The 144179-nt window shown below is 45.1% G+C and overlaps 3 protein-coding genes across 23 annotated transcripts in view; 1 reads left to right on the forward strand and 2 right to left on the reverse strand.

Moving 5' to 3' along the window:
- Positions 1–36747: 36747 nt before the first annotated feature.
- LOC132396946 (uncharacterized) lies at positions 36748–71877 on the forward strand. Of its 4 annotated transcripts, none has more exons than XM_059975093.1 (9): positions 36748–36879; positions 39168–39369; positions 41669–41840; positions 48037–48149; positions 49078–49176; positions 54792–54940; positions 61873–62092; positions 63667–63761; positions 69516–71877. In XM_059975093.1, exons 2-9 carry the CDS (start codon positions 39225–39227, stop codon positions 70188–70190), a joined length of 1668 nt encoding a protein of 555 aa, XP_059831076.1. In that variant the 5' UTR covers positions 36748–36879; positions 39168–39224; the 3' UTR covers positions 70191–71877. The 4 variants fall into 4 exon arrangements, with proteins under 4 accessions (XP_059831076.1, XP_059831078.1, XP_059831075.1 ...); XM_059975095.1 differs by lacking the exons at positions 36748–36879; positions 69516–71877 and adding exons at positions 36930–37182; positions 68376–69505; XM_059975092.1 differs by lacking the exon at positions 36748–36879 and adding an exon at positions 36933–37182.
- ufsp1 (UFM1-specific peptidase 1 (non-functional)) lies at positions 54950–89325 on the reverse strand. Of its 16 annotated transcripts, none has more exons than XR_009513185.1 (3): positions 87793–88982; positions 85553–85633; positions 54950–60593 (listed from the first exon to the last, which is right to left on the reverse strand). XR_009513185.1 is itself a non-coding variant. In XM_059975107.1 (3 exons), exon 3 carries the CDS (start codon positions 81902–81904, stop codon positions 81254–81256), a length of 651 nt encoding a protein of 216 aa, XP_059831090.1. In that variant the 5' UTR covers positions 81905–81928; positions 85553–85633; positions 89206–89325; the 3' UTR covers positions 78513–81253. The 16 variants fall into 16 exon arrangements, 13 of the variants coding, with proteins under 13 accessions (XP_059831090.1, XP_059831089.1, XP_059831091.1 ...); XR_009513184.1 differs by lacking the exon at positions 54950–60593 and adding an exon at positions 65486–65805; XR_009513186.1 differs by lacking the exon at positions 54950–60593 and adding an exon at positions 72021–78431.
- A 7840-nt stretch (positions 89326–97165) lies between these two features.
- LOC132396949 (chloride channel protein ClC-Ka-like) overlaps positions 97166–144179 on the reverse strand; it is a 227762-nt gene continuing 180748 nt past the window's right edge. For all 3 annotated transcript variants that reach the window (XM_059975112.1, XM_059975111.1, XM_059975113.1), the window contains 10 exons: positions 141849–142062; positions 140097–140230; positions 134253–134389; positions 131086–131119; positions 128703–128764; positions 122099–122167; positions 118914–118952; positions 114587–114691; positions 113598–113684; positions 97166–98732 (listed from right to left, as the gene is read on the reverse strand). In XM_059975112.1, coding sequence (XP_059831095.1) covers positions 98613–98732; positions 113598–113684; positions 114587–114691; positions 118914–118952; positions 122099–122167; positions 128703–128764; positions 131086–131119; positions 134253–134389; positions 140097–140230; positions 141849–142062 — 1001 coding nt within the window. In that variant the 3' untranslated portion in view covers positions 97166–98612. The remainder of the gene's footprint in view (positions 98733–113597; positions 113685–114586; positions 114692–118913; positions 118953–122098; positions 122168–128702; positions 128765–131085; positions 131120–134252; positions 134390–140096; positions 140231–141848; positions 142063–144179) is intronic.

The following is a 144179-nucleotide window of genomic DNA, read 5'->3' on the forward strand; positions in this document are numbered from 1 at the left end:
AATGTCTAATCCAATTTACAACTTCACCATGTATACCTAGCGACTGAATCTTCCTAACTAACCTCCCATGAGGGACCTTGTCAAAGGCCTTTCTGAAGTCCATGTAGACAACATACACTGCCTTCCTTTCATCCACTTTCCTTGTAACCTCCTTGTATCCTGCCTTTGTTCTGTGTTTCATGAAAGGGATATACCTAATTAATTTTCCACATTGGCAGGTTGATTCATGTATTCTATCTGTACTGGAAATATTCAGATAGAAAGACAGCTCGTTCTGGAAGAACCCAAGAGGTCCTGCAGATGCTGGAAATCCAGAGTAACATACAATACTGGAGCAACTCATTAAGTCAGGCAACATCAATGGAGAGAAATAAAAATTCAACATTCCAGGCTGAGACCTTTCATTGGGTCTTGGTTCAAAATGTTCATCTTTATTCCTCTCCATAGATGCTGCCTTACCTGCTGATCTCCAGAATTCTGTGTGTGTATGTAGTTCTGGAAGATAAGATTTCAGTGCCACAGCTTGGATATCCAGTGATATATCTTTTATTTTTCCCAGTGCTCTTAGTTCAGGGGTTCCCAGCCTTTTTTTATGCCATGGAAAATATTAATATGCAAGGGTCCATGAAATCCTGTCTTAGTTGTTTTCTAATGTCACATCCTCCAAGAGGACCGCAACCTTATCATTGGGTTTGAAGGTTTGCGTACCTCAATGACCTGGAGAACTATGTTGGCTGGAGTCAGGGCTTTATGTGTTGGTTCTTGGTAAGGTCACCCATCCCATGCCAAGCAGGTCAAAGCGTAGAGGCCAGACTAAGAGTGCTCCACTGGTCCTCGAGGTCAGGGGTGCAGTTCAGGGCAAACAACCCTGACTAGTAAAACAAAATTGTTATGGAAACATCAATGAAGAATCCTTCTACATCTGCGTGTGACAGTATCCCTGAGATGCATGACTGACAGTAGTGAAAACCAAAAGGAATCCCTCAACACTGCCAGAAACAGAGGACCTTTATTACTGCCCTAAACGTCAGTGGTGTAATGGGTAGTAAGTAATGGCACATGGAGTGAATCTATTTGGCTGAAGACCAGTTTCTGCAATGACCTAAGATGGATTGTCCACTCAATACTCTTAGCTGAAGATGGTTCCAGATAACTTTGCCTTGTCCATAGCTTTCATGAGTTAGGCACAACCGACACTGATGTTCTTGGAGTTTCCTTCTAACATTAGTGGTTTAATTGTCCACCAGTATTCAGCTGGGCAGAACTCGGACCAGAATTATTAACTGTAGGTAGAACGTATATATCACCATATGTACCCCAAGATTCATTTTCTCAAGGCATTCATGGTAGAATAAGGCTTTTTCCATTGAGGCTGGGTGGGACTATGGCCTGGTATCATGGGTTAAGGGTGAAAGGTGAAAAGTTTAAGGGGAACATGAGAGGAAACTTCTTCACTCAGAGGGTTGTGAGAGTGTGGAATGAGCTGCCAGCGCAAGTGGTACATGTGAGCTCGATTTCAAAGTTTAAGAGAAGTTTGGTCAGGTATATGGATGTTAGGGGTATAGGGGGTTATGGTCCCCAGTGCAGATCAATGGGAGCAGGAAGTTTAAAAGGTTCCGAACAGACTAGATGAGCCATAGAGCCTGATTCTGTGCTGAGCTTTTTCTAAGACTATGAACAAAGAAATACTATAGGATTAATGAAAAACTACGCACAAAGACTGACAAACAACCAACGTGCAAAAGAAGACAAACTGTGCAAATACAGTAACAGATAATAAATAAATAAATAGATAGATAGATAGATAGATAGATAAATAAATGCTATACTGTGTGGAAGTATTAGGCACATATATATAAGCTAGGGTGCCTAAGACTTTTGCACAGTACTGTATTTGTCAACATGGAGCGGAGAGCAAGTTTGTAAATCTAGCAGGAGCAAAGGATGTTGGGAATGGTGGAGTGGAGCACCATGGGAGGAGTGTGGGACAGATGGCAGGGGCGGGGCAGGGGGGGTGTGGTGTTGGTTGGGAAGGGTGCAGTCACACCCAGCTCTGAGATACTAAGCAAGATTATTTGATTCCAAACAACTGGTTTACTGATCATTACAGAATGTCTTTCTGGTGCTTCCCACTCCCTCCCCTCTCCCTTTCCTTTCCCCAACCATCACTCCTGCCCCCTTCCCACTCCTAGTCCAGAATAGATATCCATATCAGAATCTGGTTAATCAATGCTCATAGATGTCCATAAGAATTATTTTTTTTATGACAGCAGTAGAGTGCAACACATAAAATGACTACAGCACTGTGCAAAAGTCTCAGGCTCCCTAGCTATATATATATATAATATATTTATATTTATATTTATATATTTATATATTATATTTATATACATATTTATGAGAGAGGGAGAGAGAGGGATATATATATATATATGTTCCTCAGACTTTTGCGCAATACTACAGATACAAAAATAAGCAAACAAACTGAGAACATGAGCTGTTGAGTCCTTAAAAGTGAGTCCATAGGTTGTGGAATCAGTTCAGTATTGAGGTGAGTGAAGTTATCCACACTGGTTCAGGAGCTTGATGGTTGAAGGGTAATAGCTGTTCCTGAAACTGGTGGTGCAGGACCTAAGGATCCTATATCTCCTACCCGAGGGCAGCAGTGAGAAGAGAGCATGGCCTTGATAGTGATTCCTTATATTTAGGAAGACTTGGCTCTCCACCTGCATGAAGGTTAATCCTTTGTCTTAGTTGTGAGGGTAAAGTGAAGGATAGTTGAACCATGATTGTAGTGGAACACATTCCTGCTCTTGCTGACAGTCCACAGCACTTTCAGGATGCCCAGAATTAAGCTGCCTTTGCAATGGTTCCTAACCTGGGGCCCAGGGACCCCTTGGCTGATGGTTCAAAGGTTCACTTATTATCAAAGTATGTATGTAGTATACATCTCTGAGATTTGTCTTCTCCAGATAGCAAAGAAACAATGAAAACCATGGAAATAGTTGAAAGATAAACATCAACCCCCTCCTACACACAAAAAAAACGATTTTGCAAACAGCATCAACCGTCCTCCGCACAGAAAATCAGATTGTTTAAATGGCAAGAACATCAAACTGCCAAATCTCAATGCCCCGCAGTGCATATGCCATGGTAGGGGTAAATGATAAAAAAAGAGTCAGGAACCCCTGCTTTAAGGAGTGAGGGTTGTACCACACAATTAAATGAAGGATCCTCAACATAAATACAAGGCTTTGTGTTAACATAGTCTGTGTAATAGTTACTGATGCACCATCAATAACTCTTGGAGACGTGAGGCAAGATATAGGCTTTTATTGTCTGGAAGGAAGAACAAGCAGCAAATGACCACCACACTACGTCCTGGAGACTGAGGCCGGGGCTGTGTCTCCAATCGCCTTTACACCGGGGTCCGTGGGAGGAGCCACAGGGGCAGACAGCGGAGGGGGCGGAGGGGGGGGCCATGTCCAGACAGGTATATGTAGTTCACCACAGTTACTCCCTGCAATACTATTCTGCAAGCAAATAAATAGTTGACAAAATCCTGAAGAAGGGTCTCGGCCTGAAATACCAACTGCTTAATCCCCCCCCTCCAGATGCTGCCTGACTTGCTGAGTTCCTCCATTATTCTGTGTGTGTTATCTGCAGAATCTCTTGTGTTTAGGTAACAAAAACACAAGTAGTAGGTTGAATCCTAAGGAGTGGGATGCAGTATCCAAAAAAAACATATAGACAAAACAGCCAGTGCCAAGGAATTGTTTCTGATTTTTAACTTAAAACGATGTAACACATCATAAAACCATTAGTTGCACTTTATACAGTTTTCACTGCATAACTTTAAGATTTAATTAATAAAGAGAAATAAATAAAACTGGAATTTATTTCAGTGCGACAAGTCTGTGGCACTGAAATAAATACCAAGCCGATTTGGAAATGGCTCCAACATTCCTTCATTGACATTTGGACTGGATCCTGGAACTTCTTATTCAGCAGCACTTTGGGTGCACTCCCACACTACGCAGCAGTTCTAGAAGACAGCTCACCATCACCTCGAATAAAATCCAGTTTAGCTTTATTTGTTGCATGGAACATTGGAACATACAGAGAAATGTGTCGCCATGCGACACGGCACATAATAATGACGATGATGTACAGGCAATTAGGTGGAGTAACGCTACTATGGCGCCAGCCATCCGGGTTCAATGTCACCTCTGTCTGTGAGGTGTTTGTACGATCTCCCTGCGAACATGTGGGTTTCCTCTCACATTCCAAAAACATACAGGGCTGTGCATTAGTTAGTCACTTGGCTGCAGTCAGGGGAACGCAGACCCTCTGTGTCCCTAAGCAAAAAATAGAATAAAAACTTGGTTTCTTGAACATATCAGAGATTCTGTAAGATAGGTGTTGATTTGATTATAACCTTAACTCTGCATTCCCATTTACTACACCCACAGTAGCCTTTCACCCATTCCTTATTAACAACTAATAAGTTATCAAAATATTAAAACACTTTTCTGATATAATAATGTGCTTCTTTGTAACACATTAAATAAAACATTTAAAATTAGGCAAGTTTAAAATTAAATTTAGTGTGAATGCTGTTGTTACTTAGCTTGAATAGGAACATTAAACAGTGGGGTGTTCTTTGACAAAGCCACACCCATGTCATGTTGGACATCCAACTGTAGGACTGCCCGATAGTTGGCCAGCTACATTGCACGAGCGACAGGGAGATTGCAATCGCATTTGATCTAGTGGCGGATCTAATATCTACCATAATTTCGAAGTAATGACGAGTGTGCCTTAAATGATATTTTGAGATATTAGTAACATCTGTAATGTGATATGAAAATATCTGTGATTTTTATTGGTGACAAAGTCACAGGTACTGCTGATACTACTGTGGTTGGTTGACTACATTCTTAATTGAAGGAAATGCTAAATTTTAGTTAGAGGTCACTGAAAAAAAAGATGTAAATTTTCCCATCTAAATTTACAAACTCCCTGCAATCCGTCCACGGTGCCTGAGGGTTCTGTGGGCTCTGGGATATGAACCCCTGTTTCCTTACATACGAACCGCGACCAGGCAACCAAAACACTGCTGGTTTGTGATAAAATAAAACAATTGCTTATCTATTGTCCACCAAGGAAAGAAATCTGCAGCCCACTTTATGTCTGAATCTTCATATATCTTTAGACCTATAGGAACACAGATGACTGTAACTACCCTCTGAAACGGCCTAACTAAAAAGAGGCAACAAGTGAAGGAAAATTAATGTTGGCCTCTATCCCATGAATGGATTAGTTAAAAAGCAAAAAAAAAATCGGTTCAATATTCAAATTTCTAAGTAAATTTATTATCAAAGTAGATATATGTCACCATATACAAACCTGAGATTCATTATCTTGTGGGAATTCACAGTAAATATGAAGACGTACAATAAAATCAATGAAAACCGACACAACAAAATGAACAAACAACCACTGTGCAAAAGACAACAAATTGTGCAAATACAAAAAGAAATAATAATAATAATAATAATAAAAACAATAACTGTTGACAAAATGAGAAAAGAGACATTGAGAGTGAGTGCATACATTGTGGAACAGTTCAATGATGGGGAAAGTGAAAATGAGTGAAATTGTCCCCTCTGATTCAAGAGCCTGGTGGTTGAGGGGTAATAACTGTTCCCGAACCTAGTGATGTAGGTCCTGAGGCTCCCGTACTTCCATCCTGATGGCAGCTGCGAGAGCAGAGCATGACCTGGATGGTAGGGGTCCTTGATGATAGATACTGCTTTCCTGTTGCAACACTCCGTGTAGATGTGCTCAGTGGTGGGGGAGTCCAAAACCCAGAGGGCACTGCCACAAAACAGAGGGACGTCCATTTAGAACAGAGATCTGGAGGAATTACTTTTGCCAGAGGGCAGTGAATCTATGCAATTCATTGCCACAGGTGGCTGTGGAGACTAGGTCACTATTAAGGTGAAGGTTGATAGTTTCTTAATTAGTCAGGGCATGAAAGGTTATGGGGAGAAGGCAGGAGAATGGGGCTGAGAGGCAAGTGGATCAGTCATGGGACATAGAGCAAAAACACTTGGAAGGATTCTGAGTAGCAGATTAGCCACGCAACATAGGCTCAAGATGCTGATTTGTTTACTCCTGATCTGTCTTCTATCACTCTCTGGAGTGTGCATTTGTTCAGTGTGACAGAGAGCGCTCAGTAAACTTACTCTGTACACGCATAGATACACACACACAAATTGCCTTGTCGTTCTACCGTTGTTGTGATGAGCGTGCGCACTTAAATGTTGCCCCCCCCCCCCACCAGTATAGTCTAATAATGGGTCCTAAAGGGTTGTCTTTTAGGTGCCATTCCCACCATACACATGGAATATTCTATTTCTACAGATGAGTAGTGGAGAGTATATCGACAGGCTGCATCACAGCCCGGTATGGAAACACCAATGCTCTTGAATGGAAAATCCTACGGAAGGTAGTGGACTTGGCTCAGTCTATCACTGGTAAAGTCCTCTCGACCTTTCAACACATCTACATGAAATGCTGTCGTAGGAAAGTGGCATCCATCATCAGAGATCACCACCACCCAGGACATGCTCTTTTCTCGCTGCTGCCGTCACCAGGTAGAAGGAACAAGAGCCTCAGGTTCAGGAACGGTCACTACCCCTCAACCATGAGGCTCTTGAACAAAAGGGGATAACTACACTCACTTGCCCATCCATTGAGATGTTCTCACAACCAATGACCTCGCTTTAAGGACTCTTTATCTCATTATCTCAAGATCTCGTTACTTATTGCTATTTATTCATATTTGCAATTGCACAGTTCCTTGCCTTCTACACTCTGGTTGAGCTTTCGTTGATCCTATTATAGCTACTATTCTGTAGATTTGCTGAGTATGCCCACAGGAAAATGAATCTCAGGGTTGTATATGGTGACATATATGTACTTCGATAATAAAATTTACTTTGATCATTATATTTTTTAATGGGGATGTGTAAATGTATATACTATATATGGTAAATGGTAGGGCATTGAGAAATGCAGTAGAACAGAGTGATCTAGGAATAATGGTGCATAGTTCCCTGAAGGTGGAATCTAATGTGGATAGAGTGGTGAAGAAAGCTTTTGGTATGCTGGCCTTTCTAAATCAGAGCATTGAGTATAGGAGTTGGGATGTCATGTTAAAATTGTAGAAGGCATTGGTGAGGCCAAATTTGGAGTATTGTGTACAGTTCTGGTCACCGAATTATAGGAAAGATGTCAACAAAATAGAGAGAGTACAGAGGAGATTTACTAGAATGTTAACTGGGTTTCAGCACCTAAGTTACAGAGAAAGGTTGAACAAGTTAGGTCTTTATTTTTTGGAGCGTAGAAGGTCGAGGGGGGACTTGATAGACCATAGAACATAGAATAGTACAACACATTACAGGCCCTTTGGCCCACAATGTTGTGCCGACCCTCAAACCCTGCCTCCTATATAACCCCCCACCTTAAATTCCTCCATATACCTGTCTAGTAGCCTCTTAAACTTCACTAGTGTATCTGCCTCCACCACTGACTCAGGCAGTGCATTCTACGCACCAACCACTAACTACTCTGAGTGGAAAAACCTTCCTCTAATATCCCCCTTGAACTTCCCTCCCCTTACCTTAAAGCCATGTCCTCTTGTACTGAGCAGTGGTGCCTTGGGGAAGACGCGCTAGCTGTCCACTCTGTCTATTCCTCTTAATATCTTGTACTCCTCTATCATATCTCCTCTCATCCTCCTTCTCTCCAAAGAGTAAAGCCCTAGCTCCCTTAATTTCTGATCATAATCCATACTCTCTAAACCAGGCAGCATCCTGGTAAATCTCCTCTGTACCCTTTCCAATACTTCCACATCCTTCCTATAGTGAGGCAACCAGAACTGGACACAGTACTCCAAGTGTGGCCTAACTAGAGTTTTATAGAGCTGCATCATTACATCATGTCTCTTAAACTCTATCCCTCGACTTATGAAAGCTAACACCCCATAAGCTTTCTTAACTACCCTATCTACCTGTGAGGCAACTTTCAGGGATCTGTGGACATGTACCCCCAGATCCCTTTGCTCCTCCACACTCCCAAGTATCCTGCCATTTACTTTGTACTCTGCCTTGGAGTTCGTCCTTCCAAAGTGTACCACCTCACACTTCTCCGGGTTGAACTCTATCTGCCATTTCTCAGCCCACTTCTGCATCCTATCAATATCCCTCTGCAATCTTCGACAATCCTCAGCACTATCCACAACACCACCAACCTTTGTGTCGTCTGCAAACTTGCCAACCCATCCTTCTACCCCCACATCCAGGTCGTTAATAAAAATCACTAAAAGTAGAGGTCCCAGAACAGATCCTTGTGGGACACCACTAGTCACAACCCTCCAATCTGAATGTACTCCCTCCACCATGACCCTCTGCCTTCTGCAGGCAAGCCAATTCTGAATCTACCTGGCCAAACTTCCCTGGATCCCATGCCTTCTGACTTTCTGAATAAGCCTACTGTGTGGAACCTTGTCAAATGCCTTACTAAAATCCATGTAGATCACATCCACTGCACTACCCTCATCTATATGCCTGGTCACCTCCTCAAAGAACTCTATCAGGCTTGTTAGGCTTGATCTGCCCTTCTCAAAGCCATGTTGACTGTCCCTGATCAGACTATGATTCTCTAAATGCCCATAGATCCGATCTCTAAGAATCTTTTCCAACAGCTTTCCCACCACAGACGTAAGGCTCACTGGTCTATAATTACCTGGACTATCCCTGCTACCTTTTTTGAACAAGGGGACAATATTCGCCTCCCTCCAATCCTCCGGTACCATTCCCGTGGACAACGAGGACATAAAGATCCTAGCCAGAGGCTCAACAATCTCTTCCCTCACCTCGTGGAGCAGCCTGGGGAATATTCCATCAGGCACCGGGGACTTATCCATCCTAATGTATTTTAACAACTCCAACACCTCCTCTCCCTTAATATCAACATGCTCCAGAACATCAACCTCACTTATATTGTCCTCACCGTCATCAAGTTCCCTCTCAGTGGTGAATACCGAAGAGAAGTATTCATTGAGGACCTCACTCACTTCTACAGCCTCCAGGCACTTCTTCCCACTTTTATCTCTAATTGGTCCTATCTTCACTCCTGCCATCCTTTTGTTCTTCATAGCTAGAGGTATTTAAAATTATGAGGGGCGTAGATAGAGTTGACGTGGATAGGCTTTTTCTATTGAGAGTAGGGGAGATTCAAACAAGAGGACATGAGTTGAGAGTTAAGGTGCAAAAATTTAGGGGTAACACGAGGGGGAACTTCTTTTCTCAGAGAGTGGTAGCTGTGTGGACCGAGCTTCCAGTAGAAGTGGTAGAGGCAGGTTCGATTTTGTCATTTAAGAAAAAAATTGGATAGGTATATGGACAGGAAAGGAATTGAAGGTTATTGGCTGAGTGCAGGTCGGTGGGACTAGGTGAGAGTAAGTGTTCGGCACGGACTAGAAGAGCCGAGATGGCCTGTTTCCATGCTGTAATTGTTATATGTTATATTGTTTGTATTCTGTATTTAAGGTAGATCCTTCTGTTTATTTTATAATATGATTTTAACTCCATTGAGGGGTGCATCATATTGTACTTCATGTGTAGTCTTAAGTTAACTTTGTGGGTAATTAAAGATGGTATGTCCTGGTGTCTAATAAAACGGGGCTGTTCACTCTCAGTAGCAGAGAGAGATCAAGCTGCCAGGAGTTCACAATGGACAAAGTATGGAACTTTAAATTGTGTTTACTCGTATTGGCTGTGTTCTTTTTACTGTTTTTGCTAAGTTTTGTAAGTTTGATTTTTGATGCTCTTAATAAACACCCTTGCATGAAAGTGCTAAGTGACTCCAGCCATCTTTTGTTTGGTCAAACCCATGATTCTTTGCGCCAGCGTAGATGAGTAGATACATTTAGTATGGATACACTGAAAGACAAGATGGATAATTAGAATAAGAATCGGAAGCAGGGTTATTATCACTGACACATGTTGCAAAGTTTGTTGTTTTTGCAGCAGCAGTATAGTAAAGAGAAAGACAAATAAATAACGTACAAAAAGAGAACAAAATAGTAAGGTAGTGATCATGAATTCACGGATTTGTCAGAGATCTGATGGCAGAGAGGAAAGAAGCTGTTCCTAAAAAGCTGAGTATGTGCCTTCAGGCTCCTGTATTTTCTTCCTGATGGCATTAATGAGAAGAGGACATGTCCTGGATGGTGAGGGTCATAAATGATGGATGCCGCTTACTTGAGGCATCCCCTTTTGAAGATGCCCTCAATAATGGGGAGGCTAGTTCCCATGATGGAGCTGGCTGAGTTTATAACCCTCCGCAGCCTTTTATGATCCTCCATACCAGGCGGTAATGCAACCACAGTACGTATGTAGAAATTTGCTGGAGTCTTTGGTGGCATACCAAATCTTCTCACACTCTGAATAAAATATAGCCGCTGGTGTGCCTACTTAGTAATTGCATCAATACATTAGTTCTAGGATAAGTCGTCAGAGATGTTGACACTCAAGAACTTGAAGCTGCTCACCTTTTCCACTCAATGAGGACTAGTGTGCGTCTCCAAACTTCCCCTTCCTGAAGTCCGTAATTAGTTCCTTGGTCTCACTGATGTTGAATGCAAGGTTGTCATTGCAACTCTACTCAACCATCTGATCTATCTCACTCCTGTATGCCTCCCCATCACCATCTGAGACTCTGCCAACAACAGTCGTATTGTAGTTGAATTTATAGGCAAAAAGAAATTAAAGGGAAAGGAAGAGAAGGGTATGCGGATGGGATGAGAGGAGGCCCCAAGAGGTTCAACGCTAAAACTAGCACAGACTGATTGGGTTTAGTACCCAGTTCTGTACTGTGGGCATAATGTAAATCTATGGATTTAGTTAATTGAAGGAGTAAGATATCTAGTGAATGCAATAGTTTGTTTGTTATCTGCCGTGTTGTATGACATGGGCAATCATGGTTTTTCCATGTCCATGATTGTTCTTGGCAAATTTTTTCTTACAGAAGTGGTTTGCTTCAGGGGCAATGTCTTCACGAGATGTGTGACCCTAGCCACTATCAATACTGCTCAGAGATTGTCTGCCTGTCACTAATTGTGATTTGCACTAGCTGATCAGAGGACCATCCACCACCTGCTTCCATGGCTTCATGTGACCCTGATCGGTGGGTGTGGGTGCGAAGCAGGTGCTGCACCTTGCTCAAGATTGACCTGCAGGCTAGCAGAGGGAAGGAGCCTTACGCCTCCTTTGGTAGAGACCTACCGACAGCCCGCCACTTGGGCAAGTGCAATGGGAGAATGAAATTGGGCAAGGGATCTATCAGTGGCAGTGGCATAACTGGTAGGTTAAAGGTGAAAAGCAAAGGTCATAAATTCAGACCTAGGAACCAAGGCTACGAGTACAACTGTACCACTCATTACATTACTAACGTAAGGATGATAAGGATTAACACCACAGCGCCACCTACTGTGCAGGCATATTCATGGGGACTGACGTAGGTCATAAAGGACAGAAAATCGATCCATATATGCCTCGTACGGTGCAGAGTCAGTCTACCTACAGTGTCTTCCAAAGAGAGGTCAGTCTGTAATAAATGTTCCTCTGTACAATGGATGTACAGGAGTCTTAGGTCCCACACCACCAGGTTCAGGAACAGTAAACATGCAACCATCAGGTTTCTGAACCAGCAAAGATAACTTCACTCATCTCAACTCTGAACTCATTCAAGGATCTTACAACTCATGTTCTCAGTATTATTTATTTCACTGTATTTGCCCAATTTTTCTTCTTTTGAATATGTTTTTGTCAGTGAAGTTTTGTACAGTTTTTCATAAATTCTGTTGTATTTCTTCATTTTCCTGTAAATGCCTGCAAGGAAACTAATTTCAAGTTATTGTATGGTTTAATATATATGTACATTGATAATAAATTGACTTTGACTTTGAATGAACTAGTGTGGATTCAGACTCTGCAATACATGCCTGTCTGCTCGGTGTTCCCCCGTACAGACTCGAAACCTTCAATAAATATCCCTCCTTTAAACGCCCCTCTTCCAGTGAGGAGCTGCACAACATACTAAACACCCTGCTGTAAAGTGTGTCTCTCTCAGTGCGGCCTCAGATTCATGAATGCTTTCTACTGTGGAGGTGGGCTGAAATGTGAGAGCAGATTGTGACACAACACCTATACGGTTACAATGTCGGCGTCGATGTGACACTGCACAGATCTGTCTGTTTACAAAAAGCAGGACAAACGTACTCTGGGTAATTAAACAGACTCTAAAGCATGCAAAGTAATGGAATCTGCCTTCAGCAGTATTATCAAGCAACACCTATTTGTCTGTTTTGCTGAGAACACTGGGATCCAGACCCCATCACATTCTGGGCTGCAATGCAGAGGCAAGATGAGAGCGACTACCCTTGACATTGAGAAAGAACTTCACTGAGTGTATCATCAAGACACCCTGTAAAACTTGGGAAAACACTTGCAGTGATTAGTGTCCAATCTTGCACAAAGATGCTATATGGTGATTTACGTACTTGGATAATAAATTTACTTTGACTTTGAATGAACTGGTGTTAAGTTAAATTCTGCAATACATGCTTCTTTATAAAACCTAAGTTCATGAACAAAGGGAAATCACTCTGGTGATATTGTCAGAGTGCCAGGGAGAGGGGTCAGAGTCTGTGCTCTCCACTGGGTGTGGTGTTGCCTCCCTCCCTGATGCACCATAAATAACTCTCTCTGAGACGTGAAGGCGAGATATCGGCTTTAATTGACTGGAAGAAGGGACAAGCAGTGAGTGAGCACCATACTACATCCTGGAGACTGAGAGGCCGGGCTCAGGCCTCAATCGCCTTTATACAGGGGTCTGTGGGAGGAGCCACAGGAGAAGTCAGCAGGGGGCGTGTCCAGACAGGCACATAGTTCACCACATTCACCCCCCCCCTTTGTTTGAAAGAGTCCCCATGTGGCGAAGTTTCTTACATTTACAGGTTAAGTCTATCAGGTGGTCGAATCTGTCGCTGCGATCTACATAGCACCGGCTGTGCTTGCACAGGTACTGGTGGTGGTGATTGCACAGATGCCGGTGGTGGTGATTGCACAGGTGCCGGTGGTGGTGATTGCACAGGTGCCGGTGGTGGTGATTGCACAGGTACTGGTGGTGGTGATCGCACAGGTGCCGGTGGTGATTGCACAGGTGCCGGTGGTGGTGATTGCACAGGTGCCGGTGGTGGTGATTGCACAGGTACTGGTGGTGGTGATCGCACAGGTGCCGGTGGTGGTGATTGCACAGGTACTGGTGGTGGTGATCGCACAGGTGCCGGTGGTGGTGATTGCACAGGTACTGGTGGTGGTGATTGCACAGATGCCGGTGGTGGTGATTGCACAGGTACTGGTGGTGGTGATTGCACAGATGCCGGTGGTGGTGATCGCACAGGTGCCGGTGGTGGTGATTGCACAGGTACTGGTGGTGGTGATCGCACAGGTGCCGGTGGTGGTGATTGCACAGGTACTGGTGGTGGTGATTGCACAGATGCCGGTGGTGGTGATTGCACAGGTACTGGTGGTGGTGATTGCACAGGTACTGGTGGTGGTGATTGCACAGGTACTGGTGGTGTTGATTGCACAGATGCCGGTGGTGGTGATTGCACAGGTACTGGTGGTGGTGATTGCACAGGTGCCGGTGGTGATTGCACAGGTACTGGTGGTGGTGATTGCACAGGTGCCGGTGGTGATTGCACAGGTGCCGGTGGTGGTGATTGCACAGGTACTGGTGGTGGTGATTGCACAGGTGCCGGTGGTGGTGATTGCACAGGTGCCGGTGGTGGTGATTGCACAGGTACTGGTGGTGGTGATCGCACAGGTACTGGTGGTGGTGATTGCACAGGTACTGGTGGTGTTGATTGCACAGATGCCGGTGGTGGTGATTGCACAGGTACTGGTGGTGGTGATTGCACAGGTGCCGGTGGTGATTGCACAGGTACTGGTGGTGGTGATTGCACAGGTGCCGGTGGTGATTGCACAGGTGCCGGTGGTGGTGATTGCACAGGTACTGGTGGTGGTGATTGCACAGGTGCCGGTGGTGGTGATTGCACAGGTGCCGGTGGTGGTGATTGCACAGGTACTGGTGGTGGTGATCGCACAGGTGCCGGTGGTGGTGATTGCACAGGTGCCGGTGGTGATTGCACAGGTACTGGTGGTGATTGCACAGGTGCCGGTGGTGGTGATTGCACAGGTACTGGTGGTGGTGATTGCACAGGTACTGGTGGTGGTGATTGCACAGGTGCCGGTGGTGGTGATTGCACAGGTACTGGTGGTGATTGCACCGGAGATGGAGGTTGTGCTGGTTCCGGCCTAACTGGGGGTGTCAGCCCACTAGGCGTCAGTGATCCCTCACGCGTGTGCGTGGCGCCTGGAAAATACACGTACGAGACTCCCAGTATATGAGTGTCATGAGGGGTCAGTGTAGGGCTTGGTGTACGCGGTGTCACCTCGGGTACAGGGTTCATAGTTACCGTGGATTGTTCGGGGTAGTGGTCTGCTGCTCCTGCGGGCGCCAGGTCGCGGACGGAGACCGTGTCCTCCCGCCCATCAGGTAAGACCACGTAGGCATACTGGGGGTTAGCATGTAGAAGGTGAACCCTCTCGACCAGCGGGGAGTATTTATTACTCCTCACATGTTTCCGGAGCAGCACTGGCCCTGGGGACGTCAGCCAAACCGGTAGGGTGGTCCCAGTGACAGACTTCCTGGGAAAAGAGAATAGGCGTTCGTGAGGGGTGGCATTGGTGGACGTACATAACAGGGAGCGGATAGAGTGGAGTACCTCAGGGAGGACCTCCTGCCATCGAGAGACTGGCACCCTTTTGACTTAAGGGCTAAAAGTGTGGCCTTCCACACTGTGGCATTCACTCTCTCCACCTGTCCATTTCCCCGGGGATTATAGCTCGTGGTCCGACTAGTAGCAATGCCCCTAGCTAGCAGGTACCGGCGCAGCTCGTCACTCATAAAGGAGGACCCTCTATCACTGTGGATATAGCAGGGATATCCGAACAGAGTGAAGAGCTGGCGCAGGGCTTTTATGACGGACATGGTAGTGGTGTCGGGGCAGGGAATGGCAAAGGGGAACTATGAGTACTCGTCGATAATATTGAGAAAATAGACATTGCGGTCAGAGGAGGGAAGGGGGCCCTTAAAGGAATACTCAGTCGCTCAAAAGGGCGGGTAGCCTTGACAAGTTGCGCCGTTTCAGGACAGTAGAAGTGCGGTTTGCACTCAGCGCAGACTTGGCAGTCCCTGGTCATCGTCCTGATGTTCTCCAGGGAGTACAGCAGGTTCCGGGCTTTCACGAAATGGTAAAATCGGGTGACCCCCAGATGGCAAAGTTGTGCATGAAGGGCGTACAGCTGGTCGAGCTGTGTGCTAGCACACGTTCCACGGGATAGGGCATCAGGGGGCTCATTGAGTCTGCCAGGCCGGTACAGGATATCATAGTTGTAGGTGGAGAGTTCTATTCTCCACCGCGAAATTTTATCATTTTTGACTTTGCCCCGCTGTTGGTTGCTGAACAGGAACGCAACTGAGCGCTGGTCGGTCAGCAAGGTGAACCTTTTGCCGGCAAGATAGTGCCTCCGGTGCCTAACAGCCTCCACTATGGCCTGGGCTTCTTTCTCCACCGCGGAGTGCCGAATTTAGGAGCCTTGAAGGGTACGAGAAAAGAATGCTACTGGTCTGCCTTCCTGATTGAGGGTAGCAGCAAGTGCGAAATCGGAGGCGTCACTCTCTACTTGGAAGGGAATGGTCTCGTCCACTGCATGCATCGTTGCTTTGGCAATGTCCCCTTTAATGCAGCTGAAGGCCGCGCAGGCCTCAGCAGAGAGGGGAAAAGTGGGAGACTTGACCAGGTGGCGGGCCTTGTCTGCGTAATGGAGGACCCATTGGGCGTAATAGGAAAAGAAGCCCAGGCACCGTCTGAGGGCTTTGAGAGTGGTGGGAAGAGGGAGTTCTAACAGGGGGCGCATACGGTCGGGATCAGGGCCAATGACCCTGTTTTCCACGACATTCCCAAGGATAGTGAGTCGGGTGGTCCCGAACACACATTTGTCTCTATTACAAGTAAGGTTCAGGGCTTCGGCCACTTGGAAAAATCGTTGGAGGTTGGTGTTGCGATCCAGCCAGTCACGACCACAGATGGTGATGTTATCCAGATAGGGAACTGTGGCCTTCAGTTGGTACTGGTCCACCATCCGGTCCATTTCCCTCTGGAAGACCGAGACACCATTTGTGACACCAAATGGGACGCGCAGGAAGTGATAGAGCCTGCCGCCCGCCTCGAAGGCGGTGTAGGGGCGGTCCTCTGGGCAGATGGGGAGCTGGTGATAAGCGGATTTCAGATCTATTGTTGAGTACACCTTGTACTGAGCAATCTGGTTGACCATATCCGCGATGCGGGGTAGGGGGTACGCGTCAAGCTGCGTGAACCTATTGATGGTTTGACTATAGTCCACAACCATCCTATTTTTCTGCCCAATCCAAACAACAACCACCTGGGACCTCAAAGGGCTTGTGCTTGGTTCAATGATCTCCTCCCTGAGCAGCCGCTGCACCTCCGACTGAACCAAGGCCCTGTCCCCCGCACTGTACCTCCTGCTTTTAGTTGCCACAGGTTTACAGTCAGGGGTCAGGTTGGCGAACAGCGGTGGGGGAGGGATCTTGAGGGTGGAGAGACTGCAAGTGGTGTCAGTAGCGCAGCTGTCGGCATGGTGCTGGGTGGGATGTGTGGGTCGGTGTGTGTGTGTGGTCAGTAGCGGGGTATGTGACGAAGTCCCACCAAACTGAGGATTCCTGACAGTGAGTGGTGGGAGGGGCCCATCATATGCCATAGTCACACTTTCGAGGTGGCTCTGGAAGTCCAGCCCCAATAGCACAGGCGCGCACAGTTGAGGCATGACCAGTAGCGCAAAGTTCCGATATTCTGTGCCTTGCACCACCAATGTCGCTACACGACCCACCCGGATGTCTGCGGAATGCGACCCAGAAGCCAAGGTGACCCTCTGACTTACCGGCCATGTCACGAGTCCGCAGCGTTGCACTGTGTCTGGGTCAATAAAACTCGCAGGGCTGCCTGTGTCAAATAGGCAGCTGGTCCTGTGCCCCTCCACCAGGATGTCCATCATTGACCTTGCAAGCTGGTGTGGGGCGCTTTGGTCGAGGGTTACGGAGGCCAGAGTTGAACTGCCGTCTTGGTGCCCGGTAAGCACCGGTGGGTAGGGGGCGGGGCATGTTGGCGCCGACAAAGATGGCCGCCCACATCCGGGCATGCAAGATGGCGGCCCCCATGCCTCACACGCAGCGCTGCCCGACCCCGCTCATAGTTTAGACTTACAGACCTTGCCGAAATGGCCCTTCTTCCTGCAGCTGGAGCAGATCACTTCTTGGACCGGGCAGCGTTTTCAGGGGTGCTTTTCGAGTCTGCAGAAATAACACAGCTCAGGCTTTTGCCTGGCCGCAGCCGTGGTCGGGTTCGGGAAGTTCATGGAATCACGACTGGCAGCGGCGTTGGCGAATTCGCTCGCGGGAACCGGCAGCGGCGGGGTCTGAGGTGTCCATGGAACCAGCGGGGGATCGCACGACTGGACAGCGTCAGCGTTGTGCAGAGCAGCCTCCAGTGTGTCAGCTGTCTCGATCGCCGAGCGTAAGGTAAGATCGGCATTTTCCAGCAGCCGCTGACGCATGTACATTGACCTCATTCCTGTAACAAAGGCGTCTCGTACTAGCAGCTCCGCATGCTGTTCCGCCGTGAGAGTTTTGCAATCACAAGTTCGGACGAGTGTCTGTAGGGCTCGGAGAAATTGAGCGCCCGATTCTCCAGGCCCTGTTGTCGGGTAGCTAAACGATGTCTTGCGTAGACGGTGTTCACCGGCCACAGGTACTGTCTTTTGAGGGCATCCAGTGCCCCTTCGTAGGTCAACAGGTCCCTGATAAGTGAATAAACTTTTGGGGTGACCCTTGAGAGGAGAATTCTGTGCATAACAGCGGGTTCAGTTGCACGAACCTCCTCCAAGTATGATTGGAAGCATGCAAGCCAGAGTTCAAAGGCAAGAGCTGCTTCAGGGGCTTGGGGGTCCAAATCCAATCTTTCCGGATGTAAAACGGTTTCCATGTTTTAAAACTTCCAGTCAATAAAATAGATGCACCATCAATAACTCACTCTGAGACGTGAAGGTGAGATATCGGCTTTTATTGACTGGAAGAAGGAACAAGCAGTGAATGACCACCATACTACATCCTGGAGACTGAGAGGCCGGACTCAGGCCTCAATCGCCTTTATACTGGGGTCTGTGGGAGGAGCCACAGGAGCAGTCAGTGGCGGGCGTGTCCAGACAGGCACATAGTTCACCACACTCCCCGTCCCCAGTGTTCACTCAGCAGTAGATGAGCTCTGTTGTGGTCATCTGCAGTTTTCAGCGGCGTTGGATGGCTTGTGTTTGGACTCTTTTATGGAGTGGCTGTATCTAAAGCAGTTGATAAGATTATCTAACTTTTATGAAGGCGTGAAACTTTCTTAGCCCTATAATATTCTCCATAACGGAACTTTTAGAAAAGGCAGTTTGCAGTGTGGGTATTGTCCACAATGATTTTTCCTGCCAATTTCTTTGTCCTGGACACATGCAATTCCTGCAGTAATGGCAGATCTTTCCTGCTGTCCTGACAGTTCCGCTGTAGTTTTTGTACGTTGTGCGAGGATGCTGCACCAAACCTGCAGTAATGGCTGATATGAGGATGCTGCCCGTGATACTATAGTTATTTACTCACCGTTCTGACTTGGGACTAGATAGATCATTTTGCATTATTTTAGATCATTTTGTAAATCCTTTGTGAGAGTAACGTCACCAGAAAGATAAAAGCAGTTCAAGAAAGCACCTCCATCACCACCTTCCTGAGGGCAATTAGGGATGAGTGGTAAAATACAAATGACCCTGAAAATAAATATAAAGGAACAGTCTCCATCACAATCACAAGAAAATTTGCAGATGCTGGAAATCCAAAGCAACGCACACAAGATGCTGGAGGAACTCAGTAGGCCAGGCAGCATCTGTTGAACAAAGTGAACAGTCGACATTTCAGGCTAAGACCCGCCATCGGGGCAGCAAATGAAGGATAGAAGTCAGAGTAAGAAGGTCGGGGAAGGAGAGGAAGAAAGGTGGCAGGTGACAGGTGAAACTGAGAGAAGGACGGGTGGGGTGAAGTAAAGAGCTGGGAAGTTGATTGGTGAAAGAGGTAAAGGACTGGAGAAGGAGAAATCTGATAGGAGGAGACAGAAGACCATTGAAGAATGGGAAGGAGGAGGGGCACCAGAGGGATGTGATGGGCAGGTAAGGAGATAAGGTGAGAGAGAGAAATGGGAATGGTTGGGGGGGGGGGGGAGAGGAAATTACTAGATGTTTGAGAAATCGATGTTCATGCCGTCAGGTTGGAGGCTGCCCAGACAGAATATAAGGTGTTGCTCCTTCAACCTGTATGTGGCCTCATCGCAGCAGTAGAGGAGGCCATGAATGGACATTTTGGAATGGGAATAGGAAGTAGAATTGAAATGGGTGGCATTCTCTTTGGCAGGTTAATGGATCAGAAACAGTACAAAGCACAGTATTAGTCTGTGAAGGTATCCTGCATTTGCTGAGGGTGTACACAGACATGGCAGTAGAAACATTATTTTGCAAAACTAAAGCTAACTTATTTGAAATAAAAGTGTTTTTTTTTTGTCATTACTGAAGTACTGCGAGGCATAATTTGTTTCAAGCTCACTTGCATTCGTGGCTCTTACCTTGCAAGAAATCCTTCATTGAAAATGGATTGAGGAATGGGATATTGCTTGGTCAGATATTACAGGATTGCAAGAGGCTGCAACGGGGTATACACTCAGTTTCCTCACCAAGGACATCTTCAATACATGGTGCCTGGAGGAGGTGGTACCCATTGTTAAAGACCCTCACCATCCCGGGGTATGCCCTCTTTTCATTACTGCTATCGGGAGGATGTCTAGGAACCTGTAGACCCACATTCAACATCTTCCTCTCCTCTGTCAGATCTCTGAATGGCCCATGAGGTCATGAATGCTGCTTCATTATTCATCTGTTGTGCACTACTTACTTAGTAATTTATAGTAATTTTTATGTACTTGCACTGTACTGCTGCAGCCAAACAACAAATTTCACTTCATTTAACTCATCTCACCACATCACCTGGCATCACTTTGTGTACGTACATTCAGTCCTTGTACAGTATATAACAAACTCGAGGAAATCTGCAGATGCTGGAAATTCAAACAACAACACACACAAAATGCTGGTGGAACACAGCAGGTCAGGCAGCATCTATAAGGCGAAGCGCTGTCGACGTTTCGGGCCAAGACCCTTCGTCAGGACTAACTGAAAGGAAAGATAGTAAGAGATTTGAAAGTAGTGGGGGGAGGGGGAAATGAGAAATTATAGGTGAAGACCAGAGGGGGTGGGATGAAGCCAAGAGCTGGAAAGGTGATTGGCGAATGTGATACAGAGCTGGAGAAGGGAAAGGATCATGGGACGGGAGGCCTCGGGAGAAAGAAAGGAGGTGGGGAGAGCACCAGAGGGAGATGGAGAACAGGCAAACAACTAAATATGTCGGAGATGGGGTAAGAAGGGGAGGAGGGGCATTAACAGAAGTTAGAGAAGTCAATGTTCATGCCATCAGGTTGGAGGCTACCCAGCCGGTATATAAGGTGTTGTTCCTCCAACCTGAGTTTGGATTCATTTTGACAGTAGAGGAGGCCATGGATAGACATATCAGAATGGGAATGGGATTCCATATCCCATTCTGATATGTCTATCCATGGCCTCCTCTGTCAATCATTTTGTTCTCCTTTGCAATCATGTACTGAAGGATGACAATAAATAACCTTGAACCTTGAATATACATCAATGATAATAAACCTGGTTCAGATTATGATTCATTTCACAATCTCGTACCTTAGGGAACATCCTTGGCTCAGACTTATTCCATGTGGATTTCACCTAGAATTCTACCCTTTACCTGGTACTCCAGCTGCAGTGCTGCCGACAAAAAAGCCTTGCAGAGGGTGGTTAGGGGAGCAGGGAAGGTTATTGGGGTTTCCCTACCTTCTGACCAAGACCTCTTTCAGAGTTGATGCCTCCCGAAGACATGGTACATCATTAAAGACCCCTCACACCCTCTCCATGAACTGTTTGTTCTTCTGCCATCAGGTAAACGTTACAGGAACATCAAAACTAAAACCACAAGGCTACTAAACAGCTTCCTCCCACAGGCAGTCAGACTGCTAAATAACTGCTCTACCTGTCTCTGCTTTGGACACTTTTAACTTGCACTGGACACTTATAACTTGTTTCTAACTGACATGTGGCTGTTGTGTTTTACGATTTATTGTTATGTTTATTATTTAGAGTTGCATTTGTTATGTTATAATTGCACTGCTCCTGGGAAACACTGTCTCATTCTGCCCTGCAGAGCTGATGAACGGTTAGAATGACAAAAAAGTTTTTGTATCTTGAAATCTTGAATCTTGTATTCACCTACAGATATGTTCAAGATATTCAACAGGTTACTGTTTTTTGGCACATTTAGACCTGAGCAAATGGCGTTGACCTAAAATGTTAACTTCTGCTTCTCTTTCTACGCTTGAATTTTGGCTGACTTAAAAGCTGAATGATGGACACACCAGTATAAACTAATTATCAATCCTCTGAGCTGTCTCCTCCCCAGTGACATGTTTACCTGTCTCCGATTTTGCCTTGTACAGTCGGTATTACAGGTAGTTACTAGGTTGACTCCTAAGGTAAGGTAGGAGACAAATCAGCCCAGATTTTATGACTTTTGAACCTGCGCTCTCTCTTTTGCCAAATTGGTGTGCATGTATTCCATAGTACGTCACAGTTATGTTTAATACAACCCCCCCCCCCCCCCCAGCTCAAAGCACTTGATTACAAGATATCTGATTACATGGCATTGCAGGGTGTCTGATTACATCTGTATTCACCTTATCAGGATCCACAATTCCACAATTACATTTCCTTCCGTGCTCAGAATTATATTCACTGAGGGAAAAAAAATGGATATTTAAAAGAAACCTATTTTAGGTTTAAAGACAATGTAACACAATTTTCAAAATGTGATTAAACCAGAAAATGTCATAAATACTCAGAAGATCAGGGAGCCAACATGAAATGAGGTTAAGAAAAGCACACAAGAAAATATCAGAATAAGGTTTAATATCACTGAAATATGCTCTGAAATTTGTTTTGCAGAAGTACAGTGCAATACATATAAATAATATAAATTACAACAAGAAATATATATACATAAATAAAATAAGTTCTGCAAATCAGTGAGGTAGAGTTATGAAGAAATGTCTTGGTGTGAAATGTCAACTGTTTATTGAATAGCTGTTTATTAATAAAGCAGCCCAGTCCATCACACCAAAGCTCTCCCCACCACTGAATGCATTTACATGGAGCAGTTCCACAATAAAGTGACATCTAGACCCCTAGGACACTACTACCATTGGGCAGAAGGTACTGGAGTCTTAGGTCCCACATCACCAGGTTAAGGAATAGTTATTATCCTAAACCACCAGCCATGGATAACTTCACTGACTACTACTTTAAATTGATTCTACAACCTACAGACTCACATCCAAGGGGTCTTTGCGACACATGTTCTCAGTAGTAGTTTTTTTATTTGCATAGTGTGTCTTCTTTTCAACACTAGTTGCTTGTCAGTCTTTGTCTATTTATGTATATAGTATTGTACAAATGTCTTAAACACGTGGGAGCCTGCAAGGAGAAAGCTGGAGAGAACATTTTCCGTTCTCCCGGTGTTTCGAGCTGCTTTTGAGGAAATGCGTGGCTGCATTGGGCCAGATAATAGGCTTAGACGAAGGACTGTGTAGTTCGCCCAGTCCAAGCCAATTGTGTTATGGCCCAGGGAAGTAGCCAGAGTAATGGGAAACCCCAAATTTCCCGAATGCCCGAGGGCGACGCCCTCTTGGTGGATGCTCTGGAAGACCAGGAAGACCATGAAAAGGAGTCGGGAGTGCCTGCTGGGGTACTGGTGAGTCCTGGACTGCAGAAGCCCTTGGTTGTATAGGTGAACAGGATGACAGTGATTGTCAGGAACACTACGAAGAGGGAGGTCACCTTCAAGTGGGGCTGCTCCTGGCAGATCTTTCCCTGGTGACGGTAATGTCTAGTGTCTCTGTGAGACAAGCCGGGGAGAAACGATCTGGAAAAGGGGGAAAGTTGACCACTGAGTCATTCAATTTTAGGGACTTCCCGGTACCCGTGGGTTGCAAGGGGAGGCTGGTAGAGAAGATGTTGAAGCTGGAAGGTGTCTTTCCACTGACAACGTTGATGTGGGTTGTTCCAAGAGCACTCGTTGCACTATCCAGGTGACTGAGGACACCCTGTTCCGAGGGAGGCTGAGGCAACTGGCTCCTGCAGAGGTAGAAGGTGTTCGGCAGCATCTGTGTAAGTTGAAGGAAACTGGGATCATCACTGAGTCCAGAAGCGGCTATGTGTCCCCAGTAGTAGTGGCCCGGAAGAAGAATGGGAAGGTACAGATGTATGTGGAGTATAGGACTTTGAACAGGCATATCATCCCCGACCAGTATACAGTCCCAAGGATCGAAGACACGCTGGCCTGTCTGAGTGGTGCGAAGTGGTTCAATGTCCTGGACTTGAGGAGTGGATATTACCAGATCCCGATGAGTGAGGCCGACAAAGAGAAGATGACCTTTAAATGTCCACCAAGATTCTTCCAGTTTGAAAGGATGCCCCAGGGCATATTGGGAGCCCCTGCAACCTTCCAGCGTATCATGGAGAAAACTGTGGGGAATATGAACTTGCTTGAGGTATTGGTGTATCTGAATGACCTCATAGTGTTTGGGTTCACCTTGAAGCAACACGAAGCGAGGCTACTGAAGGTGCTGGGCTGCCTGAAAGCTGAAGGGTTAAAACTTTCCCTGGACAAGTGTCAGTTCTGTAAGATGTCTGTCAGTTATGTTGGGCACATAGTCTCATAGATTGGAGTTGCTATGGATCCATCTAAGATAGAGATGGTGACCACATGGCCAAGGCCCCAGACTGTGAGCGCTTTGTGCTCGTTCCTTGGGTTCTGTGGTTACTATCAGAGGTTTGTGAAGGGCCACACGAAAGTGAGTCACCCTTTAAATCAGCTTCTGCGTGGTTACCCTCCCTTGGGAAAGAAAGGGAGGGGACAAGAGAGTAAAGAGTATCTTAGCCCTTCAAAGCCTTTTGGACCAAGGTGGGATGCAAAATATGAAGAGGCCTTTCAGTCACTGAAGGAGATGCTGACCCAGCTGCCTGTGTTGGCTTTTGCAGATCCCCTATTGCCTTATGTACTGCATATGGATGCTAGCAGAGAGGTCCTGTATCAAGGTCAGGGCTCCAGGTTGAGTGAGACCTGTTGCATTGTCAGCCGGAGTCTGTCGCCCTCTGAGAGAAACTATCCCATGCACAAGTTGGAGTTTCTGGCTTTGAAATGGGTGGTGGTGGCTACGTTGAGTGACTTCCTCTATGGTGCCAAATTTGAGGTGAGGATGAACAACAATACCCTCACTTACATTGTGGCCTCGGCGAAATTGGATGACACAGGCCATTAGTGGTTGGTGGCATTCTCTGCCTATGATTTTAGCCGGAAGTATTGGCCGGAAAGAAGGAATGTTGATGCTGATGCTTTGTCCTGACATGCGCATGAAGGACTGGACAGGGACGGAGAGTGGGAGAGCGTTCCAGCCCTGGAAATGAAAGCCACATGCCAGTTGGTCATCGCGGTGAAGGCAGATGGAAGGAAAGGGCAGGATCGAGCGGTGGATCAATTGGGAGCTTCTGATGACGCCATTCCACAAGTTCTCTGTAACCTGACTGCTCTGAAGACAAACCGGTTACCGGAATTGAGTCCTGGGGAAGTGGCAGCTGCTCGGCAGGATGACTGGGCATCGGTACCGTTTGGTCAGTGGTCGAAAAGGGAGACAAGGCCCAGGTGGAAAAGATAAAGCACGCTGCGGTGCCTCCATTACTGACAGAACGGCCCAGATTGGAGTTGAGAAACCAGATCCTATACTGGTCACATCACCTCCGGACCGACCTCGGTGTTCCCAGCTGTTTCTGTCTGAGATGTATCGGAGGATTGGGTTGAAGTCACTTCATGCTGATTGTGGACATATGGGGATTGAAAAGACCTGTGGATTGCTCAGAAATCGGTGTTACTGGCCCCGAATTAAGCTGGAGGTCGAAGAATACTGCAAGTCGAGCATTCGATGCATATGAATGGAGACGGGGCACTTGCAGAGTGCAAGTATGGTTAAAAGTAAGATCCACAGTAAGAGCCCTTGACTTGGTGCGTTTGAATTTCCTGTCAATAGAGCCAGATGCCAGCAACATGGCGAATGCCTTAGTCATCACGGACCACTACACCAGATATGCGCAGGCTTTCCCTACCAAGGACAGAGGGCGTCCACAGTGGCCAAAGTGTTATGGGAGGAGTATTTCATTTATTATGGCCTCCCCAGGTGGATACATAGTGGTCAGGGATGGGATTTTGAGAGCAGACTCATCCATGAGTTACTGAGCATGCTCGAAGTCGAGGATTACTCCTTATCACCCGCAGGGTGATCCCCAGCCAGAGAGGTTTAATCAGACCTTGCCAGACATGCTCGGAACCTTGGAAATCAGCAAGAAGTACGAGTGGATGAAGCGGGGCGCAGCCAAGGGTCTGAGTTGCAGGAGGGCATGAGTGATAGACTGGAGGAGGCCTCCCCAGTAGTGTCGGAACATGAAGTAGATGAGGGGGTACGGAGGTCTCCAAGAGTCAGGAGTGGCTGGCCTATGTAGCACCGAGGGAACAGAGTATGGCCCCTACCGCTTTGGGGAGCTATGTCACTGCCTTTTACACCTGGGTTGAACTTTGTGCTTTGCATGAAGGGTTGGAAAGTCATCTCAATGTCATGAGGACATGACTAAATTTGGTGGGGGTTAATTTTGATTCAATTTGAAGCACATGGAGGAAATTAATCTCCATCCTCTCTTTATTTGCCCTTGAATCACCAATATTTGTCAGCCTTATGTTTTTGATAATATTAGTAAACATTTAGTAGATGCGTCTGGTTTAAGATAGTGCTGGTGAGCCTCAGTGACTTTTGGCTGATGACTAACAAAACAAGGATAGTAACTAAATACATTTTTAACCATACTTTTTCTGGCAAACGATCATCACAAAAAACAGACTGTAGCTTTCTTTTGGACTTAGAGGCAATTCGATGTAGCGGAGCCGAGGCAAGGCAAGGTGGTGGGTCCATCATCGAGAGGGTAGAAGGTTGGGCACAGGCCAAATCGAAGCCATGGGGTCTAGGCCTCAGAGTGTATGAAGGCCCAAGGAGAGGGGCGAGCCAGTTCGGATTGCTGCTTGAAGCGGCAGAACAGATTGTTTGGATGGAAAGTTAAGTGCTGGACCAGGTTGAAAAGGTCAGGTTGTCAGGGGTTTCTTTTCATTGCACATTGGTTCAATGTCTTCTTTTTACGGGTTATTTTATTATTTTATTTTTTATGGGCATGATGTGGCTTTTATTCTCTGCACATTGGGTACTAAACAGTTTAACACCCAATGTGTAGAGAATAAATGTTTTTTTTGGGGGGGTGTCTTTGTTTCATGGCAGTCTGTTAGGAGTCGAATCTCAAGGTTGTATAATGTATGCATACTTTGATAATAAAAGAACTTTGAGATACAGTACTGTGAAGACATCTTTTCCATTGTCTTTTTCTGGACAGTGTCTTTCCAAGACGGGTGATCGCATCCACTATCAATACTCTTCAGAGATTGTCTGCCTGGTGTCAGTGGTCACATAACCAGGACCAGCTGCTCATTTGACAATCCATCACCTGCCCCAATGACTTCAGATAACCATTATTGGGGGTGGGCTAAGCAGGTGCTACGCCTTGCCGAAGGGTGACCTGCAGGTTAGTGGAGGGACAGAGTGCCATATGCCTCCTTTGTTAGAGATGTATCTCCATCCTACCACCCTATATTTACAATATTACTCAAATACGACTGAAGCATTAAATACAGGACACTTACTTACTTGGAGGTCCTCTACATTTAAATTATAACCTATCATTTGATTTCTCTTACTAAAGTGCATGACCTCACACTTCTCCAAGTTAAATTTAATTTGCCAGTCTTTGCTCCCCCATTCAATCCACCTACATCTCACTGCAGAATCACAATGTCCACATCACAGCATGCCCATCCACCTATTTGTGTAACTTCAGCAAATTTGGAAACTCTACATACTCTTTCTTCTTCCAGGTCATAAATGTAAATAGTGAACAGTCAATTTCTACTAGTTAACTCCTTTCAGTCTAAAAAGGACACATTTACTCCAGCTCTCTGGTTTTCTATGAAGCAGCCAAGCTTAACACACTTCCTTCCTTCAATACAATTTCCTCACGGAGGAGTCAGAGGAATTTCTTTAGCCAGAGGGTGGTGAATCTGTGGAATCATTGCCATGGATGGTTGTGGAGGCCAAGTCACATGGTATATTTAAACCGGAGACGGGTAGGTTTTTAAAATTATTTATTTATTGAGATATTGAGATACAGACGGGTAGGTTTTAAAAAATTATTTATTTATTGAGATATTGAGATACAGACGGGTAGGTTTTAAAAAATTATTTATTTATTGAGATATTGAGATACAGAATAGGTCCTTCTGGCTACTCCAGCTGTGCCGCTCAGCGACCCCTGATTTAAGCCTAGCCTAATCACGGGAAAACTTACAATGACCAAATAACCCACTAACCGTACAGTCTTTGGACTGTGGGAGGAAACCGGAGAACCCAGAGGAAACCCACACGGTCACCCGCTTAACTGGGCCAATATGTACTGGTCCTGATGTGTCCCAGAATGCACTGTATTTCAGATTTCAAGCATCGATAATTTTTGAAATAGCTTCCATGCATAGGAAATAGCACTTTCAACACGGAAAATGATTTAAAGATTAGCGTTATTTGTCACAGGTACATTGAAATACCAAGACATACAGTAAAGTGCATCATTTGCATCGATGACCAACATAGTTCAAGGATGTGTTGGATCAGCCCACAAGCGTTATCATGCTCGCTGTGCTGACATAGTATGTCCATGACTTCCTAACCCTAACCAATAATTCTTTGGAAAGTGGGAGGAAACTAGAGTACCCAGAGCAAATGCACATGACCATGGGGAGAATGTACAAACTCCTTACAGACAACGTTGGGAAATGAACCCCAGTCTTCCGATTGCTGGTGCTGTAAAGCATTACACTGACCACCATGCTGCCCGCAGCTGACTGAATGTAATTATGCAATCAGTGCTTGGGACATTGCACTGGAGAGGATGGTACCAGTGGATTTGAAGGATTTTTCCAAGACAGTGATAGCAATACCTCTCTAGTTGGGGTGACATGGTAGCATAGTGGTTTTGTGCAATGCTATTACAACTCAGGGCATCAGATTTCAGAGTTCGATTTCGGCATCATCTGTAAGCACATTTACCGTGTGCATGTGGGTTTCCTCTGAGTGTTCTGGTTTCCTCCTACAGTTGAAAGAAAAAGCATTTAGTATTTATTTATTTATTTTTAAAAATTGTGATACAGTGTGGAATAGGCCTTTCTGGCCCTTCGAGCCATGCTGCCCAGCAATGCCCAATTTAACCCTGGGTCAATTTACAATTTCCAACCTACCAACTAGTGTCTTTGGACTTTGGGAGGAAACTGGAGCACTTGGAGGAAACCCAGGTAACCGACGTGGTCACGGAGAGAATGTACAAACTACTAACAGACAGCAGTGGGAATTGAACCTGGATCGCTGGTTATGTAAAAGAGTTGTGCTAACTACTACGCTGTCATGCCAATTGGTCATTGTGAATTGTCTGATGATTAGGCTAGCATTAAATTGGTGGGCTGCCTGTCAGCCTAGTTCAAAGGGCCTGCACAACACTGTATAAATAAATAAACAAATAAATTCAAGAGGGCAGAGGCAAACAAGATTTCAATTTAAAGTGTCACCTAAAGGCAGGTCCTTCAGTTATGCAGGACCTCTGCATGAGAAGGGATTTCTTCAGTTGGAAGGTGGTGAATCTATAGAATTCATTGCCACAGGTGGCTGTGGAGGCCAAGTCATTGGGTGTATTCAAAGTGGAATTGGTAAGTTCTTGAATAGTAAGGGTGCCAAAAGTTATGGGATGAAAACAGGAGAATGAGAGAGCGGTAATAAATTTGACATGATGGAATGACAGCTGAGACTCGATGGGGTGAATGGCTTATTTCTGCTCCTATATCTTATAGTCTTATGGTGTCTGCAGCCTGGATTTTTTAGGTCAAGTATTTGCAGTAGGATATCCTGCTGAAACATGAGAATTCAACTTTCCTGATTAATCAATGGAAAATCTCTTCTGTGGTCTCAAATTTCTCTTCCCCCTCCATCCCCATGTTCCTAAAGATGTACAATTGTCCCTCACACTATGTTTTTAACTGTAATTACATGCGTCCCACAATGGGGGATGGGAAGCCTTGGTTGGGAGCAGCCCATTGGAAGCCACCTCTCTGAGACAATAGAACCATTAGCACCTCATCTGGCTCCTGGTCAGATGTTCCAGTCGCCCACTGGAAGCTACCTCTCTCTGAGACAATAGAACCATTAGCACCTCATCTGGCTCCTGGTCGTTGTTCCAGTCGCTGAGCTGGTTCTGTAAAAGGAAGGTGCTGATGGTTTATTTGCTTGTGGGACCTGGGCCAATCCCTGGCTCTCAAACCGATTGCCGGCTGGACTAGCGGCCAGACAGGAGTAGTCTCTACGTGGTCAGTCATTGCCAGTTTTAAGAGTTGGGAATCAGGGAACTAAAATCAAGTCCGAGTCCAGCAAAGCCTTAACGTGGACATGCTTTAATGCACTTAGGGATTCAGGTAAGATCAAATTCTTCCAATTGTGAACTATTATTTATTGAAACATTTCAAGGGCTGATCAGACGAAGTGCTTTGTGAATGAGTCATAGGCTGGACCAGTGATTGAAAGAGAAAACAGGGAAGCATTTATTTAGAGTTCTGTCACACCCATGCGATGTCTTAGAGTACTTTGTAAACGGGAGATTTCATTCTGTGCTTTCTATAAGTTCTCACAAAGAGAAGTCTGGTGTTTATATGACAACTCAGTCACTTTTAGTGTGTCCTAAAGCACTTTACAGACGCTGAATTAAGCAGCACAGAAGGACAGCTGCTGGAGACCTGGGTTCAGTCCTCACCCTGTGTGGAGGCTGGACATGCTCCCTGTGACCACATCAGTTTCCTCTGCAGGTTTGTAGGTTAATTTGCCACTATATTGCTCTTTGAGTGTAGGTGAGCGGGAGAATCTGTGGGGAATTGATGAGAATTTGGGGAGAACAAAGAACGATTTTCGGCATCTGCCAAAACCAGAACTTCCTGGTGGCCAAACATTTTAATTCTGATTTCCAATCTGACACGTCGGTCCATGACCTCCTCTTGTGCCACGATAAGGCCAGCCTCAGGCTTGAGGAGCAACACTTTATATCCCGTCTAGGTAGACTCCAACCTGATGGCATGAATATCAGTTTCTTCCAGGGGGAAAAAATCCCCCTCCCCTCTTCTTCTATTACCCACTCTTACTTTTTACCTTTTCGCACATGTCTATCACCTCCAGCTGGGTCCCCTCCTCCTTCCCTTTCTCCTACAGTCCATTCTTCTCAATAAATTTCATGACATATGCCAATGATATTAAACCTGATTCTGATTCTATCAGATTCCTTCCTCTCCAGCCTTTTCTCTTTCCCCCAACCTAGCTTTACCTATCACCCTTAAGCTATCCTCCCCCCCCCCACTTTCTTATTCTGGCATCTTCACCCTTCCTTTCCAGTCCTGAAGAAGGGTCTTGGCACGAAACATTGACTGTTTATTTATTTCCATAGATGCTGCCTGACAGAATCGATGGGCTGATGGGCCTGTTTCCAGGCTGTAACACTCCATGAGACCATGAAGTTCTTTTGGGAATGTTTTCATCAGTTGAGCAATGGAAATCAGCAGTGTGTTTGCACACAGCAGACTACCCCAAACAGCACCACCACCATCATCATCATTATGTACCATCATTTGTATGACGTGGGTGATCATGGTCTTTGACCATGATTGCTCTTGGCAAACTTTTCTACAGAACTAGTTTGCCATTGCCCTCTTCTGGGCAGTGTATTTACAAGACGGGTGATCTCAGCCATTATGAATACCCTTCACAGATTGTCTGCCTGGTGACAGTGTTTGCATAACCAGGACTTGTGATATGAACCAGCTGCTCAAACAGCTATCCACCACCTGCTCCCATGGCTTCACATGACCCTGGTTAGGTTGAGGGGTGGGGGGCTAAACAGGAGCTACACCTTGCCCAGAGGTGATCTGCAGGTTAGTGGAGAGAGGGAGTGCTTTACACCTCCTTTGGTAGAGACATATCTCCACCCCACCACCTTCTGCAAACACCAATGTGACAGTAACCAGATAACCTACTTTGGTGATGTTGATTCAGGAGTAATTATTAGGTAAAACATTGGAGATAACTTCCTCCCCTTCTTCAAAATAGTGCCGTGGGATCTTTGGCATCAACTTTCTTTTTCATTTGAAGAAAAATAAACAAATTGGAAGGAACCAGTTACTGTTAAAACTCAATATTCTGATTTATGAAGTTAAAAGTTCAATTTTGATAATTTATTATCAAAGTACATCTATGTCACCATATATGCACATCCCTGGGATTCATTTTCTCAGAGTCATAGAAAAGTACAGTACAGAATCTTTGGCCAATCTAGTCCATGTTGAACCATTTAAACTGTCTACTTTCATCGACCTGCCGCTGGATCATAACCTCCATACCTCTCCTATTCATGCACCTACCCAAATTTCTCTTAAATGTTGAAATTGAAATTGCATCGATCAGTTCAGCTCTTTCCACACTCTTATCACCCTCTGAGTGAAGAAAGTCACCCTCATGTTGCCCTTAAATGTTTCACCTTTCACCCTTAATCCACGACGTCTAACTCTAGTCTCACCCAACCTCAATGGAAAAAGTCTGCTTGCAATTACTCTACCTATACCCTTCATAATTTGGAATGCCTCTATCAAATCTCTCATTCTCCAATGCTCCAGAGTATAAAGTCCCAAGCCTATTCAACTTTCCTCTATAACTCACGTCCTGCTGGTAAATGTTGCCAGCACTTGTAATTTTTGTAATTTTTTTTCTGCACTCTTTGAATTTTATTGATATATTTCCTGTAGGTAGGTGGCCAGAAATGCACACAACATTTCAGATTAGGCCTCATCAACATCATATACAACATCCCAATCCTGTACTCAATAATCTGATTTTTGAAGTTCAAAGTCCAAAGGAAATTTACTATCAAAGTACATACATATATGTCACCATATATGTACAACACTGAGATTCATTTTTTGCAAGCAATCACAGTAAATACAAGAAACACATTAGAGTCAATGAAAGACCATATTGAACAGAAAGGACAACAACCAATGTGCAAACAAAAATGAACAAACTTAGCAAATACAAAAAGAGAAAAAATAAATAATAATAAAAATATATATCAAGAACAAGAGATGAAGAGTTCGTGAAAGTGAGTCTGGTTCAATGGGAACAGTTCAGTGATGGGGTGAGTGAATTTATTGCCTGTGGTTCAAAAGCCTCATGGCAATAGCTTTTCCTGAACCTGGGTGTGACTCCTGAGGCTCCTGAACCTTCTTCCTGATGGCAGCAGTGAGAAGAGAACATTACCTACAAGGTGGGAGTCCTTGATGATAGATGCTGCATTTCCACAACAGCATTGTGTGGATGTGCTCAATTGTGGGGAGGGCTTTACCTGTGATGGACTGGACCATATTCACTACTTTTTGTAGACTTTTCATTACAAGGGCATTGGTGTTTCAATTCCAAGCCATTTTGCAACCAGTCAAAATATACTCTCTACCACACATTTTGACAAAGTTTTAAATTACATACTGAAACTTCACCAGAATCTTGCTTCTAAGAAAGTAGAGAAGCTGCTGTGCTTTCTTTGTAATGGCACTTACGTGCTGGACCCAGGACAAATCCTTGGAAATGTTAACATCAAGGAAATTAAAATTACTCCAGTACTGTGCAAAAGTCCTAGGCATCCAAGCTATATATTTGTGTTTTTGTAAATAGTATCTTGGTAATTTACTTATAAATGTCTTGTCACCATTTGTGGAGGCATCATCAGTGATCAATCATCATCAAAGAGCTGATGTTATCTACTCTTATGGTGATGAAATCTTTGCAAGTAAATTGCCAAGATCGGAGAACAACTCAACTCAACTTTTTCTGAACTGTTCATATGCATGATTTCAGGCTCCTGCCACATTATTTATTTATTTATTTATTTATTTATTTATTTATTTATTTATTTTCCTTTTCTTCTATATTATGTATTGAATTGAACTGCTGCTGCTAAGTTAACAAATTTCACGACACATGCCAGTGATATTAAACCTGATTCTGATTCCACCTGAGCTACACATTTTTCAAATTATTTCCAGTTTAGAAAAGTTCTACACATTCATCTGAAATTACTTTCCCCAATGCTTATCCATACAAATTAACCCTATTTACTGTCCTGATTACAGTTTATCTATGCTGTGCACTACATGCACTTTGAATTACATTTTATTAACTTATTTGTGGTAATATGTGCTGTGTGTTGGTGCACCATGGTCTGGAGAACAATGTTTCATTTGGTTCTATACATGTACAGTTAGAAGACACTAAACTTAAACTTACTTCATAAGTTGCAACAGGATTTTTCTACATTATGAATTACCTTAATGGCTTTCTGTCTGCACATGCATAAGGATTAATGCTTGGGGACAGTGATTTGGGTTAAGATTTGGGGTTAGCAGTTGGAGGTAGAATTTAAAGCCAGTGGTTTAGGTTACATTCAGAGGATGTGGTTAGTGGTTAATGGGAGGATTAGTGGTTTTTGGAGTTTGTGATTAAAGTTAGTGGTTATTATAAAGTGGAAAATATGTAGTTTCTAACATGCATAAATTTCTGTTTCGTAGAATAATATTGGAGCCTTAGAGTTTATTGAAGTGATAGGTCAGTAAACCTGATTCTGATATTAGAATCAGGTTTAATATCACTAGCGTTTGTCATGAAATTTGTTATGTAGCAGTGCATTGCAATAAGACTAAGAATCATCATAGTCCAGATGAAACAAGTATGTGGCTGGTATCGCTTTCTTTTTCATACCGGAGATTTCCTGCTTGGAATATGTGCTTCATGCAGATTGTTACAAAAGAAATAACAGAATTTCTACTACAAAGCCATTAGCTCTAAACACCTTTAAAGAATGAAATTTCTTTTAACAGATTCTTATTGTTTTTGACTTACCCTGACCAACACACCACAGCAAATTCCTAATACATGTAAATATATGTGGTGAATAAAGTTGACAAAAGTGAATCATGGTTGTGATGCAATTTACCACCTAAAATACTCTTGAACACCTGGCTCTTTAAGCTTCTGGTCACTTGCCCTGATATGTGGCTTGATGTCATTTTTTTTGTTTGAGATTATAAACACAAGAGATTCCGCAGATGCTGGAAATCCAGAGCAAAACACACAAAATGCCGGATGAACTCAGCAGTTCAGGCAGAAGAAAAGACTAAACAGTCGTTATTTTGGGCTGGAAAGGAAGTGGGGAAAAGCTAGAATAAGAAAGTGGGGCGGAGGAGGAAGAGAAGGAATACAAGCTGACAGGTGGTTGGTGAAACTAGGTGAGGAGGACAGTGGGGGGTGGGGTGGCTGGTGAGATTCTGGGAGCTGATAGAAGAGCTAAAGAGCTGAAAAAGAAGGAATCTGACAGAAGTCAGGGAATCATGAGAAAAAGGAAAAGAGGAGGGGGCACTCCTCCCTTTGAGATATTTTGTTGTGTTTAAGGCACTATATAAAGATGGAAGACCAATGGTTTTCTGAGACCTTGCAGTGCTAAAATGAACCTGTTGGGGCTTTCTGCACGTAAACTAATGCGCAGGAACTTGCTGTGTGCAAACCATTGCCTCTGGGAATACAAACCCACACTTGTGGGAGCTTGCTGTGCACAAATTGGCACCTGATTGATTTTCTCAAGGACAATTTTTTTTATGGGAGTTTGCTCTGCACATTCCCATAATTCCCAAATATTCCCCTAAATTCCCAAGACCAAATATTTTTGTGGGAGTTTTATATGCGCAAAACCACATTTCTGGAGGCTTGCTGTATACAGAATAGTGTCGAATACGAAAATTCCACGAGCAAACTTTTTTGTGTGATCTTTCCATGCACAAGCGCACGTCTGTGGGAGCTTGCTGTGTAAAAATTAGCACCTGATATGAAGCGTCCTGTGGCTAAACATTAATTTGGGAGCTTTGCTATGCAGGTCAGCACCCAATTTGAACCTGTCTCAGGTAACCAGCTTTTTGTGTGTGTGTGGCAGATCCTGCTGTGCACAAACCCACTCTAGTGGGAGATTACCATACACAGACTAGAACCTGATATGAAATTCCCATCAGGAATATCTTTGTCAGAGCTTTCCATGCACAAACCCATGTCTGTGTGGTCTTGTTGTGCACCAATTACCTTCTGATAGGAATTCCTATGGGGAAAACATTTTGTGGGAACTTTCTGTGCACAAATCTACACTTGTGGAGGAAATTGTTGTGCAAATTAGTTCCCAAGAACATACCTGTTATGGGAGCTTTCCATGCACTAATTAGCAACTAATATGTATTCCTGTGCAACTTGTGGGAACTCGCTGTGCACAGACTGGCAAGTTCCCATGAGCAGACATTTCTATGGGAGGGGTTTGCTGCGGTGAATGCACAAAGTAGCAAATGATTCAGTGCCCCCAGGCAAACTTTTTTTTATGGGAGCTTGTTGCGCAGTTCGGCACCTGATTTCAGCCTCCCCATGGCCAAACTGCTTTTATGCGTGTGTGTGTGATCTTGCTGTGCACAGCCAGCAAACTTTTTTTGTGGGAGCTTTCTGTGCACCAACCCAAAGGTTTTGTGGGAGGGCTCTGTGCAAAATCTAGCACCTGATATGAAGTGTCCGTGAACAGAATTTGTTGTGGGAGCTTGCTGTGCAGATTGGCACCTGATTTGATCCTCCCGCGGGCAAAATAGCTTTTTGTGTGTGTGTGTATGTGGAAGCTAACTGTGCACAAACCCACACTTGTGTGATTTTGCTGCTTACAGATGAGCACCTGACGCAAGATTACAATCGGCAAACCAATTTTTTTTTGTGGGAGCTTTCTGTGCACAAAACTAGGTTCCGCGGGTGGGTTTGCTGGCAAAAACTAGCGTGGACAGGCGTTGTTGTGGGATCTTGCTGCGTACCGACTTGCACCCGATACGAAACTCTTAATCAGCAAACTTTTTTTTTGTGGGAGCTTTCTTTGCACCAACCCAGGGTTTTGTGATGTGTGTGTGGGGGTGCTTACTGTGCAAAAACTAGCACCTGATATGACATGTCCGTGGATAGACATTGTTGTGGGAGCTTTGCTGTGCAGGTTGGCACCTAATTCGAGCCTCCCCTGGGCAAAACACTTTTTGTTGGTGTGTGGGAGCTTGCTGTGCACGGCCCGAGCCCAGGTGAGCCCTCGCCGTGCGCAAAACAAATAAATATCCGTGGGAGCTTGCTGCGCGCAAATTTTCTACAGCCTCTCTCCTAACAGCCATCAGCTTCTCCCCTCCCCGGCGCCTCATCGGGATCACGGGGTCCCTGTGGCGGAAATAAAAAAAATGTTTTTTTTCGGGAGTTAATGTGTCAGTGTTGGTTTTGGAACCGGCCAGCCCGGGACATCGCTCCTTACAAAGGCTGCGCACCAGCTCAGGCCGGGGCCCAGAGAAGAGCGGCAGACACACGGCGACATTTTTGTTTTTTAAAAAAAACGGGTGAGATTAATGAGTTAATGAGAAGGAAGGCAAAACTCCCGTTTACCGAATCGGTGCCGAAGGGGAGGGAGGAAGGTGGCGCCATTCCCCCCCCCTCCCCACGCGGTCCGCACCCCCCCCCCACCTCACAGCACTTAATGGCGCACGCGCACGGACGCCCCTCGCGCGTTTGAAGGGGTCGCGAGAAAGCGGCGGTTGGGCCAACGGGCCGGCTGCGAAGTCGGGCGCGCGCCTGACCCGCTCGGTTAGGCCCCGCCTCCCTCGACGGGACCGCCTCCTCCCTCCCCTCCCCCACCCACACCCCCTTTTCCCCAACGCCATCCTCCTGCATCCCAACTATCAGCCGTGCCCAGCTCTATCAACTGCTCCCTGGGTTCTTCCTCCTGCCCCTTCAGAGGAGACCCTTCTGCAGCTCTTGCCCTTCACTCCCCCAGTCACACTCCTTTTCCTCAGTGCCACACTCTTCTTCCATTATCCCAACTGGACCCACCCCCAGTCAACCATGCCCAGCTCTAACTCTCCTGCTCCCTGGGTCCTGCTCTAGAAGAGCCTCCTCTGCACTTACTGAACATAACTGTTATGGGAGCTTTCCATGCACTAATTAGCAACTGATATGTATTCCTGTGCAATTTGTGGGAGCTCGCTGTGTACGGACTGGCAAGTTCCCATGAGCAGACATTTCTATGGGAGGGGTTTGCTGCGGTGAATGCACAAAGTAGCAAATGATTCAAAGTGCCCGCAGGCAAACACTGATTCCAGTAGCCACGCAGCCCCTCCCTCACTAAGACCTTCACTTTCTTGCCATGCCTCGGTCCTTCTCCAGATGCTCTTTTCCTCAAACATTGTTGTGTCTCCTCTGCCAGCTGGACATAATCTAATCACCCAACTCAAACTGGACTTCAGATGCCCCTCCCTCCATTCATTCCTAACCCTAACTACCAGCTCCTCATCCTTCACCCAAAACATGCTGCCCACACTAGTTGCGCTTTTCCTCGAATGCCTCTGAACTTCTGTTTGCCACCTTCTTCCTTTCCTCACCCATTGTCCAGTCCTTGGAAGTCACAATAGTAATGGCGATGCCACTTGCCTTGGAGGTGCCTGAGAGGGAGCCACATTGACTATTCATATTGTGTCCAACTTAATGGAACTTGTCCATGGATAGTGCTTTGATCCTTTTGTGGTGCACAACTGTAATCTGGTGATCTAATTGTCTCATTCCACCCTAGACTCCTTCCCTTTTAACGTCAACCCGCTTCCATTGCTAGTAAAGGCCATGACACAAATTTTGAAACCAGTGTTTACACTGGTGTTTATCGCCTTTCTCTATTTAGGATTGCAAAAAAGGACATTGAAACAAAGAAACATACGTAGTCTGCATGTTGCTACACTTCTGGTGCCCACAACTTGCTAACCCTAACCTGTATGTCATTGAGATGTGGAAGGAAACCCACCCACAGTCAGAGGGAGAACATACAAACTTCCTGAGTCCTGATGAAGGGTCTCGGCCCAAAATGTCAACTGTTAACTCTTTTCCATGTCGGGCCTGCTGAGTGCCTCCAGCATTTTGTGTGCGTTGTTTTCGATTTCCGGCGTTTGCAGATTTTTTTCATGTTTGGCAGACAGAGTCATTACAGACAGTGGTAGGAATTGAACCAGAATCTTTTAACTGGCACTGTAATACTGCTATGCTAACTGCTACTAGGTTACTGCTAGTATTAGACCTTGATTAAGACAAAAGGCAAAGCAGACCAGGAATCAAATGTATGATAATTGTGAGTTCTTTATTGTACAGCTAAGAATAATAACACATCCCTTTCATATTCAAGAAAATAGGCTACCTTAAAAAGTATCTTAAGAGTTGACCTAATGCCAATGTCATTTCAGCCGGTTCCTACCTCCAGCTCACTGTACCATATGCTTTTCAGTAATGAGCTTCAAGGTGTGGGTGAAGATTGGTAACCTGCTATTGTATTTTCAATTCTTAGTGTTGGGACCTCCTTCAATGATGTAACTTCTTAATTTGCCGATATTTTGAAAGAGGGATGGAAGGCGATGATAATAAATCGTCAAGTCCGGGAGCCAGGCAAGAGTTTCTGGCAACGTCGCAGGTGGCTGGAAGTCCCACAAGCCAAAGCGGACAACACACTCCTGAAAACAGAACTGGCTACAGACCAGCATGGGATGAAGGTAAGTATTTCCTTGATTTGTGATTTGGTACCCGTCTTGTACTAGATGCCTTTGTGGAGTTTGTAGCAACGTTTGACGTCCAGTGAAACACAGGTTGCTCACTTTATTTTTGTTTTCCTCTTCCTGGAGTGTTTGTCCTGTCCTTAATAGCACTAAGCTATGCTGTTTCCAAGGATACCAGAAGCTGGCCATCCTTCAAGCTTAGCTAGTGCCAGCCTGTTCAGCTGGAGAAAGCATCGTACCACCTTCTCTGCTTTATTCTGACCAGTCCTCACTGGAAAGTGACTGGACTTAAGAAGTCTGCTTGACTCTGGTTACTGCGGGGGAATGCTCTCTTAGTGACTCCCTTGTCCATTCATCCATCCTACTGATCTCCTCACCTCCCACTCACCACCATTCAGGGCCTCTTCCAGGTGTGGGAACACTTGCGATTTTTTTGGGGTCATCTACTGTATGTGGTTCTCCCGGTGTGGCCTTCTCTACGTCAGTGAGACCCAGTGCAGATTCGGGGACTGCTTTGCTGAGTAACTTTGCTCCATCTGCAATAGGCAGGATTTCCTGGTGGCCAGTCATTTTAATTCCACTGCCCATTTGGTGCATGGCTTTCTCTTCTATTATGATGAGACCACTCTCAGGTTGGAGGGAAAACCACTTCATATTCCGTCTCGGTAGTCTCCAACCTGACAGCATGAATATTGATTTCTCTAGCCTCAAGTAATTTCTACCCAATCCCGTTCTTTTTTCATTCACAGTTCTGGCTCCCCTCTTACCCCTTCTCTTCTCCTCAACAACCCATCACCCCTCTCTGGTGCCTGTCCTCCTTCACTTTCTTCCATGGTTTACTCTCCTCTCCTATTGGATTCCTCCTTCCTTATCTTATCCATCTGTTACCTCTCAGCTTCTCACTTCCCCACCCTCCCCAACCCACCACCTGCAAACTTGTACTCTTTCCCTTACCCCCACCTTATTTTGGCTTCTTTCCTCTACCTTTTTCATCCTGGCGAAGAGTCCTGGCTCAAAGCGTCGATGGTTCATTCCTCTCCATAGATACTGCCTGACCTGCTGAGTTCCTCCAGGATTTTTTGTGCATTGTTGTGGATTTCCAGCATTTGGGGAATCTCTTGCATTTCTTGCTGATTCTTATTTGAAGCATCTAACAGCAGAAGCCAACATGAGGACGCTGGAAATTCAAGCAACACACACAAAATGCTGGTGGAACACAGCAGGCCAGGCAGTATCTATAGGGAAGAAGCACTGTCAACGTATTGGGCCAAGACCCTTTGTCAGGACCAATGCATTCAAACTGGGAAACTCTGCCTGTCGTGTGGTTAGTAAGTCCAACAGTGGCTGTTCTCCCCGATACTGCCATTGTGCAACTTTACCTGTGGTCTGGTGCAAGTCTTGTACTTGTGAGACATAATCAAATCCTTATGTGATTTTGCTTCAATAAAGGAAGAAAATTCTTCTTCTTGCAATATATTTAAAAACAAAGCACAGAACTAAAAATAATAGAATGGGAGTAAAAATAAAGATATCTTTTACATTTTAAGGACTGGACTGTACTATCAGGAAAGGTAGTCTATTTATTTACTAAGAGGTACAGCATGGAATAGGCCCTTCAAGCCGTGCCACTACAACCACCCACTTACAACCCCAATTTAACTTTAACCTAATCTCTGGGCAATTTACAATGACCAATTAACCTACCTGGTATGTCTTTGGATTAAAACAAATCTAAAAACAATTGGACGTGGAATTAGGGTTGGAGTTAAGGTTCAGAAGACCAGTTGTCAAATGTTATGGGGACACGGGTGTTTGGGACACTTTTATCGAGGGAGGGCTGATGGCTTCCCTGTTTTGAGATTCAATCCCATGCTCTGCAGAGTCTTGGAAATTGCTGACACTTTTTTTTCCCTTTCTGTTCTGGAAAGTCTTTTTAAATAACAGTAAGCAGGGGAATTCATCATTTCCAATTAAACAGTCCTGGTACAAAATGTCCCTGCCACTGCCCTTACCTTACAATGGATGGGAGCCAATTAAACTTTACTTCACTCGCTGACTGATGACAGAGGCAAAGTCGCTGCCTGATAGGTTGCTGATGGTAACTGGGTGCACTGTACTTTTGAGAACCGTGAAATGGGATTAACCTAAAGGCTATTTTCAGCCTTCAAGGAACTGGAGCCAAATGGCCTCTTCCCTACTGTAATTTTGTACAATTCAATAACTAAACCATACCCGTCCTTACAGCCGCTTTGCAGCTTTTAGGGCAACTTAACCTAGCTGCCATTTCTTTTGACAGAAAAGGAACTTGACTGGAATTCTGCATCACTGATGGAAGGAACGCAAGGCCACTGTGCAGGAAGGTCAGAGAACCAAACCTGGGATTGGTCTTCGGAGTCGGACACGGATGCTTTTGATTTGGACAGCACCGTGTCTGAGGAGGAGCTAAATGAAGAATATGACTATCTCAGGTATTGCCTGCAAGACAACTGTGGATGGGTTTTACGGGCTCCTCTAAACATGTGTTTCGTTCCACTGTTGTGCCATAAGATCTAAACTGTTAAAAATGGCATCCTCCACATAGATGACTTAAGTTTGGACCATGAACAATCTTGCAGTTAAACTTGTAAAAAGTTCTAAAGGTAGTTTAGGCTCATTTTTATTTAACCTGTTTTCAACTGGATTAGAATTAAGAATTGCCAGTCAGCCAGTGTTTGAGGACAGAAGCAATTAATGTTTTGGATGTTAAGGTAACAATCTTGTAAAAATTGGCTATGAATTTTGTTTACTGTATGTCTTTCTTATGAATGCTGCTGACATGATGCATGTGCTGGTGATGCTGCTGGAAGGAAATTTTTCATTGCACCTGCTCGTACATGTTCGAAGAAAATTTATTATCAAAGTACATATACAACCTTGAGACTCATTTCTTGCAGGCATTCAGAGTAGAACAAAGAAGTACAAGAGAATCAATGGCTGACATACAACCAATGTGCAAAAGAACATTGTAGAACATGCAGAGGAGGGTTTCCCAACCTTTTTTATTAACACCATGGACCCCTACCATTAACCGAGGGATCTGTGGACCTTAGGCTGGGAACCTCTGATGGAGAGCGTAGAACAGTACAGGACGGTACATAGCTCTCTAGTTCTCTGTCATCCATGTACCTATCTATCCAAGAGTCTCTTAAATGCCCTAATGTATCTACTTCCACCGCCATGCCTGGCAGGGTGTTCCACCCACCCACCACTCTCTTGTGTTTTTAAAAAAAAAAACAATTTCTGACTTCTCTCCTATATTTTCCCCCGATCACATTAAAATTATGCCCCCACATATTCACCATGTATCTGTGCAGATGACAATGAATTCAACTATTGGATGGGTGATCTTTCATCAGAGACAGACTGACCTGATCCATAGTCTCGGTCTTTATTTGTTGAGATACAGATGTGGAATGGGCCCTTCCAGCCCTTTGTGCCGTGCTGCCCAGCAGTCCCCCAATTTAATCCTAGCCTCATCACAGGACAATTTACAATGACCAATTACCCTACCAACTGCTATGTCTTTGGGCTGTGGGAATAAACCAGGTCTCCTGGAGGAAACCCATGCAGTCACGAGGAAAATGTGCAAACTCCTTACAGGCAGTGGTGGGTATTTGACCTGGGTTGCTGATACTGTGAAGCATTGTGCTAACCACTATGCTACTGTGCTGCCCCTAAGCATTGACTATCCCTTTGTCTCCACAAATGCTACCTGTCCTTCAGAGTTTGTTGGGTTTTTTTTGCCCTTTCTTCAGACCTGGAGGTTGGGAATAAAAGCTAGGAATTCAGGGAAAGGAAATTGTTGGGAAAGGAGAGGATGGCTAAAGGGAGAAAGCAAAAAGAATGTTTTTTGATTTGATGGGAGGTAGGAGAGATTTGTTGACGGGATGAAGGTATACAATAAAAGCATTCTGGTATCTTCCCCCTCACTTCTCAGTCATGAAGAAGGGTCTCGGCCTGATACATTGACTATTTATTAATTTCCATTGATGCAGCTTGACCTTCTGAGTTCATCCTGCATTTTGTGTGTGTTGCTAGGGTAAGAGTATTCAACAATGGGGCAGGAACGATGGATAGAGGTGAGGTGTAAAGATAAATAGGATCATTATGTATTACACGTTAGGTTGCAATGGCTCCTGGCAGGAGACTGTTACTATATTTCTGAATTTATCAGCTGTACCATTTTATACAGATACAGAATGTTGCCTGAATAATTTTCTTCTTTGGCCTTGGAACTGCATTGGTATTTCACAGTGTAAAGTCCAGACTGAAGTTTTTAAAGTCAAGTAATTAAATCAAGTAATTAAAGTCAATTTATTATCAAAGTACTTATATGTTATCATATACTACCCTGAGATTCATTTCCTTGCAGGAAAATAAAGAAATAAAATATAATTTATACATAAAGATTGACAAGCAACCAATGTGCACAAGACCATACATTGTGCAAATGTAAAAAAAAATGGAGAACATGAGTTGTGGAGTCCTTGAAAATGAGTCTCTAAGTTGTAGAATCAGTTCAGTCTTGTGTTGAGTGAAATTATCCACTCTGGTTCAGGAGCTTGATGGTTGTAGGGTAATAACTGTTCCTGAACCTGGCGAATGTGTCCAACGGCTCCAGCAGGTCCTGAACTTTGCACAACCTACAAACTGGCTTTCAAAGACTCTACAACTCATGCTCTCAGTATTATTTTTTAAATATTTGCACAATTGGTTGTTTTGTCAAGTCTATGTTTATACATGGTAGTAGTGAGAAGATGCTGGTGGTGGGGTGGTCCTTGATGATGGATACAGCTTTCTTGTTGCTGTGGTCCTTGTATATGTGCTTAGTGGTGGGGAGGGCTTTGCCTGTAATAGAATAAGTTGTATCCACTACTTTCTGCAGACTCTTCCATTCCCGGGCATTGGTGTTTCAATGTAAGTGCATAAACATGTCTTGCCTTCAACTGATTTGTATTGGTACTTGTACTTTACATGATCCTACACCCACATCCCTGTAAATGTAATATTTATTCCTTGTTTTCATCGGACTTAATAAATTTCCCACTTCATGCATTTGTTCTCTTCCTCTCAATCTTTCCATGTGGGAATGATTTCCACTTGCTGGAGAAGGAACTGATGAACCCGGAATCCCTCGGATTCATCAACATTTGGGGCGTTTGGGTCAAGCAGACAAGCTTTGTATGGCAGGGACCTCACCTGCTCCTAGGTTGAGATGTACAAAATCCGATCCTAATAAGGCACTGCAATGTAGCAGTAAGGGGAATGACTTGGGTTCAATTCCTCTCCTGTAAGTAAGGAGCTTGTATGTTCTCCCTGTGAGCTCGTGGGTTTTCTCCAGGTTTTCCAGTTTCCAATTACATCCAAAGACATATGGGTTAGTAGGTTAATTGATCATGTAATTGGGGAGCACAGACTCAGGCTGGAAGGCCCTGTTACGTGCTGTATCTATGAATAGGTAGTAAACATTGCTGCCATTAGACTGCGATCAGAAAAGGTTTACGAAAATGATCTGGGAATGAAAGGGTTAACATATGAGGAGCCTTTGATGTCTCTGGCCCTGTACTTGCTGAAGTTTAGAAGAATGGGCGGGGAAGGGGATTTCACTGAAACTTATCAAATATTGAAATGTCTAGATAGACTGGACATGGAGAAGATCTTTCCTATTATGGGTATGCGTAGTTCCAGAGGGCACAGCCTCAGAATAGAGGAGCATCCCTTTAAAACAGAAATGTGGAGGAATTTCTTGAACCAGAGGGTGATGAATCTCTTGATTTCAATGCCACAGATAAACTCTGGAGGCCAAGACATTGGGCAAATTTAAAATAGAGGTTGATCAGTTCTTGATTAGTAAGGCAACTAAAGATCACGGGGAGAAGGCACGAGAATGAGTTGACTTAAGCAGCTGGCATTTAGGGCAGCAATGAAAGTCCTTCATCTCTGTCAATCTTTGGCCATCTTGTCCATTGTGCCCTGAGTGTAGTTCAGGGTCCTCATTTTTGCCTTTGTGCTACAAATATAAGGTGCCTTTGGTCTCCCACATTTCCTCCACCCTTCAGGGGTCCAATTAAGTTTTGTCTTTCCTTATCATGATTGTGGCCATGTCCTCTTGATGACACTAAAGCACCAAGACACGATTGGAGAGCTTTCACGGCTGGAAGATACGGAGGATCTGCTGGATGCTTGTGGTGTGGAATGGCTATAGCTTGGCAAATTTGCTCTCTGACATGCGCCAGCCTTCTGACTTGTACGAGAGTGCTGTATTTGGTTGATCCCCACATGCTGCTCATTGACCTGAAGATGTTTCTAGCTTTGCTGAGTTTGCACTGGATGTCGTCATTGGTCCTGCCATCCTGCTAAGTGATGCTGTCCAGTTAGGTGAATCTGCTGGATAAATCGATGCCCTATCCCTTGATGGGAACAAGAGACCATTGAGGGTCATGGTGTCAGTCTTTCTCTGGTTAACTCTGAGTCCAACCAGTCCACCGAAGTTACACAAGTAGAACGGGGTTAAAAGTGAAAATAAGTCAGCCATAATCAAACGGTGAAGAAGATTTGATGGGCTGAATGGCCTAATTATGGTCTGTGTCTTGGGGCTGATATATACTTGTGCATATGGGCTATGCCGAAGCCCTGATTTTCACTTCTGCGTAGGCTCTACGCCGTAGAGAGCATGCATTGGTGTGCGCCAAAATGCTAGTTGGCGGTGTGGTTTCTATGCCCCTGTGTTGAGTTTCTTCGTGAGAGACATGGACGAGGAAATGTATTTCAAACATTTTTGCATGTCGGCAGGTAGATTTGATGATTTGATTCATCTATTTCGCATCAGTGTACAGACATGGCGGAGAAGAAGCAACTGGAAATGCGAAGCTACCAAGCGGACCGATCACAGTTGTTGTGGTCTGCGTCGCTGTGACGCGTGAGTTACTTTTTTGGGGAGGTGCACGTCACCCTATGGCATAGGGTACGTGGTACCTACGGCGTAGATGCGACACACAAGTTTAAATGAGCCTTAATGGTCTTGTAGTCTATGCAACAAATAGTGTCAATCAATCAGAATCAGGTTTAATGTTGTGAAATTTGTCAAATTTCCAGCAGTAGTGCAATGCAATACAGGTAGTCCCTGAGTTATGAACGTCTGACTTACGAACGGAGGAAGGAGAACGCCATCCGCCATTAGCATTGTGTTGAGTGTGTAACTGTATTTGGCTTAAATTTTTCTTAGCAAGATTCATCCTGACACTACCCCGCCACCCTTTTCCAGTCAACACCACTCCCACTTGTCCCATTTAACCTGTCTCAGTGCAGGTGGACTTTAGGACCTGGGGGAGCTCAGGTCAGGATCTGCGGCTTCTGCTAAATCTGCAGTGTTTCTTGTTCCGTTGACGGAAAATGAGCTCGATTGAAAATAAAATGGAAATAATAAAGCGATCAGAAAGAGGTGAAATGCCATTGGTCATTGGAAAAGCGTTAAGCTACAGTCGGTCAACGATCGGAACAATTTTAAAGGGTAAAGTGAGAATGGAGCATGTGAAAGGCCCTGTCCTGATGAAAGCTACAATTACTACTAAGCAACGCAGTGCTTAATTATTGAAATACATACATTTCTTAAGTGTTTTATATGCATAGAAAGGTAAAATATATACCATATACTAAGACAAATGTTTGACTAACTGACCTTAAATAATACTGGATGTACCTGTTCTGACTTATGTACAAATCCGACCTAAAGACGGACTCAAGAACGGAACTTGTTCGTAACCCGGGGACTGCTTGTACATGATCAATATAGAAAAAGCTGTGAATTACATTAAATGTATATATATTAAATAATTAAATTAAATAAGCAGTTCAAAAGCAGACATAAAAAAGTAGTGAGGTAGTGTTCATGGGTTCAGCGTTTATTCAGAAATCAGATGGCAGAGGGCAAAAAGCTGTTCCTGAATTGTTGAGTGTGTGCCTTTAGGTTTCTGTACCTCCCTGATGGTAGCAGTGAGAAGAGGGCGTGTCCTGGGTGATGGAGTCCTTAATGATGGACGCCACCTTTTTGAAGCACCGCTGTTTGAAGATGTTTTGGATACTAGGGAGACTAGTGCCCATGATGGAGTTGACTGAGTTTGCAGCTCTCTACAGCTTACTTCGATCCTGTGCAGTAGCAGCACCCCCCCCCCCCCATACCAGATGGTGATACAGCCGTATTAGAATGCTTTCCATGGTATATCTGTAGAAATTTTTGAGTGTTTTGGGTGACATACCAATTCTTCTCAAACTCCTAATGAAGTATAACCACTGTTGTGCCTTCTATATAGCTACATTCATACGTTGGGTCTTGAAATTGGGTCTCTCTCTACTTCTGATCCCACTATGAGGACTGGTGTGTGTTCCCTCGTCTTAGCTTTTCTGAAGTCCACAATGAACTCTTTGGTCTTACTGATGTTGAGTGCAAGTTTGTTGCTGTGACATCACTCAACCAGTTGGTATATGTTGCTCCTATATGCCCTCTCGTCACCATCTGAGATTCTGTCAACAAAGGTTGCAAATGGATGTGTCGCTTGCCAGGTCTGAAATGGTAAGGATATACTGGAGTTTGGAGTCATGAATCTTAACGTGCATTCTTTTTTGTAGGTCTCTGCTGCAGATCATTGGGAAACCTCCCCCATTTCGTTATTATACTGAATTTGAAAATGCAATGAACGGTCCAAGAATAGAGAGCTCTTTCCCTCTTCTGCATGCTGGAGGTAAGAGAGCTGTTTTCCTTTTCTGCATGCCAGAGGTAAGATAATTGGAGAGTTTATGGGGAAAGTAACAGTGTGCCTTCTGATGCACACCTGATAACAGTAATGAGGAAATTGATTTAATTCTGGTGTCCTTCAGACTGCTCCTCTCGGGGGGGGATCCAAGAAGGCCGCAGATATTGCCCATCTCTAGTTACCCTGATGATGAAAATTTCATGTTTGAGTTCGGAATCGAATTCATTTGACCCTGATGCTGTCAAGCATGTTTGCCTGAGCGTGTTGCAAGATTCCATATTGCTATAACCCAATTGGAGGCAGTTGGTGATAATAGCTGTAGTGATTAATGCAGACTATTGAAGTCCAGAAGTTCAAAATACATCCATTATCAAATTATATGTACACTATACAACCTTGAGATTTGTCTCCTCACAAGCAGCCATAAAACAAAGAAACCCAATACAACCTACATTTTTTAAAAAAAAGCTGTCAAACACCCAATGAACAGAAAAAAACCTAAATTATGCAAACAATAAAAGAAAGCAAATAGAATTCAGAATTTATTTAAATCTTGCATCCATCCCTCAATGTGAGGGAGGAAAAATCTTTTCAGACAGAAGCAACTGAAACAGTTTGTGGTTGGGGTGACCAATGACCCCGATGATCTTCCAGGCCTCCTTTATGCACCTGCTGTTTGTTATAAATGTCCTCATGAGGGAAGCTCACATCCACAGATGAGCTGGGCTGTCTGTACTACTCTCTGCAGTGCCCAGCGATCAAAGTTGGTGCAGTTTCTGTACCAGGCGATGATGCAGCTAGTCAGCATGCTCTCAATGATGCCCCTGTAGAAGGTCGAGGATTTGGGGGCTCATGCTGAACTTCATCAGTCGCCTGAGGTGGAAGAGACACTGTTGTGTTTTTTTTTGCCATGAAGCCGGTGTGTACCGTCCAGGTGAGATCATCGGTGATGTGTATACTGAAAAATTTGAGACTGCTCACCCTCTCAACTGTAGACCCATTGATGTTGACCAAGGTGAGCCTGTCTCCATTCTTCCTATAATCCACAATCAGCTCATTTGTTTTTTGGACATTGAGAAGGGAGGTTGTTATCCTGGCAGTACTGCGTCAAGGCTGTCTCATCACTGCTAGAAATAAGGCCGATCAAAGTCGTGTCATCTGAGAATTTGATCAGCAGGTTGGAGCTGTGTATGGCAGTACAGTCGTGGGTGTAAAGGGAGTAGAGAAGGGGATGCAGAACACATTCGGATCTGAAGTTTGTGAAAGGGAGCCCATAGCCAAGTCGCCAGTCATCTCTGCAGCTGATTCAGAAGCTCATTAGTTGCAGGCCACAGTCTCAGTTTAGGGCAGAGACGAGTAAACCTCGTCGAACAGCGAGCTGAACTGGCCCAAACCTTGCCTCTGGCCCGATGTGTCTTATTTACTGTAGGAATTGCTGAGTGACTTGGAATCACTTAACTAATAGAAATTTGAACTTCTGCGATTTAAAAAAAAATTGGCTTCTTGGGGAGAGGCTTTCAATCACTACAAGAATTGTCTTTGAGATAAGTAAGGTCAAGGACAGGACATTTGGATCCTCGAGCTACTCTGCTATCCAGTAGGATTGTAGTATTCTTGTACAATCCCACTCTTTCAAAATCCTGATATCATATTTGGAATGTGTGCAGTTTTGGTCATCTACCTACAGGAAAGAAATAAATAAGGTTGAAAGAGTACAGAGAAAATTTACAAGGACCTGAGTTATATGGAAAGATTGACTAGGTTAGGACTTTATTCCTTGGAAAGTAGAAGATTGAAAGGAGATTTTTGATAGAGGTATACAAAATTATTAAGGGTATAGATAGGGTTAATGCAAGCAGGCTTTTTCCACTGAGATTGGGTGGGACTTCAGTTAGAGGTCATGGGTTAAATGTTAAAGGTAAAAAGTTTTGAGGGGAACACAAGGGGAAATTTCTTCACTGAGAGGGTTTTGAGAGTTTGCAACGAGCTGCCAGCACAAGTGGTGCATGCAAGCCCAATTTCAACACTTAAGAGAAGTTTGGATAGGTACATGGGTGGTAGGGGTATGGAGGGCTATGTCTTGGTGCAGTTTGATGGGAGTATGCAGTTTAAATGGTTCAGCATGGACTAGATGGGCCATCGGGCCTGTTTCTGTGCTGTACTTTTCTATAACTTTATCCTTCAGAGTCCAGAAATGTATCAATCTCTGTTATGAATCTACTTGAGGGCCCAGCATCCAAAGCAGCTTGGGATGGAATGTCCTAAATGTTCATAGACTTCTTAAAATTGAGTTAATTTCTTCATTCTCCTTCTGCTTTGTCTTAAGTAACCAACCCTTCCCATCTCAAGCAATAATTTGCTTATTCAGAGGAGAAGGCCATTCCTTATCCCCATTCCCCCATTCCCGCTAGACCTGCAGTTTATTCTCTCCTACCTGCCCACCAAGTCCTCTTTGCCGTTAATCTACACCAAGAAATAACTTGCAGTAAGCAATTAACTAACTGGGACACCTTGGGGATGTGGGAGAAAAATGGAGTATCTGGAAATTTGTGTGGTCATGGAAAGAACATGCAAACTGCTCACAGACGATATCGGGGGTTATGATCAAACCTGGGTCCCTGGAGTTGTGCAGCAGTGGCGCTAACCACCATGTTAGCAGCCACCCATGACTCCTCTTAATGTGCTCTATCGGTCTTCCTCAGGCACTTTTACTTGGGACCACTTGTGGTTTGAAACTCTGCTAAGCTTGGGGACATTACAGCATACAAGCACGCCATTCTGTCCGCAAAACCAGACTGACTCTGGCTCTTCCTATGTTTAGACCATAAGAGATAGGAGCAGAATTAGACCATTTGGGCCATCTAGCCTGCTCTGCAATTTAGTCGTGGCTGATTTATTATCCTCCCCAACCCCATTTTCCTACCTTCTCTCAGTAACCTTTGACAATCTTACTAATCAGGAATCTATCAACCTCTGCCTTAAAATACCCAGTATCTGTAGCATCTATCATATGTGGCAATGAATTCCACAGATTCTCCACCCTCTGGCTAAAGAAATTTCTTTCTAAAGTGACATCCATGTATTCGGAGGCTTTACTGTCCGGTCCTAGACTTCCCCCATTATAGGAAACATCCTCTCCACATACACTCTGTCTAGGTCTTTTAATATTCAATAGGTTTCAATGAGATCAACCCTCATTCTTCTAGACTTCAGCGAGTGTAAGCCCAGAGCCATCAAACACTTCTCACAAGTTAACCCTTTCATTCAGGGGAGAATTCTTGTAAACCTTCTCTGTATTCTCTCCCATACCAGCACATCCTTTGTTAGATAAAGGGCTGAAAACTCCAAGTACACTCTGACCAGTACATTATAAAGCCTCAGCGTTACATCCTTGCTTTTATATTCTAGTCCTCTCAAAATGAATATGTTAATTTAGAGCAAGAGAATTTGGGGAATGTTTTGCTCTTTGTCGCTATCTCAAGCAGTGAATTCTAGTCCTTTACTGCTTGTTTTGTAATATTGTTTTGTATGAATCCAACTAATTTAAGTTTATGCCAGCAGACTGTAGATCAGATATACCTTACAAGGCTTTTGTAGTTTTGAATACAGTGGATTCTGGTTAATTTGGACACATCAGGACCAGTACATTTTGGTCCAATTAAGTGGCTGCCCCAATGAGCTAAAGCTTCATGGAAATGGTTTAAAAGCATAATAAATTCAAATTGAGTAACACATTGTGCATTTAAATGAAATTCAGAACAAATTAGAACACTACATTAGAATACTGCATCAGTCCTATCAGACTGTGTATTGGTTCTAAAGAATTAATCGCTGCCGTTTTCTTTTGATTAACTGTACATAAACAAAATCAGTGCAGACTCCCTAGTGCAGATAATGGACTACCTGCATAAAGACAAAAATTAAAAAAAAGGATCAAAAATTACTGCTTTTTGAATCAGCATCCTTAGGCCCAAATAGACAATCTCACACAACTGATGCTATTTAAAAACTGTTCGGTCCGTAATGTCTAATGTCCATTTCTCACATCTCCAAGCTTGAATATTTGAAACTGAGATTAGTAAAACATTTCCATATTGTCTTACTACTTATTTCTCCGCAACTATCAGTGACAAAAATTACTGCTTTTTAACACAAACACATGAAACTGATGCTGTTTAAAATCTGATTGCTCTAAGCACTATGTAGTATGTAACAACCAAGCAAATGCATGTGACTGACTCTAGTTGGAAACTGTTCGGGAACAGTCTGCTGCCCTAATTAAGTTTCCCATATAAACAAAGGGAATCTCAGATAGTTTCTCTATTTGATTTTGTTCTTTAAGAGTTGATTGAAATGCTAATGCAATGTTAGCATTCATCTTGAAGCAAATGCAATGTTAGCACTCATTTCAAAAGGACTAGAATATAAAAACAAGGATGTAATGCTGAGGCTTTTTATAAGGCACTGGTGAGGCCTCTTTTGGAGTTGTGTGAGCAGTTTTGGGCCCCTTATCTAAGAAAGGATGTGATGACATTGGAGAGAGTTCAAAGGAGGTTCATAAAAATGATTCTGGGAATGAAAGACTTATCGTATGAGGAACATTTGATGGTTCTGGGCCTGTACTTGCTAGAATTTGGAAGAGTGAGGAGGAGGTGATCTCATTGAAACTTTCCAAATGTTGAAAGGCCAAGATAGTGGATGTGGAGAAGATGTTTCCTATAGTGTGGGATTCGAAGACCAGAGCGCACAACCTCAGAATAGAGGGACATCCATTTAGAACGGAGATGAGGACAAATTTCTTTAGCCAGAGGGTTGTGAATCTGAGGAATTCATTGCCACTGGCAGCTGTGGAGGTCAGGTCACTGGGTGTGTCTAAGGCAGAGTTTGCTAGACTCTTGATAGGTCGAGGAGTGAAAGGTTACTGGGAGAAGGCAGGAGAATGGGATTGAGAGGGAAATGGATTAGCCATAATCAAATGGTGGTGCAGGCTCAATGGCCTAGTTCTGCTCCTATGTTTTATGGAAATATACGGCCGCCCCAATTAACCAATGGCCCAACTAACCAGAATCCTGTTAATCCTAATTAATCTGTCTTTCATTCTTGTTCCAAAGACAATCCCTACCTAAGCAGTCTCTCCTGATAATTATAATTCTAAGAAAATTCCTTCACCCTCTCTTGTGCTTCCTGTAATGTGGCAACCAGAACTGTACACAGTTCTCAAGCTGTGGTCTAATTAATGTTGCATATAATTGAACCATGATGTCTTTGTTCTTGTACTCATTTTCTTTACTAATAAAGGTAGGTATACCTTATGCCTTCAAGGATCAAAGTAAATTTATGTCACCGTATACTACCCTGAGACTCATTTTCTTGCAGGCATTCACAATAGAACAAAGTACAGTAGAACTAATGAAAAACAAACACAATAGCAAACAACCAATGTGTAAAAGACACATTATACAAATGCAAATAAAAACAAATAATAATAAATTAATCCATCGGTAAATACATAATACTGAGAACATGAGTTGTAGTCCTAGAAAGTGAGTCCATAGGTTAAACCTAACATCTTATTTACTGTTTCTCTCTCTCATCTTATCTCCTTACCTGCCCATCAACTCCCTCTGGAGCTCCTCCTCCTTCCCTTTCTTCCATGGTCTTCTGTTCTCTCCTATCAGATCCCTCCTTCTCCAGCCCTTTATCTCTCACCAGTCATATTCCCAGCTCTTTACTTTACTCCTCCGCCTCTCCCAGTTTCAGCTATCACTTGCCATCTTGTACTTCTTTCCCTCTTCTCCCCACCTTCTTTGTCTGGCTCCTTCCCCCTTCCTATCTGGTCCTAATGAAGAGTCTTGGCCCGAAATGTTGACTGTTTACTGTTTTCCGTAGATGCAGCCTGGCCTGCTTAGTGGCTCCAGAGCTTTACATGTATTACATCTTATTTATGTGTCCTGTTTGGGGTTTTGTGGTCATTCACCTCAGGGTGTCACCTGTCGTTCCTAACTTTAAAAAAAAGAACGTTTTAAAAAAATGAAAAATGCATTTTCTTTTAATCTGAAATAAGAATAGAAAATTTTTAGAAATACTCAGTAGGTCAGGTAATATTTTATTTTTATCTAGTTGTATAGCATTTCATTTTATTTAGATAACAGCCTCTTTCAGGCCAATGAGCCTACACCACCCAATTACACTCATGTAACCAATTAACCCACTAACATGTACATCTTTGGAATGTGGAAGGAAACCCATGCAGTCATGGGGAGAACCTACAAACTCCTTACAGATGACAGTGGGAATTGAACCCAGGTCGCTTTAATAGTGCTTTAATGCAGTGCCATCCTTAATAAGTGGAGAGGGAAACTGAGTTAATTCTCCGGGTCAAAGATCCTTCATCAAATGACCTGAAGCATTAATATCATTTCTCTTTCTAGCATTTTTCTGTCTTCAATGAAAGCCCTCTTGTAGTGACACAGTCCCCAAAAGAACCACCCAGTCACTGGTTAGCCCTCAGTGGCTACTTCAGCTTGTTTTACCTCTGAGATACAGATTAGTTTATGTCCATGTTGGTAACTATGGAAGAGAGTTTCTGACCTATTGAGAATGTGAGAGTTGATGGACCTATTCACACAGTTTGTTCCAAGAAAGATTGTGAAGAAGGAAGAGAGTCTCCCAACCGTGGGGATCTTGGATTGTCATTGGACCAAGATGTATCTTCAACAGTTAACAGTGCTGACGAGGGAGAATCATCGAGCTCAGGCAGTGTTTCCCAGAACAAAAAGGTTTGTACGTTTGTTGTTACATTATTATCTGTTGCATTTGACCCACTTTAAGCTTTCTGTGTTGTGTGAGCTTTCTGATGCAGTTCCTCTCCTGTCAAGCACTTTACAACATGCTTCAGAGGTGGGATAAGACAATTACCTGGCTCGCTCTTTGCCAAAATCTCTAATTTTTACCCCTCTGACAGGCAGTGTAAAGGCCATTGACACTCTCTATGCTTTATGGCAACATAGCTTCCAAATTTTATTTGTTTGTTTATTTAATGGGATGCAGCATGGAATAGGCTCTTCTAGCCCTTTGAGCCATGCTGTCCAGCAATCCTCTGATTTAATCTTAGCTTAATCACAAGACAACTTACAATGTCCAATTAATCTGCCATTTGGAATGCCTTTTGACAGTGGGATGAAGCCAGAGGACCCGGAGGAAGCCTATGTGGTCACGGGAAGAATGTAGAAACTCCTTACAGGGAATTGAGCCGGAGCTGCCTGTACTGCTAAGTGTTATGCTAACTACTGTGCTATCGTGCCGCCCAATTTGTTTGGGCAATGATTCTGAAATTGTATTGGTTCATCCCTATAGTTGGAGCATGCACAACACACAGTCAGTGGGAGTTCCTATGTGCAAACTTATATGGCAGCTGTTCTTGGTGAACTCGGTGCCATGGGAGCATAGCAGTTAGTTAGACACTATTACAGCTCAGGATGTCCGAGTTCGGAGTTTAATTCTGACTTAATCTGTAATCTGTACGGGTTTTCTCCAGGTGCTATGGTTTTCTCCCACAGTCCAAAGATGTACCAGTTAGTAGGTTAATTGCTCATTGTAAATTAGGCTAGGGTTAAATCGGGGGCTTGCTGAGCAGTGTGGCTTGAAGGCTATTCCGCGCTGTATCTCAATAAATACGTAAGTAAATAAATTTTCACGTGCTAAATTGTGCTCAATTCAGTTTGTTCTCGCTTTGCCACAACTCCCCATCCTCAATTCCACCACCCACACACACACCCATGCTAACTACTACATATTCTTGAATCAAATCATCCTGGGGTTCCTGATTCCGGAGTTGATCCCTTGAACCTCTGTCCCAAAACATCTTGATGACCTTTAACATGAGACAAGGCCAAGGCTGAAAGCATGTCTCCGGCCAAGACCCGTGAGGCTCTGTAACAAGCTTTGCTTTTGGAGATGTGTTTGATTGGTTGACTGCAGAATGAGTTAGATTTTTGCATTTCTCCTGTTGTGCCTTTGAAGATGGCTTTGAAGTGAGTCTTATGTTTTAAGTGACATGGACATCCACAGCAAGGACGTGGAAACTGTCTTGGATCTGTAGTGGAGCAGCGACTGGATCTGGTCGGCACCTCTCTGTGGGATTGTAACCATGGCTCGCCAACCACTGTGGTCTTGTGCATGCTTCTCCACCTGTTTGGGAACAAGTTTGGTGTGCTTGGAGATGTAAAAAGCATCGCAATTTAAATATTTAAAGATATTAAAACCAAAGGTTTTAAGCGTTAAAATAAAGTAAAAAGTAACTTGCCTTTCTCTTCCTAATCCCTTGGGTGCAATGCCTTAGTCAAGTAAATGTAGATTGGTAAATGGTGCACCAAAAATGCACCAGGTTTGGCCGGTGGAGTTGTGTGGAGATACATTCCCCAGCAGAATCCAGAATGGCATCGGACAGTGCCAGGTGGAGTCCTGCTGTAGAAACCTTAGGAACACTGATGTACAGAGTGATATTGGAGTTATAAGCCATAATTCCCTGAAAATGGTTCCAGGTTAATAGAGAATGCACATGGTATAGATTATGCAGATGCTGAAATCCAGAGCAACACACACAAAATGCTGGAGAAACTTAGTAAGTCAAGCAGTCGTTTCAGTCCGAGACCCTTCATCAGGACTGGAAAAGGGGAGGGGAAGAAGCCAGAATAAGAAAATCAGGGGGAGGAAGTCCAGAATAAGAAGGTGGGAAGGAGGGGAAGGAATGTAGCCTGGAGCCCGATGACATGAACATTGATTTATCTAACTTCCAGTAATTTCTTCCTAACGCCTTCCATTCCCTATTCTAGCTCCCCTTTCTGTTCCTCACCTGCCAATCGCCTTCCTGTGGTGCCGCTCCTCTTCCCCTTTCTCCTCTGGTCCATTCTCCTCTCTTATCAGAGACCTTCTTCAGCCTTTTCCCTTTTCCAACTATCACCTCTCAGCTTCTCACTTTGTACCTCCTTTTGCCACCCACCCACCTTCCCTCTCACCTGATTCACCTATCACCTGCCAGCTTATACTCCTTTTTCTTCCCCTATCACCTTTCTCTGGCCTCGTCCCCTCCTCCTTTCCAATACTGATGAAGGGTCTCAGCCTGAGAACTCTGCTCTTTATTCTCCTCCACAGATGCTGCCTGATCTACTGAGCTTCTCCGGTGTTTTGTGTGTGTTACTATGGATTTCCAGTATCTGCAGAATCTTTTATGTTTATGATTATCTGCTTTCGGGATGCAATCAAATCCAGAGTTTTACCCCTCATTATGCAACCCAGCATTTTATTTTCTTATAGTCTTGGCAACTGTCTGAGTGCTGAGAGCTTGTGGTCTGTTGGTATGAGAACTGGTGAATCTGTGGAATTCATTGCCATGGATGGCAGTGCAGGCCAAGTCATTGGGTATATTTAAAGTGGAGGTTGCTACATTCTTGATTAGTCAGGGCGTCAAAGGACAAGGCATGATAATGGGGCTGAGGGGGAAAATAAATCAGCTATGATGGAAGGGTGGAGCAGACTTGATGGACTGAATGGCCTAATTCTATTTCTATATCTTATAGTCTTGAGGACTGAGATTTCATTTCAACAATGAGTGAAGCCCTTCTTTGGCTCCTGATTCAGCAATGGTTGGGGGCACAGATTCCGATGCCAACATTTCAAGCTTTTTAATCTCCCTTTAATTGCTTCCTTTGCTTTTTTTGCCCATTTTCCCCTGAACTTCTCCCAGACTCTACCTCTCACCCACACTCTTGGGATAACACTGGACTGTAGCGATGTACTATGGCCCCGTGGAGGTTTGCTGCGAAGTCCTGTATGTGCGGCACGGGGTAGAGGTCTGGAGTTTTAGCCTTGTTCAATCTGCGGTAGTCGCCGCATGGTCTCCAACCCCTGGCTGCTTTGGGCACCATGTGCAGGGGGGAGGCCCATGGGCTGTCGGACCTCTGTACGATCCCCAATTCCTCCATCCTCTTGAACTGCTCCTTTGCCGGGGGGAGCCTTCGTGCGCGTGAATGGAGGGGTGGTCCCTGGGTTGGAATGTGGTGCTGTACCCCGTGTCTGGGCTTGGCTGCTGTGAACTGCGGTGCCAGAATCGATGGAAAGTCCGCCAGGATTCTGGTGAATTCGTTGTCCGACAGCGTGATGGAGTCCAGGTGTGGGGCCGGCAACTTGGCTTCACCCAGGGAGAATGTCTGGAAAGTCTCGGCATGTACCAGTCTTTTCCCTTGCAAGTATCGTGGTTTCTCGTGCCCCACAAATGACCAGGAGACGCAGAAGATTCTTCAAGAAGTATTAAACTTTAATTTGCAAATCAAAGCTGAGACAGTCATGGAGCTAGTTGCTGATTGCCCACCGATCCTCGGACATAGCATTTTTTATAGCAATCTCCGGGTTTAGTTGTATTAGCATATCCAATCGGTCTACAGTTGCGTATCACAAGTAAATCCACCACTATTGTTTCTACCCATTGACTTAATCTACATCTCTTAGCTACCTCTCATTAACACCCCATTGTCTTCTACATTCTTAAGATTTCATTCTCCTACTAAATTGGAAACATGCATAGCAAATAGCAAGTTCACAGTTGACTACATAGTTTTGATTACACAGCAAACAATGCAACCTTTATACTCCAATATATGTTGACCAGCAGGCTGTGAGCTTGCAAGAAGTCCGCCCCCAGGAGTGGTTGGGCCACGGCAGCCGGTGTGAAGTCCCACGTGAACCGGCTGGCGCCAAACTGCAGCTGCACTGTGTGGGTGCCGTAGGTCCGTATTGTGCTGCCGTTTGCGGCCCTCCGGGTGGGTCCTGGCTTCCTGTTGCGGGTGTCGTACCCCGTCGGGGGCAAGATGCTGATTTCCGCTCTGGTGTCGACCAAGAAGCGGCGTCCCGACTGTTTGTCCCAGACGTACAAGAGGCTGTGCTGGTGGCCAGCCACCATAGTCATTAGTGGCAGCTGGCCCTAGCCCTGGCCCTTGCAGGGCGGGCGACAACGGTGGGCTTTTGTGCCCCATTGCTGGTGGTAGAAACACCACTGTTCACTGGCCTTCTCACTCCTGCCTCTGTGTTGTGTGCACCCCACTGCCGGGCCTGGTCTGGTCTGCTGTTGGGCGCGTGGCCTGGTAATCTAACCGACAGACGCCACGCTCTCCCTCTTGGCTTTCCACAGCACATCTGCCCCCCTCCGGGGGTCGCTGAAATCTGCGTTGGCCAGCAGTAGATGTATGTCCTTGAGCAGTTACTCTAGGAACGCTTGCTCGAACATGAGGCAGGGCTTGTGTCTGTCAGCCAGGGCCAGAATCTTGTTCATCAATGCTGACGGCAGTCTGTCTCCCAAACTGTCCAGGTGAAGCAGGCGGGCACCCCGCTCACACCGTGGGAGTCCAAAGGTCCCAATGAGCAGCGCTTTGAATGCTTCATATTTGCCTTCTTCCGGGGGTGACTGTATGAAATCCGCAACCTGGGCGGCCGTCTCCTGGTCAAGGGCGCTCACCACGTGATAGTAACACGTGGAATCAGAAGATATCTGCCGAATCTGGAACTGGGCTTCTGTTTGGTTGAACCACACGCATGGTCGCAGCGTCCAGAAAGTCGGCAGTTTTAGTGAAACTGCGTGAACAGATGAAGAGTCAGTCATCTTTGGTCCAAATCCCGTTTGGACCGTCGGGGTCAGCAATGTAGCGATGTAGTACATACAGAGCTGGAGATGACGTGCAGTCGGTAAGTCGTTTCGAGACTAGTTTATTCAAACTTCGCGGAGCTGGCATTTAATCCCTAGCGCCTGCCCTCTCCGGGTGGGATTGACATCAGAGGTGCATTACCAAAGTCTCCCCCCGTGTGCTGGCTATTTGTGGGCCAGTTCGCCTGCGCAGAAAGTGGGTCGCCACAGGACAACATTTTTTTTTGTAGGTGTTGTTCCCTCAAAGTTCTTTTCTTTATGATAGACCACTTGAAGCTGAACACAAATCTAACTTCAGACGACTTGTAACATGTGAGAATTTGGAGAAACAAGAAATCAACTTTTATTGAATAATTTGCAATAGTTCAACTAAGCTAAAAATGTTTTGTTGATGATTCTTGTTTGTACTCAGTGTCTGAGGCTTCTTGCCTCCTGCTTTGGGCCAATTAGGCAGTCCAGCACTTTTCTGTCTCTGAAGGGGTTGCAGAAGATGAGCAAGTGCTCAGCACCACCAGTCTCTTCCTCGCTTCTGCCAGAGGAAGATGTCCGTGCATGACATTCTCTTTCTTCTTCTTGCTCACTGCTCATGAAGGAAGGGCCCTTCAACGATGATCAACCACATCATCGATGGATTCCAGTTGCCCTGATACTGTTCCTCCATGACCGCAACATCCTGGTGAAACCTTTCACCATGCTCGTCACTGATAGTGCCAAGATTTGCAGAGAAGAAGTCTTAACTGGGAATGCAGAAAATGAATCTTTAGTGACATGTTGCACTTCATGGTTTCAACTTGCATTGTGGGCAACATTTTAATTGACTTGAATTATGAATTGAAATAACAAATATAGGCGATTAGAAAAAATAGTGAATGATAGGGAAATTTTAAGGTGATTTTCATGACCAGCAGCCCAAAATCCATAACACCCAAAAGTATTTAGGAAGCAAAATCTTTGTTGTTCAATGTAATTTGCAGTGACCAATTAACCTGTCAATTTGTATATACGAATCAGGTTTATTATCACTTTATCACTGAAATATGTCATGAAATTTGCTGTTTTGAGTCAGCAGTACAGTGCAATTCATAAATATAAGGTACCATAATAAGTAGTGCAAAAAGAGCGTAAAATAACTTTGTTTACCAAAGTATCTGGGACTGTGACTGCATATTTCAACTATAGTAGTACTAAATGGGAATATTTGATGATTCCTTTCGGAGATGCAAGCAAAGAGCTGCCACTCTTTGGCATCATCTTAATCAACTCTTTTGAGCACCCAGAGGAACACACAATGATGGGAGAAAATGTTCAGATAATTCGTGGGCAGTGCTGGAGGCTGGGATCTAACCAAGGCCGCTGGAGCAACCCTATCACTCTTAACAGGCAAACTAATTAGTAAAGACACATAAAGGTTGCATCCAAGAGTCTTGACGAAAGTTGCTGCTGGGACTGTAGATCTATAGGTTACAATCTACCAACTTCCTTTGGATTTTGTGAAAGTCACAGGGACTTCACCAAGAGGGCAGTGAGAGTGTGGGACAAGCTGACAGTGCAAGCTCAATTTCAACATTTAAGAGAAGTTTGGATAGGTATGTGGATGGGAGGGCCACGGTCCTGGTGCAGGTCAATGGGAGTAAGCAGTTTAAATGGTTCAGCATGGACTGGATGGGCTGAAGGGCCTGTTTCTGTACTGTACTTCTCTATGACTGTGACTGGAAAACTGCACTATTAAAAAATATTGATCACAAAATGATGGGTACAGAAGGGAAGTAACTGTAGACTGTCATTGAGAAAAAAATGTAATACATCATTATAGAGGTAACAGCTGTACATCTTAAATCATAAGACCTCATATGATCTCAATGTAGTTTTATGGAGAATATTGGGAAAACCACTTTAAATTAATCCCCAATTTAAGAAAGATAAATCTGACTAGGCTCTTGGCCAAAAGAAAACAGACCGAGAAAGTGATTTAAGATGAGAAGTATCCACGCATGTATTTCTTTTTTTCATGTTTAGGCAAGGTATTCGGGTGTCGTTGCCCCATTCGCCACGAGGACATTATCACATCCGTCTTTCCAATCTTTTTACACCGCTGTTTCGTATCGGCAGAGACAGAGACCGATCACAGAAACCAGCAGCTCCACCTTCAAGAACAAAGATTCCGTCGATTCCTGCTCATCAGCTGACTCTAAGGCAAAATATGAAGCCACGGGCTTCCATTCCCAAGCAATTAACAGTAAGAGGAATAAGAACTTTGCAGTAAGACCTTAAAATCACATATTAATAGTCATAGAACATTATAGCACAACATAGGCCCTTTGGCCCACGATGTTGTGCCAACCTTCTAACCTACTCTTAATATCAATCTATCCCTTCCCTCTTAGATAGCCTTCCATTTTTCTATCATCCATGTGCCTATCTAAGAGTTTCTTAAATGCCCCCTAATGTAGCTGCCTCTACTACCATCCCTGGCAGGGTGTTCCACATACCCACCACTCTCAGAGTAAAGAATTTACCAAAAGACATAGGAGCAGAATTAGCACATTTGGCCCATCGAGTCTTCTCCACCATTCCATCCTGGCTGATTTATTTTTCCTCTCAGCCCCATTCTCCTGCCTTCTCCCAGTAACCTTTGACAACCTTTCTACTTAAGAACCTATCAACCTCCACTTTAAATATACTTAATGATGGCAATGAATTCCACAAATTCACCACTTTCTGGCTAAAGAAATTCCTCCTCATCTTTGTTCTAAATGGACATTTGTATATTCTGAGGCTGTGCCCTAGACTCTCCCCACTATAGGAAACATCCTTTCCATATCTAGGCTTTCAATATTCGATAGGTTTTAATGAGATCTGCCCTAATTCGTCTAAATTCCAGCGAGTATAGGCCCATAGCCACCAAACACTCCTCGTATGTTAACTCAAATCAATACACGTATTTTCTTGTGATATATGTTGCCTGGCCTGCTGAGTTCCTCCAGCATTTTGTGTGTGTTGCTTTGGATTTACAGCATCTGCATATTTTCTAGTGTTTGTCATATGTTAACTCTTTCATTTCTGTGTTTGTTCTCGTGAACCTTCTCAGATCTGCCTTCAATGCCAGCACATCTTTTCATAGATAAGAGGCCTAAAACTAAGAGTTTCTTAAATACCTCTGATATGTCTGCCTCTACCACTACCTGCTCCACACACCCACCACTTTGTGTAAAGAACTTGCCTCTGACCCTTATACTTTTCTCCAATTACCTTAAAGCTATGCCCTCTTGCCTTAGCCATTTCCGCCCTGGGAAAAATGTCTGCCAATCCACTCTATCTATGCCTCTTACCATCTTGTTCAGTAAGAGGAATAAGAACTTTGCAATAAGACCTTTAAATGCTGTGAGCTTTACAGCAAACAGCCTCTTGTCCTCCTTCATTCCAAAAGTCATAGAGCTGGCATAGAAACAGGTCTTTTACTTTACAAAGCCCATGCTGACCACCCAACTATTTTTACCCTAATCTTACCCTAACCAATTTTATATCCCTCCACATTCCCACCAATATCGCAGACTGTAACACCAACTCCAACCTAGGGGCAGTTTGCAGTGACCATTTGACATACCTGTCCACACGCTTTGTTTTTGGGTATGTGGAAGGCACCACCGGCTGTGCCACTGTGCCTGTATTCAATAACATGCCCTTATAATTTTACACCTAGTGTTTCCCTAATACTTTGACCCCTCTGATGCTGTGAATTACCAGTTATAGCTGAGACCTGAATAAGTAAAGACAGTCTAACTCACCTTGTCCTTGACCTTTACATTTCAGTGCCCGCTCTCCACCAGTGTGAGTTTTTCTACACTGACCCAATGCTGCCTTCCGGTTATCGAGTTTACAACCATCTTTCGCTTCCCACACGCCAGGTAATTATCATCTTCATCATCATCATTATATGCTGTGCTGTGTTGTATGACATGGGCAATCGTGGTCTTCCATGACCATGATTGTTCTCGGCAAATTTTTATGCAGAAGTGGTTCGCCATTGCCTCCTGCTGGACAGTATCTTTACAAGATTGTGTTCCCAGCCATTATCAATACTCTTAAGAGATTGTCGGCCTGGCATCAGTGATTGCTTATGATAAGCACCAGCTGTTCATATGACTATCTACCACCTACTCCCATGACCTCATGTGACCTTAATTTTTTGGGGGGGGGGGGAGTCAGGTGTAAGCACCTTGTCCAAGGGTGACCTGTAGGCTAGCATAGGGAAGGAGCACCTTACACTTCAGTAGACGTATCTCCACCTTGTGTCTCCTACCCCAAGTGAATCTATGAACAATTAGAAAGCAGCACTCTACACCCTTGTTGTTAATTCTGAATCGGAGATACTACAGTGAAGTACACTTAGTGGCCATTTTATTAGGTGGGTGCTGAACGTAAGCCCACTCACTTCAAGGTTTGATGTGTTGTGCATTCAGAGATGTTCCTCCGCACACCACTGTTGTAACGCATGATTGTTTGAGTTACTGTCGCCTTCATGTCAGCTTGAACCCGTTTTGCCACACCTCTGAACTCTTTCATTAACAAGCTGTTTTCATCCACAGAACTGCTGCTCACTAGATTTTTTTTTGTTTTCGCACCATTCTCTGTAAACTCTAGAGACTGTAGTGTGTGAAGGTCCCAGGAGATCGGCAGTTTCTGAGATACTCCAACCACCCTGTCTGGCACCAACAATCATTTCATGGCCAAAATCACTTAGATCACATTTCTTCCCCTTTCCATTGTTTGGTCTGAACAACATTTGAAACTTTTGACCATGTCTGCAAGCTTTTATGCATTGAGTTGCTGCCACATGATTGGCTGATTAGATATTTGCATTAACGTACAGGTGTACCTGATAAAGTGGCGACTTAGTATAGGTAATCAACTGGCCTATCCAATGATTGTCTAATTTAATTTCACTCTTCCCAACTGATCCTTAATATTAAAATATTTACATTTTTTTTCGATTGTAAGTTACTATGGTATTGGCTTCTCTCAACAGATCTAGTTTTGCTTTTTTTCCTGTCTCCTGGAACTCTTATCCATTATTTTTATGTGTCCTAAACTAGCAATGGAAAATCTTTAATGAACTTCTGAGACAGTAGTGTAGTAGTTACCGTAACACTTAATGGTGCCAGCGGTTGGTGTTCAATTCCTGCTGCTTTCTGTAAGGAGTTTGTATGTTCTCATGACTGTATGGGTTTCCTCTGTGTGCTCCAGTTTACTCCCATCTTCCAAAACTGCGTGGGCTAGGGTTTGTAAGTTGTGGGCTTGCAATGTTGGCACTGGAAATTTGGTGACACTTGCAGTCAGCCCTGAGCACCTCCTTGGACTGTGGTTGATGATGCAAACAATGCATTTTACTGTATGTTTTGATGTACAGTCAGACCCCATTTAACACTACTCCGCTTAGCGCTGATTCATTACTATGTGATTTATTGAAATCTTAAAAAAATGACAAAAACTCTGAGCCACTCACAGCCAATCATGTATTAATTCATGCTCTGCCTCCCCTGCATGTGCAAACATTCTAGCTCCTTCGCAAATTTATTTAATTTTTTTCACCCATAATGTCTGGAAAACGGCCTGCAACTTCCAGTGAGGGTAGTCAGAATCAGAATCAGGTTTATTATCACCGGCATGTGACATGAAATTTGTTAATTTAGCAGCAGCAGTTCAATGCAATCCATATTAACAGAGAAAAAAAATCTAAGTTGTCTAGGAAAAGCATTAGCATGGATGTGAAGTTGCAAGTGATACGGTGTTTTGAAGCTGGTCAGTGTCAGTTTGATGTTGGTGCCTCTTTGAAATTGGTTACATTGATGATCAGAACAATAATTAAAAAATACAAACAAGATAAAAGCTTCTGTAATGATGACCTCAAAGTTTTCGTCAATGAAGGTGACTCGTTCAAGGAGCCATTTGCTTGAAAAAAGATAGAAAATACAGTTAGACTAAATATATGAGTGGATGTCCAAACACAATAAAACATGCTCCTAAGCCAGTTGATAATAATGGAACAGAATGGAATAATAATAATGGAATATCATCTTCAATCATATTCAAGAAGAAGATATGTCGGTAACATTCACAGGTAGCTCTGATGGATTTAAACAGCACTGTAACCTCCATAGCAGCTGGTGCAGCCAATACGAACCTTAATAACGAAGAGCTTCGAGAATTGGCAGAGCAACATATCCAGGGTGAATCTGAGGACATGGATGGAGAAGAGGAAATGCCAGCAAGAAACCTCACTACAAAATTCCTCAGCACTAGCATCACACAGATCATGGACCAGTTAATCAATAATGACCATGACTGTGAGTGAAGCAATAAGGTTTTGCACATGATTTCCTGCTACCAAGAACTCTTTCGTGAGAGGAAACTTAAGAAGAGGCAGTCAGATCTCGATGCCTGCTTGAAGAGGAAGCCAAAGTTAGAGGAGGACCCACAGCCTGGTCCCTCCTCTAAGATGTAACCACCACCTACTTCCCTCCGCTGCTGTGATGTGTTGCTGCTCCACTGATGGACAGGTTAAGCCTACTTGCGTGTTTGTTACTCCATGAGTTACTGTGTATACATAGAATAGTATATCATGTATTCCAGGTCTGACTTTTTTTAAAAAATCAGGCATACATGTCAATTTACATAATGATATAATGACCCTGCATAGTGTTGATTTACACAGGGCTTCACCTCCAAGGAACTCATCCTCAGCATTAAGCAGTGTCTGAGTGTTCATGAGGCAAATAAAGCTAATCTATCTTATCTAGTTTTGGCCACTACTGCATCTCCCTTTTACTTGACTATCAAGAGAATGCTAGTTTCTCTATATTTATATTTCTCTATAAGCCATATTTTGTTGTGGCATTGTGGTTGCACTGTGTATTACATGAGTGATGTTATGTTGCTTTCTTCCCTACTGCCCAGTAGGTAGCAACCCCTTTCATGTGCCTTAGCCAAGGACAAGTGGTTTGAGTTGAACAATAATTTTCCAGATCTGAGTATCACCAACAAATGCCATCATTTATTGCACATCTCTAATTGCCCTTGAGGAGATGGTGATGAGCCACCCTTTTTGAATGTACTGTCCTTTCCACAGTGATGTTGGCTTGGAGTTTCAGAATTTTGATCCAGCAATTCTCTGGTAATATATTTCCAAGTAAGGATGGTGTGTGACTTAAAACCTTGAATGCCAATAATATGAAGCCAACAGCTTCAGTGATACCTAGCTCCTTCCTTCCCACTGCTTACAAGTAGCTGTTCCTTCTCCTCCTTCTGGAGCACTGCAGCATGGAAGAGACACAGCAGCTGAGGTCGACCACCATTATCAGTATACAACCTGGTCTAGAGAGCACATCTTATGATAGGTTCAGCAAGCTAGGACTTTTCTCTTTGGAGCGAGGGAGGATGAGATGTGACTTGATAGTTGTACAAGATAAGAGGCAGAGAATATGGACAACCACAGACATTTTCCCAGGGTGGTAATTACTAATGTAAGGGGGATGGAATTCCCTCCTGCTCCCTTCTTCCTCTATTCCCCACTCTGACCTTTTACCTCTTCCCACTTGCCTATCCTCTCCTCCTTCCCTTTCTCCTATGGTCCACTCTCCTCTCCCATCAGGCACCTTCTTCTCCAGCCTTTGACCTTCCCTGCCACCTGGCTTCACCTATTGCCTTCTAGCTATCCTCCTTCCCCTACCCCCACCTTTTCATTCAGGCATCTTCCCTCTTCCTTCTCAGTCCTGAAGAAGGGTCTTGGCCAGAAACATCAACTGTTCATTCATTTCCATGGATATTGCCCGACCTGCTAAGTTCCCCCAGCACTTTGTGTGTGTTGCATTACAGCTTTATTTGCTGTGAGTATATCAAAACATTCACTGAAATGCGTGACAGTCAACGCTGTCTGAAAATGTGCTGGGGCAGCATACGAGTGTCGCTGTGCCAACATAACATGCCCACAATTTTTAACCCTAACCCATTTGGAATATGGGAGGAAACCGGAGCAACATGCTTTCATGGGGAGCACAAACACTCATTAGAGACAGCGCAGGAATCGAATCCTGATCACTGATTGCTGGGACTACAATATTGTTACGCCAATTGCTGCACTACTATGCTGCCTGTGCGTACATACATTGAGATAGTGCGATAGGAAAAATAAAGACAGAATGCAGTGTCATTATTTGGAATGAGCTGCCAGAGGAGGTGGCAGAGCGAGATACAATTATAATATTTAAAAGGCATTTGAACAACCTTTGGATAGGAAAGCTGTAGAAGGATACAGGCCAAGTATGAACAAATGGGATTGGTATAGATGGGCATCACTATTTGCTTGAACTAGGGTGGGTTGAAAGAGTCCATTTTTACAATGTACATTCTGAGTTGCTGGAGTTTTGGGGAAAGATTATTAAAGTTCAATGTAAGTTTATTATAAATTATGTATGTGCCACCATGTACTCCCCTAAGATTAATTTTCTTTCTGGAATTTACAGGAAAATAAAGAAATGCAGTATAAATTATGAAAAACTATACATAATAAAAACCAACAGAGGAAAAGTGTAAAAGAGGATAAATTGTACAAATAATGCATTTTAACAAGTAAATTAAAATGTATGAAACATGACATGTAGAGTTTTTGAATGAAAATCTATAGGTTGTGGAGTCAGAGTTGAGATGAGTGAAGTTGGTTCAGGAACCATCATTGTAGGATATTACCCGCTCATGAACCTGGTGCTTGATGGTAGTAGTGATAAGAGAGCACAGCCTGGATGGTGGGGGTCTCTGATGATGGATGCTGCTTTGCAGTGGCAGTGCTCCTTGTAAATGTGCTCATTGGCTTTTCCTGTGATGGTCTGGCCTGTATCGACCACTTTCTGTTCCTGTACCAGCTACTTTCAAACTGTCACTGTGTTTTTGACTCTTATTAATGATAAACAGATTGGGTAGGGAGGGGGATTTTATACACTTTATGCAGCACTGGGTAGGTCTGTAGTCTGATTGTAGTTTTTTTTTCTGTGTTGTTTTTTATGTAGTTCGGTATAGTTTTTGTACTGTGTCATGTAACGCCATGGTCCTGAAAAAACGTTGTCTCATTTTTCCTATGTACTGTACCAGCAGTGATGGTTGAAATGACAATAAAGGTGACTTGACAATTTTCTTGAACAGTTGACATTTTGGGCTGAGTCGCACCATCATTCACCTTCATGGATGGTTTCTGGCCTGCGAAGTTCCTTCAGCATTTTGTGTGAAGGATTAGACTGCACAGATTTAAACCAAGAAGGGAGAGATTTAATAGGGACTTGAGCAACCTTTTCCTTACAAAAAGGGATGGTATGTATTTGGAATGAACTGCCAGAGGAAGTAGTTAAGGCCAGTACTTAAACAACTTAAAAAAAACACTCGGACAGGTAAATGGACAGTAAAGTTTGGATCAGGGATTCCCAACATTTTTACTCCATGGACCTATAATACCATTAAGCAAGTGGTCTGTGGACCCCAGGGTGGGAACTCCTGGTTTAAGTAAACATGGGACGAACTTGGATGGGGCATTGCGGTCGGCATGGATCAGTTGGGTGAAGGATATCTTTCCATGCTGTATAACTCTATGAATTATTATCCATTCGTCTTTACAGATGCTTCAGGGTTTACAACTGAACTCTCCTCCTCCTATCATGTCCACATGTGTGGCTCCAACGAACATTCAGAGAACGGTACCAAGTCCCGCTTCTCCCCATCGGAACGGGTGTGAGGGGCAGAACAGGCCCATATCTAAAGTGGAGCATGATGCCATCAGCACCTTGCTTGAACTCAAGCATTGTGCTCCGTTGGACTGCGCAGAGGCTGAAACACCATCGTGCTCACTGGAGAGCGAGGGTATTCTTCAGCCAGAGGCTAAAGTTAATGGCATTCATTTATCAGGCAATTCAGGAACCTCAGGTATAAAGGATGGTGATGGAACTGAGCCAACGCAACTCTCGTTTCTTCATGACTTTAACAGCTCATCATTAAGGTCTCATCATGACTTGGAACTTACTAAAATGCATCACGTATCCTTGGCTGATTGTAAATACTCCACTCCCCCTCCTAAGTATCACGATCATACTTGGGAATCCAGAGTAAATGGCACATCCACGGGGACTGAGGTTAAAGTGTTTGACCCAGTGATGTCAAGAGACATTTTGCCAGTGGTGGCTCAAGAGACTGAAATTGGCAGGTGTGATTTCCTTGCTGAGTCCAGCCATTCTGAAAAGATCCAATCGAACTGGGAGGAAAGACAAGCCACGTGTTCTAAGCAACAGTTTATATGATGTTGAACCTGTTTTATATTATTTTCTTGTGGAAAACGCACAAATTATTTCTGCCCTGTTAAATTGTTTCTCCGAGCTCCCACCATAATTAAAGAAATGGTACATGTAACAACGTTCCAGGGGTTCACAACCTGGGGTCGATGGACCCCTTCCTTAATGGTATCGGTCCATGGCATAAAGGTTGGGAACTCCTGATTGATGTGATTGAAATGTGTGATCATTGCTTCTCTAGAGTTGGAAGCCAATTAGCAATTCTACTGAAATGAATCTTTAGTTCCCAAAAACTCAATACCCAGTTATTCTGGTAACCACTGGTGAACATACAGAAATAATCCTGACAATAATTAAAGATGTTAAGGGCCTTGTTTTGATGTTCTGAAGGGTTTAGTTAGTCTATTTTGTGATCAAAGGAGCAGAATTTAATGAAAGGGTTAACTGAGAAATATTATAGGGTCTCACAATGGCTGAAAAGAGTCTGCTTCTAAGGAGTGTGCAGGACTGAAGGACGGTAAAGTTGACACACAGCTATGTGGCATATTGGAGGTGATCGAACCGGAGAGTGAAAGAGGCAAACCGGAGCGTGATTGAACAACGAGCGAGTTTCAGTCTCATTCATTCATTCATTCAATTTTTCTTTATATAAGGTCTGAACATGTTTGGAGTGATGTCAAAAGTTTCTTTTATTTATTCAATTTTCAAGATGTGGATTTTGCTGACAAGCTCATCCCTAATTGGCATGAGAGTGGGGGTGAGCTGCCAACTCAAGCCACTGCAATCCTGAAGGTGATGCTTTTCAATTTCGTTTGGACGGAATTCCAGGATTTAGAAGCAGTGACAATTAAGGAACTACAGTATATTCCAAGTCAGGAATGTATGGGGGTGGGAGAGCTCTCTGACACTGTATATTGGGAATTTTCGGCAAGGAACTTTGAGGTAACAGTTGCACACATATTTTTAGTAGTGCCAGTAAGATTACTGACCAAATATCTGTGGTTCAAGCCCAAGTCATTTAAAATGTCATGCAAAATTGTTTCCACTATTGTCAGTTTGTGGGGAAATAAATCTCATTTGACAAATGGCTTGTTTAGCCCACACAATAATTATTATTATTTACAAGTATCTAGTTTACACATCAACATATGTAGAAGTCTGCTTGGGTATAAAATTGGCTAATCCCAATCTGAGTTTTGCCCAAGTGTTTTCTCCTCCCCTGTACTTGCCATTATTTGTAAATATAAGAACTTGTATTAGTGTCAGACTAGCGCTAAAAATTCGTCAAAACAGTCATCCATTCTGATCAGAGCCAAATAGGCAGATTCCTAACAGTAGCATCCCAGTTTGTATTTGCCAGTGCACCACACCTCTGGAGTGAACACAATGGAGGTTATTTTTGTGAACTGACTTTTGAGTAGAGACCCAGACACATGAAAGTTCTGCTTTATTTTATGCTGTTACTTTATTTACAAGGGATTTGCAAACCCTCTTTGTAGAGTGAAGTTTGTTGTAAGGATTGTTGTATGTAGAGAAAATTGACTCTTTGGAATGCTGTCCAGATAAGTGAAGTGAAACAGCAGAAATGCAGCCTACAGTGGCATACAAGTGTTATTGACACTGTAGTTTTATTTTTAGTCACATGAATGTACGTAGTTTGTTCTTTAAGTTTTGGCCCATTAAAGGGTAGAAGAATGCTGCCTCTCTCATTCATTTTTGAGAAATGTCAGAGACTATGGGACGCTGTATATCAACAGATTCTGTCCTCTCTACTGCCCGATCTGTCGCTGGTGTTTAGGGCAGCTCCATCTCTGGCAGCTTTCTTGGCTCCATTCATCATGCCAGTAGCTTCCTCTTGGTCTTCAGTCATGCATAACCCAGTTGGAGACTCAGAAATACTATGGCACTTAGATGTAGATCAATTCTTCATTGCTGTTTCCATAACTATTTTGTTTTACTGAACCCAAGCCAGTCTTAGCCCTTCTGCTATTTGGCATGGGTGTCCCCACCAAGACTCAAATCATAAAACCCTTACTCCAGTCAACATAGCTCCTCTCCAGGTCATTGAAGCACACAAGCCTCCAAACCTTATGACAAGGTTGTGGTACTCTTGGAGGAACAGATTGTGATAATCCACTATTAATCATACTAATTCATTTGTCAACCCCATGTTTACTCATTGAGTTTTTTCCCTGCTCTGCTGCTTGCTGGGGTAAAATTACTTGGGTGCAGGGCAACTTACCCTTCCTCTCCCTCATCTGGAAATTGACCTTAGTAAGTCAACAAAGCTTCCCTGCCAGATAGTAGACAACAGTACCCATTCTTGTCTGCCACACATTCCAGCATATTAAGTAAGATCACTGGCTTATTGCCCTTTATAATCTAAGACCAAAAGTAGCAACTGTATTTCCTTCTCCAAAAGCATGGAACTGCTCCATTCAGTTACAATAAATTCACTCAAGTCCTGGATCATGCAGTCTCCAAAATGTCTGTGGAATTTGTTGCCAAAGGCAACTGTGAAGGCCAAGGCTTTGTATATATTTAAGGCAGAGGTTGATAAATTCTTGATTGGGTAGGACATGAAGGGATAGTGGGGGAAGGGAGTAAATTGAGACTGAGTGGGAAAATGGATCAGCTGTGATGAGTTACCCTACATAACCATAGAACAATTACAGCACGGAACAGGCCATCTCGGCCCTTCTAGTCCGTGCCGACGCTTACGTTCACCTAGTCCCACCGAACTGCACTCAGCCCATAACCCTCCATTCCTTTCTTGTCCATATACCTATCCAATTTTACTTTAAATGACAATACCTCTACCACTTCTACTGGAAGCTCATTCCACACAGCTACCACTCTGAGTAAAGAAATTCCCCCTCATGTTACCCTTAAACTTTTGCCCCCAACTCTCAACTCATGTCTTCTTGTTTGAATCTCCCCTACTCTCAATGGAAAAAGCCTATCCACGTCAACTCGACCTATCCCCCTCATTATTTTAAGTACCTCAATCAAGTCCCCCCTCAACCTTCTGCACTCCAAAGAATAAGGACCTAACTTGTTCAACCTTTCCCTGTAACTTAGGTGCTGAAACCCAGGTAACATTCTAGTAAATCTTCTCTGTACTCTCTCTAGTTTGTTGATATCTTTCCTATAATTTGGTGACCAGAACTGTACACAATACTCCAAATTCGGCCTTACCAATGCCTTGTACAATTTTAATATTACATCCCAACTCCTATACTCAATGCTCTGATTTATAAAGGCCAGCATACCAAAAGCTTTCTTCACCACTCTATCCACATGAGATTCCACCCTCAGGGAACTATGCACCATTATTCCTAGATCACTCTGTTCTACTGCATTCTTCAATGCCCTACCATTTACCATGTATGTCCTATTTGGATTATTCTTACCAAAATGTAGCACCTCACACTTATCAGCATTAAACTCCATCTGCCATCATTCAGCCCACTCTTCTAACTGGCCTAAATCTCTCTGCAAGCTTTGAAAACCTACTTCATTATCCACAACGCCTCCTACCTTAGTATCATCTGCATACTTACTAATCCAATTTACCACCCCATCATCCAGATCATTAATGTATATGACAGACAACATTGGACCCAGTACAGATCCCTGAGGCACACCACTAGTCACCGGCCTCCAACCTGACAAACAGTTATCCACCACTACTCTCTGGCATCTCCCATCCAGCCACTGTTGAATCCATTTTACTATTTCAATATTAATACCTTCCTAACTAACCTTCCGTGCAGAACCTTGTCAAAGGCCTTACTGAAGTCCATATGGACAACATCCACTGCTTTACCCTCATCAACTTTCCTCATAACCTCTTCATAAAATTCAATAGATTTGTCAAAAATGACCTTCCATGCACAAATCCATGCTGGCTATTCCTGATCAGACCCTGTCTATCCAGATATACCATCTCTAAGAATACTCTCCATTAATTTACCCACCACTGACATCACACTGACAGGCCTATTGCTAGGTTTACTCTTAGAACCCTTTTTAAACAATGGAACCACATGAGTAATACGCCAATCCTCCAGCACCATCCCCATTTCTAATGACATTTGAAATTTTTCTGTCAGAGCCCCTGCTATTTCTACACCAACTTCCCTCAAGGTCCTAGGGAATATCCTGTCAGGACCCAGAGATTTATCCACTTTTATATTCCTTAAAAGCGCTAGTACTTCCTCCTCTAATTGTCATAGTTTCCATAACTTCCCTACTTGTTTCCCTTACCTTACACAATTCAATATCCTTCTCCTTAGTGAATACCAAAGAAATTGTTCAAAATCTCCCCCATCTCTTTTGGCTCCACACATAGTTGTCCACTCTGATTCTCTAAGGGACCAATTTTATCCCTCACTATCCTTTTGCTATTAATATAACTGTAGAAACCCTTTAGATTTATTTTCACCTTACTTGCCAAAGCAACCTTGTATCTTCTTTTAGCTTTACTAATTTCTTAAGATTCTTTTTACATTAATTATATTCCTCGAGCACCTCATTTACTCCATGCTGCCTATATTTATTGTAGATCTCCCTCTTTTTCTGAACCAAGTTTCCAATATCCCTTGAAAACCATGGCTCTCTCAAACTTTTAACCTTTCCTTTCATCCTAACAGGAACATAAAGATTCTGTACCCTCAAAATTTCACCTTTAAATGATCTCTATTTCCTTATTACATCCTTCCCATAAAACAAATTGTCCCAATACCGTCCTTCTAAATCCTTTCGCATCTCCTCAAAGTAGCCTTTCTCTAATCAAAAATCTCAACCCTGGGTCGTCCTATCCTTCTCCATGATTATATTGAAACTAATGGCACTGTGATCACTGGACCCGAAGTGCTCCCCAACACATACCTCCGTCACCTGACCTATCTCATTCCCTACCAGGAGATCCAACACTGCCCCTTCTCAGTCGGTACCTCTATGTATTACTGCAAAAAACTATCCTGCACACATTTTACAAACTCCAAACCATCCAGCCCTTTCACAGAATGGGCTTCCCAGTTTATGTGTGGAAAGTTAAAATCTCCCACAATCACAACCTTGTGCTTACTACAAATATCTGCCATCTCCTTACAAATTTGCTCCTTCAATTCTCACTCCCCATTAGTTAGTCTATAATACACCCCTATAAGTGTTACTACACCTTTCCCATTCCTCAAATCCACCCAATAGTCTCCCTAGATGAGCCCTCTAATCTATCCTGCCAAAGCACCGTGGTAATATTTTCTCGGACAAGCAATGCAACACCTCCTCCACTTGCCCCTCCGTTTCTATCACACCTGAAGCAACAAAAGCCAGGCACATCCCTCCTGCAGCCATGTTTCACTAATAGCTACATAATATTTCCAGGTATCAATCCATGCTCTAAGCTCATCCACCTTTCTTACAATGCTCCTAGCTTTAAAATATATGCATTTAAGAAACTCTCCACCTCTCCCGGCTAGGATATTGGTCCCCCTAGGAGTCAAGTGTAACCAGTCCTGCCCCAAAAGAGGTCCCAATGATCCAGAAATCTGAATTCCTGCCCCTGCTCCAATCCCTCAGCCACACATTTATCCTCCACCTCATTCCATTCCTACTCTGTCACGTGGCACAGGCAGTAATCCTGAGATTACCACCTTTGTGGTACTTCTCAACTGCCTTCCTAACTCCCTATATTCTCCTTTCAGGACCTCTTCCCTTTTCCTACCTATATCATTGGTACCTATATGTACCACGACCTCTGGCTCCTCACCCTCCCACTTCAGGATATCTTGGATGCGATCAGAAACACCCCAGATCCTGGCACCAGGGAGGCAAACTACCATCTGGGTATCCTGATCGCGTCCATAGAATCGCCTGTCTGCCCCCCAACTATCGAGTCCCCTGTTACTAATGCCTTCCTCTTCCTTTCCCTACTCTTCTGAGCTACAGGGCCGGACTCTGTGCCAGAGGCACAGCCACTGTTGCTTCCCCCAGGTAAGCTGTCTCTCCCCCCCCCCCCCCCCAACAGTATTCAAACAGGAGGAGTACTTATTAACGGGTACAGCCACTGGGGTATTCTCTAGTACCTGACTCTTCCCCATCCTAACTGTGACCCACCTGTCTGTAACCCCTCTATCAAATCCTCACTCTCCCTGACCAGATGAAGGTCATCGAGCTGCAGCTCGGCGCAGATGTGGACTTCCAGAAGGCGAGGAGACTCCAGGACCTCCCACATCCGACACCGAGAACAAGCTGCCCTCACACTCATACTTCCCCTTTCCTCAAATAACAGCAAAAACTGAAACCTAAACCTACCTTGCCTTGCCTCGCCCGCTTCCGCCTAAGCCCATTGAGCCCAAGCCCCAATTCTGCTCCTATTTCTTATTGTCTTGTACACCATTGTTGAAACTCTGCTTGAGGTGAAGCTAGAGTCTCAATTCCTTGTGCTTCAGAGAACCTCTCAGCCTTCAGGGTTAAACCTACTGGCTACCCTGGCACAAGAACAGCATCTCATATAGACTAGGACAGTTGTTAAAATTTCCATTCCTTCTAATGACAAGGTCACATAACAGTGAGTCAATGCCAGCTGTCAAAGCATTCCCATCAATTCCACGCCAAGGTAAGATTAGCATTATTTGTCATGTATACATCAAAATATACAGTGAAATGCATCAGTAACCTATTCTCATGCCCAGTTCTCAATCTACCAGCAAACCTCAAATGTACAGGGAAGTCCACACTTTGACAAGGGTAATGTACAAACTGCATCAACAGCATGTAAAGGCAGGGCAGGTCACAAGCTGCTGGAGTTGTGTAGCAGTAGCTCTGACTACTCTCAGCTAATCATTTGGAGCCTGCCTGCCTTGTGTGACAAGAGCAAATTTACCCACCAACCCTCGCATAGAGAGTTACATTCAAGCACAGTAGTGTAGTGGTTAGCACAATGCTTTAACAGCACAGGAGACTAGGATTCATTTCCTGCTGCTGTTTGCAAGGAGTTTGTAAGCTTTCCCTGCAAACGTGTACATTTTCCCTGGGATATACTGGTTGGAAGAAATTGGTCATTGTAAATTGTCCTGTGATTGCACTAGCATTGAAGTGGGGGATTGCTGGGCAGTATGGATTGAAGGACCTAATCTGCACTCTATCTCAAATAAATAAACATGCTGAAAATCCAGAGTAACACAAAATGCTGGAAGAGCTCAGTGCATCTATGGAAAGGAATAAACAGTTGATGTTTTGGGCCAAGATCCTTTATCAAGGTTGGAAAGGATGGGGGAAGCCACTCCTCTCCTGAGCTCTTCCAGCATTACGATATATTCATAATTGGTTCACGCTCACTGCTCCTTGTTCAAGATGCACCATGCACATCAACTTCAGAAGGCCACTTAAATGGCCATAGAAGATGACCGGTCAGATTTCCATGTACTTAAAACACAACTGACAACCCAATTTAATAAATCTAACTTTAGTAAGCTTCATTCTTTAACTTGTATAAATAACTGATTTTGTTCACACACTACATTCAGGGCACTAGCTTAAAGTAAATGTATTATCAAAGTGTGTGTGTTACAACAAATGAGAAATTCTGCAGATGCAAGAAATCGAAAGAACAAAATGCTGGAGGAACTCAGCAGGTCAGGCAGCATCTATGGGGAGAAAAGTACAGTCCAGGTGGGCGCTTGTGTATGCTTCTTTGAGGTTCATTTTCTTGTAGGCATTTACAGGAAGATTACTGAGAACACGAGTTGTAAACAGTCCTTCAAAGTGAGCCCGTAAATAGCAGCTTCAGTATAGAGTGATGATATTATCCATGGCAGTTCAGAGCCTGAAGGTTGCAGATTTCTGAACCTGTTGGCATGGGACCCAAGTCTTCTGTACCAGCTGGGAGTAGCGCAAGTAGCCTGGATGATAAGCGAAGGATGCCATTTTTTCCCCCTACAGTGCTCCATATAAATGTCCTCAGTGGCAGGTAGCAGGGTGGTGATACATCTCTACCAAAGGAGGTCTAATGCACTCCGCCCCTCCATTTTCCTTCAGTCCACCCTTGGGCAAGATGGACCACCTGCCCCCCACCCCAGGGTCACATGAAGCCGTGGCAGCGGATGGTCACATGAGCAGCTGGTGCACATCACAAGACCTGGTTATCCAACCACTGACGTCAATTTATGAAGAGAATTGAAAATGGCTGGGGTCACCCCTCTTGTAAAGACGCTGTCAGAAGGCAGCAATGGTAAACCACTTCTGTAGAAAAAATTGCCAAGAACAATCATGGTCATGAAAAGACAGTGATCTTATATGACGTACAGCACACAGCAAAAGAAATCAAGTCACAAGATGGATTTATTGAGATAAATTAAGATAACTGAATAAACAGGTATTCATTATTGATATCAGTAACATTCTTTTAAAAAAACACACACAAAAGGCAGCCAGCTTGGGTTTCCTCAGTGTTTGCTGATATTCCCAAAACCATAGAGATTTATCTCCTGGCTAGCTTTACTGAAATTAAATTGACATCCCTACCCACTGGGTTTTATGTATAAACTAGGTCAAACTCACCAATGGGTATACAAGGGCAGTTGCTATGCAACAGGAGACAAGATAATGCTTTAATTCCCACTGCAGAGAGGCAGCTCCAGAATGCAGATGTGGAAAAAAACATGATTGTAGCCACTAAGGACATTTGATTAAAGTAAATCTGGCCAGATTGCAAATTAGTTTAAGTGTCAATAAGATGAATGGTTTCTTCCACCTGTGCTCCTGCCTGCCGGTTTGCCCAGCTATTCTGCAACATGCTTGAAAAGACCAATTTACAAAGGGAGCAGGAACCATTTTGAAATGATTTGTTTAAAAAGATCAAAAATGGGGAGTTTCCATAAATGGGGGCAAGGTTACATCACCTGGTGAGATTTAATAAGCTCCTACTGAAGTGCTTTAGAAAACAAGTGAAACTAGCATCTCATCTCACGCTGCAGAACACTATCCATTTCTGTAAGCCCACTATACTGGTTTAAAATACAATCTACTCCCCTTACTATTGTGCAGCTTGTGGGCGTCAGCTCTTCTGTAAAAAATTTGTTTGTAATAATGGGGGAATTTCCAGCTTCTTGGAGACCCCAGAGGTTGTCAGGAAGATGAGTTTTGAAGGAGCGGGCTCGTATCTAGACATTATACTCAAAATTGCTGTCAACAGATTGAGATCTTTTCCCCCCAGATTTTCTGCAAGAATGGTGCAAATTGATTCTGTAGATCATTTCAAACAAGAGTTGATCCAGGATTAGACAGCAAGTTTATGGATAAAATTCAAAGGCATGGAACTAAGCTGGGGTTCCCAACCTCTTATGCCATTAAACAAGGGGCCCATGGATCCCAGGTTAGGAACCCCTGAACTAAGCTCAACCCTTTTTTTAAAAAAAGGAAACAGCACTGGCAATAAAGGATCAAGAGTTCCTGGATCAAGAGTTAGTGCATTTTATTCTGCAGGTTCTGATTAGAGAAAAATGGGGAAATCTCCAGAAAGATTAATGTTCCACTCTAGACAGATGCTGCCTGACCATCTGAGTATTTCTAACCAACACATAGAAACAAGCTGGATGAACTCAGCAGGTCGGGCAGCATCCATTGAAATGAGCAGTCAACGTTTTGGGCCGAGACCCGTCATCAGGACTGAAGAGGGAGGGGGCAGGGGCCCCATAAAGAAGGTGGGGGAGGGTGGAAAACCAATCAGAGGAAAGATCAAGGGGTGGGGGAGGGGAAAGGCAGGAGAGGTGAAGAAGGAATCTAAGGGGAAAGCACTATGGGTAATAGAAGAGGGCAGAATCATGAGAGGTGATAGGCAGCTGGAAGAGGAGGCAGAGTGAAAGTGGGATGGTGGAAGGAAGAGGGAGGGAAATACTTGAAGTTGGAGAATTCAGTGTTCATGCCAAGGGGCTGGAGACTACCCAGACGGTCTATGAGGTGTTGCTCCTCCAACCTGAGTTTGGCCTCATCATGGCAGTAGAGGAGGCCAGGTATGGACATATCCAAATGGGAATGTGAAGCAGAGTTGAAGTGGGTGACAACCGGGAGATCCTGTCTGTTGTGGCGGACGGAGCGGAGGTGCTCGACGAAGCGGTCCCCCAATCTGCACCGGGTCTCACCGATGTAGAGGCGGCCGCACCGGGTGCAATAGATGACCCCAACAGACTCAAGTGCCTCACCTGGAAGGACTGTTTGGGGCCCTGAATGGTGGTAAGAGAGGAGGTATAGGGACGGGTGTAGCACTTGCGCTTACAGGGATAAGTACCAGGTGGGAGATCTGTGGGGAGGGACAAATGGACCAGGCAGTCACACAGAGAACGATCCCTGCGAAAAGCAGAGAGGGGTAGGGAGGGAAAGATGTCCTTAGTGGTGGGGTCCTGAGTATGTTTCTTCAGATGGTGCGTGCCCAGCCTTTCTAGTAGTAGAGTATTAATTAGTACGTCACTGGAAATTTCTTCATGGTAGGGACTGAAACTTGAAGTTAGAAGCAATGGATGTTCCTGTATGATCTATCTCCATTACTGGGTGACAGGGCACAGATACATCTCTAAAGGAGGCGCAAGGCGGCCCTTCCCTCTCTAGCCTACAGGCCAGCCACAGACAAGGTGTAGCACCTGCTTAGCCCCCACCCCCCAATCAGGGTCATGTGAAACCACGGGAGCAGGTGGTGGATGGTCGTATGAGCAACTGGTGCATATCACAAGTCCTGGTTATGTGACACTGATGCCAGGCAGACAGTGTCTGCAGAGTATGATCATGGCTGCAGTACCTGCCCAGAAGTACTAATTGCAAACCACTTCTGTAGAAAAATTTGCCAGAAACGTTGGTTGTGGACCATGATCACTATGTCATAGGACATGATGCATAATGACGACTAGAAGTTGCAGCCACTCAAGATGGCAGTCGAGCTTCACATAATCTAGACCTGGCAAGTCAACTCCGTTTTACCTCAGTTTCATCAAGTGGCCCCCATACATCCATCACTTCACAACAGACAGACAGACTTTGGCCAGGAGCTGCAAGTTTGCCTCAGTGACATGAAATTACACACCCTTCCACTGAGGGAGGCAGAAGTTATAAAATGAGTTCTGATCAAACAAGTCCAGTCTCTTCCAGGCAACCCAACCTTTTTGTTGAGCATATTCCTTATCTAGGCTCTTCCCAGAATAATGAGGGTCCAGAACAAGCAGGTAGTGGTTCTCTGACCCCGTGTAAACTCCCAGGATTCCCTTTGATGCGCTGTCACTGTCTCCACCCATCATGACCGGGGACCCCAATGTGTCAAAGTGCGAGTGAAGCTCCTCTATCTTCTGCAGCAGCTCCCCCCCTTGCCGCACATGGATGAGCTTGCAGGGGACATCGTAGAATTTGTCGAGGCACAAGGCAATTTCAAAGGAGCCAATCCATGTCTTGGAGTCAATGAAACTGGGGGGCTTGTCCTCCATTTCAACGAGGGCCACTTGCACCTCCCTCAGGGTGGGTACCTTGTGGTTCTTTTTGTTAGTCTGCTGTAATATTATCCAGGAGGAGAGGGTCTGCATTGTGCGGTACCCACAGCCCCAGCCACAGTCGTCCATGCCATCACAGCTGTAGTGATAATAGAGGTAATCCCCCCGGATCAGGGATAGTTTGTGAGTATCAGACTCTGGCTCAGGAAGAGGGAGACCAGAATGAATATTCTTCATCAATTCCATGCTTAGTCAAGGTCCACTGACAACCTACCAAAAGAAACACACTACTAGTGATTAAAACAGATAAAGACTAGCTTACTCATCACATGTACATTGAAACAGGGAAATGTGTTGTTTTGCATTAAATCAGCAAGGATTGTGCTGAGCAAGCCCACAACTCACCCACTCTACACACCTTTTGAAAGGAGGGAGGAAACCAGGACGAATATACAAACTCCTTATAGGTAGGGCAATATGAATAATGTGCTGGAGGAGCTCAGAGGTCAGGCATCATCTATGGATAGGAATAAATTGATAATGAAGGGTCTCAACCCAAAACTTTGATTGTTTATTCCCATTCATAGATGCTGCCTGACCTCCTGTGCTCCTCCAGCACATTGAGATTTCCAGCATCTACAGTACCTCTTGTGTCTATCCTCACAGACGGGCTGGAATGGAAACTTGATCTTATAGCTGGTCTATAAAGGATGGCACCAATTGCTAAATTACTGTGCTACCCCCTCCCCCATAAATCAAAAACAGACCACATTATGGCAACACAATGCAGCTTCTGCCTCCGTTATGGAGACCCAGATGCAATTCTGACCTCCAAGGCTGTCCATGTCAGGGTTTGCATGTTCTCCCTGTAACTGAATAACAGCGCCCCCGTTTCTTTCCACATTCAAAAGATGAGATCAGATTAAAATCACTCCGCAAATTATTCCTAGGGTATGTAGGTGAGTGGAAGTATTGTGAATGAGGGAGTTTGTTTGTTTGTTGTTTTTTTTTAAATAAAAGGCAGGCTTCCTCCAAGAGGACCACTAACTTGTCAAAGGATTGGGAGGCTCATGTGACTCAAATAACCTGGAGAGCAATGTTGGCTGGAATTGGGGACTTGTACTTTGGATCTTGGTAGGGTCACCCATGCCAAGCAGTTCAAAGGATAGAGGCCAAACTAACGCTGGTCCACTGGTCCTCCAGGCTCAGGGGTTCAACTCAGCTGACAACACTGACTGGTTAAAGGTTCATTTAATATCAGAGAATGTATACAGTTTACATTAAATTCATACTCTTCAGACATCCACAAAAACAATCCCCATAAAATGAATGATAGAAACAGTGAAGTCCCACAATTGTCAAAAAACCATTGTTAAGGAAACAGCAATGAAGAATCCTTCTCTACAGAGATAGAGGACCTTCACTGCCCTAAATGCCAGCAGCATAATAGGCAAGTAATGCAGGCTTAATGTGTTGGTGGTTGACTGTCAGCATGTTCTCATTGGATTGAAGTGTTCTTTTCCCCTTATGGTTGCCAATCAGCACTCAAACTGATGGGATTGGTCTGCTAATGGGTATTAGCAGCATACATCACAAGGGAACACTGAACCAGATGTGATTATGTACAGAATTTAAGGAAAGGGAAGAATGCAAGAGAATTAGCTTCAAGGATATACACAAGAGAATTATCTGGACAGCTGCTGAACATTTTTCAGCAACCACTAGAGGGAGCTAGATACCAAGATTAGAAAGATGAAATGACAGTTATCGATCACAGAGACACGGGTGTAGGGGCTCCATGAGGGGTAGCATCTCTGGTGTAGGGGCTTGTCTTGTCTATTCTGGGACAGCTCACCCAGCTTTAGTCCCCAACAGACACTCAACTTTCACCTGTGGATCCAGGCCTCAAACCCAAGTGAGATAGGGATACACCTGTCCTTGCATGCAAAGTCAGGTCCAGCAGACTAGGCAGGTGAGAGGTACGGTGAGATCCAAATGCCAATAAAATGACACTGCAACGCTCCATCGAGAGCAAAGGACATGACAAGGCACAGAAGACACCATTGTCATCCACTGCAACCAAGGAAGATCCCAGTTTGTGACGCTTGTTCAGAATGTCTGAGGTAGCGATTTGTTGACTTAATTCTCAATCTTTTGTTCCAATATGCAATGACTGAAACATCCAAAAAAATAAAAAAGCACCATCTCTCATCTTAACACTTTCAGAAGCTGGGTCAGGGTGACAACTGTCCCTGTACATCTGCCTGGTATGTCAACAATATCAAAGGCAGTTTTTGGTGCTGGAGACCAGTATTTAGAGATGGTAATCTGTCATCACTTGAGCAAAAAAGACAGGACCCCAGTATTAATTACAAAATAAATACTGCTGCTACAAAACAAGATTTATAGCACACAAGACCATAGAACACAAAAGCAGAATTAGGCCATATAGCCCACCCAGTTCACTATCATTCCAACATGGATGATTTAGTCTCCCTCTCAACCCCATTTTCTTGCCTTCTCCCCATAACCCCGACACCCTTACTAACCAAGACCCCATCAACCCCTGCTTTAAATATCCTCAATGACCTGGCCTCCATGAGCATGTTAGTAAACTTTATTTAGATACAGTATGGTCCTTCGAGCTGCATTGCCCAGCAACTCTTGATAATCCCATTTTAATCCTAACCTAATCACTAGACAATCTGAAATGACCAGTTACCCTACCCAGTACATCTTTGGACTGTGGGAGGAAACCAGAGGACCAGAGAGAACCCACACATTCCATGGGAAGTACATACAGAGATTAATCCCAGCATCCTCTGTAAATAAACTCCAACACTGAGCTGTAATAGCACTACACGACTGTTATGCCCATCGACTTGACAGAGGTCTGAAGTAATTAACATGATCAATAAACTCAGACAATTAATAGACCTCTTGAGAGGCTTCCAACTTTTGATTCCAGAAGCAATTATTGGTCCAGAGATTACGGTTGGTATGGAGGATGATGTTTTGCAGGGCTGGAATTCAGAACAATGAGGGGTGACCTCATTGTAATCTTTTGAATGTTGAAGGGCCTTGATAAGAGTTGATGTGGAGAAAATGTTTCCTATGGTGGGAGAGTCTAGGACCAATTAACCATATAACAATTACAGCACAGAAATAGGCCATCTCGGCCCTTCTAGTCTGTGCCAAACGCTTACTCACCTAGTCCCACCGAACTGCATTCAGTCAATAACCCTCCATTCCTTTCCTGTCCATATACCTATCCAATTTTACTTTAAATGATAATATCGAACCTGCCTCTACCACTTTGTTCCACACAGCTACCACTCTGAGTAAAGAAGTTCCCCTCATGTTACCCCTAAACTTTTCCCCTTAACCCTCATGTCTTGTTTGAATCTCCCCTACTCTGAATGGAAAAACATCTATCCATGTCAACTCTATCTATACCCCTCATAATTTTAAATACCTCTATCAAGTCCCCCCCGCAACCTTCAATGTTCCAGAGAATAAAAACCTAACTTGTTCAACCTTTCTCCATAACTTAGGTGCCAAAACCCAGGTAACATTCTAGTAAAAAATGTGACCAGAGGACACAGCCTCAGAATAGAGGGGCATCCTTTCAGAAAAGAGAGGAGGAGGAATTTCTTTAGCCAGAGGATGATGAATCTGTGGAATTTGTTGCCTCGGGTGGCTGTGGAGGCCAAGTCATTGGGTATTCTTAAGTCAGGTCAATAGATTCTTGATTAGTCAGGGTTTGAAGGGATACAAGAAGGCGGCAGAAGATTGGGCTGAGGGGGAAAATGGATCAGCCATGATGAAATGGTGGAACAGACTCGATGGGCCTAATTCTGCTCCTATATCTTATGACTTAATAAATTTACTTACTTGATTATTAGTGGGATACTAGCGGGAGCAGCGATAGTTCTGAATTACTTTTCTGGGAGTCATTCTGATCTTCTGTTTGATCTGTACAAAGTAAAGATTAATAATTATAAGGCACACTGCACACAAACAGCATTTGAGAATGAAGCAAACATGCAGTCACTTTGTAGCTTATTGGATAGCTATTAGCTCGTGCTTCTTTGGCCATTCGTAGATGGTGTCGATTTTGATTATGTTTGTTTATGGAATTACCAGGAGGGAACAACGCTCCTAAAAATTCTCCTGCCTGCCTTGTGTTTTCCTGCACCAGAATCTCTGCAGTCTCAGTTAAAGCGATGTCCCTCTTGATCTTCATGTGCTGAGACCGAGACAGTGGATCACCAGTGTGTGCTCCCGTAAATGAGTTGAGAGTTTACATCCCGTCTGGCCTACGTAGAAACGCGAGACAATAGAATTCAAAGGTCAACTGAAAGGTAGCCAATCAGGACCAAGGCAAGTGAACACTCCCAAAGAGAAACACAAAGGATGTCTGCAAGCTAATCGGCAAGCCCAGTGAACATCACAATATCAGAGATGGCAGCGTTTAAAAGGCATTTGGACAGAGGATTGTGCTGGGGGAAGCCCACGTGTGTTGTGGCTCTTCCTGCACCAACATAGAACGCTCAGAACTCACCAGGCCTAATCACATCTTTGGAAGATGGGTGGAAACAGTCAGAGGGAGAACACGGTAGCTTTACAGAACAGACAACCTGGGTTCATTTCCCACCACTGTCAGTAAGCAGTCTGTACACTCTGCCCATGTCCACCATGGTTTCCTCCCACAGTCCAAAGACATACCGTTTGGTAAGCTAATTGGTCATTATAAATTGTCCAGTAATTAGGCTAGGTTTAAATTGGGGGATTGCTTGGCAGCCTGGCTCAAAGGGCCTATTCCACATTGTAAATAAAGAATGTGCAGGCAGCGGCAGGAATTGAACCCTGACTGGTGATTGCTGCCGCAGTAAACTAACTTACTGACCGTTACAGCGCTGCCATTTACGGCAGCAATGAAGCTCCTCCACCCCGGCGGTGTTCTCAGCTTGGCAAATCCTGGGTGGAGATTCAGGAATCCCGTTGCACTCAGACGTAGAAGCATTCTCCATTGCCGTTTCTGTAACAGTTCTGTTTTACCAGCCAGGGTTGTCAGCCCTGAGCTGAACCCGGAGGACTGGTGGGCCACACTCAGTCTGGCCTCTACCCTTCGACCTGTTTGGCATGGGTGACCCTACCAAGAGCCAAAGCATAAAGCCCTGACTCCAGCCAACATGGCTGTCTGGGTCATTGAGGCACACAAGCCTCCAAATCCTACAACAAGGTTGTGGTCCTCTTGGAGGTGCTGCTTCAAAGCAATTGCACTAACCGCTTCACTACCGTGCTGCCCACTGGCTTAACATAGGCAAATGGGATTAATCATTGGTATGGACAAGGCAAGCCAAAAGGACTTGTTTATGTACCAGCAACCCTACACTCTGCTTACACAAACATCTTGTAGTTGATAAAATGGCAAGGAAAAGCCAAAAAATTGCTGCTGCTTTTGGAGCACTTCACTGCATTGAAAATGCACACAAAGATAATAAAAACATTCAGGGGCCACTTCATTAGGTACACCTGCTCATTAATTAGCCAATCACGATGCAGCAATTCAAGTCTGAGCATCCCAGGAACTCCCAACCTCCTGAGATTTTCATGCACAGAAGTCTCTAGTGTTTGACAAACAAAAATCCAGTCAGTGAGCAGCAGTTCTGTGGTCAGAGGAGAACGGCCAGACTTGTTCAGGCCGACAGGAAGGCAACAGTAACTCAAATAACCGCATGTTACAACAATGTTGAGCTGGCTGGTGGTGTAGTGGCATCAGCGCCAGACTTTGGAGCGAAGACTCCCGAGCTCCCGTGCACGCTTCCCACCCGTGCTGGGATGAGCGTCGAGCTAGCAACCCGGCCTCGTGAAAACAAGGAACCCTGCTAAAAAGCACCGTCACGACGGCGTCCCGAAGACTCCACTTGGAGTTCTCCTTCACAACAGTGGTGTGCAGAAGAGCATCTCTGAACGCACAACACATCAAACCTTGAAGTGGATGGGCTACAACAGCAGAAGACCACAAACATACACACAATATGAATAGGAAATAGTGTAATAGGAAATAGTTTTTAAAGCAAAAATAGTATATTTGGTTGAAAGAGTCACTTCAGGTACATCAGACTAACCAGTGATTTGAACTGGAGAACATTGTCCTACAATCAGCAGCAGAAACTCAACATCTTTGGGGATGGAAGCAAAAGATGTCAGCATTTCAGAGTAAAAGCAGATTTTGACAAAAAACTTCAACTACTCAGTATAATCGCCATGCAGATCCTCTTGGAACTCAGTTCTTCCAGATTATCTATTCCTCTGAATTCCAGCATCTCCATAATACAATCTGATTCTCTCATGTCAGGGCAACACTGCAGTGATTTCAAAATAAGAGTTGTTAAGCACTTGAGGTAATGAGTGTTTGTAATATAAGCACACACAAAATGCTGAAGGAATTTCAGCAGGTCAGGCCGAGGACTCATGACTCACACTAGGTTCAAGAACAGTTATTACACCTGAACACAAATGTCCTTGAACAGAAAATCCTACAAAATTAGAGGATATGACCCAGTCCATCACAGGTAAAACACTCCCCACCATTGAGCGCATGTATATTGAGTGCTGTCGCAAGAAAGCAGTGTCATCAGGGACCCCCACCATCCAAACCATGTTCTCTTTTCACCGCTGCCATCAGGAAGGTACCGGCACCTCAGGACCTGCACCACCCCTCAAACATCAGGCTCCTGAACAAAACAGTTAACCACACTCACTTACCCCATCATTGAGATGTTCCGACAATCGATTATCTCTCTTTAAGGACTCTTTACCTTGTTATTTTATGTTTTCGTTATTTATTGCTATTTATTTATACTCGCATTTGCGCAGATTGTTGCCTCCTGCACTCTGGCTGCTCTTTCACTGACTATTCTGTAGATTTACTGAGTATTCACGCAGGAAAGCCAATCTCAGTTTTATATGATGACATTTGATGGTCAAAGTAAATATTACTATCTACGGAGTGGAATAAAAACCTGGAATATAAAGCTGCGGAGGAAAAAGAATAGAGTCCATTTCCAGCCCGGCTTTCTTCTGTAGCGCCATCCCTTCTGGGCCCTTCGGTCCCTCCATTCCAGAGCCACATCCTCAACCCTACTTGATCCAACTGTCGCCCAGAACCGCCCCCGCCTGCCGGCGAGATGAGCTGCATAATCGGCCTCACTCCCGCTCCACACCTGAGCTCCGGCGGCGCCCGCGGCGCTCCTCCCCACCAGACGCTCCGTCCGCCGGCTTCCTCCCCACCAGACGCTCCGTCCGCCGGCTTCCTCCCCACCAGACGCTCCGTCCGCCGGCCTCCTCCTCACCAGACGCTCCGTCCGCCGGCTTCCTCCCCACCAGACGCTCCGACCGCCGGCCTCCTCCCCACCAGACGCTCCGTCCGCCGGCCTCCTCCCCACCAGACGCTCCGTCCGCCGGCTTCCTCCCCACCAGACGCTCCGTCCGCCGGCCTCCTCCCCACCAGACGCTCCGTCCGCCGGCCTCCTCCCCACCAGACGCTCCGTCCGCCGGCCTCCTCCCCACCAGACGCTCCGTCCGCCGGCCTCCTCCCCAAAATGTCCGGCGGCCGCCGAGAACCCGGATACCAAAGCCTTTGGTGAGCACGTGGCACCCCCCCTTCCAATGAGAGGGAGAGCTCGAGTACACGTCATCCGCCCCTCTCGACCAATGCCTGGACCCGACGCGATACGTCTCACGAGGAATCCCGCGTGGCCAGGAGGTAGCCAATGCCGAGAAAGGAGCGCGCCACGTGATCGCATCCCACGTGACAATCAGGTCTCGTCGAGATCGTAAATGAATATTTAAATAATAAATGTGGATCTTATCTGAGCATTTTTACTGATGGCTCAGTGAGGCGGGATTTACGAAGTACAGGTCTCAACTTGCGGTTGAGATCGGTCACCGGGTTTCAGATGGTGTTTCTGTCTTTGCAACAGAATTATTAGCAATCCTCTGGGACAGAAGACTCTCGACCATGCAGGGTCGTCATCTGTTCAGATTCTGCTGCTGCTTTAGAGGCTATAATGGGGAATAAATCAAAAGCTGGTCCTGACATACCTATTGAGATTCTCTTAGTTATGTTGAGAGTAGGGAAGCTGCGTTGTGAAGTTAGATTTACATGGATACGTGAGCATGCTGGGGTGGAGGGAAATGAAATTGTGGATGGCATTGCACAGTCTTTCCTACAGAGCGGGCAATTAGGAACTAGAATACCCTTAGGCAGAGCAGAATTGAGAAGTAGGGTTAAAAAAGGCATAGAGAAGAAATGGCAAGAGAATTGGAAAAATGAATTAAAGGGAAGGCTTTTCTTTTCTAGTCACCCTGTAGTTAAAAAGGTCTCAGACTGTTACTCTTTAAATCATAGAGATATGGTGAAATTAACAAGACTTAGGCTGGGGCATTGTGGGCTAAACTATTACTTAAAGATAATAGGAAAACATCCAACTGGATTACGTGACTGTGGTAGTGCAGAGACAGTTCAGCATGTTTTGCTGAGTTGTAATTGATATAAAATTGAAAGAAGAATATTGTTCAAGAGGCTGCCTGATTTAAATGTATTTTGTTTTTCTATTAAGTCTTTGTTTGGCTACTAAGAGAACCACCATCTGATTGAAAAGTTTATTATTCTGTTTCTATGTGAGACTATATTCAAGAATTTGAGTTTCTTGAAATTCTGTAATGAATTGTACATCCTACAGAGGGCAGTAATCCTAGATGCATCTAAACTGCCAGAAATAGAAGAAAAAGAAGCTTTTTTTCAGGAGGGCTTTTAACCCTCCTCTTCTTGACATATTGTCCTGGTCTTCTGCCTTCAACACCTTTTCAGTGCTAACTGCCGGTGGGATGCAGACCGTCCAGACTTCAACACGCCTCTCTCCTATTCCAACCCCACTCCTTCTGAACACTCTGCTCTCCATTCCCTCTGCCCTCCTCCTAACCTCATTATCAAACCCACAGATAAGGGAGGTGCTGCAGTGGTCTGGTGGACTGACCTCTATCTTGCTGAGACCCAGCGCCAATTCTCAGACACCTCCTTGTACTTACCCCTCGAACAGGAGGGGTAAGAAAACCCAGGCCATTGTCTTCCCCCACGCCATCACCAAGCTAATTGACTCTGGGGGTCTCCCATTCACCGCCACCAGCTTCCTGCACCCGGCACCTCCCATTTCTACCTCCTACCCAAAATCCATAAACCCGCTTGCCCAGGTAGTCCCACTGTTTCAGCCCTTTCCTGCCCCAGTGAACTCAGATCTGCATACCTGGACTCTGTTGTATCCCTCTGGTTCAGTCCCTTCCTACCTACATCCGTGAAACTTCACACGCTCTGGATCTTTTCAATGATTTCAGGTTCCCTGGCCCCCATATTTTTTACTATGGATCTCCATCCCCACCAGGAAGCTTTCCGTTTCTTTTTGGACATCAATCCCAACCAGTTCCCCTCCACCTAGCAGAACTTGTCCTCACTCTAAATAATTCCTCCTTTGGCTCCTCCCACTTCCTGCAAACAAAAGGGGGAGCCACGGGCACACATATGGGGCCCAGCTAAGCCTGCCTGTTTATCGGCAACATGCTACACTGGTGATCGTCCCACACTTTTCCTATGCTACTGCGTTGGTGCTGCTTCAGGCGCCCGTACTGAACTTGTCCATTTCATCCACTTTGCCTGCAACTTCCACCCTGTACTCAAATTCACCTGGTCCATTTCTGACACTTCCCTTCCCTTTCTTGTTCTCACTGTCTCTGTCTTCAGAGACAGCTTATCCACTGTCTATTATAAACCCACGAACTCACCTTGTCCCACCCCATTACTTGTAAAAACACCATTCCCCTTCTCTCAATCTCTCTGTCTCCGCTGCATCTACTCTCAGTATGAGGCTTTTTCTTCTGGAATGAAGGAGATGTCCTTTTTTAAAGAAATTGACTTCTCTTCCTCCGCCCTCAATGCTGTCCTGAACAGCTTCACTTCCATTTCATGCACATCTGTCTTACTCTATTCTTCCGCCACCCTACCAAGGATCGGGTTCCTCTTGTCCTCACCAACCTCCGCATTCAGCCATAATTCTCCGAAACTTCTGCCATCTCCACCTGGATCCCACCACCAAACATATCTTTCCCTCCCTCCCCCCACTTTCTGCTTTCCACAGGGATCGCTCCCTACGCATCTCCCTTGTCCATTCGTCCCTCCCCACTGACCTCCCTCCTGGCATTATCCTTGTGAGCGGAACAAGTGCTACACCTACCCCTACACCTCCTCCCTCAGGGCCCCAAACAGTCCTCCCAGGTGAGGCGACACTTCACCTGTGAGTCTGGTGAGGGCAAGTACTGCGTCTGGTGCTCCCAGTGTGGCCTCTTGTATATTGGTGAGACCCGACATAGATTGGGAGACCACTTCGCCGAGCACCTACACTCCGTCTGCGGGATCTCCCAGTGGCCACCCATTTAAATTTCACTTCCCATTCCCATTCCGATATGTCTATTCATGGCCTCCTCCACTGCTGGGGTAAGGCTACCACTTCTTCCTTACCACTTTCCACCTGTCACCCACCAACCTCTGATTCAAAACTCCTCCTACCTGGCTCCACCTTCCCATTATTCCCTCAGCTCACCTGGTTCTGCCTAACAAGCCTGTCTCACCTCTCCCTCTCACTTCTTTATACTGGTTATCTACCCTTTATACACATTTCCCCGCTCTCTTTCTTGATGCACGATCACAGATTGAAATGGCAACCATCCATTTGTATCCACATGTGCTCCTTGACCCACTGAGTTATGAGTTATTGAAACCTGGTATGGAAACACCATTGCCTTTGATCAGAAAATCCTGCAAAAGGCAGTGGATTCAGCTCAGTATGTCATGAGTAAATCCCTCCCCATCATTGAGTGAATCTACTTGAAATGCTCTTGTATGAAAACAACATCTGGAATCAGAGATCCCCACCACCCAGACCGTGCTCTTTTCTCTCTACTGCCATCAGGTAGAAGGTCCAAGAGCTTCAGGACTCACAGGGTCAAGCACAGTCACTACCCCTCAACCATCAGGCTTTTGAACAAAAGGGAATAACTACTCTCACTTGCTCATCCATTTAGGAGTTCCCAAAACCAATGATCCCACTTTAGTCTTTATCTCTCATTATTTCATGTTCTCAGTATTTATTGCTATTTATTTATATTTGTATTTGGACAGTTTGTTGTCTTCTGCACTCTGGTTGATCTTTCATTGATCCTGTTATAGTTACTATTCTACAGATTTGCTGAGTGTGCCCACAAGAAAATGAATCTCAGGGTTGTATAAGGTGATATATATGTATTTTGATAATAAAATTTACTTTGAACTTTTGAATTTCTTTCTATTTGTTATCTACTCTTTACACTCTCTCTTCATGCATGATTACAACTTGAAGTGGTAACCTTCATTTCTAACTACACATGCTGATGAACCTACTCAGTTCTCTCGTCGTTATGCTTTTTGGCTCCAGTTTGCAGCATCTGCAATCTCGTGCATCTCCAAGGTTTTGTCACAATGAGGTCATCCCTGAAATACTGTGCAGAGTTGGCTCCCTTACTGAAAAGAGAACATGGTGGCATTGGACACATTGCAAAGGATGTTCACCCAGATAATGTGCAAGAAAAGAGGGTTGTTCTATTAAAGGCTGGAAGATTTAGGTTTGTATTCTTTGGCTTTTAGAAAAATGAAGGTGCTGTGCTTCAAACATACTGGTCTTGACTTGGTAGCTGCTGAGATAAATTCCTGAACAGAAGAGTCACAAACAAGGCATCTTGCTTTGAAAATAAAGAGTGGACCATTTAAAGCCAAGGTGTGTCTGGCCTGCTGAGTTCCTCCAGCATTTTTGTGTGTGTTGCTTGCAACGAAGAACCCTTTTACACATCAGTGCGACGGCATTCTTGGGACTTGTATGGCTGACAGCAGTGAAAACCGAGAGGAAGCTACTGGCACAATGAACGAAGAACGATGGAGGCTGTGCTAAATGCCAGTGGTGCAACGGGCAATGAAAATAAACCAGGGCACAGTGGCACAGGGGGCAGAGCCCTTGCTTTGCAGCTCCCATGAACGGGGTTCGATTCTGGCTTCCAGTGTGTGTGTGTGTAGTTTGCACCTTCTCGCTGTAGCTGCACGGGTCTCCCCTAGCTGCTGCAGTTTCCTCCCACAATCCTACAATGTACAGTTGGTGGGTTAATTGGCCCCTAGTGTGTGGGTGAGGGCTCGTATCTGGGGTGAGTCAATGGGCTTACTGTTAGTCAAGTTTATTGTCATATATGTAACTACATAATGTCTATAGAAATGAGACAAGGTTTCTCTGAACCAGGGTGTAAAGCACAGTAATACACATAACACAGGATAACTTATGAAGGTAATCACACATACATAAAAGACAAACTAAAGTGCATAAATTAAAGATTGTACGGTACAGAACAGATTAACTGGTGACACTTCAAATGTGATGATGCAGGGAGTTCAGAAGCCCAACGGCCTGAGGGAAGAAACTGTTTCCCATCCTAACCGTTCCTGTCTTTGTGCATCGGAGTCTTCTGCCTGGTGATAGAAAGTCAAAGAGGATGCTGGATGGATGGGTGGGCTCTTTAGTAATACTGAGGATGCATAATGGTTGGCATGGGGTTGATGGGCCGAATGACCTGTTTCTGTGCTGTCTGACTGCATTGCCATTTGGTTGCAGGTTCTGTGTTTCAGAAGAGGGCTTATAATCCCTAAGGCAAACATGAAGGAACCCATGTCCTGTGCCTAGAATGTGCTGCCCGGGTGGAGGCAAATACAACTGAGGCATTGAAGTGCCTCTTAGTCAGGCATGTGAATGTACAGAGAATGCGGGGATATGGACGTTGTGTCGGTAGGGGGTTTGCAGTTAGGTATTTAATTAGTTTGGCACACCGTCATTGGCCAAAGCGAATGTTCTGTGCTCTGTGTTCCTGAACCAAGTAAACACAGCACAAAATCTGTTCAGGGGTTGTTGCCGTCTGAGCTCTCTGCTTGTCAGGGTCGAGCATGGATGTTGCATCCAAGGTACGATATGGAGAGCAAGCTGCTTCCTAGGAAGCAGGCTCCCCCGCTCCGGGCATCTAATGAATCCAAAGGAACGGCAGACACTGATACAGTTTGGTACCAGCAGGAGTTGCCAGTCAGCATTGAACTCAACATAGGGACTCCAGCTCTGGATTTTTCAGGGTTTACTCCTGAAGCCTTCCCCAAGAGTGGGTATAGCCACAAGGCGGTGGAGGTTTGAGATCAGAGATTTCCTCCTTCTAGACGAGATAGTGACCACGGCTGACCAGCCCCACCTGCCTGAAGCGTGGGTTTTATCGCTCCAGCAACCCGCCTTTGCCCCTTGTCCTGTCAGTCGAAACAGTTCTGCTAAGCCACACATGAAGGTTAGGAGCTGGGTCTGGTTGTCAGAGGCTATTTTGAGGCGCACTCCATTGGGAACATTCAATAGGTAGTGGGAGCCCCCGGCTATAACAACCTTAAGGGAATGCTGTCACCATCACTGACAAAATTTCAGAAGTCTCTCAGTGGTAAAGCATTTTGGGATGAAGATTGGCAGAGTTATGGATAGCATAGAAGTTTGTCGTAGGTTACAATGGACGGTCAGAAGGAGTCCAGTCCAGAGAAGCGTGAAGTGGTACACTTTGGGATGTTGGACTTGAAGGCAGAGTACCGGGCTAATGACAAGATTCTTAGCAGTGTGGAGGGACAGAGGGATCTTTATAGATCATGATGTTCATAGATCCCTTAAAGTTCCCTCATGATTCCTGGATGCGGAGCAGAGTGATGATGGCATCAAGCAGCAACTCCTTAGCTTGCTTCTTCTGAAATACCTCTATTTCCATCTTTAATATCTTTATTTTTCCTTTTCAGGGTTCTTTTGAAGACCCTGACCTGGAGTTTCATGCTGACTACGGTTCTTTACAGGAATGGGATCCTCTCAGAGGCTCGGCCTAAGAGTCTGGGTCAGATTTGGAAGCCTAGGATCTTGGGGGGTCTGGAGAAGGGTGGATTAAGGGTTGGTGTCATGTCAGGAGACCCGTGTGTCTTAGGGGAGAGTCGAAATATTTACGGCTGTGTGCCTGGAGACCCGAGATCTTTGAGATTTTTGGGCACAGAGCTTGAAAAAAGCGACACAATGGACTCTTAACATCAAAACCAGTGAGTTGTTTGTTATGTCTCCCCACGCGCTGGGAAAACGAAGACTCCTCCTTCTCCTTTATTAGGGGGAGGGAGGGAGAGGGAGAGAGAGGGAGGGAGAGAAAGAGGGAGGGAGAGGAAGGGAGAGAGGGAGAGAGAGAGGGAGAGGGAGGGAGAGAGAGGGAGGGATGGGGAGAGAGAGTGAGGGAGAGGGAGGGAGAGGAAGGGAGGGAAAGAGGGAGGGAGAGGAAGGGAGAGAGGGAGAGGGAGGGAGAGAGAGGGAGGGATGGGGAGAGAGAGTGAGGGAGAGGAAGAGGGAGGGAGAGGAAGGGAGAGAGGGAGAGAGAGAGGGAGAGGGAGGGAGAGAGGGAGGGATGGGGAAGAGAGAGTGAGCGCATGTGCGCCTGTGGTATGTTGTACACTGGGTGAGACGCTAAGTCTCTGAGGTAACTGCAAGTCTGCTCACACTTGAGTGCTTGGTGGTGGTGCCAATGCTTTTTTGCCGTGTGTTGGGGGAGGGGGGGAATTGCTGCTGCTTACACGTGGGAGGGAGGGGAGCTGCGGGGAACTTTGGGGTTCTAACATTTAACTGTTGTTCATTCTTTGGGGCACTCCTCTGTTTTCATGGATGGTTGCGAAGAAAAAGCATTTCAGGATGTAGATTGTATACATTTCTCTGACATTAGATTTGACCTTTGAACCTTTGAAGTTGCTGCACAAGTTGATAAGAGTGCTTAAGAAAATATATGGTGCGCTGGCCTTCACTTGTCAAGGGATTGTGCTCAGGTAATCTCCTCTTAGACCACACTTGTTCAGTTCTGGTCGCTCCATTATGTGAAGGCTTTAGAAAGGGTGCAAAGGAGATTTATCAGGATGCTGCCTGGATTACAGAACATGTTTTATTAGGTAAGGATGAGCGAGCTAAGGCTTTTCTCTTTGGAGTGAAGGAGTATGAGGTGATATGGCTGGTGTGGAAACACCAATGTCTTTGAATGGAAAATCCTACAAAAAGTAGCCGATACAGGCCAGTCCACCATGAATAATGGCCTCCCCACCTTTGAGCACATCTACAAGGAGTGATGTCGCAGGTAAACAGCATCCATCATCAGGACCCCTATTAACAAGGTCACGCTCTCTTCTTGCTGCAAACATCAGGAAGAAGGGATGGGAGTCTCAGGACTCACAGCGCCGGCTTCAGGAACAGTTATTACCCTCAACCATCATGCTCTTGAACCAAAGGGGATAACTTCACTTTACTGGTACCCATCATTGAAATGGTCCCACAACCAATAATGGATTCTTCATCTCAAGTTCTCGATATTTATTTCCTGTTTATTTATTACCATTATTTCATATTTCTTTGTGTATTTGCACAGCTTGTTGTCTGTTGCACACTGGTTGAATGCCGAAGTTGACGTGGTCTTTCATTGATTCTGTTACAGTTCTTGGATTTACTGAGTATGCCCACAAGAAAGAGAATCTCAGGTCTGCATATGGTGGGTGACATGCATGTACTTTGGTAATAAATTTACTCTGAACTTTGAAGAGACGTAGGTAGAGTGGGAAGCCAACATCTTTTCCCCAGGGAGCAATGAGAGAACATCTTTTTAAGTTGATTAGAGGAAAGTATAGGGGTAATGTTTGAAACAGGTTTTATGCACAGAATGCTAATTGCAAGGAACACTCAGGCAGGGCTGGGATATAAGGAGTGTTTCCAGGAAGGGGGCAGTGTACTCAGACGTTGCAGTTTCTCCAGGGCTGACCAAAGGAGATATTGTATTTTTTAAATGTATTTTTCATGATCACAAGACCCTGCTGGACATTAAGAACTTAATGTATTACGAGTCTACTCCATCAATGAGTTGCTTGTTGCTGAAGGGACCTGAACGTGGTGTAACCACGTTGCTGCTGCTACAGAGAGGTGTCAGAGTCGGTGCACAGAGGAGGTGTGCAGTCTAACGAGGAGTGATTGTCTGGTTGCTTTTCTTGTGATTGCAAGACCTTGTTGAACATTGGTGGTGTGGAATGCTGCAAGCACAGTTAACTGATTCATTGATGAATGGCGGGGGAGCTGCGTGGCCTTGGTCATAGCGAGGACTAGACCTCAAGCTGTGGCGTTGTCTGTTGGAAGCCACCCGGGGCAGAGTCGTTGGAGGCAGTGCTGGAGCCATGTGGCATGGCATCCTTGCTGGTGCAGGTGCTGCTCTCCTGTGTTTGCTCGCTGGAACTTAAGCTACATTGTTTTCAACCGCAGACTGCTGCAATGTTCATGGAGTCAAGGACTATATTTTTTGTGTCATTGTAGTCTACTGCTATCCTATACGTTCCTTGTGGAGTTTTGCACTCTGACCCTGGAATAACACTGTTTCATTTGGCCAGACTCATGGGTGTTCATATATGGTTGGATAACAATTAAACATACACTTGAACGTGATTTAAGCGGGCACATGGATGAATGAGAAATAGAGAGCTTTATGGGATGGAGTGGTTAGATTGATCTTGGAGTAGGTGAAAAGGTCAGCACAACATTGTGGGCCGAAGGGCCTATTCTGTGCTATACTGTCCTATGTTCTATGAACTAAAAGGTACCTATCTTTCAGCCGAGGCAGGAGGGGGATGGGGATCATTAACGATGGATTACTCAAAACTGAAATCCCTTGCTGTAGATCAGCGTCAGGTCGGGGTTAGTAGGCAGGTTAGATTCCAGGAGCTACGAATCACCAAGGCCCCTTCCTCTCCTTCTCAGTTCCCTTTGGGTCTCTCGTTGTCGATCAGGGTGATCTTCTGGGACAGCGCCCCCTTGTTGGGCAGGGAATTGCTGGCCGGAGTCCCCTCAACACAGCTCTCCACCGCTGCCTTCAGCTGCAGAGGGACCAAGCAGAGAACAGAACCAGAAATTGGGAGCAGCCTGCTTCACCATTCAACACCATCAAACTCACCATGCAAACTTAAAAGAAATTTGGCATGTCCCTGTTGACCCTTGTCAATTTTTAAGAAAGCACCCTATCCAGATGCATCACACCTGGTATGACAAGGGTTCTGCATGAAACCCAGACCATCATGGAAACCAGGATCCCTTCCATGGTGAGAAGAGATGCTGCCAGTGCTGGAAATCTAGGCAACACACACAAAATGCTGGAGGAGCTCAGCAGGTTAGGCAGCATCTATGGAAGGGAATAAACAGTTGATGATTCAGGCCAAGACCATTCATCGTCCCCTCCATAGATGATGCCCAACCGGCTGACTTCCTCCCACAATTTAGCATGTGTTCTCCTCCATGGACTCTATCTACAGGTCAGAGACCCTACCCAGGCTGGACAGTTTCTGTCTCCTCACTCCCATCAGGCAGGAGGTACAAACATCTGAGCTCAAGGCTCAAGGACGTCTCTACCCCACTATTGAACCGGGTCCATTGATTTTTGAAAGATCATCACTAATGCCTCCACAATCTCTTCAGCTACCTCTTGCACAACCCTGGGGTGTAAACCAACTGGACCAGGTGACAGAAAAGCTTCTCAAGCACCTTCTCTCAATTAATGGCAACTTCACTCACTTCTGCTTCCTGACAGTCTTGAACTTTTGGCATACTGCTAGAGTCTTCCAAAGGAAGGCAAATGCGATGTTAACATCCAGTTCGAGATGTCAAGAATATAAAAGAAAGCATGAAATGTTGAGGCTTCATAAGACACTGGTGAAGTCTCACTCAGAGTATTGTGAGCAGGTTTGGGCCCCATATCTTAGAAAGGATGTGCTGAAACTGGAGAGGGTTCAAAGCAGGTTCACAAAAGTGATTATGGGATTGAAAGGCTTGTCACATGAGGAGAGTTTGATGACTCTGGCACTGTATTCATTGGAACTCAGAAAAATGAGGAAGGAATCTCATTGACACCTATTATATGGTAAAAGGCCTCAATAGACTGGACGTGGAGAGGATGTTTCCTATGGTCGGGGAGCCTAGGACAGGTGGACACGGCCTCAGAATAGAGGGGTGTCCTTTTGGAATAGAGATGAGGAGAAGTTTATTCAGCCTTCAGTGGTTGCCTCAGGCGGCTGTGGGAGCAAAATCATTGTGTATATTTAAGGTTGAAGTTGACAGATTCTTGATTGGTCAGGGCATGAAAGAATACAGAGAGAAGGCAGGATACTGGGGCTGAGAGGGATAATGGATCAGCCGTAATGGAATGGTGAAGCAGACTTGATGGGCCACATGGCCTAGTTCTGCTCCGATGTCTTACAGTCTTACAATAGGATGGAGTCTTGGCCTCACAATGTACCCTGTTGTGACCTCTGCACTTTATATTCTCTGTAATTGTACCACTTCATTCTGCATTCTGTTACTGTTTTACCTCGTCCTCCCTCAATCTGGAATGATTTGTATGGATGGCAGCAAAACAAAGTGTGTCACTGTAACTTGGTACGTGTGGCAATGGCTGCAGTGGCTTGTGAACACAGCTCAGCGCATGGATATCCCCTGCCCTCCACGGTCTGTGTCCTCACTTCTTGCTGCCTCAGTAAAGCAGCCAGCACATTTTCTCTTCTCCCTGTGGAACCCCTCTTCCTTCTCTTTCTCTTATGGTCCACTCTCCCCTCCAATCAATTCCTTCCTCTTCAGCCTTTTATATTTCCCACCCACCTGGCTTCACCTATCATCTTCCAGCTATCTTCCTTCCTTCCAAGTCCCCACCCCCACCATTTTATTCTGATATAACCATATAACCATATAACAATCACAGCACGGAAACAGGCCATCTCGGCCCTCCTAGTCCGTGCCGAACTCTTAATCTCACCTAGTCCCACCTACCCGCACTCAGCCCATAACTCTCCACTCCTTTCCTGTCCATATACCTATCCAATTTCACCTTAAATGACACAACTGAACTGGCCTCTACTACTTCTACAGGAAGCTCATTCCACACAGCTATCACTCTCTGAGTAAAGAAATACCTCCTCGTGTTTCCCTTAAACTTCTGCCCCCTAACTCTCAAATCATGTCCTCTCGTTTGAATCTCCCCTACTCTCAATGGAAACAGCCTATTCACGTCAACTCTATCTATCCTCTCAAAATTTTAAATACCTCGATCAAATCCCCCCTCAACCTTCTACGCTCCAATGAATAGAGACCTAACTTGTTCAACCTTTCTCTGTAACTTAAGTGCTGAAACCCAGGTAACATCCTAGTAAATTGTCTCTGCACTCTCTCTAATTTATTGATATCTTTCCTATAATTCAGTGACCAGAACTGTACACAATATTCCAAATTTGGCCTTACCAATGCCTTGTACAATTTTAACATTACATCCCGACTTCTGTACTCAATGTTTTGATTTATAAAGGCCAGCATTCCAAAAGCCTTCTTCACCACCCTATCTACATGAGACTCCACCTTCAGGGAACTATGCACTGTTATTCCTAGATCTCTCTGTTCCACTGCATTCCTCAATGCCCTACCATTTACCCTGTATGTTCTATTTGGATTATTCCTGCCAAAATGTAGAACCTCACACTTCTCAGCATTAAACTCCATCTGCCAACGTTCAGCCCATTCTTCTAACCGACATAAATCTCCCTGCAAGCTTTGAAAACCCACCTCATTATCCACAACACCTCCTACCTTAGTATCATCGGCATACTTACTAATCCAATTTACCACTCCATCATCCAGATCATTTATGATATCTTCCCCCTTCCTTTCCCATCCTGAAGAAAGGCCCTGGACTGAAACATTGACAGTTTATTCACGTCCATAGACGCTGCCTGACCTGCTGAGTTCCTGCAGCAATTTGTTTTTGTTGCTTTGGATTTCCAGCATCTGCAGACTCTCTCTCATGTGTACAATAAACTACTTTACCAGGTTAAAGTAACATCCTATGGGAACAGGCTTTTCAGCCCACCAAACGTGCGCCAATCATGAACCACCCAATTACACTAATTCCATTTTAATTCCTTCACTTACCCATCCATTCCTCCCCTCACCCACGCACCAGGGGTAACTTACAGCAGCCAATTATCCCACCAGCCTCAAAGTGCAAAGTACGTTTATTATCAGAGTATGTATAAACTATACAACCTTGAGATTTGTCTCCTTACAGGCAGCCACAAAACAAGAATTCCAAAAAACCCAACGCGCAGAGGGAGAAAACACAAATTGTGAAAGCAATAAAAATAAGCCACAGCATTCAGAACGAAAGAGTCCACAGAAATGAAGCCCAGAGCAGTCTTAAATTAAGATTGAAATCTTGAGTCTTAAACCTGGGAAGTATGGGGAAACGGGAGCACCACATTTATTCTAAGCTGAATCCTGCCTCCACCCTTGTAATGGAAACAGTGTCACGAATCAATTGCTCCTTACCAAAGGTCATCGTTAATCATTTCCAACCCAATTCTTGCTTTGGGTCACAGCATTATGTCTCCAAATTTTTAATTTCCTACCTCTCATTGTTAGGTCCCCCCTCCCCGATTTCTTTTGTTATTTTATTTCTAATTACTAGATCTCACGTGTTGGCACGTGGCCAAGTGGTTAAGGCGTTCGTCTAGTGATCTGAAAGTCGCTAGTTCGAGCCTTGGCTGAGGCTGCGTGTGTGTCCTTGAACAAGGCACTTAACCACACATTGCTCTGCGACAACACCGGTGCCAAGCTGTATGGGTCCTAATGCCCTTCCCTTGGACAACATTGGTGGCGTGGAGAGGGGAGACTTGCAGCTTGGGCAACTGCCAGTCTTCCATAAAAAAACCCTGCCCAGGCTTGCACCAAGGCACAAATCCATGGTCTATCGAGACTAACGGAGGCCTACTACTACTAGATCTCTAACTATTGTTCATTGCTTATTAATGCACTGTTAAGCAATTGACCTTCAACATCAGTTCGGCTATTTCTTTTGTCACTATTAGAAGCACTTTGTTATGAGTCGAAGGAATTTTAATCAATATTTGAATCTACCTTTTATGAGAATGCTGAGAAGCCCTGCCTCCTTGCATACCGTAATGCATTGTTGTGTAATAATACTGCCTTCAAACTACAACTACGCCAGGTCTGGAGTTTACCTAGCTGCCTAGCTTAAGAAACCAAGAACCTCTTGAGTGAGGGCAGAGTATTCATATTTTATCATCAGTACCCTGTTCTCCCTATCATCCCTTGATCTCTTTAGGAATTATTATTATTAAGAGATTTAGCACAGTAAGGGGCCCTGCCAGCCCAATGAGCCTGCGGCACTCAATGACCAATTTACCTACTACATCTTTGGAATGTGGGTGGAAACCAGAATATTCGGAGCTAACCTATGCAGTCACTGGGATAACATACAAATTCCTTACAGACAGTAGCAGGAATTGAACCAAGGTCGCTGGTGCCATAAAGCGATATGCTAACTGCTATGCTACCATAGGAATGTCCTTGTAACAAAATGGAACCTGTATTGTACCAGAGTGCTTTGATAATAGTGTTCATGCAACATTATGCCGATGGGCAATGAGTATCGGACAAGCTGCACAAAGACAAGTGGATTTGGTTACTGGAAGAATGGCAAGCACACAGATTAAGCAGACTAACAGAATGCACCCCATCCTTGAACTGGTGCGGGTAGTTCACAGTTGTAGAAAGGAGTGGCTACACTTTTGCTTCTTTTGAAACTATCACCAGCTCTTGTGTAGTGCTGGTCTTCCCCTGCAGCAAGTAAAATATTTGCACTACCACTCATTTTATCACTCAGTACCACTCTGAGTTAATTGTTGTTTGTTACAGGATGTAGCGAAGATGCCTGGCACTACCGTGCCGCCCCAATTGGAACCATATCTACCCCATCCTGAATGATTTGTTCTCTGTTCTGTGGCAGAGAAATCCACTCGTTCACCATCCTGTTTGGGTGAAGAAATTTCTCCTTGCTTTATTCCTAAATTGTTCCTTTACCTTGCTTTGTGCCGCATTGGGAGTCAACCTTGCCATTTCTTTCAGCATTTTGTGTTTTTTTACGAGGCCAAGTTGCTAGCTCAACACTTAACCCAGCATAGATGGAAAGCGTGCAAGGACCACTTGAACCCTAGTGCAGGTGCCACTATGCAACTGGCCGGCCGTTGATTCCTAAATCCCTATGTCCTTTGGCTGTGATCTCTAAGGCTGGACTCAGTGACCTCTAAATCAGCAACATCCATCTGATCTGTCCATCTTGACAGGGGATATTATCATTTTCAATGAGGGATGCCTCCCCATTCAAAATCATCTTAAACACGTGAGATTACGCAGTGGCAGGAACTCCAGAGAAACACATACAAAATGTTAGAGTTCTCAGCAGGTCAGGCAGCATCTATAGGAATGGACAAACAGTCGATGTTTCAGGCTGAGACCCTTCTTCAGGACTGGAAAGGAAGGGGAAGGTGCCAGAATGAAACAACAGGGAGAGTGGAAGGATGACTAGCTAGATGATGATAGGTGAAGCCAGGTGGTAGAGGGCTGGAGAGGATGGAATTTGATAGGTGAGGAGAGTGCACCGCAGGAGAAAGGAAAGGACAAGTGACCCAAGGGGAAACGATCGACAAGTAAGAAGAGGTAAGAGGCCAGAGTGGGGGATAGAAGAAGAAGGAAGAGGCAGGGGAAAATAATTACTGGAAGGAGAAATCGATATTAGTGCCTTCAGGTTGGAGGCTAGCCTGTCGAAATATAAGGTGTCGCTCCTCCTCCCTGAGATTGGCCTCTTCATAGTGAAAGAGGCGGCCATGGACCGACATGTCAGAATGGGAATGGGCCAGGAATTAAAATAGTTGGCCACTGGGAAATTCCACTTTTGGTGGATGGGGCAGAGGTGGTCGACAAAACATTTCCCGTTTAGGTTGGGTTTCATCAGCGTAGAGGGGGCTGCATCGGGAGCACTGGATAAAATAGAACTGGTTTCGCAGATGAAGTGTTGCCTCACCTGGAAGGTCTGCCTGGGGCCCTGAATGGGGGTGAGGGAGGAGGTAAATGGGTAGGTGTAGCATTTCAGTAGTTTGCAGGGGTATGGGTCAGGAGGGCGATTAGTGGGGAGGGATGAATGGACAAGGTAATCATCGGGATTTCTGAGAAAACGGAGAGTGGTGGGGGAGGTAAAGATGTGTTTGACGGTAGGTTCGAGGTGAAGGTATGAGTAGGTGTCTGAGAGTTGCCACCTGGCCACAGAAAGGTAGAAGGGAAAATGCCAGACTACAACAGCAGCCTGTTTGTGGATTTGATGGTAAGGTTGGAATTGGTGTAGAAAGAATGGGGGGGCAGTGACTTTGGTGGGGGGGGGGGTAAGTTTGGAGGAGGAGTGAGGAGTGAGGAGTTTTGAAGTCGAGCCAGCTGGCGACTTGTCAGCAGTTTGAGATGAAAAATCCAGAGTAGGCCGGGAACCAGACTGTGTTGTCCACAAAGAGGAGGAGGGTTGGAGACAGGAGACGGGGTCATTGGTACAGGGTGGGGACTTCTGGCCAAAGAGGTGAGCTTGGATATGGAGGCAACAGCAGAAAAGCTTGTCATCACAGCAGGCATGGGACTCACTGAGATGTAGATGAAAGGGGACAAAGGTCCCCTTGCTGAGGACAGAATGCTCTGCTTCAGAGAGGGGAAGGTTGGAGGGAGTAGTGAAGACACAGCAGAGATTAGAGCTGGGATTGGAAAGGAGAGGAGAGTTGGTGCCGTCAGAGGAGGGAATGTTCAGTGAAGGTAGTGTGGAAGGAAGACAGAGGCTCCGAGGATTCATGAAATGGTAGGTTTCAATGAGATCCCCACACACTCTTCCAAATTCCAGTGAGTGTAGGCCCAAAGCGGCCAAATGCTCCTCATATGTCAACCCCTTCATTCCTGGAACCTCCTCTGGACTCTCTCCAATGACAACACATCTTTTCTGACATAAGAGGCCCAAAACTATTGACAATACTCTGAGTGCAGCCTGACTGGTGTCTTATAAAGCTTCAGCATTATCTCCTTGTTTTTATATTCTATTCCCCTTGAAATAAATGGCAACATTGCATTTGCCTTCTTTACCACAGACTCAACCTGTGTATTAACCTTCTGGGAGTCTTGCACGAGGATTCCTAAGTCCCTCTGCACCTCTGATGTTTGAACCTTCTCCCCATTTAGATAACAGTCCGCACTATTGTTCCTTTTACAAAAATGTATTATCATACATTTCCCTACACTGTATTCCATCTGCCATTTTCTTGCCTATTCTTCCAATTTGTCTAAGTTCTACTGCAATCACATTGCTTCCTCAGCACTACCCGCCCCTCCACCTATCTTTATATCATCCGTAAACTTTGCCACAAAGCCATCAATTCCATTATCCAAGTCATTGACAAGCAATATGAAAAGTGGCGGTCCCCAATACTGGCCCCTGAGAAACACCACTAGTCACTGGCAGCCAACCAACTCGCTGTCTCCTGCCTGTCAGCCATTCCTCTATCCATGCCAGTATCTTCCTGTAACACCATAGGATTTTATCTGCCTCTCCTTTGTCCACCCTGCTTGTTACTTCGTTTATTTATTGAGATATAGCTCAGAATAGGCCCTCCCAGCCCATCGATCTGCACCGTCCAACAATCCCCTGATTAAATCCCAGCCTGACCACAGGATAATTTACAATGACCAGCTAACCTAGCAACTGGTACGTCTTTGGACTGTGTGAGGAAATCGGAGCACACGGAGGAAACCCACGTGGACAGGGCGAGAACATCCTTACAGGCAGTGGTGGGAATTGATCCCGGGTCACTGGTACTGTAACCACTACACTACCATGCAGCTTCTCAAAAAATTCTATCTAATTTGTCGGACAAAATTTCCCTTTATAGAAACCATGCTGACTTTGACTTATTTTATCATTAGTCTCCGAATACCTTGAAACCTCATCCTTAATAATAGTCTCCAACACTTTTCCAACCATTGAGGTTAGACTAACTGGCCTATAATTTCCTCTCTTTTGCCTCCCTCCCTTCTTAGAGTGGAGTGACATTTGCAATTTTCCAGTCCTCCGGGACCATGCCAGAATCAAGTGATTCTAGAAAGATCCTGACCAACGCATCCACCATCTCTTCAGCAACCTCTCTCAGGACTCTGGGATGTAGTCCATCTGGCCCAGGTGACTTATCCACCTTAAGACCTTTCAGTTTGCCTGACACTATTCTTTTGTAATAGCAATGGCACTCACTCCTGCTCCCTGACACTCACGGACTTCTGGCACACTGCTAGTGTCTTCCACTGTAAAGACAGAAGCAGAGTACTTATTAAGTTCATCTGTTATTCCTTTGTCCCCCGTTACTACCTCAGCAGCATAATTTTTCAGGGTCCAATATTAACCCTCACCTCCCTTTTACTCTTTATATAACTGAAAAAAACTTCATGAAGAATACGTGGCCCACCCAATACATGCTAGCCCTCCTGCAAGACCTACACACAGACAAGGGGAAAGTCCTGTGAGTACATACTGGAATGCTCAGCACAAGAGTGTGAATGGTACAAGAACCAACTGGGTGGATACCGCCTAAATCCCCATCCCGTGCCTGGCAGAGTGTGACTGGTACAAGGTTGACTGGGTGGTTGCTGTGTAACTCCCCATCCCTTGCCTGACAGTCTCTCTGTGTACACAACAGGAGAGTGTTCAGAAGTCACAGGGTGTTTTCATAACAAGATGAAGGTACCAGAAGGACACGTGAATCTATTGGCAGTAAATATATAAAGCAGTGCCTTGTGACTCCATCACATGTGAATTGCGTACTTTTCTATGGAAGCAAGTATAATGGAATGAATAATTTTGGCAAAACAAAGACCCCACCGTACAGGTGAAGTGGTGGAAGAATATTGACATGTATAATACGGTGTCACGGTACTGGTGGGGACGGGTCTGTCACTGTATAACACTGGGGTACGGTACCGGTGGGGAGGGGTCTGTCACTGTATAACACCAGGGTACGGTACCGGTGGGGACGGGTCTGTCACTGTATAACACCGGGGTACGGTACCGGTGGGGACGGGTCTGTCACTGTATAACACCAGGGTATGGTACCGGTGGGGACGGGTCTGTCACTGTATAACACTGGGGTACAGTACTGGTGGGGACAGGTCTGTCACTGTATAACACCGGGGCACGGTACCAGTGGGGACAGGTCTGTCACTGTATAACACTGGGGTACGGTACCAGTGGGGACAGGTCTGTCACTGTATAACACTGGGGTACAGTACTGGTGGGGACAGGTCTGTCACTGTATAACACCAGGGCACGGTACCGGTGGAGACAGGTCTGTCACTGTATAACACTGGGGTACGGTACCGGTGGGGACGGGTCTGTCACTGTATAACACTGGGGTACAGTACTGGTGGGGACAGGTCTGTCACTGTATAACACCAGGGCACGGTACCGGTGGGGACAGGTCTGTCACTGTATAACACTGGGGTACGGTACCGGTGGGGACAGGTCTGTCACTGTATAACACCAGGGCACGGTACCGGTGGGGACAGGTCTGTCACTGCATAACACTGGGTACAGTACTGGTGGAGACAGGTCTGTCACTGTATAACACTGGGGTACGGTACCGGTGGGGATGGGTCTGTCACTGCATAACACTGGGTACAGTACTGGTGGGGTTGGGTCTAGGTTAGTGATTCCCAAGGGGGGACAGTTTCGTGCCTTAGAGGTGCATTAGGGGAATTAGGATGTCACTGGGGTGCATCTGAGTTTCTTGGGGGAGCAGTAAGCCGCACCCTAACTTGAGGCACGACCCTGTCAACTCACTGCTGTCTTTAAGATCCAATAGGCAATCCCTAGTCTGTGTTCATTTTTAGTTTTAATTTAGCCCTGTTAATGATGGATAAATACATACGGCACGAACTCCAAGAGTCTGAAGGTGATGAAGCCTTGAATTCTAAACCTGCTAAGAAACAGAAACTACAGAAAGTGCATCAATACAACGTTACATACCAGGAGTATGGTTTTATTCTATTCCTGTCAGATCAGTGATGCCCTATGTGTCTTATCATCAAGATTGCATGAACAGACACCCTGAAATGGCTAGTTATGGTACTACTCAGTTCCGAAAATGAAAGGAGAATTTGAAAAGCATTTCACACTTGAGAAACTTAAAATTGATCTTGACAGTGGTCTCATTGCTTCTTATAACATTTCCAAAATCATAGCAAAGTGTTGAAAATCTCATGCAATGCTAAAAAATAACCAGAAGAGCGCACCACTGTTCTCAAAATGGATATCAGTATTTTATAAACAATTCCTGTAATAACTCTGTAGCTCATTGTATTGACAAAATGAGCGAAGACATTGAGAATCAACTATGCACAGAGCTTAAAAAAAACAGAATTTGGGATACAAATGGATGAGTCCATGAGGCATTGCTAACGGGATATGTACGGTTTATCAAAAATGTAAAAGTTTATGAAGAAGTTCTCTTTGGTAAAAAGTTATAAACAAATATCAACGGAGAATCAATCTGCGATGAGATCAAAATGAATATTGAGGATAAAAATATTCCAATTAGGAACATGATTTCCTGTGCTACGGATGGAGCACCATGTATGACAGGTCACCATGCTAGTTGAGTGGCATTTATGAAAAAAGAAATTCCAAGTCTGTTTGCATTCCGTTGTGTAATTCATCGCTAACATCTCATAGCCAAAAACCCCAGACAGCAATTTTTTTCAAGTATGACTCTTGTAATATCTGCTGTTAACAAAATTAAAGCTTATCCATTAAATATCAGAATATTTCACCAGTTATGCCAAGATAATGATGAAGAGCTCGAACACAGGCTTCTTCACACTGAAGTGCATTGGCTGTCAACAGGCTGCTGTTTAAAATGTTTCTTTGATCTTTTTGACACTGTGGTTGAATTTTTGCTCAAAGCCAACAAGAGCTTAGGAAACAAGATAGAATTTTTACATGGAGATGAGACATACCTAGCTGATCAGTATAAGAAAATGAACATTCTAGATGTGAAACTGCAGGATGAGAATTTCAGTTTAATCCAGGCAGAAGTGCAGTGTCCGCTTTTATCGGAAAATTGAAAAATATATAAGCAAAACGTTGAGAGAAGAATGTTCTCACAGTTTCCCTGTGTGGCAAGTACAGCACTCTCTTTCACAGACAGTGATTTGCAAGAGTACTGCTTACACCTGCTGTCACTGAAGAAGGATTTTCAGAATCAGTTCAAGGCTTTGAACAATCTGGAAATTCTGGACTGGTAACTAACCCATTTCTTTGCAAGGCAGAAGAGCTTGCAAGAAGAAATTATCAAAATTCTGAATGATGACGAAGCAAAAATGCTTTTCAAAAATGTCAGGTTTTTGTGGTATGTGGCTACACTATCATACTACACATACACTATCATACATTTCCTGGAGAAGAGGCAAACAGCTCTTCATTGCATTTCCTGGTGTCCTGTCACACTCACCTCAATAATAAGCAAATGCTTTGAGAGGCTGGTCAAGGATTACATCTGCAGTTTGTTACCACCCAAAATGGACCCCCTACAATTGACCTATTGACACAACTGATTGACAGACAATGTAATAGCCACCGCTCTACATACTGTCCTTACACATCTGGAGAAGAAGGATGCTTATGTGAGAATGCTGTTTTTGGACTACAGTTCAGCATTCAACCCCATAATTCCATCATGGCTTGACAGGAAGCTCAGAGACCTCAGCCTTGATCCTGCCTTGTGCAGTTGGATCCAGGACTTCCTGTCAGATAACTTACCACTTCCTGTCAAGTGGTAAGAGTGGGCTCCCTCACTTCCATCCCTCTGATTCTCAACACAGGAGCCCCTCAGGGCTGTGTACTAAGTCCCCTCCGTTACTCCCTGTATACCCATGACTGCGTTGCCACCCAGAGCTCTAATCTGCTAATTAAATTTGCTGACGACACTACACTGATTGGCCTAATCTCAAATAATAACGAGGTGGACTACAGGGAAGAAGTCACCTCTCTGACATAGTTGTGTCAAGAAAACAATCTGTCCCTCAATGTCGCAAAAAAACAAGGAGCTGGTTGTGGATTACGGGAGGATTGGAGATGGGCTAACCCCTAGTGAGATCAATGGATCTGGGGTTGAGAGGGTGAACAGCTTTAAGTTCCTTGGCATCCACATCTCCGAGGACCTCCCGTGGTCTGTACATACCAGCTGTGTGGCGAAAAAGGCACTCAAGTACCTCTTACACCTCAGACAATTGAGGAAGTTTGGTATGGGCTCCCAAATCCTAAGAACTTTCTACAGGGGCACAACTGAGAGCATCCTGACTGGCTGTATCACTGCCTGGCATGGGAACTGTACCTCCTTTAATCGCAGGACTCTGCGGAGAGTGGTGCGGACAGCCTAGTGCATCTGTAGTTGTGAACGTCCCATGATTCAGGACATTTACAAGGACAGGTGTGTAAAAAGGGCCTGAAGGATCATTGGGGACCCGAGTCATCCCAACCACAATCTATTCCAGCTGCTACCATCCGGGAAATGGTACCACAGCATAAGAGCCAGGATCAACAGGCTTCGGGAGAGCTTCTTCCACCAGGAAGGCAGATTACTATCTGTTAGGAAAAGGGGAAGCACAACGAGATCTAGGTGTCCTTGTTCATCAGTCACTGAAAGTAAGCATACAGGTACAGCAGGCAGTGAAGAAAGCTAATGGCATGTTGGCCTTCATAACAAGGGGAGTTGAGTACAGGAGCAAAGACGTCCCTCTGCAGTTGTACAGGGCCCTGATGAGACCACACCTGGAGTATTGTGTTCAGTTTTGGTCACCAAATTTGAGGAAGGACATTCTTGCTATTGAGGGAGTGCAGCATAGGTTCATGAGGTTAATTCCCGGGATGGCGGGACTGTCATATGTTGAAAGATTGGAGCGACTGGGCTTGTATACACTGCAATTTAGAAGGATGAGAGGGAATCTGATTGAAACATATAAGATTATTAAGGGGCAAACACAAGGAAATCTGCAGAAGCTGGAAATTCAAACAACACACACAAAATACTGGTGGAACGCAGCAGGCCAGGCAGCATCTATAGGGAGAAGCACTGTCGACGTTTCGGGCCGAGACCCTTCGTCAGGACTAACTGAAAGGAGAGATAATAAGAGATTTGAAAGTAGTGGGGGGAGGGGGAAATGCGAAATGATAGGAGAAGACCGGAGGGGGTGGGCTGAAGCTAAGAGCTGGAAAGGTGATTGGTGAAAGTGATACAGAGCTGGAGAAGGGAAAGGATCATGGGATGGGAGGCCTCAGGAGAAAGAAAGGGGGAGGGGGGAGCAACAGAGGGAGATGGAAAACAGGCAGGGTGATGGGCAGAGAGAGAAAAAACAAACAACTAAATATGTCAGGGATGGGGTAAGAAGGGGAGGAGGGGCATTAACGAAAGTTAGAGAAGTCAATTTTCATGCTATCAGGTTGGAGGCCACCCAGCTGGTATAAACGGTGTTGTTCCTCCAACCTGAGTGTGGATTCATCTTGACAGTAGAGGAGGCCATGGATAGACATTACAGAATGGGAATGGGACATGGAATTAAAATGTGTGGCCACTGGGAGATACTCCTTTCTCTGGCGGACCGAGAGTAGGTGTTCAGCGAAAGATTATTAAGGGATTGGACATGCTAGAGGCAGGAAACATGTTCCCGATGTTGGGGGAGTCCAGAACCAGGGGCCACAGCTTAAAAATAAGGGGTAAGCCATTTAGAATGGAGTTGAGGAAAAACTTTTTCACCCAGAGAGTTGTGCCTCAGAAGGCAATGAAGGCCAATTCTCTGGATGCTTTCAAGAAAGAGTTAGATAGAGCCCCTACAGATAGCGGAGTCAAGGAAAATGGGGAGAAGGCAGGAACGGGGTACTGATTGTGGATGATCAGCCATGTTCACATTGAATGGCGGTGCTGGCTCGAAAGGCCGAATGGCCTACTCCTGCACCTATTGTCTGTTGTCTACTGTCTATTGCCATCAGACTGATTTGTGTGTATTTCTATGTTACGTTGACTGTTCTATTTATTATAAATTACTGTGATTGCATATTTAGACGGAGATGTAACGTAAAGATTTTTACTCCTCATGTATGTGAAGGATGTAAGAAGTAAGGTAAATTCAATTAATTTCTATCCTCCTACCTTGTTGAAAGGGGCTTCTGCGCAGTGAACCACTTACTCACAACAAACAAAAACCGCTTGGACATTGTTAAATGCGAGGACTTAAGGCTTTTGCTGTCACAAATTGAACCAGATATTTCAACTCTTGCTAAAGACACCAAGCTCAAGGATCACATTGATATCGAAGCTGCAGTACAGCACACAGGTACTGTGTAGGCTAAGTTTAAAGACAAATGAAAATTTAATGCAAGATCATTTTTCTCATGTTAGCCTATAGTAGACATACTTTTACACTATAGGGGCACTGGAAAGTATATTGTGCCTAAGAGGGGTGTTGGCAAGTATGAAGGTGCTTTGGGGGGGGGGGAGGTGTTGGCTTAAAAAGGTTGGGAAAGGTTGAACTAGGTCTTATTAAGTAGACTCGAGGAACTGAAGGCTTCAAATTCATAAGCTCTTTCACCTACCTGATTTGATTAAACCTCTGACAAATTTAGTAAGAAATCACCACTCTCCATCAATCTACCATTGGTTGTCCATGTTATTAAACAGGAGGAGACCATCTGGCTGATGCCAGTTCCCCACAGAGCCCTCCTGTCAGTCCCAAACCCCTCCCTCCTCATTTCCCTGCTCCCCGTGAGTTATATCCATCAGTACCTCTTTCAGAGCAACCACACCGACCAGCCTCCCGGTGGAGGTGACGTACGCGATCCTGAGCCCAAGAAGGTTGAAGAGGTTGTAGCACTGGAAATCAAGGAGAGGAAGGAATGTTGTGAGAAGCTGGGAGGTGATAGTGGATGATCTTTGTTTCTGGATCCCTCTGTGGCTTGGTCTCCCTTTCCCCTCCTGGTCTGTTCTCTTCCCCTGGGTTCCACAGCACCATTAACACCCCCTACCCTCTTCTAGATGTCCATGGATGTCTCCCCTCAGCTTCCATCACTCCAGAGAAGACAGCCTAAGTTTGTCTAGCCTCTCCTTATATGCTCAAATCCAGGCAGCTTCCTGGTGATCCTTCCTGCACCATGAATCATGGAGAGTATCCTGACTGGTAGCATCTCCGTCTGGTCAGGACTGGGAAAAAACTGCACAGGGCTGTACTCAGCCAGCCCGCCAGCTCCATCATGGGCACTAGACTCCCCGTCATCATGGGCATCTTCAAAAGGCAGCCCCTCAAAAAAACAGTAAGGACTCTCACCATCCAAAACATGCCCTCTTCTCATTGCTACCATTAGGGAGGAGGGAGAGGAGCCCGATAATCAACACTCAACATTTATGATAGCTTCTTCCCCTCCACCATCAGATTTCTGAACAGACCACGAATGAATGAACACCATCTCACAGTTTGCTCTCTTTATGCACTATTAATTATATTTTAATATCTTTCTTATAGTAGTTTTTTTTTATGTACTGCACTGTATTGTTGCCAGAAACAACCAATTTCTCAGCATATGCCAGTGATAATATGCCTGATTCTGATCCTCTAGATCCTTCCTATAATGGGGTGACCAGAATTGAACTCAATACCCCAGGCGTGACCCAACCAGAGTTTTATAAAGCTATAACTTCTCAGCTTATGGTGGTGTCACCATTTTCAGGGAGGACATAACGGCTTGCAAGGCCTGAGGTGCCAGGTCAAAGTCTTTTACCTCATGAAGTGTTTCCTTTTCTACAAGCCTGAAAGGTGCAGGATCAATCACGGATTCGTCCAGCTGTAGGACTTCCTGGAGCTGATTGTATTCCCACTCTTCCACCTGTAATAGAGCACGTAGAAAGAGCAGTGGGGGGGGGTGAAGGGAGGACACAGGGGCCTGTGCTTCAGGGGGTGGGGATTGATCCAATGCAGAATGCAGTACAGTCACAGGCAATGTTTAAACTCCATCAGCACTGAGAGACAGGAACTCTTGCTTCCAACAGACCAGGGGTTCAACAATGTACAGCAGTCCCGTCATACCTTAGATACAGAGAGAAGCTCCCTTTACACCAAGCCGTCACACACTCCTAGAACACAGGTTTGATACAGAGTGAAGTTCCTCTGCATCGTCCTGTCACACACACAACCAGAGTACAGGTTAGATAGAGTGAAGCTCCCTCTGCACTGTCCCGTCACACACACTCCTAGAGCATGGGTTAGATAGAGAGTGAAGCTCCCTCTGCACTGTCCCACCACATACCTCTAGACCACGGGTTAGATACAGATTGGAGTTCTCTCTGTACTGTCCCATCACACACAATCCCAGGGTAGGGTATTTATTGGTAAATTAATGCTGGCCTTATGGGTGATCCCAGATTAAAATTATTTGCCATCTGTGGTTATCTAGAAGGTCACCATTTATTAGCCATAACTACCCTTTGAGAAGGTGGTGGTGGGCTGCATCCTTGAAGCACCGCAGAGTTTCCAGCGAAGCTATAGGGGAAGGAATTCCAGAGAGATCCAGCAATGAGGAAGGAATGGTGATAAGATTCCCAAGCTGGGATGCAAATTGGAGGGGAGCCGCCAGGTGGTGGCGTTCCCTGCTCTTGCATTTGGAGTTCAATTCCAGCCAGTGTCTGTAAAGAGTTGGTGCGTTCTCCCAGTGACTGACTGGGATTCCTCCGGGTGCTCCGGTTTCCTCCCATGTTCCAAAGGCATTGGAATGATATACTTGAGCTGGACACTTGCGGGCTGCCCAAAGCACAATCCTTGGTCTGTTTTGGTCATTGACGCAAGTGACCCATTGCGCTATGAATTTCAACGTGCAAGTCACAAATAAATCTAATCTTTAAAATCTCTTTAGAGCAGAATGGTGGAATAATTTTGGTGAATTTTATATAACACGTGGTTGGCCACCACGTGCTGATGGTGGAGGGGTGGGCATGCTTGTGTGGTGGTTGGTGTGCCTATCAAATGGGCTTCTTTGTCCTGATGGGGCCCAGCTTATTAAGTGTCATTGGAGATGCACTCACCCGGGCAAATGGTGGATGTCCCATTATGCTCCTGACTTGCACCTTCTAGCTGGTGGGACAGCCCTGAGGTATCAACTCAGGGTATCTGGACCCCAATCTTCTTGTATCCATGTTGCTTATATTGTCTGGTTTTTATAGCCAGGGAGCGGTAGTGGGAACGAGCTCCCGCTACCTATTAAATGCTCCCAGTGGTATGTGACTCAAATAATCTCTGACAACCAAGTCCAGCTCCTGACCTTCATATATGGCTTAGCTACTAAGCCCAGCTGAACCATTTCTACTAACAGGAGAAGGGGCAAAGGTGGGTTACTAGCACCCTAAAACTAGTTGATTGGGCAGATGGAACTCGTCAGCCATGGTTGTCAGTTCATCTAGGAGAAGGGCTTCCCTATTATGCGTCTCTTTTAGTGAGTGGACGCACAAGGTATTAAACACCCCACTCTGTGTAACATTCCTGTGGTTAGACCAAAACACGTAGGAGCAGAATTAGGCCATTCGGCCCATTAAGTCTGCTATGCCATTTCATCATGGCTGATCCGTTCCCCTCTCAGCCCCGATCTGTTGCCTTCTTCCCCGTAACCTTTCACGCTCTGACTAATCAAGAACCAATCAACCTCGGCCTTAAATACACCCAGTGACTTGGCCTCCACAGCCACTTGTGGCAATGCATTCATTCTACAGATTCACCTCCCTCTGCCTAAAGAAGGTTCCTAAGGTTGTCTTAGCTGGGGATGGTATGTTGTTGTTGTTTACATTGTCTGGTTTTTATAGCCAGGGAGCGGTAGTGGGGATAAGCTCTCACTACCTATGAAGTGCTCCAAATGATCTGCGTCTCTAACAGCCTCTGACAACCAAGTCCAACTCTTGGTTTTCACAAGCGGCTTAGCTACTAAGCCTGGTGGAACTGTTCCTCCTGACAAGAGAAGGGGCAAAGGCAGACCACTGGTGCCTCAAAGCCAGTTGCTTCGGGCAGATGTGGCTCGTCAGCCTTGGTCGGCAGCCCGCCTAGGAGAAGGAAAACTCTGATTTTAAATCTCCGCTGCCTTGTGGCCTTACCCCCCCATGGAAAAGGCTTCAGGGGTAAACCTCAAGGAAGAAATCTGGAGCTGGGATCCCTAAAGTAGTTTGATGTTGTTTACAACTTCATTCTGTCACCTCTGTGATGACACTGGTGCCAAGCTGTATTGGTGCTTGCCCTTCCCTTGGACTACATCAGTGACGTGGAGAGGGGGAGCCCACTGTATGGGCAACAGCCGGTTCTTCAAATGTTTCTCCCTCCAAAGTGGATGACCTCGCATTTACCAACATTGTAATCCATCTGCCAGATCCTTGCCCACTCACTTAACCTGTCTGTATCTCTCTGCAGACTCTTCATATCTTCTGCTCAATCTGATATCATCAGCAAACTTCGATACACTACACCCAGTCCCCTCTTCCAGATTGCTAATTCCCCCCTCATTCTTCTAAATTCCAGTGAGTTCTCTCTGGCCAAGTAAGAAGTCCAGATTTCCTTCCTAGAAGCAGACAGACTTTATTGATAATCTACTAGTGGATTCCCATTACTGAGACTAGCTCTGTTTCTGTCCTTTTCTATTAAATTCTATGGTGGGATTTGAACTTATGTCTCTGATCAATGGGCTAGAACCACTTTGCCATCTTGATGATCATGGGATCTTGCTGAACAAGAGCAAAGTGCACTCCAAGATCATCCATATTATCACAATATTTTACAGCATGAAACAGGCCATTCAGCCCAATTTGTCCATCCTGACCAGAGTGCACTTATTCACTATTAATCCATCGTCCAGCACTTGACCTGTTGTACTCTGATTTAATGGTTCAAGTATTTATCTAGGTATTTCTCAAAACATCTAGAAGGTTAGGCTGGTTAGTTAGGAAGGCTGGTCTGGAAGTTCAAGATACAAAATTATTTATCCTGTGTACATTGAAACTCACAGTGAAATGCAACGTTTGCATTAACAATCTAGTGTATGCAGGGGCCAGCCTACGTGTCACTACATATTCTGGTGCCAACATAGCGTGCCCATAATGCTTGGCAGAACAACACAGACACAACAAGCACCAAGACAACAACAGCAGAACAAGCCCTGTTCCTCCCTCCCTCCCTCTCACACACACTCACACAGTCCTGTAACTCCAAGACAGTCTGCATTCATTCAGCCACCTGCTTCCATTGGGCTTGGCCACGGATTAAGATGTGGACATGCTGACATTGAGTACCCCAGTGGACTTGTAGTGATTTACATACCCACAAGTCCCAAGGAATTCGGGAAGAGCTAGTTATGTGAATTCAAAAATGCCTCATAGAGGAAGCAATAAGTTGTTTTTCAAAATGGCGGCTGGTGGCTAGTGCAACACACACACACGTATACACACAATGCTGGAGGAACTCAGCAGGTCAGGCAGCATCTTTGAAAATGAATAAGCAGTTGACATTTTGGGCCAAGACCCTTCTTCAAGTCTAGAAAGGAAGGGGGAGGATGCCAGAATAAAAAGGTTGGGGAGGGGAAGGAGATAGGTGAAATCAGGAAAAAGTAAAGGACTAAAGGAGAAAGGAAAGGAGGAGGGACACCAAGGGAAGGTGAAAGGCAGGAGAGAAGAGGTAACAATCCAGATTGAGGAATAGAGGAAGAGGGAAGGGGGCGGGGGGAAGGAATTTTATAGGAAGGAAAATCAATATTCATGTCATCAGGCTGGAGGGTACCCAGAAGGAATGCAAGGTGTTGTTCTTCCACCCTGAGAGAGGCCTCATCGAGGATATATTGGAATGAGAACGGGAATCAAAGTGAAGAAGCTGGGCCACTGGAAGTCCCGCTCGTGGCAAATAGAGTGGAGGTGCTTGACAAAGTGATTCCCCAGTTAGGCAGATGACTAGTGGTGTACTGCAGTGGCCAGTGTTACAACCCTTGTTATTTGTTGTTGGGCTTCAGTAAAGCCGAGGGCATTTTGAAAGCGTGAGAGTGACCCAGGGGAGGGGTGGGATTTGTGGGGGGTGTGGAGCGCCATTACCTCACTCGTTGTCATCATGTCAAAGACTTCCTCGCCATCCTGCAATACAAATCAAAGTCAAGAGACTCTTAGTGGGACAGGACAACAGGGCAAGCTTCTCATGCACATTGCTTAACTTGGGGCACTTGGTTGCTGGGACAGACTGGTGTCCACCTCACTGCCTGTGTGGATAAACCATCTCTCCTTCGGTCAGTCCACGATAAGGCTACAAGACATACAGTACAAGCTCAATTAGGCCATTCGGCCCATTGGGCCAGCTCTGCCTTTCGATCATGCTGACTTATTATTCCTCTCAACCCCATTCTCCTGCCTTCTCCCCTTAATCCTTTATGCCCTTAGTAATCAGAACCTATCAACCTCTGCTTTAAATATACTCGATGACTTCAAATATACAGTCAGCCCTCCTTATCCGTGGGGGATTGGTTCCAGAATCCCCCCATGATACCAAAAACACGGATGCTCAGGTCCTTTATATAAAATGGCATAGTATTTGCATATAACCTATGCACATCCTTCCAGACAGACAGACATATTTTATTGATCCCGAGGGAAATTGGGTTTTGTTACAGCCACACCAACCAAGAATAGTGTAGAAACATAGCAATATAAACCATAAATAATTAAATAATAATAAGTTAATCACGCCAAGTGGAAATAAGTCCAGGACCAGCCTATTGGCTCAGGGTGTCTGACACTCTGAGGGAGGAGTTGTAAAGTTTGATGGCCACAGATAGGAATGACTTCCTATGATGCTCAGTGTTACATCTCGGTGGAATGAGTCTCTGGCTGAATGTACTCCTGTGCCCAACCAGTACATCATGGAGTGGATGGGAGACATTGTCCAAGATGGCATGCAACTTCGACAGCATCCTCTTTTCAGACACCACCGTCAGAGAGTCCAGTTCCACCCCCACAACATCACTGGCCTTACGAATGAGTTTGTTGATTCTGTTGATGTATGCTACCCTCAGCCTGCTGCCCCAGCACACAACAGCAAACATGATAGCACTGGCCACCACAGCCTCGTAGAACATCCTCAGCATCATCCGGCAGATGTTAAAGGACCTCAGTCTCCTCAGGAAATAGAGACGGCTCTGACCCTTCTTGTAGACAGCCTCAGTGTTCTTTGACCGGTCCAGTTTATTGTCCATTTGTATCCCCAGGTATTTGTAATCCTCCACTATGTCCACACTGACCCCTTGGATGGAAACAGGGGTCACCAGTGCCTCAGCCCTCCTCAGGTCCACCACCAGCTCCCTAGTCTTTTTCACATTAAGCTGCAGATGATTCTGCTCGCACCATGTGACAAAGTTTCCCACTGTAGCCCTGTACTCAGCCTCATCTCGCTTGTTAATGCATCCAACTATGGCAGAGTCATCAGAAAACTTCTGAAGATGGCAAGACTCTGCAGTAGTTGAAGTCCGAGGTGTAGATGGTGAAGGGAAAGGGAGACAGGACAGTCCCCTGTGGAGCCCCAGTGCTGCTGGCCACTCTGTCCGACACAGTGTTGCAAGTACACGTACTGTGGTCTGCCAGTCAGGTAATCAATAATCCATGACACCAGGGAAGCATCCACCTGCATCACTGTCAGCTTCTCACCCAGCAGTGCAGGGCGGATGGTGTTGAACACACTGGAGAAGTCAAAAAACATGACCCTCACAGTGCTTGCCGGCTTGTCCAGGTGGGCGTAGACACGGTTCAGCAGGTAGACGATGGCATCCTCAACTCCTAGTCAGGGCTGATAGGTGAACTGGAGGGGGTCTAAGTGTGGCCTAACCATAGGCCGGAGCTGCTCTAGAACAAGTCTCTCCAGGGTCTTCATGATGTGGGAGGTCAATGCCACCGGTCTGTAGTCATTGGAGCCACTGGGGCGCGGCATCTTCGGTACAGGGACGTCTTCTACAGCACAGGAATCCCCTGGAGACTCAGGCTCAGGTTGAAGACATGGTGAAGTACTCCACATAGCTGGGGGGCACAGGCTTTGAGCACCCTGGGGCTGATACCATCCGGGCCTGCAGCCTTGCTTGGGTGGAGACGTTTCAGCTGTCTTCTCACCTGTTCAGCTCTGAAGCCCACCAGTTTCAGGTGAGGGAGGGGTGTAGTCACGAGAGCACATACTTTAAATCATCTCTAAATTACTTATAATACCTAATACAATATAAATGCTATATAACTAGTTGTTATACTGTATTGTTTAGAGAATAATGACTAGAAAGAAAAGTCTGTACATATTCAGTACAGACAAAATCATTGTAGCTCTTCTGGGAACGCAGATGCTGCCTTGGCATCAGCCGATGTCGATTTTCTCATGATCTTTAAGTTCTTGAGGTCGAAGCGCTTTACATCGCTAGCCAGCCATCCCTTACTAGCCTTAAACCTCTTCCTCTCGCTCACAACACAAGTAGCGAACGAACGAGACGCGAGGCGAACAATGCTCAACTTCCGGGTTTTCCCAATCTGCGGTTGGTTGAATCTGCGCATGCAGAACCCGCGGATAAGGAGGGCCGACTGTACAGCCAAGTTCCTCTTCATCTCTTTTCTAAAGGGATTCCTCGTAGTCTGAGGCTGTGCTCTCTGGTCTGAGATTTTCCCACTATTGGAAGATGCTCCACGTGCCCACTCCATCTCGGCCTTTCAATATTCAGTAGCTTTCAATGAGATCCCCGCTCTAATCCCTGTACCACAGACCAATGACCAGGCCACATCGGGTAGTGAGGTTGCCTATCTGTGACTAGCAGTCTCTCCAGTCACCCATTAGTAATCCCCATCCCAGTCATATCTCCATACCTCCTTGTATCACGGGTCATTTCAGCACATCGAGTCTATGCCAGCTTGCAAAGCCACCTATTCCACCCCCCTCCCCGCCAATCATTCTCCATAGCCCACTCTCCACATCTGCCCAATAACCCCCCCTGGATTCTATACCCCACCCATGCACTAGCGGCTGATTACCCTGTAGTCGTTAGAATGTGGGAGGGAACTGGAGCTTCTGGGAGAAATTCACGTGGCCAAAGGGAAAATGTGCCATCTCTACACGCACACGCACACAGTGCCAGAGGTCAGGATTGAACCCACGTCTCTGGAGCGGTGAGGCAGCAGCTTTACCCACTGCATCATGAACTGCGAGTCTACCCCCTCCTTCCCCCCAGGAGCCCAGATGCTCAGTTAGTATCTGAGTTGATTACCACAGTATAGGAGAGAAACCGCTTCTTCCTGGCTGTTTTGCTTGGCCAATGTTCTGGAACCACCTCGGTCTGTCAGAAAGGAAAGAAAGGAAACAATCAAAGTATGGACTGAATAGCCATTGACAAAAGTCCTAGCCCAAAGATGGCGAACTTTTGGCACATGAGCCCAAAATGCCACGCACAAAAATTTTTGCTGGCGTCTGGCACGCAGGGCCACCCCTCAATTCTTTAAATCCACCCGTAATAAAAAGATGCAAAATCATTATATTCACTGACTTAAACAGTAGGGCACTGAGGAGAACAAAGGGATCAGGAAATACAGGTCCATTGAGATGGGATGTTATGTTGAAATTGTATATGACGTTGGTGAGGCCTAATTTGGAGTATTATGTCCAGTTTTGGTCACCTGCCTACAGGGAAGATGTAAATAAGGCTGAAAGAGTGCAGAGAAAATTTACAAGGATGTTGCCTGGTCTGGAGGACCTGAGTTATATGGAAAGATTGAATAGGTTAGGAATTTATTCTTTAAGAGGAGATTTGATAGAGGCATACAAAATAAGGAGGGGTATAGACAGAGTAAATGCAAGCAGGGTTTTTTCCCACTGAAGTTGGGTGGTCATGGGTTAAGGGTGAAAGGTGAAATGTTTAAGGGGAACATGAGGAGAAACTTCTTCACTCAGAGGGTGGATCAAGCTTCCAGTGCTTGCATCACACGCCGGGCTGCACTCTTCAATTACCTGATGAGGTACCATAGCCTTTGGCCAGAGGCAGACATCTTCAAATGGTGCCCAAACTTCATAGAGTGTTTCGACTCTCCAGTTGGTGGGTCAGTAGTGGTGGCCAGGTCACTGCCCATCTGCTCCTGACTTCCAGCTCAACTCCTCTCGCCTGCTCCATATCCAGGAAGAGGTTCTTTTTGTCCCCTTCCCTATCCTGTGAGCTGCTCGGTTCTTGCTCTTTTCACTCAAGGCCCAGTACAGACAGCAACCTCCATGCTGGGAACCCTCTACAGCCGATCTCCATGGGAATAGCCACGTCTGCCATCCTTTGTTCCCGTACTCCTGAACTAAGGTCTGGTACTTCAGGGCTTTCTTCTCGTGAGCCTCCTTACGTCCTTTCTCCAACAGGATGATTTTCTTGTCTTTGGAGAGCCACAGTATGATGTCTGGTCGAAGTGTGGTTTGCACCACCTCTGGGAACTGGCGAACCTGAATGGGTTTTTAACAAACTGCACTCTCCTCTCCGTCTCCCTTTTTCGCTGTCACTGCTGCTCTGTCCTGAGCTTGCACAGCTGCTCCCACAGTTTGGTTAGATCTTTGACACCTTCTTTTTCATCAGGGTCTTTATCTCTCTTCTCAGGTGGTCAATCTCCCTTTCCCTCCTGTTTGGTTGCCGTGAAAGTTTAAGATCCCCTTTCTTCTCCATTGGGCTAAGTCGCTCTTTAGCAATGTTGAACACAATGGCTGTGAGGGAGTTGATTTTCCTGTAGAAAGGTCCTGCCAATGTAGCTTCTAAAATGCAATCCAGGTCCCATCGAACTGTTTCTAAGACACACTGTCTGATGATCTAGGCCATCTGATCCTCTCTTTCCTTGAAGAATGGATTAGGGTGTCCGAGGGGGCATTCACTTGATCTCTTCTTTGGCACTGGGCCGGCTCAGGTGCAGAGAGATCTTTAGCCCAGTGGGGTGCTTCCAGGCTGCAGTCCTCCATTGTCTCACCAGATGCTTAGGCCGTGCACTTAACTTGCCTTCGTTCCACAGCTGGACCTACTTTGCCGTAGCTTGCCGTAGCCTTTGATGTTTTTGCAGATTTTGCCGTAAGGGCACTTTACAAAAAGTGGCTCCCCTGTCAGTGTTGTTTCCAGTCCTGGCTGTCCATCTCATTGAGTCTCTCATCCACCCTCCTCTCTCTGCAGACTCTTGGGGTATTGTGTATTTAGTTCATTAATAGCTTGCATGGTGCCCTCTTGTGAGTACTGTACATAAAGTTGCTAGCTTTGTGTGCCCGTGCCAGTCTTTCTGCAGGTCAGCTCTTTCCTGGAGGTGCATGCAAGCTCGATATCAATGTTTAAGAGAAGTTTGGACAGGTACATGGATGTAGGGGTATGGAGGGCTATGGTCCTGGAGCAGGTCGATGAGACCGGGCAGTTTAAATGGTTCTGCATGGACTAGAAGGGCCTGTTTCTGTGCTGTACTTCTTTATGACTATGACTCCCATATGGAGTAGCAAATGATGTTTTTACAACCTGACGGCAGTGAGATATTTCCATAGGAAATGTGTCATGCTGGCTTGACATCAGCTAGGTGGTTCCAAGAACGTGTGACATTAGACGATCAGTACATTTTGAAATCTTCACTGACCTGATGCACACATCAGTATTTGGATCGTAAACGCTTGGGCCAGCTGGCATTGACTATGTTCTGTGTATATTTTTTCTTCTGCTGTTTGTGGGTGAACACAGGATATTCAGTGATTGTAAAAAGGTTCTAAGGTTCACTTATTATCAGAGTATATATGCGGTACTCAGCTCTGAGATTCATCTTCTCCAGATAGCATCGATAAAAAGAAAACCGTGGAAGTCGCTGAAAGAAAGACATCAACCCCACCCTGCCACACAAACACAAGAAACCAAGATTCGCAAACCCTAAACCCCTTCCCTTGCCCAGAAAAGCTAACATATTGCCCAGATGGAAAACAGTAACAAGAGGGTGGATAAATCTCCTGGACCTGAGGGACCTTGGGTTCTGAAGGAAGTAGCTGGAGAGATTGTGGAAGCATTAATGATGATCCTTCAAGAATTGATAGATTCTGGCATTGTACCAGATGACTGGAAAATTGTAAATGTTACTCCACTATTTTAGAAGGGTGGGAGGCAGCAGAAAGGAAACTATGACCTGTTAGCCTGACATCAGTGGTTGGAATGTTGTTAATCGATAGTTAGGGATGAGATTATGGAGTACCTGGAGGCACATGATAAGATAGGCCAAACCCAGCATGATGTCCAGAAAGGAAAATCCTGCCTGACTAACCTGCTGCGTTTTTTTGAGGAAATTACAAACAGGGTAGACAAAGGAGATGTTGTAGATGTGGTGTACTTGGATTTCCAGAAAGACTTTGACAAGGTGCTGCACAGGAGTCTGCTTAGCAATATAAGAGCCCATGAAATTACAGCTAAGTTTCTGGCATGGGTGGAGAATTGGTTGATTGGCAGAAAGCAGAGAGTGGGAATAAAGGGATCCTATTCTGGCTGGCTGCTGGTTACCAGTGGAGTTCCACAGGGGTTGGTGTTGGGACTGCCGCTTTTTACAATGTATGTCAATGATTTGGACTATGGGATTAATGGAGCTGTGGCTAAATTTGCTGATGATACAAAGATAGATGGAGGAGCGAGTAATGTTGAGGAAATAGAGAGCCTGCAGAGTGACTTAGATAGTTTAGGAGAATGGGCAAAGAGGTAGCAAATGAAATACAATGTTGGAAAGTGTATGGTCACACACTTTGGTGGAAGAAATAATTAGACAGACTATTATTTAGATGGGGAGAGAATTCAAAATGCAGAGATACAAAAGGGACTTGGGAGTCTTTGTGTAGGATACCGTAAAGGTTGACCTCCAGGTTGAGTCAGTTGTGAAGAAGGTGAATGCAATGTTGGCATTTCTAGAGGTGTAGAATATAGGAGCAGGAATGCGATGTTGAGGCTTGAAAAGGCATTCAGGAGACCACACTTGGAGTACTGGGTGCAGTTTTGGGCTCCTTATTTTAGAAAGGATATACTGACATTGGAGAGGGTTCAGAGAAGATTCACGAAAATGATTCCAGGAATGAAAGGGTTACAGTATGAAGAACGTCTGTTAGCTCTTGGGCTATATCCCCTGGAGTTCAGAAGAATGAGGGAGGATCTGATAGAAACATTTTGAATGTTAAAAGGCCTGAACAGATTAGATATGGCAAAGTTATTTCCCATGGTAGGGGAGTCTAGGATCAGAGGGCACAACTTCAGGATCGAAGGATGTCCATTTAGATGTGGAGAAGTTACTTTACTCAGAGGGTGGTAAATCTGTGGAATTTGTCATCATGAGCGGTTGTGGAGGCCAAGTCATTGGGTGCATTTAAGGCAGAGAAAGATAGGTTCTTGACTAGCCAGGGTATCAAAGGGTATGGGGTGAAAGCAGGGGAGTGGGAATGACAATAAGAACTAGATCAGCCCATGACTGAATGGTGGAGCAGACTTGATGGGCTGAATGGCCTACTTCTGCTCCTATATCTTTTGGTCTTATGGTCTTAAGAACACAGAGGCCTTCTGAGGAGAGCGACCACTCGGCCGCTTGCTCTCCTCTGCATTTGCTTTGATGTTTCAATCTTCCTCGACCCTTTAATTGATGAGACCTGGAGTCGATGAGCTTCATCTCCTTGAGGCTGCTCACGCACCTGCTTCCCATCGGGAATTTTCGTGGAGATGGCAGAGCGCTAGATCACTCTATCACGTACTGCTTTAAAGAAAAAATTGCTTAATTCATAATTCAAGTCAGAATGACTTATGCCAAGATTAAGGGAGGCCTTTCTGTTGGTCCACAAATCAAGTAGGTCATCAATGACAGGCAATTTGAAGAACTTCTAGTCCTTCAAGTGAGATCACTGGTCAGGAATATTTCAATGATGGGTCAAGTATTAGTCAAGAGCCTGGTGGTTGAGGGGTAGTGATAGTTCTTGAATCTGGTGGCGCGAGTCCTGAGGCTCTTGTACCTTCTACCTGATGGCAGCAATGAGAAGAGAGCATGGTCTGGGTGGTGGGGCTCTCTAATGATGGACGGTCCTTTCCTACAACAGTGTTTCACGTTCTGAATGGTTGGGAGGGCTTTACCCATGAGGTACTGGACCAAATCCACTACCTTTTGTAGGACTTTTCATTCAAGGGGATTGGCGTTTCCATACCAGGCTGATGAAAGTGAATGCGCCAAATGCCTTCCTCACCATTCTGCCTGCCCGAGCCACCACTGTCAGAGCGTACTTGCACCACTAGGCCTCTCTGTCCTTCAGCACTCCTCAGGCCTTGCCATCTACTACACAGGCTTCATTAACCAAAATGCAACACCTTGCATTTATATGAAATAAACTCTGTTGTCTACATCTTGGAAACCTATTTCCCCACTGCCCTTTCACCCGAAGGATCGCAGAGGCCTACAGCAGTCGTATCTACAGGATGGTGCTGCCTCAAGAAGACACATCCATCATTAAAGATCACCATACAGGCCATGTCATTGCCTCTCACAGCCTCCATCAGCAGGAGGTACAGAAGCTTGAAGTCCCACACCAGCAGGTTCAGGAGCAGCTACTTTCAGTTCTTGAACCAGCTGGCACAAGCCTAGTCATCACAGTTTGGCAATACTATGACCACTTTGCACTACAATGGACTTTTCTCGTTCTAATGGTACAGCACTGTGAATATATATAGCTAGGGTGCCTAAGACTTTTGCACAGTACTGTAGCTGGTTAAAATAGGAAGGTGATTGGGAAACAGAAATGAGAACACTTAGCTTTGCATTAGCTCAGTACTATTAAGTGTTACAGTATTTGGTAACTGGAATTGTACAATAGTCTTAGGCACCCTGGCTATATATATATGTGCCCAAGGCTTTTGCATAGTACTGGATATTTTGTAGAAATTTATATTTAATTTATGTCTTTCCTGTGAATGTGCCTTGTATGACGCTCTGTGACTGCGATGCTGCAACTACATTTTTCATTGTACCTGTGCATAAATGTATTCGTGCAGCTGACAATAACAGCGAGTTTGTTGAGAGTTAAACTTGTGTCTGAGGATTAATGCATCATCTTGTCAATGGACATTTAGAGATGGGGGGATAAATATTGCCCTCACCAGCAACACCTAGATCCTGAGGGCATGCTACGTTGGCACTGGAAGCAGAAGAGCGTAAGATATAGGAGCAGAATAAGGACAGCATGGTAGCGTAGTGGTTAGCACAACGCTTTACACTACTAGCGACCCGGGTTCAATTCCCGCTACCTCCTTTACATTCTCTCTGTGATTGTATGGATTTCCTCTGGGTGCTCTGGTTTCCTCCCATGATCTCCTGGTTGGGAGATTAATTGGTTATTGTAAATTGCCCCGTGATTAGGCTAGGGTTAAATTGGGTGATTGCCGGGCAGTGAAGCTCAAAGGGCCAGAGGTCATTTGGCTCATCGAGTCTGCTCTGCCATTTCATCATGGCTGATCCATTTCCCTCTCAGCCCCAATTTCCTGCTTTCACCCTGTATCCCTTCATGCCCTGACTAATCTAGAATGTATCTACCTTAAATACACCCAATGACTTGGCCTCCACAGCCGCCAGTGGCTACAAATTCCACAGATTCATCACCCTCTGACTAAAGAAATTCCTCATCTCCGTTCCAAATGGACGTCCCTCTATTCTGAGGCTGTGAAGCATGGTGACTCATGCGGGCTGCCCCAACCTCATAATTGGACCGTGTTGGTCAAGACAGTGAATTTCACTGTATCTTTTGATGCTTTGATATACATGTGACAAATAATCTCTTTAAATCAGTGAATATTGGAAAATGACAGAGCGGAGAACTCCAATTACCTGAGATTTTTTATCCTCATTTTCGAGGTAGATATTATCTTCCCTATTGGATGGCCAGGCATCTGAAATGACAGATGATTAGAATTTACCATCACTTTATCCTGCGTGCATTCTGCCCTGGGAAAAAGTTATGCATACTGAACACACATGCACAGACACAGCTGCACACCAGGCATGTGGACATACATGCACCCCACACAAGGAAAATGCACTGGATACACAAAACCACTCCGATCACATGCACACATACAATGCAGTCACGCACATGCGTGCACCACAAACAAGCACACAGAGGGAGACTCACTCCGACACAAACATGCCACTAACTCTGGTGAGACCAGAACTGGAGCCTTGCATACAGTTCTGGTCACCCCACTATAGGAGGGATGTTGAGGCTTTGGGGAGGATGCAGAAGAGGTTTACCAGGATGCCTGATTTAGAGAGGATATGCTATCACAAGAACATAGAACATAGAATAGTACAGCACATTCCAGGCCCTTCGGCCCACAATGTTGTGCCGACCCTCAAGCCCTGCCTCCCATATAACCCCCCACCTTAATTCCTCCATATACCTGTCTAGTAGTCTCCTAAACTTCACTAGTGTATCTGCCTCCACCACTGACTCAGGCAGTGCATTCCACGCACCAACCACCCTCTGAGTAAAAAACCTTCTTCTAATATCCCCCTTGAACTTCCCTCCCTTTACCTTAAAGCCATGTCCTTTTGCACTGAGCAGTGGTTCCCTGGGGAAGAGGCGCTGGCTGTCCACTCTGTCTATTCCTCTTAATATCTTGTACACCTCTATCATGTCTCCTCTCATCCTCCTTCTCTCCAAAGAGTAAAGCCCTAGCTCCCTTAATCTCTGATCATAATCCATATTCTCTAAACCAGGCAGCATGCTGGTAAATCTCCTCTGTACCCTTTCCAATGCTTCCACATCCTTCCTATAGTGAGGCGACCAGAACTGGACACAGTACTCCAAGTGTGGCCTAATCAGATTTTATAGAGCTGCATCATTACATCGCGACTCTTAAACTCTATCCCTTGACTTATGAAAGCTAACATCCCATAAGCTTTCTTAACTACCCTATCTACCTGTGAGGCAACTTTCAGGGATCTGTGGACATGTACCCCCAGATCCCTCTGCTCCTCCACACTACCAAGTATCCTGAATAAGTTTATCTCTAGAGCTGTGGAGGCTGAGGGGAGATCTGATGGAGGTTTATAAGATTATCAGTGGACAGGGAGTATTTGTTTCCCAGGGTAGACATGTCTAATACCAGAGGGCATGCATTGAAGGTGAGGGGGGTAGACTCAAGGGGGATGTGAGGGATAAGTTTTTTACTCGGAGAGTGATGGATGCCTGGAATGCGCTGACTGGTGGGGTGGTAGAGGCAATTATGTTGGAGGCTTTTAAAGAGATGTTTGGATAGGCACATGGATGTGAGGACAATGGAGGGACGTGGTGTAGGTAGCAGGGATCATTGCTTGGGTGTTTTTGATTTGCTTTTTAGCTGGTTCAGTACAACATTGTGGGCAGAATGGCCTGTTCCTGTGCTGTACTGTTCTATGTTCTAAATGCATAAAAAGAATGTGCATACATGTTCACGGATATTGAAATAAATAAGTATGATCATGCTTGATTTATATACGACATACTGCGTGTAAATAGAAACATGAGAAGATCTGCAGAGGCTGGAAACCCAAAGCAACACAGACAAGGTGCTGGAGGAACTCAGTAGGTCAGGCAGCATCTGTGAAAGAGAGTAAACTGTCAACGTTTCGGGCTGAGACCCTTCTTCGGGCCTGAGAAGAAAGGGAAAAGATGCCAGAATAAAAAGCTGGGGGGAGGGGAAGGAGGCTAGATGGAGGCGATCGGTGAAAACAGGTGGGTGGGAAAGGTGAAGGGCTGGAGAGGAAGGAATCTGATAGGAGAGGAGAGTGGACCATAAGAGAAAGGGAAGGAGGAGGGGACCCGGGGGTAGTGATAGGCAGGTGAGAAGAGAAAAAAGGTCAGGGTGGGGAATAGAGGAAGTGGGGAGGAAAGTTTGTTCATTGGAAGGAGAAATTGATATTCATTTATGTAAATATATCTAAATATTTTACATAGTACATACACACATAAGTAAAAACAAACATCAAAACTGATACTCTTAGTGCAAACGTGTGCAGTGTTCATACGTGTGCATATGGACACACATGCCAATACAGACAAATAAACTTAGACCCACCCACAGGCATCAGAATGCAAAACCTAGAATATAAACTAATGAAAATTCTGCAGCTACACACAAGTCCGCGCATTGTCACATGACTGCTAACGCCTCCTCACAACTGCACGCATGTGTCAACACACACACACACACACAGACATTCTGCTCACCATCACCAGTGTTTGGTTTTGAACTGGAAACAACCTGAAATGAAAGATTAACAAGAAATGTCAGTCAGTGTATTTCTTTAAGCAGTGCAGCTTCCCAAATGAAGTCTGCAAACATTTCAATACTCAGTGGCCACTTTATTAGGTACAGGCAAGGTCTCGTGCTGCTGTAGCACATCCACTTCAAGGTTTGAAGTCTTGTGTATTCACAGATGCTTTTCTGCACACCACTGTTTTAACGCGTGAGTTACTGTCACCTTCCTGTCAGTTTGAACCAGTCTGGCCATTCTCCTCTGAACTCTGTTATATTTTGTAGGATGTTGAGTTTATGCTGACTGGCAACTCCTGCGATGCTGCTTGTGCCAAACTGTATCAGTCTCTGCAGTTCCTTTACATGGAGAGCTGGAGCTTACTACATGGGCAACAGTTTGCTCTCCATATTATAGTGCCCTGGCTTATATAACTAGTCTAATGGTCTGCTAAAAGTTTCACTGCTAACAGTGTTTGGTTATTGTTGGAGATAAGGGGTGCTTAGGAATGTGGGTCATCCAATCAGGAGGGAGGGCTGGGGGTTGTGCATTTTTCTTGTGCCCTGGACTGGTGGGAGTTTTGGTTTTTGTTTGGTGGAAGATGAAGAGAGAACACACTAGAGAGAACCGGTCATAGGATTCAATCCCGAGGGGACCATGATTTGATGGAGCCAAGGTGTGGGAGCCTGCTGGGGAGCGGTGAATATGACTCTTGGAAGATTTGATCTCCAACCTGTGCACATTTTACTGTTTAATTATAATGGGTCCTTTCTGTGTGTTTTTTCTCTCTACTAACCCTTAAGTTAATATTCATAAATACACTTCTTTTAATTGTATGCCGTGTGTGGTCTGTTTTTGCTTGCAATGAACTGTAACAGGGCAGCATTCACACAAACCGGGGCTACCCCTTCCCCCTCACCTTCAATGCATGCCCCCAGTATTAGACATTTCTCACGGATTTGTTGGGACCAGAGTGTGTATACACTAGAAGAGCGAGGCTGGAGAGAAGTGGGTTTCTGTCGCTGAGCTGGGAGACTGCCAGCTAGGGATAACCAGCTGAGATGCCTGGGAAGAAAGGAGGTTTCACAAGATAGCTAGGGTACGACATCTATAGTTCACCCTGACCAACGGAGGTCCAAGCAAAATCCAGAGCATGATACAACCAGTCAGGATAGTTTCAACAGCATGTCTGTACAACTTCAAGGATTGAGGATCAAGGATTAACTTTATTCTCCATATACGTTGACATGTATTATGAATCTGCAGTGGTGTGTGTACTTGAGTAAGAATTTGTTAGAGTTTTTGGCGACTCTGCAACCTTCATTAATCTTTTGAGAAAGTAGAGACACTGAATATATTTATAATAATTTTATGGAGATCAGAATCACTAACACATAAAGAAGGCCGCAGAATCCCATGCAAGGTTAATTGTCAATTTAAAATCTGATGCTGTTAGAATTTTGTTATCAAAAGGCATTGAAAGATTGAAATGATTCATTCTGATGCCATGTGGAGTGCTTTTGAATGCTTATTACATGCTTAGTGGCCATTTTATTAGGTACACCTCCTTGTTCATGCAAATATCTAATCATTTGGCAGCAACTCAACACGTAAAAGGATGTAGACATGGTCAAGAGATTCAGTTGTTCTTCAGAATGGAGAACAAATGTGAACTAAGTGATTTGAGAGTGGAATGATTGTTGGCGCCAGACGGGGTGGTTTGAGTATCTGCTGATCTCAACAGTCTCGAGTTTACAGAGTGTAGTCAGTATATGGAATGAGCTGGCAGAGCCAGCGGTTGAGGCAGGTACATTAACCACATTCAAAAGGTATTTGGCCAAATACAAGGAGCGGAAAGGGGTTGATGGATCTGTGCAAAATGCCAGCAAAGACTAAAGATTAGCTTTATTTGTTACACGTAAGTCAAAACATCAGAATGTATAGAGAAATGCGTCAATGACCAATGCAACCTGATGATTTTCTGGGGGTAGCATGCAAGTATTACTATGCCTCTGGTGCCAACGTAGCATACCCACACACTAATCCTAACCTGTATGTCTTGAGAATGTGGGACAAGACCAGAGCACCGGAGGAAACCCATACAGTCACGGGGGAATGTAACAAACTCTTTACAGATACTGGAGAGAATTGAACCCTGAACTTCTGATCACTGGTGCTATGTAGTCATGGCCTAGGGAAACTTGGTCAGCATTGTCATACCAGATCATGATTCTGAGGCTTTATAAGGCACTGGTGAGGCCTCACCTTGAGTATTGTGAACAGTTTTGGGCTCCTCATCTTAAAAGAGATGTGCTGACTTTGGAGAGGGTCCAGAGGAGGTTCACAAGGGTGATTCCAGGAATGAAAGGGTTATTATACGAGGAACGGTTGACGGCTCTTGGTCTGTACTCGCTGGAATTTAGACCTCATTGAAACCTTTGGAATATTGAAAGGCCTAGACAGAGTAGATGGGGAAAGGATGTTTCCCACGGTGGGAGAGTACAGGACAAAAGCACAGCTTCAGGATAGAGGGGTGTCCATTCAAAACAGAGATGCAGAGAAATTTCTTTAGCCAGAGGGTGGTGAAATTGTGGAATTTGTTGCCACAAGCAGCTGTGGAGGTATTTAAGACAGAGATTGATAGGTTCTTGATTGGACATGGCATCAGAGATTATGGAGAGAAGGCTTGGTAATGGGGTTGAGGAGGAGAAGGAAAAGGGTCAGCCATGATTGAATGATGGAGCAGACTCGATGGGCGAAATAGCCTAATTCTGCTCCTATGTCTTATGGTCAACCAGTCAGGGTAGTTTGTTAGAGGGTTTGGTGACAAACTGAATATCCCCAACTTTCTCCCTGTTCCTCTGACTAAAATCTTAATGTCCGTCCTCACAGGGTGTGCCAACTTTGATCTTGTGCTTGAGTGTCCAGGGTGGGACTTGAACTCACCGCCTTCAGGCTTAGAGGCAACGAGGCACACATTGCGTGTAAGATCACTGGTTTTGTACAGTCTGGAGAATCTCATCATGTGGATTGGATAGACTTTCAGGGGGCAAGGAGCAAGTTCATTGCTGAATTCAGTGTTGGGCGGGGTTCTAACACTACAGCTCCCCCTCTCCCAGCCGCCTTCCCCACTCGCCTCACCTCACGCTCCACTGGTGTCTCGCTGGGCTGCTGCCCTCGTCGCAGGTGGAAGCGCAGCCTCCTCTCTGGGCTTAGTTGCGTGGTGAGGAGCTTGGCCAGGTTCTTACGCTTAATGGACCCCAGGAGAACCTTGGACTCTGATAAAGCAAACAGAACAGATTCTTTACCACAGGCATTCCAATTCATCACCCTCCCAGTGAGTTATGTAAAGAGATTTGTTAACGGTACAAATTCTTTCTCACATTCAGTCTCCCTCAACCTTACTGACGTTCCTCACCTGTTCCCTCCTTACATTCTCTCCACTTCCCTTTACTCCCACTAAACTCCTCTCCCCCCCCTCAATTTGGCCTCCAATCTCTGTCAAAGGGGAAGGGTTCTCCAATCTTTCGAATTCCCGTGGCTGACAAGTGAGGTCAGAGCCAAAGTAAAAGCAAAAGAGAGGGCATACAAGGAAGCCAGAGCTAGTGGGAAGATAGAGGATTGGGAAGCTTTTAAAAACTTGCAGAAGGAAACTAAGAAGGTCATTAGGAAGGTGAAATTATGAAAAGAAGTGCAACTAATATCAATGAAGATACTAAAAGCTTTTTTAAGTATCTAAAGGGTAAAAGAGAGTCGAGGGTAGATATAGGACCAATAGAAAATGATGCTGGAGATATTGTAATGAGAGACACAGAGCTGGCAGAGGAACTGAATGCATATTTTGCATCACTCTTCACAGTGGAAGATGTCTGCAGTATACTGGACATTCAAGAGTGTCAGGAAAGTGAAGTTTTTGCAGTGAAAATTACAACTGAAAAGGTGCTCAGGAGGCTTAATGGTCTGAGGGTGGATAAATCTCCTGGACTTGATGGAATGCACCCTTGGGTTCTGAAGGAAGTAGCTGGAGAGATTGTGGAGGAATTAACAATGATCTTTCAAGAATCAATAGATTCTGGCATTGTACTGGGTGACTGGAAAATTGTAAATGTTACTCCATTATTTAAGAAGAGTGGGAGGCAGCAGAAAGGAAACTATAGACCTGTTAGTCTGACATCAGTGCTTGGGAAGTCATTGGAATTGATTGTTAGGGGTGAGATTACAGAGAACCTGGAGGCACATGACAAGCTAGGCCAAAGCCAGCATGGTTTCCTGAAAGGAAAATCCTGCCTGGCAAACACACTGCAATCCTTTGAGGAAATTACAAGCAGGGTAGACAAAGGAGATGCAGTAGACATGGTGTACTTGGATTTTCAGAAGGCCTTTGACAAGGTGCCACACATGAGGCTGCTTAGCAAGATAAGATCCCATGGAATTACAAGGAAGTTACTAGCATGGGTGGAGCATTGGCTGGTCGGCAGAAAACAGAGAGTGGGAATAAAGGGATAATGGCCTTCTTAGTTTCCTTCTGCAAGTTTTTAAAAGCCACCCAATCTTGCCGGTTGCCAGTGGAGTACCACAGGGGTCGGTGTTGGGACTGCTGATCTTTACAATGTATGTCAATGACTTGGACTATGATATTAATGGATTTGTGGCTAAATTTGCTGATGATACAAAGATAAGTGGAGGAGTGGGTAGTAATAGTTTAGGGGAATGGGCAAAGAAGTGACAAATGAAATACAATGTTGGAAGGTTTATGGTCATGCTTTTTGGTGGAAGAAATAAATGGTCAGACTATTATTTAGATGTGGAGAGAATTCAAAATGCAGAGATGCAAAGGGACTTGGGAGTCCTTGTGCAAGATACCCTAAAGGTTAACCTGCAGGTTGAGTCGGTGGTGAAGAAGGTGAATGCAATGCTGGCATTCATTTCTAGAGGAATAGAATATAAGAGCAGGGATGTGATGTTGAGGCTCTATATGGCACTCGTGAGACCACACTTGGAGTATTGTGTGCAGTTTTGAGCTCCTTATTTTAGAAAAGATATATTGACTTTGTAGAGGGTTCAGAGAAGGTTCACGAGAATGATTCCAGGAATGAAAGGGTTACTGAATGAGGAACATCTGGCAGCTCTTGGGCTGTATTCCTGAGTTCAGGAGAATAAGGGAGGATCTCATAGAAACATTCCGAATGTTAAAAGGCCTGAACAGATTAGATGTGGCAAAGTTATTTCCCATGGTAGGGGAGTCTAGGAGAAGAGGGCATGACTTCAGGATTGAAGGACATCCATTTACAACAGAGATGCAGAGAAATTTCTTTAGTCATAGGGTGGTAAATCTGAGGAATTTGTTGTCACAAGCAGCTGTGGAGGCCAAGTCATTGGGTGCATTTAAGGCAGAGATAGATAGGTTCTTGATTAGCCAGGGCATCAAAGAGTATGGGGAGAAGGCAGGGGAGTGGGGATAACTGGAAGAACTGGATCAGCCCATGATTGAATGGCAGAGAAGGCTCGATGGGCCGAATAGCCTACTTCTGCTCCTTTATCTTATGGCCTTATGGTCTAACTCTGTCTGTCCTCCCTCAGTGCTCAGTAACATACCACTCAGGACATGCACCCTTCTCATTACTACCATCGGGGCGGAGTTCCAGGAGCCTGGAAACCCACACTCAGTGTTTCTCCTCCGCCATCAGATTTCTGAACGGAATCCATAAGCACTACCTCAATATTTTTGCACTACTTACCTATCTTTTATTTGTCCAGTATGCTTCTTGTTATAATTGTGGTTTATTTTATGTTGTTGACTGTACAGTTACTACAAAATGTGTAATATTGTAGAGGAGTCTAGGACCAGAGGCACAGCCTCAGAATAGAGGATTGTCCATTTAGAGCAGAGATGAGGAAGAATTTCTTTAGACAGCCGGTGATGGATCAGACGGCTGTGGAAGCCAAGTCGTTTGGCATATTTAAAGCGGAGATTGATAGGTTCTTGATTAGTTGGGGAGAAAGCAAGGGAGTGGGTTTGTGAGGGATAATAAATCAGCCGTTATTTATTTGTTTAGTGATACAGTGTGGAATAGGTCCATCCAGCCCTTTGTGCCAGCAACACCGCCAACTCGGATTTAACCCCAGTGTGATCGTGGGCCAATGACCAATGACCCTACCCGGTACGTCTTTGGACTGTAGGAAGAAACCCAAGCAGTCACGGGGAGGACGGACGGTCATGCCTTATGGAGGAGGCCGGGACTGAACTCTGAACTCCAGTGCCTCGAGCTGCAATAGTATCGTGCTAATCACTGGGTACTGTTGTACCCAAGGAGAAGCAGTTTTAATGGTGGAGCAGACTCAAAGGGCCATATGGCCTAATTCTGCTCCTGCGTCCTACGGTCTATGGTCGAAAACAATAAATTGCATGACATAGGTCAGTGACGATAAACTGGATTCTGATACCACCCAGTACTGTGCTCCCTCCTCCAGCTATTTGCCCACCTCACCCGATGCCATCTGAGCAACCAGCAGATCGGGGTTATAGGGAGGAGGCCTTTCTGCCCACTTTCATTCCTGTACTCAGTGAAACCCAGCACAGTCTGTCCCTGAATACCAAATGTGTCCTGTTTTTACAGGTCAGACAATAAGGTAACCACACCTCCACGTGGCTGCAAAGAACAGCATCAGGAGCACACAAGATTGATTAGCAAGAACATCGATTTCTAAACAGGAAGCAAATTCAGAAGTCGGAGTGGCAAAGCCACTTGGGAGTCCTCGTGCAGGATTCCCTGAAGGTTGAGTCAGTGGTGAGGAAGGCAAATGCCATGTTAGCTTTCATTTCGAGAGGACTGGAGTATAAAAGCAAAGGTGTAATGCTGAGGCTTTGTAGGCACTGGTGAGGCCTCACTTGGGGTATTGTGAGCAGTTTTTGACCCCTTATCTAAGAAAGGATGTGCTGACATTGGAGAGGGTTCAGAGGAGGTTCATGAGAATGATTCCGGGAATGGAAGGGTTGTCATATGAGGAGCATTTGATGGCTCTGGGCCCCATATTTAAGTTAGGAAATGCTGGCGTTGGAGAGGGTCCAGAGGAGGTTCATTAAAATAATCCTGGAAATGAAAGGGTTCATGTAGGAGGAGTATTTAATGGCTCTGTATTCACTGGAGTTTAGAAGAATGAGGAGGGGTGTATTTCATCGAAACCTACTGAATATTGAAAGGCCTAGGTAGAGTGGACATGGAGAGGACGCTTCCTATAGTGGGAGAGTCCAGAACCAGTGGGCTCAGTCTCGGAAATGAAGGATGTCTGTTTAGAACAGAGATGAGAGGAATTTCTTTAGATGGTGTCCGTCATCTCCCTCTGGCTCCCCACCTCCTTCCCTTTATTCCATTGTCTACTGTCCTATCCTATCAGATTCCGTCTTCAGCCTTTTACTTCTTCCACCAGCTCACCTGGTCATGTCATTTTGTGCTTCACCCTCTCTCCCTCCCCCACACCTTCTTTTTCTGGCTCCTGCCCCTTCCTTTCCACTCCTGATGAAGGATCTCAGCCTCAGATCATCTGCCGGTGGTCACCCATTTCAATTCTGCTTCCCATTCCAACATGTCAGTCCATGGTCTCCTCTACTGCACCAATGTGGCCGCACTCAGGTTGGAGGGGCAACACCCGGGTGGCCTCCGGCCTGACGGTACGAACATCAATTTCTCAAGCTTCTGGTAATTGCCTCCCCCCTTTCCTTCACCATTCCTCTCTCTCGTCTTTCTCTCTCACCTTCTCTCCTTACCTGCCCATCATCTCCCTCTGGTGCTCCTCCCCCTTCCCTTTCTTTCCTGGTTTTCTGTCCTCTCCTATTAGTCTCTCCCTTCTCCAGCCCTTCATCTCTCACCAATCAACTTCACAGCTCTTTTCTTCACCCCCTCCCCATCACTCAGTTCCACCTCTCACCTACCACCTTGTACTTCCTCCCCTCCCCCCACCTGACTCAGGCTTCTCCCCTTCCTTTCCAGTCCCGATGACTGGCCTCGGCCTGAAATGTTGGACCTTTACTCTTTTCCATAGAAACTGCCTGACCTGCTGAGTTCCCCCAACCACCTTCCTGCATTATTCAGCGTTTCCAGTATGGCAGAGTCTCTTGTGTGGAGCAATCTTGACGGCCTTCTCCCCCTTCCTCGCTTTATCAAGTCCCAAACATTCATGGACTTTGCTGAGATTTTGTCAGATTCATGGGGAGGTGGATAATTGATAAACCAACTAACTCTTGCCCCTCACTGAATGCCCCTGAGATAAGTGGCTTATGATACCCTTACTGGGTGGCAGATGAGTATCTGGGGTCACATACTGGGCTGAGCCCCTCCTCTACAGGAAGTTCGGAGGGACTGTTACTGATTTACTGAGTTAGGTGAACTCTAATTCCTCCTTTGAAGTCACGTTCAGAAGTATGAAACCTTGACTCTTAGAGGACGCACTATATGTTTGATTGGCACACCACCAAACATATATTCGCCATTGCCCACCAAACTTGCCTTAGACTCTATACCTCAACGCACAAACTAGGGGGGATATTTACGTTAATTGACCCACCCTGTGTATGTCGCTGGGTTGTGCGAGGGAACTGGAGGAAAGAGGATGGGTCACGTGGAGAATGTGGAGACTCCACACACACACACGCACAGCTCCGGAGCTGGGTCGCAGCTTAGTCCATCTCCAGAGCTGCCTCTGCTTAGCAACCCGCCGACCTGCCCTCCACGCACCGGTATTCACCCCAGCCTGAAGCAGATTAACATGAGGCTGTGACTGCAGCACCCCAGTGGCAGGAAGGAGAGAACTAGTCACCCTCAGACCTGCCTGCTCCATGGATTCATGAACACTAACAACCTCACTGTTCCCTTCTCTTGCAGCATGTATTTATTTTGAAATTTCTGGCGATTCTATGTGCTTGCAAACGCAACAAATTTCACACCAGAGAACTTTAATAACAGTTGTGACTGACTGTGCTGTACGTACCTGTGGAGTCGACCAGGGGAAACTGCTTCAGCTCGCTGTTCCTCAGCAGGGAGCGCACGTCCTTGTACTTGTGGTCCTTTGCCACGTACTTCAGCTCCGTCACCATGAAGTCCTCAGCGTTGATGTCGTGGGCGCTGTGTTAACAAACACCATCAGCGTCAGTGCTCAAGGCAGGCGGCTCCCCTGGGTCCCCCTGACCTCCTGCTCCCTCTGCTCCTCGCTGAGGAAAGCGTTATTCATGGGATACCTCAGATCAGTGTGGGGGGGGGGGGGGCACACTGAGAGCCAAGGACGGCGGGCTGCCGGGTGGAGGGAGAAGCTGAGTTGATAGTTCGGGGGTGAAACGTTAACTATTCCTTTCCTCACAGATGCCACCAGACCTATTGGGCATTCCCAGCACTTCCTGATTTTATTCCAGATTTGCAGAGTCATAATGTTCTATTTTTTTGCTTCTTTGATAACTGGGCAGTGCTCAGGAGGGGGCCCCAGATCCCAGTAGAGCAGCGTCACTGGGCATCTTGACTGTAAGAGGTGGCAAATTTAGCTCAATTTGATGTTTATTAAACACTTAAAGACAAATACACAACCACACAGGCAGAATATCACAGGGACGTGATTGACCACACACACCACACACATCATACAGGACATGCACACATTTATATCATGTACTGTGTATAATCACACACATACACCACATACCTGTACAGGTACACAGACATTTACAAATAATCACACCACACATACAAATATAAATTAGATCACACACACACACACACACACACACACACACACACACACACACACACACACACACACACACACACACACGCACACACACACACACACACACACACACACATGCGCACGTACTGTTCCTTTCTGAGAGGGAGGGGGTTGGTTGTTCGGGGGTTTTGATGTTCTAGCTGCTGTTTTCTGGGTGGGGTGGTCAATCTGTTAGCTTTCGTTTGACGGAGGGGTTGGAGGTTTAAGGTTTGATGCTCTAGTCGTTGTTTTCCATGTGGAGCGATCCGTTAGTTTTTGTGGGAGGGAGGGGGATGGGGGTTTGGGGTTTATGAGTTTCGTTTTTCCTTCTTTCCTGTGGGAGGGGTGGTTTGGTATTTCACGGCTGTCTGGAGAAGCCGAATACCAGGATGGTATTGTACCCGCATACTTTGACAATAAAATGAACCTTTGAACACACACACACAACTGGATCACACACGGCACTTGACTACACACACTGTTGTACGCACACACACAGAGTGGAGAGTTCCACACGTCAGCAGAAATACTTCCATTGACATCAGCCTTCCACAACCTCGGCTATCTGATGAAGTTCCGCGAGGATAGAGCCACCCCTACGAAGAGCAGATGGTGTTATAACACAGGGAACACAACGAGCAATGACTGCATAGCCCGATCCCACAAACAGGAACTGCCCAATGACCACCAGTGTTGACTGGGGGCTTGGGGAGGGGAGGATAAATATTATCCGAGATATAATGGTGAAATAGCGTGGATTGGATCTGAGTTGTGACAGGGGTAACATCTCACCTGGGGGGATACACTCTGGCAGGGCAGCACTCCTTCAGTACTGCCCCAGCAGTTCCAGACCAGAGGTGGAAGTTCATATCTCCAACCCAGCCACCCCCCACCCCGAGCTTTAGAATCAAAGGACAAGAGGGCTGGGGCATCTGACACTTCCAGCCCTACCCCCTCCCCTCAGAATGCGCTCCCTTCATGCCTCACCCACTCTTGCCCACGGTCAGCTTGGGTAGGTAAGGGAGCTTCTTGACGATGACAATCCCATCAAAGAAGGAAGGCTGACACTGCTGGCTGATGGCGTTGGCCACCAGGACGGCGATGAGCACTGGCAGGATGTGGGACATCTGGCCCGTCAACTCGAAGACCAGCACCGCAGTAGAGATGGTGTGGGTGACAGCTCCGGAATAGGCAGCAGCCCCTGCAGAAGAGGGAGAGGGTTAGAAGGCGGTGGAAAGGGAGGGAGGGGGAGAGAGGAAGGACAAGGAGCAGGGGAGAGGTGGAGTAGGAGAGGAAGGGTTGCAGGAATGGGTGGTGGCAGGAATGGTGAGTGAGAGAGGAAGAAAGAGTGAAAGGAGGAGGTAAGGTAATGAGGAGACAGAGGGGAAGAGGAGAAAGGGGAGCAGGAGGGTGAGAAAGACCGGATTTTAAACAAGTTAAAATGGTTCCCATTCTGACATATTGGTCTATGGCCTCTTCTACTGTCAGGTTGGAAGGCATAACACAACGAGACCATAAGATATAGGAGCAGAGTTAGGCCATTTGGCCCATCGAGTCTGCTCCAGCATATCATCATGGCTGATCCATTTCCCTCTCAGCCTCAATCTCCCGCCTTCTTCCTGTATCCCTTAATGCCCTGACAAATCAAGAATGGCAACCTCTGCCTTAAATATACCCAATATTTAATTTGAGAATGATGCAATTGGCATTTGAGAAGCAAAAGCTAAAGCCAGGTGTCTCAGTCTAACAGTGGAGTAAAGGGAACTACAGAGGCATGAGAGAGCAGCTGTCCAACATGGACTGGAAGGGGACACTGACAGGATTGATGGCAGAGCTGCAATGGCTGGAGTTTCTGGGAGCAATTCAGAAGGAGCTGAATAGACACATCCCAAAGAAGCAAGTATTCTAAAGGCAGGATGATGCAACTGTGCCTGACAAGAGAAGCTAAAGCCAATATAAAAAGGGAATCATCATCAATTCCCGGTAACTTCTATCCTCTTCCCCTTTGTTTTTTCCATTCTTCATTCTGGCTCCCCTCTCACCTCTTCTCTTCTCTTTTCCTCACCTGCCTAATGCCTACATATAACCATATAACAATTACAGCATGGAAACAGGCCATCTTGGCCCTTCTAGTCCATGCCGAATGTTTACTCTCACCTAGTTCCACTGGCCCACACTCAGCCCATAACCCTCCATTCTTTTCCTGTCCATATACCTATCCAATTTTACTTTAAATGACAATACTGAACCTGCCTCTACCACTTCTACTGGAAGCTCATTCCACACAGCTACCACTCTTTGAATAAAGAAATTCCCCCTTATGTTACCCCTAAACTTCTGCCCCATAACTCTCAACTCATGTCCTCTTGTTTGAATCTCCCCTACTCTCAATGGAAAAAGCCTATCCACGTCAACTTGATCTATCCCCCTCATTATTTTAAATACCTCTATCAAGTCCCCCCTCAACCTTCTACGCTCCAAAAAATAAAGACCTAACTTGTTCAACCTTTCCCTGTAACTTAGGTGCTGAAACCCAGGTAACATTCTGGTAAATTTTCTCCGTACTCTCTCTAGTTTGTTGATATCTTTCCTATAATTCGGTGACCAGAACTGTGCACAATACTCAAAATTCGGCCTTACCAATGCCTTGTATAATTTTAACATTACATCCCTACTCCTATACTCAATACTCTGATTTATAAAGGCCAGCATACCAAAAGCTTTCTTCACCACCCTATCCACATGAGATTCCACCTTCAGGGAACTATGCACCATTATTCCTAGATCACTCTGTTCTACTGCATTCTTCAATGCCCTACCATTTACCATGCATGTCCTATTTGGATTATTCCTACCAAAATGTAGCACCTCACACTTATCAGCATTAAACTCCATCTGCCATCATTCAGCCCACTCTTCTAACTGGCCTAAATCTCTCTGCAAGCTTTGAAAACCTACTTCATTATCCACAACACCACCTACCTCAGTATCATCTGCATACTTACTAATCCAATTTACCACCCCATCATCCAGATCATTAATGTATATGACAAACAGCATTGGACCCAGTACAGATCCCTGAGGCACACCACTAGTCACCTGCCTCCAACCTGACAAACAGTTATCCACCACTACTCTCTGGCATCTCCCATCCAGCCACTGTTGAATCCATTTTACTACTTCAATATTAATACCTAACGATTGAATCCCTTCCTCCATCTGGATCCCTTCCTCCTTCCCTTTCCTCCATGGTACACTTTCCTCTCCTATCAAATTCCTTCTTCTTCAGCCCTTTACCTTGTCCACCAATCACCCAGA

The sequence above is a fragment of the Hypanus sabinus genome, chromosome 7, assembly GCF_030144855.1.
Source record: "Hypanus sabinus isolate sHypSab1 chromosome 7, sHypSab1.hap1, whole genome shotgun sequence".
Taxonomy (NCBI): Eukaryota; Metazoa; Chordata; class Chondrichthyes; order Myliobatiformes; family Dasyatidae; genus Hypanus; species Hypanus sabinus.

Excerpts from the sequence above, each read along its gene's own strand:
- LOC132396946 (XM_059975093.1), top strand. The coding sequence starts at position 39,225 with ATGGAAGGCGATGATAATAAATCGTCAAGTCCGGGAGCCAGGCAAGAG. Across the intron at positions 39,370-41,668 it reads CAGACCAGCATGGGATGAAG|AAAAGGAACTTGACTGGAAT; the intron begins GTAAGTATTTCC and ends TTCTTTTGACAG. Across the intron at positions 62,093-63,666 it reads CCATTCCCAAGCAATTAACA|TGCCCGCTCTCCACCAGTGT; the intron begins GTAAGAGGAATA and ends TTTACATTTCAG.
- ufsp1 (XM_059975107.1), bottom strand. The coding sequence starts at position 81,904 with ATGGAATTGATGAAGAATATTCATTCTGGTCTCCCTCTTCCTGAGCCA.